A 144179-nucleotide genomic window follows, 5' to 3' on the forward strand; every position below is an offset into this window, starting at 1 on the left:
AGCCTCCGTGAATATATTAACTAATGTCTGAAAGAGTTTACAAGGAACGGATAGTGGGGCCACTCATCCTTCTCTGAACTTTTAAAAAGCAGATGACTAGCATATTTAAGATGAATTAAAGGACATCTTATGGTCTTTTCGGTGGGAAAAAATATTAAATGATGTTCTTTTATGGTGCAGATAAACGACATTAAAATTTTCAGGTTGAACTTGTGCTGTGCTATATTAGTAATGAATTCATTAATATGTGTGACTTAACACCTTTGTTAAAACAGCAGACCGTGGAATATTGTACGAATGCATTTAATGTGGCAGTCACTAATATCACACAGCATAATTTCACCCCCATTGTGAAACTTTTGTATTGCCAAAAATCATAACATCATTATTTCTTTGTAATTTGTTTAACTACAGATTTTCACCCAAGGCCTTTATTTTGAGCATGACACAGCAGGGGGATTGAATAGACTTTTACAAATTCTGTGACTTTGCTGTAATTTATTCTTGTTGCCTATCAAACCTAATAAGTAGGGGACAGTTACACGAATATTAAACACTTGGTATTGAAATTCCTCCTGTCAATAATTTAAGTGAAAGTCAACTGTACTTGCACCAACTTATTTTCAGCAGGAAGAATTTCACCCTTAAATTTCTAACCTTGCCTTGGCACTGAAAATGTTAAGTAGAAACATTAACAGAAAACTGCAAAATCTAGGGAACAATTCAGTAACACTCTTATACACTCTACTCTCCATAATACCCTACAAACAGTGAAAACATGTTTCCCACATAAGCAGTATTTTGCTTGGCATGCAAAATCAGCAAAACTATTGAACCATATTATTTGACCTGTCTTTCAAATTTAACCCAATACTTTGCAGTGCACTTAATCTTTACACAGCACTGTTCATCTCATTACTATGTATCATTACACACCGTCTTCACCCAAGGCTAGTACAGTTCTGGTAATTCAGTACAACTACTTTTTTAAAATTATAAATAGTGTACATCATATAAATACCAGATACTTGGGAGAGAGTTACCAGCCATACCTGAATCTTTGGATGTAGGTATAGAATGTTAATTGTTTTGATTTTCACTTATTTTTACAAATACGAAGGGGTGAAAACAGGTTCACATTTTGCAAAGTTATGGGCAATTGCAGGTCTTAAAAATTACATTGAGAACCACTTTGGGGAAGGTTTCCTCTATGTACCAGCTATAGTGAAACTAGCGCACTAAAGAAAACCCTTATGGTAAACTCAGCCAATACCCCACATATTTACTGCCAAAAATTAATAAACATGTCGCACGAATTAAATAACGGTCTTAGATTGCAATTAGAAAAAATGAATCACTATTTCACAATTAAAACCAGAGTGCTGAATGTGCTTTGGAGTTCTCAGTAATTGCTTATCTTCTACAAACTTCTCTCTGCAGAAAAATTATTTTCTTGTAAAATTGACATGATAACTAATATAAAATAGAATCATAAAACTGTACAGAGTCAGAGAATATTTCCTCATCTGGAGTATTTCCTAAATGGAATAAAATAGTTTTGCTATTCTTGTATTTTGGTTTAACACTTTTAACTAACAAATGTTTTAGTTTTAGAAAAGCAATAGTTTACATCAGATATAAAATGATATGCTGCAAAAATGTACATATAAGAATAGGATCTCAGGTTTCTTTTATTTAATCAACACTAAACTTGAGTTTTATGTGGTATTTTCATTCATGAAATAAAAGTTAGGATTCCACTTGTCTACTTTTCAGGGAAAAACGGGCCTCTAAGCACCTATCGTGGTGCGGCAGGTGAACGAAATAGAAATACACAACCCACCATATTGATCAAGGCAGAAAAAGAGGAGTCCAGGCTCCGTGCCTGAAACCACCATTAGTCCCCTTGCACGTGTACGCCTTTTTGACGTTCCTTTGCAAAATTGGGCTGCCCAGGAAAACGTGTTCTACATGCAGTCAATTTGGTCCTTGTTGGAACCGCTGGAGACTGCCACCAATAGTGTAAGTTTTAAAAAAAATATTTAGCTGAATGTGGAGTCGGGAGGAACAGGAGTGCTTATCCTGGCTCCACTGCAGAGCGAAGTCCATTGCTGGCCCCCACTCGGCCCCCTCCTGATCACTTCCCCCTTCACCTGATCACCCTCCCTGCCTCCCGATCACCCCCTCCTTACTGATTGCCCCCGCTCCTATCCCGATCACCCCACTTCCACCTGATCACTTCCCCCCACTTCCAGGACCTACCTGAGGGTCACTGCTGGCGACATAGTGGCCTGAAATTGAAATCCTCTTCGCCGGTGAGCTGCCTGGGGACATCCAGCAGGCGTCTACAGCTCACCGGTCTCATGCAGGCTGGGGCAAACCAATTTCTAGGCCAACGATGTCAATGGAAATTAAAAGTGGGTAGAGTGTAAAACCGGCAATCGATTCACTATTGCCCGTTTTGCACTACTGCCCTAGACGAGTTTCACCCCCCAGTGTGCCTGACAACTGTGCATTTCGCATCACAATGGAATTTTTTTCACTCTATTTGATACATAATAATAATAATGTTAAACACTTCACAACACAATTCAACACGGCACAAGAATATTTCTCTACATTTCAAAATTTTTTTTTTAAACATTGTGTAAAAATGCTACTTCAATTCCCAAGCTAAAAGCACCAATCCTTTGAGCTGGCAGAAAGAAATTGCAGCATATATTCAGAAATATGATTTAATCAGTGTAATGTCACAACTTCAATAGACTGAATTGTTGCAGGAAAGCAAGGCTGCTCATTGATAACCATGACCCCGAAATTGTGCTGTGAGATATTATGTGCCACCACTTAATGTCTGAAATCCCTCTCTCCACTATTTTGGTAAAGGAGTTTTTAATGCATTTATCTAAATTCCTCTCTATTTTTCATGAGGTGTTAACTAACTTTAAACGATAAACTCCTTTATTAAAATAGTGGAGCGACAAATACGTTATGTGTTCGTACGTTGGTATCTCATGGCGTAATTTCAGGGTCTATATTTTTTTCCTCAACTGTTTACTTGATTACAACCTTCAAGATCGTATTTACTGAGGAAAGTAAAAAGTAACAGCAGCCAAATTTAGTTTTGCTTTCCAATGACTCTAAGGAAGCTATGTAATGACAATGTAAAACCTGTAGTACCAGATTACTATTTGTCAACAGGAACTTGATAAAGTGATACTTTAAACTTCAGGAAGAACTGCAGGAACCAATAGCTTGCACTGAGTTGAAAAATTGTAATTTTTCTCATCCTGTCCAACCACAGTCACCTCTATCCTACAATCTAATCTATCTAGAGGGCAGTGAGGTCATCAGATTTGGCTCAGAGCACCGTGGCTCACTGGACTTCAGTACCTGCTGCATCAGTTGAGCTTCATCCAACTGTCTTTCTTCTGACTTGTCAACTTCCACGGAATTTACTCCACTGCTCCAGTTATTTCACAAGGGCAATTAAACCATCAATCTGCAGAGGTGGATATGGAATTTAGCTATTCAAATCCACAGTGAGCTGAAATTATTTTAACTGCCTTTTAAATTCTTGAAATTCTATTACATTTATATTCAGTACCCAAATTCACCCCTATACACACACACATACCATTCTCTTCAGTCAGGAAGCTTAAGCTGCAACATAATAACTGTAGTGTCATTGCAAAGTGGTTTTTCTTTGCCTTGATGCCACATTTGTAGGTCTAAATTTTCTGCATACTCATAGTCAAAGGGTGGAAAAACTTTGTCATGTGAATCCAGAGTCAGGTCCCAACCCAGCACTAGAGGAGGGAGTCTCACTCTGCTTTTCTCTTGTCAGGTCAGGCCTGGCCTTAACTCTGGATTCACACAGTACAAGTTTAGCATCAGTGTGAAGCACAAACTGCTAGTGTAACTACACTTTCAGATTATCCAGACTGCAGACATCTCTAGGGTAATCAGATACCACTCCTTTATTAACAGGAGGCACACTTGACTAATTCAGGAAGATACCCTACCTGATAGTTCTCACCTCCTGTCTGAGATAATATTGCTAAAAGAGGCATTCTCACCTAATTGTAAACGTTAGTAAAACTGGGATTCAAGATTGTATTTCCCAGCTGAGAGTCCAGTATGCTTGTACTGAAGCTATTAGGTCCAGAGAAACTAGCTTTTAAATTAGGAGTTACCAATTACTGTCACCAAAACTCAATTGTATTGGTGGGTGATCAGAAAATATGAAGAGGTAAAGCTATCAACAAGGATATCACCAGCTTTAAAATCAAATGTGTTAATTTGAAAGGAAGATAGAACGTAAACGATTGGATAGATGGTTGTAGGTAGAGAATGCTCAGACCACCAGTCATAGACTAAAAACAGTTGAGGTCCCCAAGCAGACATAATGTGAAACATTTGAGAATACCAAGCAAACAGAAAGCAAATAATTTCTGATAGAGTTACACTGAGGCTGGATCAAGCTGAACAGAAGTATGAATGAGATGATAAAAATACACAAAGTTTGATGAAAGAATATTAGACCTTGGACAAACCAAAGTACAGATGTTCACGGAAATCAATTGTATGTTAAGCACCATTGCCAGTATTATTTGAGGACTGTTCTGAAAATCCCTAACCATGCTCACCTTTCCAAACTGAAATATTCAGCTGAGTAAGAATCAATGTACAATGATAGGGGTTTTAACTCAGAGGTCATAAAGGAGTTTCAGCCTTTAAGATTTTAAAATGTTTTGATGTCTCAGTGCATTAAATTGGATGGATGAACTTAGATTAGATTACAGACTTTATTTTCAAAAACAATCCAATCTATATTTTTAGCAGAAACCTTCTTAGAAATGTTGGAACCATAAACATTTGGTAAGTAAGCACAACAAAACTGAAAGAAATGGCAAAGGGATTTTACCCATTGTTACTAACTCAAGTTTTATACTTAAGACAGAATCCCAACACCAAATGGATTGAAATGACTACTTAAACCACAAAATTCTTGCCCATCTATTTGTAGATCAGAAACTAGTCCATCATAGAAAATAGACCAAGACAGAATTCAAAACTCACTAGACCACCAATCAATTAATTCAAAGCTTACACCAGAAAGTATAGAAATTAGGAAACTAGTGATGTGCTTCCTTGTATAGGACCATTAAATTACTTAAGTGCTGTAATGGGTCATCTGTTCCCTAATATTTTAGTCACAAGCATTAAAAAGTTAATTCACCTTGTATCAATTCAAGGTCACTCTTATTAAATAAGAAACAGGGACACTGAGCATAGAACTTCGCTACCTGCTGTCAGAACTTGTTTTATAGCTCAAGTTACTACCAGGACTGTTAAAGCTAATACTGAAACATTACCTAACAGGCCACTTAGCAAATAAGATCAGGACATATACTCAGACTCCTGAACCCACTGCTGCCAAACTGGATAAGGTTCAAAAATAAACCATGTGCCTAATCTTTCACCCAAACACTATTAAGAGGACAGACTAAAAAACAGTCTTGCATATCGCCCTGGTAATTTATAGCAATCTGCTTACTTTGTGCTTGACTACTGCAAAACAGAGCAGAATTATGCAGCTGAACTGAAGGTACTCATGACTATTCTTAAAGGGAATGTATATTTTATTGAATTTTTCCATAATCCCTCAATCATATAAAAGTACACCTACTAGTCGCTTCCAATTGCATTTTGTTATCCCTATAAACTGTAAAAGGCATTTTGTGTTAATGTCAACATTAAGTAACATCATATCATTCCATCCCGTGCCATCATAAATGGCAAGTTCTGTCCTTGGCCCATTGTTCCTATCATGATATCACTGGAGTAGAACATTATATCACGTCATGGCTCATGCAAGGGAGTTATATACAAAATGCCTACTCCCAGACCACCTGTAAGCAACTGTACTTAGATGTATAAAACACTTGACAAGGACCAACTGAAAGGCATCAGTAAATACAGATATTTTCCTGTACAATATTTATGCTAGTGGAATAAATCAGTGGAATATATTTATCTTTAAGCTTGACAAAGCAGTGCATATTGCTATCCCTTTTGTGGTAAGTATATGGACCAAAATTCTCAATATCTGGAAACGGTAAAGGTTGCTATGCAACAAGTGAAGAACCTACAGCAAAACTGTAACAAATGATGCCACTATCACCCACAAGGTATTACTTTGGTGAAATAACAATCTCTCTCCAGCACTGCAGATAGGCATTAAGTTACATTAACCTTGATTATTCAGATCACAGGCCAGATGTAGGTCAAAATGTGGAATTAACGTCCCACTCTTATATCAAGAGATACCATCTTCAACTTCCAACAAAATTAATTAATTGTTTACTGTAGTTTGTTGCTCACCTATTGGCACTAGACATCAGCCCCTACAAAAAAACTAGAACATAAGATAAAAGATGAAAACATGATGTGAAATGTCTGGTTTGGGATGAGCATGGGGACAGTTAGATAAAGTTAACAGCATAATAGGTGGTGTAGAGCAGGTTAAACATCAAAGGGTGTCCATGTTTTCATAGAATGCAGCCCTAATGTTAACTGCTGAGAGCAATGTGTGAAAGGTTAACTACACAAGAATGCTGAATAAACTGAACATTTACCTGACGAAGGAGGAAGCCTCCGAAAGCTTGTGAATTTAAAATAAAATTGCTGGACTATAACTTGGTGTTGTAAAATTGTTTACAATTGTCAACCCCAGTCCATCACCGGCATCTCCACATCAAGAATAAAGGATCAACAAACATGGTAGAGTAAATATTACTGGAACAAAGGATACACATTGCAGAAGCTAAACAAGAGTTTGCAAATGGTCTTTGGTGACAGCAGTATTATTTACTGTCTCTGGTAACAATTCAGGAAAGAGGACAAATTACTCTAAAGATGGAATTTCAAACAAACTACAGTAGTCTGTTACTCTGAGGTTATACATGTTCCAAACATCGAAAAGGTTTTGCTTGCAAGTTATGACTCATATTTCTTTATATGAATGTGTTACCCGTTATTGTCTTGTTTGTGTTTCAAAGACAGAAGGCAATGCTTTTGGTGAATCTTAGAATAAGATCTACAACAGTGCAAATAGTGGATCTGCTCTGTTAGAAAGGTGTTCTCAGTATTATTCAGCTTTAACACTCCCACAGCAATGTTGTGAAACTGTCACCTCTGAGCATTTTATGAATTGCTTGTCGATGCCAACTGAATTTCTATTCCAGTGCTAATTTTGACCATTATTTAAAGCACTAAAAAAAAATTCAAACCATGTTGGCATTGTTCATGCATTGTACTGGTACCAGTTAAACAGTAAGTTGTGCTACTGAGGACACTAGATTGAATTTTGCAATATGTTGGGTAGATTGAACCATGCAATGATGGCCAAATGCTTCCAACTATCCAAGTATTCTAAAGAATCTAGCCAATTGTACAATCCAAAGCACCTTAATGCTATATAATCATACCTGAAGACCCAAAAATGCTATAAAAAGTAAAAATCCATACTTTTGAATACAAAAACAAGGTCACCTCCACCAACATTATCCACGGGTTTAATAATTGAGGGTTAGTTAAGGAGGATAGTGCATTTATTTCTTCAGTGGCTGGTACATTAAAGTATTAGGATCAAGTACAGAATTCCCAGTCTCAACAAATTTAGAGGAATAGTGCGAAGTTGCAGGACTAAGTGTGCTTGTAACGCTGTAAGTGATCCCAGGCATAACTGCCATCACTTCTGCAACCTTCTGCTTGAGCTCTTCAATTTCCTGATCTTGTTGGATTATATGTCCTGAAAAAAAAATTAATATAAGATAAATTATGTTAAATCTGTGACAGGTTACATATCCCCTAGTCTACTGAGCTCTTCATATTTATTAGGCTAATTCTTTCTTGGAACAGTGGGAAAGAAAGGAGGAGAAGGCAAGCTGAAGCAAATTGTTTACATTTCTTTATATTTACTCAACATTGCTGGGTAAATAGGGTTAATATATCACAGTAACAAAGTAGCTTCATTGCTCAAATATAAGCATTTGTTTCAGCTTCACAGTGTGTGAACTGCAAGTTTAAAGAAATGGCTGGCCCACAGAGCCAGGAATTCTCTGGGGCTGCCATTTCCTGGGCTTTAAAGGAGACACTGGGGGTGAATTTCTACATCATGAGTTGCGCCACCTTTACACCAATGGAAAAAGATTTTCGCCTGTTGGAGTGGAGAGGTAATTGCATGAGGGTTTGTAATCATGCGCCCTTTTCTTCCATGACCACCATGGACACACACTTTACGCTCTAAAAGAAACTCTTGGCACTCATTCCTCAGCTGTTAGCCTCAATCTCCTTGCAGGGCACACTTTGCCCACAAGAAGCAAGCCACCGGAGGAGACATCCCCACCTTTAAACACTTCATACCCTATGAGGAGAAGGCCATGGAGCTCATGAGGGGGCTCTCTGCTCTTGCTGCTGTGGGAGATGGCAAGGTCATGGATATATTGCAGTGCCCAGGTTAGTGATTGAACACCTATATTCTTAGCCTGGCATCCCTGGCACATGCTTACACCCCACCCCTTAATCCCAAGGGGGTAATGTTCAGCCATTCTTAGCTTATGCCCTCCTTTCCTGCAAATCCACCACAGCAACAGAGGGCACGGGGTGGTGGGGGGGGGGGGGGGGAGGAGGAGGGGGGGAAGATGATGATGGGGAGGAGAAAGAATAACAGAGACAGAACTACCTCCTTGTGAACTGTAATGACTGTGAGGAAGGCGAGGAGGATGACAATGTAGAAGGAGACAAGGGAGATGGTCAGACTTAAGCCAGACCATGAGTTCCTGCAGAGACAAGTAATCTCTGTAATTATCAGCCCTGTGTTCCTCTGCCCCAGTCCCCTCCAACTCACCCCCTATGTCACTTGCTCCTTCTCTCCCATGCACCAACTCTGATACGTTCACCAGCGTTAGTGAGGATGGTGATCCACAGAGTATAAGGGAGCCGGAGAATTTGGAAGTGGGTGAGGAAGTGCAACCTATCGGTGGAGATTGAGGAGAAGGCTGCCTATGGTTTCAGAGTCATGGTAATCAGAACTCATGGGTACTGAAAAGAAGGATGTTCCATCGCACCTGTGTGTAGGCTTTGAAGTCAGTGTCCAAGGATGAGTGGCAACCGATAGGTGTGACTCTTGCGTACACAACTTTCATTTGTGGCTACATCTTGGAAGCTTTTTCTTGATTGCAGGCACCAATGGAGCACATGGCAGCTTCATTAGAATCTGTAGCAGGTCCCCATCTAAGATCGGTCAGTGCCTCCATGGAAGCACAGACTTCAACTCTGGTGGCAATAGGGGAGAGAATCGACAGCAACTTGCATAGCAGCTTCCAGACCATGCAAGCCACAGTGCATGCTGCTGTCTCTTATGGTGTTCAGGATCTGATATCTGTCGTTACACCAGCAATCCCGTTGATCATTGCGGGTACAGATCCTGGACGCAGTAGAATGGCAATGGCTGGGACTGACCTGCCTGATACTGCCATCTCTCAGGGCAGCAGTAGGTACCAGGCCTTTGGCCTTTCCCCTTAGAGCACCATGTCAGTAGAACGTGGGAGGCAATACCAGGCTGCACAGGGACAAGTTTCAGAGATGTAGGCAGCAGCAGCTTTCTTCTTGGAGAAAACTGTCATGAGAGGAGGGCCACCTTAGTCCCATGACCCATTTGTATCATAGGAGCAGTCTCATGATACTGGTCCTCAGGTTGAACCTAGAAAAAGCACTAGAATAGGTGAAAGAAAGACACATACAGCCAACAAGGGGAAGCACGGTGTTAGGAAAGAGTAGGTTAGCTCCTATTCACATTGGATTTCATTGTAATAAAATAGTATGAACATTGATGATGCACTTCGCTGGAAGTTAGAGACATACAGGAAAGCGTGGTGACTTATTCACTCAGGTGATAATTACTGGCACGCTCATGTAGAGGTAAAGAATACTGATGTGTTGTTATGTTGTAAGATGGGTAGTGGATTGAGGGAATGTCCCTTAATTTAAAAGTTGGGGAGAAGGAGGTAAGACTCTGGTGGCAAAGGTAAACTGTCTTATGCAGAAGAGAAGACTTCAGTGATGAGATGTGATCTGATGCCCCTTGCAGCACTCACTGAGGAGGCCTCTGCATACAGGTTATTGTGATGCTCTCCTCCATGTAGTTCTGGCTCCACCAAAGCCTCTGTGCCAGCAATGTCAAAGTCGAACCTCTTTTTGTATGCAGAAATTGTGATGGGCACAGCAGCCTACAACTATGCATGACACACAATCTACAAATACTGCAGAGCCCCTCCCAACCTAGGTTGCAAAAACTCGCCTTTAAGACCCAAATGGTTCATTCAATGACCACTCTTGTAGAGGCATGTGCCTCATTGTAGTGCTTCTCTGTTGCCGTTTGAGCCACTCTTAGGGAGGGTCATTATCCATGGGAGCAGGAGTTAGGCTTTGCCACCCAGAAACATCTATTGACTTGATTTTCTTCCCTGAAGAGATCAGGGAGAGCTGAATTTCGAAGGATGAATGCATCGTGTCCACTTCCAGCATATCTCACTTGTCATGTAGGATTTTCTGCAAGTTGTCACACACAATCTGTACATTGAGGGAGTGCAAGCTCTTCCTGTTGAGGTAGTTGAAGAAGCTTGCAGGGTAAGGTGGGTGCTATCAATTGTACCTTAGGAAAGCCAGTGACCCCTTAAAACTGGATGGTCCCATCTTGCTGGTGCCTTACTGTGATGAATTCCTCAGCCCTCCTGTAAAGTGTGTCATTCACCTGATGAACGAATGCCCGTTCTGCAGCCTGGCTGATAATTACGGTGTCTGCCTGAAATGAGCCTGTGCCATAAAGATTGAGCGTGACGGTCACCTTCATAGCCACAGAGAATGCAATGCGGCAGATGACTGTGGCTGTAGATTTCATGCAGTCCGTCACAGAGCAGCCCTGTTGCTTTGCACTCTTCTTACATACATTTCCTCAGTAAGGTGCTCATCTGACCTGTGCTGCCTATATATTCTGGGGGGTGGGGGGTAATATCTGATGGGTTGCAACCTCCTTAAATGCTGTCTGACTCTCCTTTGTTCCATTCTGTACTGCTCCTCCTCATCTTCCATGATAATGGCTTTACTGAGGAAGTTGCCATACCTGCTCCTGAGAAGCCCTCACTGTGGTGAGTGGGAGGGAGCTAAAATCTGCCAGTGGTCTCACCCTGTAAGAAAGTAGCAAGTCCAGATAGGCTGTAAAAAGTGGCTCCCAGCTGCAGAAATTGCTAATGAAATTCTCCAGACTCTTCAGGCTCAGAAACTCCTCGCTTCCACCAGTCTCAGCTGTTGCTGGCAGTAGTTGTGTCATATCATTCTCAGTCCAACTTACCCCACGTGCATAATGAGTGTAAAAGCAGAAAGCTTGAACTTGCAGCATCATTGGCCCTCATTATAATATATGTAAATGAGGACACTCATGTCTCAGCAGGTGAATCACAAGAAGGGTCAAAGATCACGAGGGAACTCGGAGGGAGCAATTTTATGGTGGAAAACCAGTGGAAATGGCTTCTTCCGATTTCCTTGCCACAAATATTTACTTGCCCCGATCATGCAACGGAAATACATCAAAAAGGGCACAGAAATTCACGTCCACTATCAAATCAGCTCAATAAGCAACAATAATGTGTTATGATTCTACATTTATAAATTGTAAACAATTTTACAACACCAAGTTATAGTCCAGCAATTTTATTTTAAATTCACAAGCTTTCGGAGACTTCCTCCTTCCTCAGGTAAATTTACATTTACCTGAGGAAGGAGGAAGTCTCCGAAAGCTTGTGAATTTAAAATAAAATTGCTGGACTATAACTTGGTGTTGTAAAATTGTTTACAATTGTCAACCCCAGTCCATCACCGGCATCTCCACATACATTTATAAACACCATTGTTTACCTTGTGCAATCTCTAGTTGCCTTCTGGCATCCCCAAGAGCAGAGAAAAGGTCCAGTTTAATCCGAGTCTCTGCACTAAGGTTGGTTTCTAAGTGTTGTGTTTTATCCTGCATGGCTGAAAGTGCTGCCATCAACATTTCCGCATCCTGCTCATTTTCTTTATATTTACAAAGCTCCTGGGAAAAGCGAAAATAAAAAGTGACAAATTCAAGTGAATCTTCAAAACTACCAGTTGAAAAACATCCAGTTTGACTATTTTGTAATCCATTTAGTGTTAAAAACTGCTCCTGTCAAAAGAACACCTTGATGTATGAAACTGAAAAGGAAAAAAAAAGGATAGTTAAGAATGTTAAAAGTGCAATCACTCCTTTCTTTACTCTTTCACTTGCTGGGGTTTTGATCATTTAGAGGCTCACACAATAGAACTGAGAAGGTTGATTTCTGCACCCCCAGCAATTTTCTCTGTTCCTCTTCTATAGGTGCCAGCCTGCTCTAAACCTCAACCAACTGATATCATTCCTGATGTTTCACATTAGAGAGTGAATGCTGATAAGCTGCTTGACAATGGGAGACATCACAACTGAGCATGATTCTGTCATTACCCAAAATTCGCAGAGGTACTTTGCAGCAGGAGTCATTTGCTAATAATCAGGAATGGGAACACTGACCGATTATTCCCCTTCCTGAGCACAGAGACACTGAGGTCAATTGTACCTGAATGCTAATTTTGTCTGATTTTTTCATCATTTCTCTAAAACTTATCAATTACATCAAAAAATAGTTATGTCAATTTTATTATTTAAAATAAAAAGTTAAACAAGCAATGTAAACATAGTGTAGTGGTCAGGGCACTAGTTGAGCAACCCTGACGGATTTTGAAATTTCCAATACCAGTTTTAAAGATTAATTACCTGCTAAAGGAGCTAAGTTTAGTTAAAAGTATTAATTCAACAAAGGAACTGTTAAACTGACTGTTCAACAGTTTGTTGGAAGATTGACCACATTCAAAAAGACTTATTCAGTAGACTGTCTAGAAGGTTAAAGATAAGACAGCTGCTAGACCTTGAAAGTCTGTGAGAAATTGTTGTAAATATCAGATGCTGTATTATCAACTTGTTTTAAACCATGGGCAAGAGAAAGTGTGGAAAAGTACCATCAGCATGTTTTTGCCGGCAAGAAGGGTATAAAACCAGCCATCTTAGTAAGTTCGCAAAGATAGTCCACGAGACAGACCAGAGAGAGTCCAGGAGACAGAGCAGAGAGTCCACGAGACTGACCAGAGATAGTCCACGAGACAGAGCAGAGAGTCCACGAGACAGAGCAGAGAGAGTCCACGAGACAGAGCAGAGAGAGTCCACGAGACTGACCAGAGATAGTCCACGAGACAGAGCAGAGAGAGTCCACGAGACAGAGCAGAGAGAGTCCACGAGACAGAGCAGAGAGAGTCCACGAGACAGAGCAGAGAGAGTCCACGAGACAGACCAGAGAGAGTCCAGGAGACAGAGCAGAGAGTCCACGAGACTGACCAGAGATAGTCCACGAGACAGAGCAGAGAGAGTCCACGAGACAGAGCAGAGAGAGTCCACGAGACAGAGCAGAGAGAGTCCACGAGACAGAGCAGAGAGAGTCCACGAGACAGAGCAGAGAGAGTCCACGAGACAGAGCAGAGAGAGTCCACGAGACAGAGCAGAGAGAGTCCACGAGACAGAGCAGAGAGAGTCCACGAGACTGACCAGAGAGAGTCCACGAGACTGACCAGAGAGAGTCCACGAGACAGACCAGAGAGAATCCACGAGACAGACCAGAGAGAGTCCACGAGACAGATCAGAGAGAGTCCACGAGACAGACCAGAGAGAGTCCATGAGACAGACCAGAGAGAGTCCACGAGATAGACCAAAGAGAGTCCACGAGATAGACCAAAGAGAGTCCACGAGACAGAGCAGAGAGCGTCCACGAGACAGACTTGAGAGTCCAAGAGACAGATTGAAGGCAGACCACGAGACAGACTAAAGGGAGTCCACAAGACAGACCAGAGAGAGTCCACGAGACAGACCAGAGAGAGTCCATGAGACAGGCCAAAGAGAGTCCACGAGATAGACCAGAGAGAGTCCACAAGACAGACTAGAGAGTCCAAGAGACAGATTGAAGGCAGATCATGAGACAGACTAGAGGGAGTCCACAAGACAGACGAGAGAGAGTCCACGAGACAGACGAGAGAGAGTCCACGAGACAGACGAGAGAGAGTCCACGAGACAGACCAGAGAGAGTCCACGAGACAGACCAGAGAGAGTCCACGAGACAGACCAGAGAGAGTCCACGAGACAGACCAGAGAGAGTCCACGAGACAGACCAGAGAGAGTCCACGAGACAGACCAGAGAGAGTCCACGAGACAGAGCAGAGAGAGTCCACGAGACAGAGCAGAGAGAGTCCACGAGACAGAGCAGAGAGAGTCCACGAGATAGACCAGAGAGAGTCCACGAGACAGACCAGAGAGAGTCCACAAGACAGACCAGAGAGAGTCCACGAGACAGACCAGAGAGAGTCCACGAGACAGATCAAAGATAGACCAGAAAAACATCACGCAGAATGACGATAGAGAATTAACCTCTCAATCTCCCAAAGCAGAAGTACTGGCCATTCTGAATTCCGCGTTGTACTTCTAATTAAGGTTGTATGAATCTCTATCTGTAAAACTTGTATTTTAATGTTAATAAAACCAACTGGTTAGAAAAGTTTAAAGCCATTGTTGATCTTACCTCTGATTACCCTAAAGAGTAAAGGGAGTTAAAACAAAAACCCTACAACCCAGAGGTTGTGAGCACAAAATCCACCATGGCAAGTCGTGAAAATGAATAATTTGTGGTCTAGCACCTGAAAAAATGACCATGAAAACTGCCGCATTGATCTAAAAACCCAACTGATTCACTAATGTTCTACAGGGAAGGAAATCTGTCCTATACGCTTCAGAGCGCACTAAGAATCAACCACTGAGTCCCACACTACAGGACTGATTCTTAATGCCCTCTGAAGTGACCTAACCAGCCACTCAGTTGTGAAGAAAAAAGCCTATTGCCACCTTCTCAGGGCAATTACAGATGGACAATAGATATGACATTTACAGAGTCACCTACATTCTCAGAACAAATAATAAAAAATAATAGAAATATAAGGTATTGGTGTCCTGAGTCTAACTTGTTCCAATCCATTTCTATTTTTAATTGGCTACTTCTCATTGAGCATTTTAATGGATAATAGATCTATGTATCTATCTGTATATCTATATAATATAAATGGTGGACAGCAGTCCCATGGGGTGCTCCTGATCTCCTGCCATAACCTTCGCAGGAGATCGGCGGAATCACGCAGAAATTCAGGGTCTACGTCTAGTGTGCACTCCCAGTCCATCATACTTCAGGTTCACACTCTGACCCTGGACTCTGCTCACCCGTCCAACCTCACTTCTCCAGTTTCTCCGCTTGTGACCTCAACCTGTCACTGCCATCTAAACCACAAGCCACAGCGCCACCCAGCACTCAACCAATACTATTACATCTAAAAACAAGCCACAGCGCCACCCAGCACTCAACCAATACTATTACATCTAAACCACAAGCCACAGCGTCACCCAGCACTGGAACAATGATATTACACCCAGCCAACAAAAACTACGAAATTGAATTATCAAGGAATATAAAAAGAAATAGTAAAGTATTTTACAGACACATAAATAACAAGAAAAACCAGGATAGGGATAGGCCACTAAGAGATACAAATGATATATTCACAGGTAAAGACAGCGAACTGGCAGAAATATTAAATAATTACTTTGCCTCAGTATTTACCAGGGAGACTAACATGGTGGGCATAACATTCGAAGAAGAGATCAAAAAAGATATAAAGACATTTAAGATAGAAAAGGGGGAAATAATTGATAAACTAATCAAACTTAGAGAGGATAAAACCCCTGGTCCGGATGGATTGCATCCCCGCTTTTCAAAGAAGTTAGGGAAGAGATAGCAAAGGGACTTTTACATATATATAAAAATTTATTAGAAAAGGGAATAGTGCCTGAGGACTGGCTCACAGCTAATGTGATTACTATATTTAAAAAAGGAGATAGAACAAGTCCAAGGAACTATAGACCAATTATCTTAACGTCGGTGGTAGGAAAGATAATGGAATCTTTACTCAAAGATATAATAGTAAAACATCTAGAAACTGAAAATATAATAAAGAATAGTCAGCGCGGATTTCAAAAGGGAAGGTCATGCTTGACCAACCTTACTGAATTCTTTGAAGAAATAACAGAAAGGGTAGACAAGGGTAATGCAGTAGATGTAATAGATTTGGATTTTCCAAAGGACTTCGATAAAGTACCACATAGTAGACTCATGATTAAGGTCAGAGCATGTGGAGCCAGGGGACAAATAGCAGAATAGCAAGCTGGCTACAAAACAGAAAAGAGAGTAGGGGTTAAAGGTAGTTACTCAGACTGGCAAAAGGTGGGAAGTGGTTTCCACAAGGATCGGTGCTGGGACCACTGTTGTTCACCATTTACATAAACGATTTGGACTCGGGAATCGGAAGTACAATTTCAAAATTTGCGGATGACACCAAATTGGGGCTATAGTTAATACTGAGGAGGACTGTGACAAAACACAGGAGGACATTAATAAACTTGCAGAATGGGCATCTAATTGGCAAATGAATTTCAATATAGATAAGTGTGAGGTAGTACATTTTGGCAGGAAGAATAAGGAGGCCACACACTCTTTGGAAAATAAGACTCTAAATGGGGCAGAGAAGCAGAGGGATCTGGGGTTACAGATACACAATTCACTAAAAGTAGCGAAGCAGGTTAATAAAGCCATAAAAAAAAGCAAACCAAGCACTGGGGTTCATTTCTAAAGGGATAGAATTAAAAAGCTGGGAAGTTACGTTAAACTTGTATAGAACCTTGGTTAGACCACACTTGGGTACTATGAACAGTTCTGGTCTCCCTATTATAAAAAAGATATAGAGGCATCGGAGAAGATGCAAACAAGATTTACTAGGATGATACCAGAACTGAGAGGTTGTACCTATCAGGAATGATTGAACAGGCTGGGGCTTTTTTCTCTAGAAAAGAGAAGACTGAGGGGTGACCTGATAGAGGTCTTTACGCTAATTATAGGGTTTGATAAGATAGACGTAGAGAAAATGTTTCCACTTGCTGGGGAGATCAGAACTAGGGACCATAAAGACAAGATAATCATTAATAAATCCAATAGGAAATTCAGGAGAAACTTCTTTTCCCAGATAGAATGTGGAACTCGCTACCACAAGGAGTAGCTGAGGCAACTAGCATAGATATATTTAAGGGGAAACTAGATAAACACATGAGGGAGAAAGGAATGGCAGAATACACTGATGGGGTTAGATGAAGAAGGGTGGGAAGAGACTCATATGGAGCATAAACACCGGCATAGACCCATTGGGCCAAATGGCCTGTTTCTGTGCTGTACATTCTATATAATTCTATGTAATCAATGCTATTACATCCAGCCAGCCAACAAGCCACAGCGCCACCCACCCTTAAATATATCTATGCTAGTTGCCTCAGCTACTCCTTGTGGTAGCGAGTTCCACATTCTATCTACTCTCTGGGAAAAGAAGTTTCTCCTGAATTCCCTATTGGATTTATTAATGATTATCTTGTCTTTATGGTCCCTAGTTCTGATCTCCCCCGCAAGTGGAAACATTTTCTCTACGTCTATCTTATCAAAACCTATAATTAGCGTAAAGACCTCTATCAGGTCACCCCTCAGTCTTCTCTTTTCTAGAGAAAAAAGCCCCAGCCTGTTCAATCATTCCTGATAGGTACATCCTCTCAGTTCTGGTATCATCCTAATAAATCTTGTTTGCATCTTCTCCGATGCCTCTATATCCTTTTTATACACCTCTGCCGAGGTGTGATAACGGGCAGTTGGAAAGATTATCTGTAATCACCAGGCATTGTTCTCTGACTATATATGCTGTACCTTTATGGAATCCTACACTCACCTGATGAAGGAGGAAAGCTCCAAAAGCTTGTGATTTCAAATAAAGCTGTTGGACTATAACTTGGTGTTGTAAGACTCCTTACATTTGTCCACCCCAGTCCATCACCGGCATCTCCACATCAATGCTATTACACCCAGCCAACAAGCCACAGCGCCACCCAGCACTCAACCAATGCTATTACATCCACACAACAAACCACAGCACCACCTAGGATTCAAATAATGGTAATATACAGAGTGGGCAAACCAGTCTCACCCAACATTCTACCAATGCAAATACACCCGGCAGCAAACCATGGAACCACCCAGCACTCAAACAATGGCGGAATTTCCTGCAATGGCGATACTGATGATGAACGCTATAAATTTGATCGTTGTGCACCTCAATCCTCCAGTGGTGAATTTGTGGCACAATTTGCTAGAAAACTGATTCGATATTTTTTTAATGGAGTTAATCAATATCGCATTGATTGCTTTTTTAAGTGGGAAAAAAATCTTGTAATTTCTTAAAACTTTCCAGTTTTCCTTGGGCATTTTAATTTTGTGCTCGAGTCTTTTAGTTCCATCATTACAGCTAAATAACATGCAGAATTGGGACTTCTGATGATTCAATGGGTAATTGCACCAACTATTATACAAACTAGGAATCCTTTTCTGTCCTGAGTTTGTTAGTTCATCTCAGCCAGGAAAGCAGAGAGGGCACAACTGTTAGCCTCAGCCTAAGGAAGATGAAAAATAGCCAGGGCTCCTGCAGCTGATTGCTGTCGAATGACCTTGTTGAAAATGCATCAGTAGGAAAGTTGGGCAACGGCAGGATTAATTTGTTGTCAAACTGATACCAGTCTAACTGCGGCACTAGTGTCTGGCCACAGCTTTTGTTCCAATACAAAAAAGTACTCTGAAGTTTGATGTGAACTATTTACCTGCACTTCCCGCTCTACTTTTCTTAGGTGCTCATCCTTCATTTTGAGCTCTGTTTGCAGCTGTTTGTATTCTGCATCTAATTCTTTCATTCTGTTCTTCAGGGTGTCTGTGCAGTCTCCCCTGGAAGGAGTAAACCATAAGAGTGAAAATATGTCTCAAAAAAATACACAGGACGCTGAAGTAATCTTCTTAATATCTGAAATAATTATTACTCTCAGCCAATTTTTAAAGCCATTTAATGGTTTTCATGCTAATTGCCTTGAAAGAAATTTATATGAGATCATCTAACTAGAAAAGGCCAAATAGGTTAGTTGGTTGAGTGCCAAACTGGAGGTCAGTGATGCCCTGGGTTCAAATCCTGGTTCCATTCTGGATAACTAAAATAACTACTATATCTTACAATGAGGGGTGAGAGTAGAGATAGCACAGTGCTTCCAACACCTGTCCTCACTGGCTGTTATCAGAGGAAACAGAGACCAGTAGACCCTCGGTACGCAAACACAAAGTGTCACTACGTGCTGAGGTTCTACCTGTCCCCGGTGTTGAGAAGGATGGGCCTGGCCACGCTGCCACGGAACGCTCCGTCCAGTTGGACCGTTCCACCTCACCTGTCCTTCGTGGAACAGTTTGTGCAGAAAAACACCTTTGACCACAAGGCGATCAGCAAGTGGTCCGCACGTAACGTCCTCGAGACCCTGCGGGAAAAGGAGATGGTGGATCCTGTCGGTTGGTTCCCCGAGCAGACTGTCAATATCATTTGGCAGAACACCTCATCACCAGAGCTTTCAAACAAGCACCAAGACCTAGCTTGGCTGGTGGTGAGAAGGGCCCTTCCTGTCAGATCCTTCATGTACTCCCGGACTCTCAGCGCCACCGTGCGCTGTCCCAGAGGAGGCTGCGGAGACGAGACCGTCACCCATCTCCTTCTGGAATGTGCCTTTGCAAAGAAGGTCTGGAGAGAGATGCAGTGGTATCTGACCAGGTTCGTCCCGAGCAGTTCCGTAACACAGGATTCTGTGCTCTACGGGCTGTTCCCGGGGCCGCACACTGAGACGGACATCAGCTGCTGCTGGAAGACCATCAACTCGGTAAAAGACGCCCTTTGGTCTGCCCGAAACTTGCTGGTCTTCCAGTACAAGGAGCTGTCCTCGACCGAGTGTTGCGGACTGGCACATTCCAAGGTCCAGGACTACGTGCTGAGGGATGCACTGAGGATGGGTGCGGCCGCCGCAAAGGCTCTGTGGGGAAAGGCAACCGTTTAGAGCCTTCCCGCCATTGTATACCGAGGGGCTGCAATCAGGGAAAAACCCCCTCGGGCAGAATGTAAAATTCTAACTGATGTAATGTAACTGTAATGAATCTGTAATGAACCTGTAAAGAATCTGTAACGTACCTGTTATCAAAAATGTGTATTGAGTGTATTGCAATGAGGCACCCTCGAGTGTCATGAACTGTAATTATGTCCAATGTGTTCATTGAACTGTACTTGATGTAACCTGCAAATTGTATAATCTGTATTGTGTACGTTTGGAATGTGATATGACAACTGTATTGTATGTATTGCTGCAAATTTTATCAATAAAGTATATTTTTTGAAAAAAATTAACTTATGCTACCTTTTGGTGGTGACAAGATAATTCTCTCTATCTAATTGGGGAAAATATATAGGGCGCTCAATTGGGCCATGTAGAGCCTGTTGTTTCGGCGCTACACGGCCTCTCTGACACCCAAGATGGTGTCTTTTCCTGCATTACGTGCGCCAGACTCCATCTAGGAATTAGCGCAGGTGCAGATAACGAACGCTGGACTCATGTGAAGTAGAGAGGAAATGGCTTCAATCAGTGTGCAACGCTGATTTAAAGTGATAGGCACCATTTTGGGACTTAACACTCAACTCAACGCACAGTCTTAACCCCGACCATCTGAATGTGTCTTAGTGTGCCTGAAGGACCCCCCCACCAGCGCTATTTGAAGGGACCATGCAGGATTTACATGTTAGTGGCTGGATTATTGCTTCTGGCTGCCGAGACATTTGTATCTGTTTTTGGAGGGCTCCTATACTTGAATACTGGGACTAGGGAACATATCCTAACATTTAGAGCCAGGACGTGCAGGAGTGAAGTTAGGAAATGCTTCTACACGCAAAAGGTGGGAGAAGTTTGGAACGCTCGTTTGCAGTCAGCAATTGATGCTAGCTCACATGTGAATGTTAAATCTGAGATTGATAGATTTCTGTGAACCAAGGGTATTAAGGGATATGGGGCTAAGGCGGGTATATGGAGTTAGATCACAGGTCCACCATGATCTCATTGAATGGTGGAACAGGCTCAGGGGGCTAAATGCCACTGCCACTTGTTGCCTCTTGATATGCGCCACCTTCTCCTGCAAGAAAGTGGGACGTGTGTCTGGGTGATGTGCCCGTCATGGTTGAGTAGCTGCCAGTGTGTGTGGCCTGTGAGTTGTGGGTGGGCGTCTTGAAACAATGGTAATACGCAAGGTGAGAGGAAGCATCTGGTTGGAAGAGTTGAATACTGATGGAAAGAGTGAGTTTGTTGGTATGTGGGGAATGGGGGGTGTAGTGTGTGGTGCAGTTGGTAGGAGACGCCACTTGACAGTTGACCTCAATCACCTTGACCACTCATGTCAAAGCATTGAACTTCTTCCTGCGTTGCATCCATGTTCATGATGCTGTGCGCTTGGCATTGACTTCGTCCCCTGCTGCCTCCCACTGCCTTTTGGATATATGTCTAGAGGGCCTTTTGCTCCCCCCCACCCCCCTGCGGATATAGGGTGTGCCTCCTTCTGTCCACCTCTTGCACCAAGGTCTCTAGTGCATCAGCAGAGAACCTTGGTGCACGCACTCTCGCAGGCCTGGTACCAACTCAGATCGGCAGATTGGTGAGGTCTGGCGTGCAGATTGGAGGATGTGGGATTTAGTAATGCACAACCTTTATTCAATGTTTTAACATAATTCATCAGTGTGTAAACATAGGGATGGGACCTGCATCTGTATTTTATGTGTGCGATGTCTGATCTCCGTTCAGACTCCGTGCAGACAGTAGACTGTTATTTTCAGCAAATAACAGGTACCAGCTACCTTTAAGAGATTTCTACGAAATATCCTCCCTTTAAGAGATCGAGCTCCCCCTGGTGGTGCAAAGAGCGAATTGCATTGATTCCACGTGCAAGGCCCGGAATGGAACGCTGATTGCGGGTGAGTCCTCGGATGGGCCTAAACTTGCGTCCTGCCTGCGCAGGGGGTCATTGGGCGAGGGGTAATAGCACATCACGCTACCTACCGCTACCTCCTCCAAGATAGCTTCAACATGAACATTTTAATCCAAATATACATATATATTAATAAGGTAATTTAGATTTTATGCTTATATTTATCTTCTTTTTTCTACATGGTATAAAGTTGGTTGGCAAATTTTGACATCAATTTCTCCTCCCCCCACTCATTAGGAATGAAGGAAAACAATAACAACAACTTGCATTTATATAGCCTCTTTAATGTAGTAAAACGTCCCATGGCGATTCACAGAAGCGTAATCAGACTAAAATTGACACCAAGACAAAGAAGGCCAGGTGACAGGTGACCAAAAGCTTGGTCAAAGAGGTAGTTTTTAAGGAGACTCTTACGGGAGGAGAGAGAGATGGAGAGGCGGAGAGGTTTAGGGTCGCTCAGGGGATGATCTTAACCTTATCCGACTGGCCAGTAGGAGCAGGCCCCGGCAGCCGATCCCACCTTCTACCTGGTCACGGCAGGTGGTCTCTGAGCCCCTCAATTTTATCGCAACCTCCTGTCCCCATCCCAACTGGAGCGGGTGGGAAGTCGGATGGCAGGATTTAAATGAGGCTCAGGAGTTAAAATATCCCGGGCCTCATTTCTGGAGCTGCGGGTGAGTTTCTAACTCACACTACTACTCACCCGCCAAAAACTGGTCCGAAGTTAAAATAGGCCTTCAGTTTATAATGTTAAACTCCTCTTTTTGCACGTGGTAAATTTATTAAGGGATGAAAATCTAGTGGAATAGAATACACCTCGACTTTGTGCTTAGTATGAGTCAAGTACATATACATAATTTAGTGTATAAACTTCCATCAGGTTCAACAATCCAAACTGCAGCTTCCTGTTGATTTGGGAGTTTTCAGAACTAATAGGGGGTGTAAAAAAATGATTGCTGACCATAACTGTTGTAGCCATCCCATAACTAGCCTGTACATTGCATGAGGCATACACAGCACAGCAATACCTGATGGATGCATTGAGTGAGACGGCCCGAGCAATAACTGCAGTTTCATCTGTTTTCCTCCTCTTTGCGTCCATTAGCTGCTTCTCCAGCAGAGCTCGACCCTCCAGTTCTGCTCTTAGCTTTTTCTCTAAGTAGGTGATGTTCTGTTTGTCTTTCTGTTTTGCTTGCAAAGCACAATGCATTCTTAAAGTAAAGTGAAACACAACCGTTACTCTAATATTATAAAATGCCTACTGTTGTCCATTTAAAATGAGAAAGACTGCTGACTAAATAATGCCAAACTTTCAGTGCTGTGCATTGATACGATTCCTACCTGGTCTGTAAAAGCTCATTTTCTTGTCGAAGCTGAACAAGTTCAGACCGTATTTTTTGTTTGCTGTTGGTCAGTACATTGACCTGACTGCGGAGCTCCTGTTCAAATTGCCTAGAGGTTTGTAGGTCTGCCTTCAGCTTCTTTATGTCATGCTCCAATCTAGGTGAAAAAACATATATGGTTAGCCTTTAGTACTTTGTGAAAAGATTAACTTGTGTGCTTACATTCTTACAGTGAGACATACCAGACTCAATAATACTGCATCCCTGCAACATGCCTGACACAGAAAATGAAATCTGTCCTCTCTTCTGCACCTGGAATCCTCACGCACTCACAAACACGCATTTTCATGTGATCTTGAAGTGGGAAGACATACTTTTTCCCCCAAGAGATTTTGGAAAGGAGAAGGAGCCAGTGACAGGCTTTTGGCACAGATTTAGAGCCAAAGTGACAAAAGAAAAGCAAGTAAAAATAAATGAAGTGCTGTTAAAGATTTTTGCACCAGCTAAAGGGGTTATAGAAACATAGAAATTAAGAAAAATAGGAGCAGGAGTAGGCTATTCGGCCCTTCGGGCCTGCTCCACCATTCAATATGATCATGGCTGATCCTCTATCTCAATACCATATTCCTGCTCTTTCCCCATACCCCTTGATGCCTTTTGTGTCTAGAAATCTATCCAGCTCCTTCTTAAATATATTCAATGAATTGGCCTTCACAGCCTTCTGTGGTAGAGAATTCCACTGGTTCACCACCCTCTGAGTGAAGAAATTTCTCCTCATCTCAGTCCTAAATGTCCTACCCTGTATCTTGAGACTGTGACCCCCTCGTTCTGGACCCCCCAGCCAGGGGAAACATCTTCCCTGCATCTAGTCTGTCTAGCCCTGTCAGAATTTTATATGTTTCAATGAGATCCCCTCTCATTCTTCTAAACTCTAGTGAATACAGGCCAAGTCGACCCAATCTCACCTCTTACGACAGTCCTCCCATCCCAGGAATCAGCTGGTGAACCTTCGCTGAACTTCCTCTATGGCAAATATATCCTTTCTTAGGTAAGGAGACCAAAGCTGCACACAATACTCCAGGTATGGTCTCACCAAGGCCCTGTACAACTGCAGTAAGACATCCTTGCTCCTGTACTCAAATCCTCTTGCAATGAAGGCCAACATACTATTTGCCTTCCTAACTGCTTGCTGCACCTGCATGTTTGCTTTCAGTGACTGGTGTACAAGGACACCCAGGTCCCTTTGTACATCAACATTTCCCAATCCAACACCATTTAAATAATACTCTGCCTTTCTGTTTTTCCTCCCGATGTGGATAACTTCACATTTATCCACATCATACTGCATCTGCCATGTATTTGCCCACCCACTCAACTTGTGTAAATCACCTGAAGCCTCTTTGCATCCTCCTCACAACTCACAATCCCACCTAGTTTTGTATTGTCAGCAAACTTGGAAATATTACATTTGGTTCCCTCATCCAAATCATTGTGAATAGCTGGGTCCCAAGCAGTGATCCCTGCGGTAACCCACTAGTCACCGCCTGCCACCCTGATAAAGACCCATTTATTCCTACTCTCTGTTTCCTGTCTGTTAACCAATTTTCAATCCATGCCAGTATATTACCCCCAATCCCATGTGCTTTAATTTTGCACACTAACCTCTTATGTGGGACTTTATCAAAGGCCTTTTGAAAATCCAAATACACCACATCCACTGGTTCTCCCTTATCTATTCTACCAGTTACATCCTCAAAAAACTCTAGTAAGTTTGTCAAACATGTTTTCCCTTTCATAAATCCATGTTGACTTTGTCTAATCCCATTGATATTTTCTAAGTGTCCTGTTATCACATCCTTTACAATAGACTCTAGCATTTTCCCTACTACTGATGTTAGGCTAACTGGTCAGTAATTCCCTGTTTTTTCTCTCCCTCCTTTTTTAAATAGTGGGGTTACATTTGCCACCCTCCAATCTGCAGGAACTGTTCCAGAGTCTATAGAAGTTTGGAAGATGACAACCAATGCATCCACTATTTCCATAATATTCTATTTTATAATAACTTGCATTTCATGCAGCCGGCCAGTCTACAACAGCAACTTAAGCCTGTCTTCAGAAGTGATGGCAAACATGTTCTTGGCCTTAAGAAACAAAGTATTTGAATCACCCACACCTGACTTGGACTGGCAAAGCAGCTTTGTTTTTCCAAATATTGAGGGAACTGTCCTCTTGTACAGTTGTTTTAAATTGGCTGTTCATGAGTTTTTTCCAGGGATCATGACCTTCTCCAGTGGATAAGGAAGCTGGTCTATCAGCCAGCAGCTGAAAAACTGCATTAGTTTCTGGCTGTTAGGCTTGAGCACATAATCTGCAAGCTCAGTGCAGTACTGAGTGTTAATTGTATCCATTTGATTTATATCAATTACTGTTAACTGTATTCAGGTGGTGCATACCAATTGCAGACTCTCTTGTATCCATTTATATGAGAGCTTATCTAGGGTGTGGAGTGGGTAATGTGGATATCTGTGAATAAAGGCTTGGAAGCAGCTGAAGACCAGTCTCTAGTATTCTATCCTTCACCACCTGGCTATCCAATTTATTACACTGAGGGAGTGCTACACTGTCAGAAATGCTGTCTTTGGGACAAGATATTAAACCGATGTCCTGTCTATCCTCTCAAGTGGATGTTAAAGATTCCATGGCACTATTTGAAGAAGAGCAGAGGAGTTCTCTCCGGTGTCTTGATAATTATTTATCCCTCAACCAACACCCAAAACAGATGATCTGGTCAGTCATTTCATTGGTGTTTGTGGGACCTTGCTGTATGCAAATTAGCAGCCATTTTTCTGACATTACAACAGTAACTACAGTTCAAAAGAACTTAATTGGCTGTAAAGCACTTTGGAAAATCCTGAGATCATGAAAGGCCCTATATAAATGCAAGTTCTTTCTTTCTTATTTCAGCATCTGTTACTAGGCTGTGAGGCCATGAGATGTCTCTTCATGAAAGTAGTCCTTTTGAACACTACCAATTGTTCACCCTTACCTTCTTTGCCTTTGTGTGCAGGCTTTGGCTTATTTTTGTCAATCCTATAAAAGGCGTTGCCACAGCCTGACCATACCAGTTCCAGTGGAAGGTCACACCTGGTACCTATCTCTCCTCAGTCGCTTTCAGTCACTGATCTACCGTGCATTTCTAGCACTTCTTTGGGGAGGAGGTTAGATTTCCAGCATTCAAGGTTTTTAAAAAAAATCTCATAAAATTCCTTATGGGATAAGTAATATCAGACAAATTTAGTTAAAGAATTCAAATAGGGATGCTTTACAATAGGCATTTAAAATCATTAAAATGGGCTCACGCTCTAATAAAATTCTATGAGATTATTTGAAATATGTCAGTGATAAAATGATAGAAAGTTATACTAAAAAGATAAGAATGCCTATCCATTTAGTCTGTTAAAATTCAAAACTTCATGGCTTACTTTGATTTATACACAAGAGCTGTACCTCAGCATTCTCTATCAATCCACGTTCATGCAGAATGTCAGTCGGGTTGGGTGATTACGTTTTTTGTCATCAAGATGCTGCCCCTTTAACACTGCTTTGAATTATGGAATAACATCTGCCTGAGTTTGGACATTTCCAGCGGCATAAATGCCAAAATTATGTTTTCAGAGCTGGCTGTTCCAGTAACCAAACTGCCCAAAATGTCTTCAGAAGAGGATCAATGTCTCTTTAAATATCTGAACATTATATCAGAAGCTTTAAGCAGAGCTGCAGAATTAAAATGCACGTATTTGACTTGTTTGGTGGTGCTTCCCATTTGGTAGCATTATTTAGCTGAAACATAAACATGCAACTAATTTTCAAAGAAAAGTTCTGTTTTGTTTGGGGTTTCTAGAAACGGGACAGAAATGACCAATTTTGCAAAACTCTGTATCCACAGCCCATTTAATCATTAATCTCATTGATTTAAATAAAAACAGACAACATCGACGGTATTTGTGGCAGATACAGGAAATTCCCAACATTTCTGAGTTCCCAATCTCAGCTGCTTGCCTGTAGGGAGCATTTGCTAATAAGGAAGAGAAAATTGGAGCACCAGTGTTCTCTGAGCATGCACATCGTTCTGGTTGGATCAGAGTACCATTATTAAAGCTAGGAAGCAGGTTAGTTGCTGTACTCTCAGCTGCAGCATGTGGGCAGTTCAAGGAGACTTGGAGATTAAATAAGCTTAACATATATGTTATATTCTATTTTGTGGCATTTAAGATTATGATTTACAAGCATAAAACGGGTGCAATCAGGCCTAATTTGGGCACTAATGCCCTGTGCCTCAAGGCTGCCTAAAACAGGCATTAGACCTCTTGCATATGGTAATGAGGGGTTTAATGCCTGCTTAAGGACCCCTCTGAAAAATTGGGCTGCTCGGAGGCTGCAGGCATTGGGGTTTCTAGCTGTGGATGTGGTCTAGCCAACAGCTGCCATCGAAAAGGTAAGTTTATATTTTTGTAAATTGATGTGGAGCCAGGAGAAGATACCAACAAGCTCTTTGTGACCCTACAAATTGGATGTGAGATTAAGAGAAAAAATGTCTTGTACAAATCCTGCAGGGAGAAAGGCGAAGGGGATCCTCTGGATGAATATAAGAAATTCCAAAAACATGTTAAAAGGGTAATTGGAAGAGCAAAGAGAGACCGGGAAAAAGGCATAGTGGTTGAGGATAAGCATAAGTTGAGGCTAAACAGTAAAAGATGGCAGTCAGAGAAGAGGTAAGAACCATCAAAGATGCAATAGGCTGGAAACTGAGGATGAACTCAAAATAGTAAATATTCTGAATGACTACTTCCTCCAAGTATTCAACAACAACAATTTTCATTTATATAGCACCTTTAACGTAGCAAAACATCCCAACGTGCTTCACATGAGTGTTATCAGACAAAATCCGACAAGGGAAGACATGAACAACATTCACTCTTCCAAAGCATAATGAATGAATTTACCATATATGAGATGGAAGTTCTAGACAGGCTAAATGGGCAAAACAAATAAATCTCCAGGCACTGATGGTATTTATCCTAGAACACTGTGGCTACAAGAGCAGGTCAGAGGCTGTGTATTCTGCGGTGAGTGACTCACATCCTGATTCCCTAAAGCCTTTCCACCATCTACAAGACTCAAGTCAGGAGTGTGATGGAATACTCTCCACTTGCCTGGATGAGTGCAGATCCAACAACTCCAAACAGAAGCTCGACACCATCCAGGACAAAGCAGCCCGCTTGATTGGCACCCCATCCACCACTTTAAGAGATGAGAGATTCTAGGAAGGAGATTTGTGAGGCACTGACAATAATTTTTAAAATTTATTCATGGGATGTGGGCGTCGCTGGCAAGGCCAGCATTTATTGCCCATCCATAATTGCCCTTGAGAAGGTGGTGGTGAGCCGCCTTCTTGAACCACTGCACTCCGTGTGGTGAAGGTTCTCCCGCAGTGCTGTTAGGTTGGGAGTTCCAGGATTTTGACCCAGCAGCGATGAAGGAACGATGATATATTTCCAAGTCGGGATGGTGTGACTTGGAGGGGAACGTGCAGGTGGTGTTGTTCCCATGCGCCTGCTGCCCTTGTCCTTCTAGCTGGTAGAAGTCGCAGGTTTGGGAGGTCCTGCCGAAGAAGCCTTGGCGAGTTGCTGCAGTGCATCTTCTAGATGGTACACACTGCAGCCACGGTGTGCCGGTGGTGGAGGGAGTGAATGTTTAAGGTGGTGGATGGGGTGCCAATCAAGTGGGCTGCTTTGTCCTGGATGGTGTTGAGCTTCTGGTTGGAGTTGTTGGAGCTGAACTCATCCAGGCAAGTGGAGAGTATTCCATCACACTCCTGACTTGTGCCTTGTAGGTGGTGGAAAGGCTTTGGGGAATCAGGAGGTGAGTCACTCGCCACAGAATACCCAGCCTCTGACCCGCTCTTGTAGTCACAGTATTTATGTGGCTGGTCCAGTTAAGTTTCTGGTCAATGGTGACCCCCCAGGATGTTGATGGTGGATGGATTCAGCGATGGTAAAGCTGATGAATGTAAAGGAGCGGTGGTTAGACTCTCTCTTGTTGGAGATGATCATTGCCTGGCACCTGTGTGGTGTGAATGTTACTTGCCACTCATCAGCCCAAGCCTGGATCTTGTCCAGGTCTTGCTGCATGCGGGCTCGGACTGCTTCATTATTTGAGGGGTTGTGAATGGAACTGAACACTGTGCAATCATCAGCGAACATCCCCATTTCTGACCTTATGATGGAGGGAAGGTCTTTGATGAAGCAGCTGAAGATGGTTGCGCCTAGGACACTGCCCTGAGGAACACTTGCAGTGATGCCCTGGGGCTGAGATGATTGGCTTCCAACAACCACTAACATCTTCCTTTGTGCTAGGTATCACTCCAGCCACTGGAGAGTTTTCTCCCTGATTCCCATTGACTTCAATTTTACTAGGGCTCCTTGCTGCCGCGCTCAATCAAATGCTGCCTTTATGTCAAAGGCAGTCACTCTCACCTCACCTCTGGAATTCAGCTCTTTTGTTCATGTTTGGACCAAGGCTGTAATGAGGTCTGGAGCCGAGTGGTCCTGGCGGATCCCAAACTGAGCACCGGTGAGCAGGTTATTTGGTGAGTAAGTGCCACTTGATAGCACTGTCGATGACACCTTCCATCACTTTGCTGATGATTGAGATTAGACCGATGGGGTGGTAATTGGCCGGATTGGATTTGTCCTGCTTTTTGTGGACAGGACATACCTGGGCAATTTTCCACTTTGTCGGGTAGATGCCAGTGTTGTAGCTGTACTGGAACAGTTTGGCTAGAGGCGCAGCTAGTTCTGGAGCACAAGACTTCAGCACTACAACCGGGATGTTGTCTGGGCCCATAGCCTTTGCTGTATCCAGTGCACTCAGCCGTTTCTTGATATCACATGGAGTGAATCGAATTGGCTGAAGACTGCCTTCTGTGATGGTGGGGATCTTGGGAGGAGGCTGAGATGGGTCATCCACTCGGCACTTCTGGCTGAAGATGGTTGCAAACGCTTCAGCCTTGTTTTTTGCACTCACGTGCTGGACTCCGCCATCATTGAGGATGGGGATGATCATGGAGCCTCCTTCTCCCGTTAATTGTTTAATTGTCCACCACCATTCACGACTGGATGTGGCAGGACTGCAGAGCTTTGATCTGATCCGTTGGTTGTGGAATTGCTTAGCTCTGTCTGTAGCATGCTGCTTCCGCTATTTAGCATGCATGTAGTCCTGTGTTGTAGCTTCATCAGTTTAGCACCTCATTTTTAGGTACGGCTGGTGCTGCTCCTGGCATGCTCTTCTACACTCCTCATTGAACCAGGGTTGATCCCCTGGCTTGTTGGTAATGATTGAGTGAGGGATATGCTGGGCCATGAGGTCACAGATTGTGCTGGAATACAGTTCTGCTGCTGCTGGTGACCCACAGCGCCTCGTGGATGCCCAGTTTTGAGCTGCTAGATCTGTTCTGAATCTATTCCATTTAGCACAGTGGTAGTGCCACACAACACAACAATTATGAGGGAGTCAAACTGGGGAGATACCAATAGATTGGAAACAGGCTTAATGTAGTGCCCATTTTCAAAAAGGGTGGCAAAATAGACACAGGCAACTACAGACCCAAAGCAGTCTTACTTCCATTGCATGTAAAATAATGGAATCAATTATTGAGAATAAGCTTAAGGATCACCTGTACAACAATAACCAAGTTAACAGCAGTCAGCATGGATCCAGAAGGTGAAGATCCTGCCTGGCCAACTTTCTTGACTTCTTTGAGGAAGTGACAACCCAAGGGGATTGTGGTAAGCTCTATGAAATGGTGTACCTCGACTTCCAAAAGGCTTTTGATAAAGTTCGACATGAAAGGCTGTTAATTAAACTCAAAGCTGTGGAGATTCAGGGAAAAACCTGGGAATGGATAAAAAACTGGCTGAAGGGTAGGAAATAATAAGTACCCTTTGGAGGAGTTGTATTGGAGTTGAGGAAGTTGCTGGAACTACTATTGGTTTGAATTTATATAAATGACCGGGTTTCAGAAACTCAATGCAAAGTAATCAAATTTTCAGATGATGCCAACCTTGGAGGGGCAATGCAATCGGCAGAGGCAGCTCAGAAATTACAGAATGTGGTGGACAAAATAATGCAAGTGGGCAGAACAACTGCAGATGAAAGTTAATGCAGATAAGTGTAAAGTGCCTCACATAGAAAGGAAAAATAGACCACATACATACTCCATGAATAGTGTTGAAATAGCTACAGGTGAAGTTGAAAGAGACCTAGGAGTCTTACTCAGCTCAATGCTAAACATGTCTAACCAAAGCAGAGAAGCAATCAACAAACCAATAGGATGTTGAACTACATAGCCAAAAATGTAGAATATAAGTCACAGGAGGTAATGAGCAAACTGTATAGTGCTCTGGTCAGACCACAGCTTGAATACGACATCCAGTCTGGTCACTATGAAACAAAAGAGACTTTCAATGCATTGCAGAGGAGAGCCACAGTGCTGATCCCCAGTGTCAGGGATCCGAGTTATGAGGAAAGACTGGGGCCTTTCAGCCTGAAAAGGCATCTTAGAGGTGATCTTTTTTTTTTTGTTCGTTTATGGGATGTGGGCGTTGCTGGCAAGGCCAGCATTTATTGCCCACCCCTAATTCCCCTTGAGAAGGTGGTGGTGAGCCGCCTTCTTGAACCGCTGCAGTCCGTGTGGTGAAGGTTCTCCCACAGTGCTGTTAGGAAGGGAGTTCCAGGATTTTGACCCAACGACTATGAAGGAACGGCGATATATTTCCAAGTCAGGATGGTGTGTGGCTTGGAGGGGAATGTGCAGGTAGTGTTGTTCCCGTGTGCCTGCTGCCCTTATCCTTCTAGGTGGTAGAGGTCGTGGGTTTGGGAGATGCTGTCGAAGAAGCCTTGGCGAGTTGCTGCAGTGCATCCTGTGGATGGTACACACTGCAGCCACTGTGCGCCAGTGGTGAAGGGAGTGAATATTTAGGGTGGTGGATGGGGTGCCAATCAAGCGGGCTGCTTTGTCCTGGATGGTGTCAAGCTTCTTGAGTGATGTTGGAGCTGCACTCATCCCGGCAAGTGGAGAGTATTCCATCACACTCCTAACTTGTGCCTTGTAGATAGTGCAAAGGCTTTGGGGAGTCAGGAGGTGAATCACTCGCCGCAGAATACCCAGCATCTGACCTGCTCTTGTAGCCACAGTACTTATATGGCTGGTCCAGTTAAGTTTCTGGTGACCCCCAAGATGTTGATGGTGGGGGATTCAGCGATGGTAATGCTGGTGAATGTCAAGGGGAGGTGGTTAGACTCTCTTTTGGTGGAGATGGTCATTGCCTGGCACTTGTCTGGCACGAATGTTACTTGCCACTTATCAGCCCAAGCCTGAATGTTGTCCAGCTCTTGCTGCATGCGGGCATGGACTGCTTCATTATCTGAGGGGTTGCGAACGGAATTGAACACTGTGCAATCATCAGCGAACGTCCCCATTTCTGACCTTATGATGGAGGGAAGGTCATTGATGAAGCAGCTGAAGATGGTTGCGCCTAGGACACTGCCCTGAGGAACTCCTGCAGCGATGTCCTGGGGCTGAGATGATTGGTCTCCAACAACCACTACCATCTTCCTTTGTGCTGGGTATGACTCCAGCCACTGGAGAGTTTTCCCCCTGATTTCCATTGACTTCAATTTTACTCGGGCTCTTTGGTGCCACACTCGGTCAAATGCAGTCACTCTCACCTCACCTCTGGATTTCAGCTCTTTTGTCCATGTTTGGACCAAGGCTGTAATGAGGTCTGAAGCCGAGTGGTCCTGGCGGAACCCAAACTGAGCATCAGTGAGCAGGTTATTGGTGAGTAAGTGCCGCTTGATAGCACTGTCAACGACACCTTCCATCACTTTGCTGATGATTGAGAGTAGGCTGATGGGGCGGTAATTGGCTGGATTGGATTTGTTCTGCTTTTTGTGGACAGGACATACCTGGGCAATTTTCCACATTGTCAGGTAGATGCCAGTGTTGTAGCTGTACTGGAACAGTTTGGCTAGAGGCGCGGCTAGTTCTGGAGCACAAGTCTTCAGCACTACAGCCAGGATGCTGTCGGGGCCCATAGCCTTTGCTGTATCCAGTGCACTCAGCCATTTCTTGATATCACGTGGAGTGAATCGAATTGGCTGAAGACTGCCTTCTGTGATGGTGGGGATATCGGGAGGAGGCCAAGGTGGATCATCCACTCGGCGCTTCTGGCTGAAGGTGGTTGCAAACGCTTCAGCCTTGTCTTTTGCACTCACGTGCTGGACTCCACCATCATTGAGGATGGGGATGTTTGCAGAGCCTCCTCCTCCCATTAGTTGTTTAATTGTCCACCACCAAGATCTTACAGAGGTATATAAGATTGTTAAGGGTGTAGAAAATGTTAACCCAGAATATTACTTTGAATTCAACAATGTGCATAGAACTAGAAGACACAGGTTTAAACTAGTAAAATGTAATTTTAGTATTAATATCAGGAAATTCTTCTTCACACAAAGGGTGGTCAACAGGTGGAATAAATTTCTAGGTATAGTGGAGGCAAAAACAGTGCAACTATTTAAGAAACAATTACATGCTACAATGGGGGGACTTTAAGATCGCTCTGGATGGGTGAATTAAGATGGGCTGAATGGCCTTCCTCATCTATAATTAAATTAATGGATGCAATCCCAGTGTAACTGCCAGGATCGCATCCCCATGGATTTTCGGGGCCATATTTATCTTTCTAGGACATGTTCTAAATGTGAATTGGGCTTCAGAGAAGGATTACAGGCTGTAAATGTATATCAGAAATATTGGGTCGGATATTGCCCAATTAAGAATATTTTATTTGTTTCAATAAGAAAAAGCCTATTTGTACCTTATTTTTGTGAGCGGCAAGTTTCAAGTATTTTTCAACTAATATTCAGATGCAATGAACTGACTGATCTTAGGAATGAATAAGTGACAGTTTTCATGTAATAAATGCCTACTAGTTATATATCAGGACAGTTCCTTGGTCTTTTGGGAATATTTCTATTATGACACATTTTTGTAGGCTCATTAGTTACCTCATTGATGCCCAAGGCTCGCCTGATGCCATATTCAGGCAGGCCTGTAAATGGGCAAGCAGTCCACTCACCTGAAACAGATATAAGGCTGCTTTACGATGCAAATCACAACAACAACTACTACTACTACTTGCATTTATATAGCACCTCTAACATAGTAAAATGTCCCAAGGCACTTCACAGGAGCATTATCAAACTAAATTTGACACCGAGCCACATAAGGAGATATTAGGACAGATAACCAAAAGCTTAGTCAAAGAGGTAGGTCTTAGGGGGTTTCTTAAAGGAGGGGAGAGAGAGATAAAGAGATGGAGAGGTTTAGGGAGGGAATTCCAGAGCTTAGGGCCGAGGCAGCTGAAGGCACAGCCTCCAAAGGTGAAGCAATTAAAATCGGGGATGCGCAACAGGCCAGAATCACGGGTTATAGGACTCCAATGCAAAATTAAGGTACAAATAGGCTTTTTCTTATCGAAACAAATAAAATATTCTTTCAATCACTCTATGACCTTTTTGACCTATACAGCGTCACCTCTTGGTCAAGTAAGAAGAACAGGTGCTCTTGTTTTATTCGTTTTTAGAGGTTACAGTGCCACCTCAGGAGGAAGTAACAATGGCAGCCATTACCATTACAGCATAACCTATTGGTTTCAGTGATCTAAGGGATTGACAGTGTTAAATGTTTGTATGGATTTTTTTACATATCACAGAATTTCTGTATTTCAGTTAAGGATTAGATCTGGTAATGAAGCCAGTAATGGTGCCTTGCAAGGGCCAGTTGAGGATTTTTTTTTTAATTAGTAAATTCTTAAAAGATATAGGTGTCCTATATTGAAAACATTTGTGATAATGTTGTTAATTTTGTTAATCACACATGTTCCCAGAAATGCTAGGGAACTAAGGGACTAGTGAGAAGGAGGATTAAAGGAAATTAGTATTCGTAAAAAAAAGTGCTGGAGAAATTAATGGGACTGAAAACCGATAAATCCCCAGGGCCTGATAATCTGCATCCCAGAGTACTAAAAGGGGTAGCCATGGAAATAGTGGATGCATTAGTTGTCATCTTCCAAAATTCTATGGATTACGGAACAGTTCCTGCAGATTGAAGGGTGGCAAATGTAACCCCACTATTTAAAAAAGGAGAGAAAACAGGGAACTTCAGACCGGTTAGCCTAACATCAGTAGTAGGGAAATTGCTAGAGTCTATTATAAAGGATGTGATAACAGGACACTTAGAAAATAAAGTCCCACATAAGAGGTTAGTGTGCAAAATGAAAGCACATGGGATTGGTGGTAATATACTGGCATGGATTGAAAATTGGTTAACAGACAGGAAACAGAGAGTAGGAATAAATGGGTCTTTTCCGGGGTGGCAGGCGGTGACTAGTGGGTTATCACAGGGATCAGTGCTTGGGACCCAGCTATTCACAATTTATATCAATGATTTGGATGAGGGAACCAAATGTAATATTTCCAAGTTTGCCGATGATACAAAACTAGGTGGGATTGTGAGTTGTGAGGAGGATGCAAAGAGGCTTCAAGGCGATTTACACAAGTTGAGTGAGTGGGCAAATACATGGTAGATGTAATATAATGTGGATAAATGTGAAGTTATCCACTTCGGGAGGAAAAACAGAAAGGTAGAGTATTATTTAAATGGTGATAGATTGGGGAATGGTTGTCCTTGTACACCAGTCACTGAAAGCAAACATAAAGGTGTAGCAAGCAGTTAGGAAGGCAAATAGTATGTTGGCCTTCATTGCAAAAGGATTTGAGTACAGGAGCAAGGATCTCTTACTGCAGTTATGCAGGGCCTTGGTGAGACCACACCTGGAATACTATATGCAGTTTTGGTCTCCTTACCTAAGAAAGGATATACTTGCCATAGAGGGAGCAAAGCAAAAGTTAGCCAGACTGAATCCTGGGATGGGAGGGCTGTCGTACGAGGAGAGATTGGGTCGACTTGGCCTGTATTCACTCGAGTTTAGAAGGATGAGAGGGGATCTCATTGAAACATATAAAATTCTGACAGGGCTAGACAGACTGGATGCAGGGAGGATGTTTCCCCTGGCTGGGGGGTCCAGAACAAGGGGTCACAGTCTCAGGATACAGGGTAGGACATTTAGGACTGAGATGAGGAGAAATTTCTTCACTCAGAGGGTGGTGAACCTGTGGAATTATCTATCACAGATGGCTGTGGAGGCCAAGTCACTGAGTATATTTAAGAAGGAGCTAGATAGTTTTCTAGACACAAAAGCATCAAGGGGTATCGGGAGAGAGCGGCAATATGTAATTGAGGTAGAGGGTCAGCCATGATCATATTGAATGGCGGAGTAGGTTCGAAGGGCCGAATGGCCTACTCCTGCTCCTATATTGTATGTTGACGGATTGATTTGATTTATAATGGCTGAATTAGACTCTTGAACAAATGTTTGGTCAGTTACCTTTTTTAGCCACTTTCCTTCAACTATGCACATTTCTACATTTAAGAACATAAGAACATAAGAACATAAGAAACTGGAGCAGGAGTAGGCCATACAGCCCCTCGAGCCTGCTCCACCATTCAATCAGATCATGACTGATCTTCGACCTCAACTCCACTTTCCCGCCCCTATGAGAGGCGATCTTATTGAAACATATAAGATTGTGAAGGGGCTTGATCGGGTGGATGCGGTAAGAATGTTGCCAAGGATGGGTGAAACTAGAACTAGGGGGCATAATCTTAGAATAAGGGGCTACTCTTTCAAAACTGAGATGAGGAGAAACTTCTTCACTCAGAAGGTAGTAGGTCTGTGGAATTTGCTGCCCCAGGAAGCTGTGGAAGCCACATCATTAAATAAATTTAAAACAGAAATAGACAGTTTCCTAGAAGTAAAGGGAATTAGGGGTTATGGGGAGCGGGCAGGAAATTGGACATGAATTTAAATTTGAGGTTAGGATCAGATCAACCATGATCTTATTGAATGGCGGAGCAGGCTCGAGGGGCCGATTGGCCTACTCCTGCTCCTATTTCTTATGTTCTTATGTTCTTATCCCCACATCCCTTGATCCCTTAGCATCCAAAAATATATCTATCTCATTCTTGAATATACTCAATGACTAAGCATCCACAGGCCTCTGGGATAGAGAATGCCTGAGATTCACAACCCTCTGAGTGAAGAAATTTCTCATCTCAGTCTTAAATGGCTAATCCCTTATCCTGAGATTATGCCCCTTAGTTCTAGACTCTCCAGCCAGGGAAAACAGTCTCTCAACAACTACCCTGTCAAGCCCTCTCAGAATCTTATATGTTTCAATGAGATCACCTTTCATTCTTTTAAATTCCAGAGAGTTTGGTCACATTCTACTCAAACTCTCCTCATAGGACAAACCTCTCATCCCAGGAATCAATCTAGTGAACCTTCATTGCACCGCCTCTAAGGCAAGTATATCCTTCCTTAGGTAAGGAGACCAAAACTGTACACAGTACTCCAGGCGTGGACTCAGAAAGGCCTGTACAATCGCAGCAAGACTTCCTTACTCTTGTACTCCAACCCCCTTGCAATAAAGACCAACATACCATTTGCCTTCCTAATTGCTTGCTGTACCTGCATGTTAACTTGCTGTGTTCCGTGTACAAGGACATCCAAATCCCTCTGAACACCAACATTTAATAATTTCTCATCATTTAAAAATTATTCTGTTTTTCTATTCTTGCTACCAAAGTGAATAACCTCACATTTCCCCACATTATACTCCATCTGTCACCTTCTTGCCCTCTCATCTAACCTGTCTATATCCCTTTGCAGATTTTTTGTGTCCTCCTCTCAGCTTACTTTCCCACCTAGCTTTGTATCATCAGCAAACTTGGATACATTACACTTGGTCCCCTCATCTAAGTGTTTAATATAGATTGTAAATAGCTGAGACCCCAGCACCGATCCTTGTGGCACCCCACTAGTTAGAACCTGCCAACCTGAGAATGACTCGTTTATTCCTACTCTCTGTTTTCTGTCCGTTAACCAATCCTCTATCCATGCTAATATATTACTCCAAACCCCATGAGCCCTTATCTTGTGTAACAACCTTTTGTGGTACACCTTATCGAATGCCTTTTGAAATTCCAAATATACTACATACATTGGTTCCCTTTTATCTACCTTGCTAGTTATATCCTCAAAAACTCCAGTAGATTTGTCAAACACGATTTCCCTTTCATAAAATCATGTTGACTCTGCCTAATCCTTAATAATGGATTCCTGCATTTTCCCGACTACTGATGTTAGACCAACTAACCTGTAGTTCTGTGTTTTCTCTTTCCCTCCTTTCTTGAATAGCAATGTTACATTTTCTACCTTCCAATCCACTGAGACCATCCTAGGATCTAGGGAATTTTGGAAGATCACAACCAATGCATCCACTATCTCTGCAGCCTCCTCTTTTAAAACCCTAGGATGTAGGCTATCAGGTCCAGGGGATTTGTTGGCTTTTAGTCCCATTAATTTCTCCAGTACTTTTTCTTTACTAACATTAACTACTTTAGGTTCCTCACTCTTATTAGACCCTTGGTTCCCCACTATTTCTGGTATGAGTTTTGTGTCTTCTATTGTGAAGACAGATACAAAATATTTGTTTAACGTCTCTGCCATTTCCTTATTCCCCATTATAATTTCTCCTGTCTCAGCCTCTAAGGGACCCACGTTTACTTTCGCTACTTTCTTCCTTTTTACAAACTTGTAGAAGCTCTTGCAGTTTTTATATTTCTTGCTAGTTTACTCTCATATTCTATTTTCTCCCTCTTGATCAATTTTTTGGTCATCCTTTGCTTAAGGCCTAGGACGGTAGCCAAAATAAGGAGATCTTACCGTAGCACAGCCTCTGGTTTGCTGTTCTGATGATTCAAAGAGCCATTCTCAAAGATCCCTTTGCGTGTGCTTGTGTTCTTGCTTGAGCACTTTTGCTTCTTCTCATTCTTGGCAAAGATCACACTGCCATTTGATGCACCATGTGCCTTTGGTGATAAGTGCTTGCAGGCTTTTGAGGATTCGGCACATAAATCATCATGGCTTAGATTTTCTGTACTTCCAAATGATTCGTATTCCGTAGTCTTGTTGAGATGGTTTTCCACACATTCTGTTTCACTCATTCTAGAGTCAGTTGCTTGTAAACAGTTACTGGCTGCAAGAACTTGCTTTGTGACTTCTTTCTCTTTCTCTTTGCCTTTTTCTTTAAATTCTAGTTCTGGTAAGGCTAAAGTGTATTTCTTCCCGATTGCAATGGCTCTCGTTTGATGCTGGTATTGAGAGCACAGCGGAAGCCCTTTAAATGCTAATGCAAATAAAAAAAAAATTATAGCACGAGGGAATGCTGGAAATAGACACCAGCATCTGTAAGGAGAAAAGGCAGATTCATGTTTTGCAAATCGTCTCTTCAAGAGATGGTGTTTTGAGGAAGGATCTATATCTAAAATGGTTACCTTTCTTTTTTCCTTACAGATGCTGATGGTTTAGAGTATCAAATTGAAAGAATAAACTAGCCTATACTGGGCTTCTTTGAATAAATTTAGAAAAAAATTCCAATTCGGAACAATTTAGATGTGAAAATGATTGTCCCTTAAAATAAAGTGACATGTACTGCAATTCCTGCTCTAAACATTTTTTTGCTTGTTAAATTCTTTTTAGTCTAGTGGGAAGGACAAGGAGTTTTCTGCTTGGTGGATCTGCAGGTCCCTGATAGTTAGTTGCTCAGTTATGGAGGAAGGATGTGTTGCTTCATGGTAGATGTATATTCAGCTGATCCCTCTTAGGATTGTAGTGAAGGGTGTGTATGTACCATTTACTCTAATATGGAGGATCAGTGAGGTTTTAGCAGAAGTGGAAACTACATGACCAGAGCAGTTTAAATATGTGAAGGCACAAAGCATATGCAGGTTGAAAATGTGTATATTTTTACCCATGAATGATATCACCTTTGCAAGGATCAATGTGTTGGTTAGTTTTCTGTCATTTAGTTTTCTGTATCAAGAATGAATCGCAATGCATACAGGCTATGGAAGAATTTTCCTCAGCACTTCAATGCAGTGTTAAAATTTTAGACCAGAATTGGAGAAAGTTGACATCATTTTCCTCTCCCAGTGGGGAGCCTCACCCACCAAGAGCAGAATATTTGGAACCTTGGAGTGCATTGTGCATAATTTCCTACCCAAATTGTTCAGAAAATCATGCACAACATGTACCAGAATTTCCAATTTACACTCTCAGTGGGTGCTGCACCCCATTGAGGGTACAAAATTGGAACATTACCCCTCATGATGCATGGTTCTCAAATAGTTGGGTGTGCCCATTGATGGGCTTGGTGATCTCTCCAGGGAGTGCAGCAGAAGGTGAGAAAAAAAGGAAAAGATTCTAAATTTACTATCATTCAGTGGTTTAAGCAGGTAAAAACCCATCAGCATGTCATTCCAACCCTCAAAAGACCCAAGTCTGTGTTTGCCAATTCCCAATCCACTGCTTCCTTCCATTGAACTCCCAAACTGCCAACTCCTGTCCTGTTGCTTCTTGCTGTCCAGCTCCTCTAACCTGCTGTCCACTTCTGCCTGATTCTCTCGACTTGTTGCCCCCTTCGACAGGTGGGATTAGATGGGGGTGGGGGCTGGTGTTCATGGGCTGACAAACAAAGTAGCAGAAAACCCCAGGGTGGGTTTAAAAGAATTTTTGCTTTGACTTGGGCTGAAAATGTTTAAGAACCTCTACCATATTGCATTTAGCTGTTGAATAAATATACCCTATAATTCCTCCACATGTATCCTCCATGTGTTTACAAATGGAAGAAAAGCACAGTTTTATGTGATGATTTAGCTAGTATCAAAGAAGAGAGAAATGGGAAGTCTGTTCCAAATACCTTCTTCCAAACTCTGGTCCTGTCTTGTTTGCAGTTGTTGATCTGAGGGCAAAGCCTGCCGGAGAAGTTGCATGAAGAACTCATTCTGTTTTTGAACTTCTTTTTGTTTCCTTAATTTAATTTTGTAGCAAATGTAACTTTTAAATTCAAAACCTAAAGACGCCACTGGATATCCTATGCTAAAAAAAGAAAAGAAATGTTACTTAATGAAAGAACGAAAAAAGAAAGAACTTGCATTTATTTAGCACCTTTGACAACAGGACATCCCAAAACATTTCAGTCAATTAATTACTTTTGAAGTGTAGTCACTGTTGTAATGTAACGAAATGTAGCAGCCAATTTGCGCACAGCAAGGTCCCACAAACAGCAATGAGATAAATGACCAGAAAATCAATTTTTTATAGTGATGTTGAATGAGGTAAAAATGTTGGACTTATAATAGTAAAATCTGAAAAGGTATTGTTATGATATGGCTGAAACCTTGCTTTATTTCTAAACACTTTATTTTCTAAGAATTATGGGTAACTATACAATAAAAGTATATTGTACTAGTCGAGCTCCTGTAGCATTGCATACAAAGGAGTCTAAACCAAGTGTAGTTTTTAAGTGAAGCGGGGTTAGAAGGAGAGGGATAATTTCAGGGTGTGCAGACGTAATTCAGTCTGCATTTTAATATCATTCATTTTGTCCCTATTTACTTTATATAATATACTTTGACAAAACTTACAGCAATTTAGGGAGCAGAGAAATAGAGGAGCACAGGCATTTCCCTGCAAAAGACTGAGGAGCTGAGAGGCCTACAACAGGGACAGTGTTGCATCCTAACAAGTTTACATATGCAGTTTCCATTACAATGTCAACATAGGAATTTATAAGGTGGAAAGTTGACAGGAAGTGAGCGTAGAAGTATGATTTTTCTAATATATTATATTGATATATATGGCAACTATAGGTACAATACAAGGAAAAGCTAGTACCAGCCAAGTACTGCTGTGTACTCAACTGCTGCTAGAATTTCCCAGCTCAGATGCTTCCAATTGAAAGCACTGAATTCCATGCTAATGAATGGAGCCACTCTGAGATGCATGTAGGCCACACCTATAATTGTTATCATTATAGTGGTACTGGGTGTAAAAGATAGGGAAAATAAATAACTAAAATAAGGATAAGAGGTGGATTACCTCTTTATATAAAAATTGCAGATGGTAAACTATTTGGCGATGAAAGTACTTCCCGGCCAGCTAAGTGTCAATGATAAGGAGTGAAAATCATCTATTTTGGTTTAAAAATGTGATCTATTGTGATATATGTCTCTCTTAAAAATAAATACAGTTTGATGGGAAAGATTTCCTCTAGTGGATTTCCTGTGTTAACAGCAACATAAACATAGTGGGAACATTTCTTATATTCATTATTTCTAGAAATCATCAGCAGTAAAAAAGAAAACATTTATGATTTAACTTGGAACAGCAATCAGAGTAAACCTTTCAGCTGTGTTTAAGATTTCAATCGCACAAATGAGCTGACCTCACTGGATAATGCAAGATCAGCTCAGTTCATTTACATACATTTCTGGCACTCTGGGCATGTCAGGCGTGATAAGCCGGGTATGTCAGGACAGGAATTTAGGGTGCCGGCACCCAGTGAAGGCCTGCCTGCTGCCCGTTCTGCGCCATGTGATTTTGCAGTGTTGTGGGGGGAGGGAGACAGTTGTGGCAGCAGGCAATCGTGACAGGGTTTTTTCTAAATGTGAGCCTCCCCTTCAGCGCTTGTTCCAAACATGTGAAAGGTAGGTGGGTCATTGAGGATTGTGTCACTCAGTCAGCTTGGTCTCCAGGTTCTTGCTTACTCGCTTTCGGGAGTTGGGGAAGAATTTCCCAGAGTTTTTACTTAAATTGATCTCAGATATTTTCTGGGTTTTTTTGCCTCTCCCACGAGATTGCATGGTTTGTGAGTGGGGGGAATGATGATGATGGCATGCAGTGGTTACACTGTGCCAGGAAAGGTCAGGCTCGTTGCAACAGCTGGTCTTTACCTAACCTTTTTTTTGTATGAAATGCTGACACAAAAGAACCATTTTCCAGTCATGATATTTACCATGTTGAAGAACACAAATTTTTTAAAAAACAATCAAAAAATAAAGATAAGCATTACAAGACTGGAGGTCACAATAAACAAAATCAAAGTTGATGTGCCAGCATGTCGTGTTCTTCTAAAGCTGACTCTCAGAAAGGACTGCAAGAGCCTGTTGCTTCAAAATCACTGCTTTATGAGTAATCTTGTGCATACATGATGAGGCTCTTAAGTACACAATCCCTCCAAAACATAGAGCATGGGTAGGAGTGGCCTTTAGAACAACAGATGTGCTATGCCTCTCTTCACAGTTGTGAATCACTGTCTTTCCTACTCTCTGTATTGCTCCCAATCTTCAGTATCAACATGTGTATGTTGATGGGCACATGCTTCTATCACATCAGTCTGATCTGAGATTTTTTCAACATATGTTGAGTAGATTAAACTGCTCAGAAATATGGGAATCTCATACTGTAGCGTAAGTACTAGAATGATACCCGGACCTCAAGGGTTAAGTTACGAGGAGAGATTACACAAATTAGGGTTGTATTCTCTGGAGTTTCGAAGGTTAAGGGGTGATCTGATCGAAGTTTATAAGATATTAAGGGGAACAGATAGGGTGGATAGAGAGAAACTATTTCCGCTGGTTAGGGATTTTGGGAGTAGGGGGCACAGTCTAAAAATTAGAGCCAGACCTTTCAGGAGCGAGATTAGAAAACATTTCTACACACAAAGGGTTGTAGAAGTTTGGAACTCTCTTCCGCAAATGGCAATTGATACCAGCTCAATTGCTAAATTTAAATCTGAGATAGATAGCTTTTTGGCAACCAAAGGTATTAAGGGATATGGGCCAAAGGCGGGTATATGGGGCGTCATTTTAGCACCCGCTATCGGGTGCGTTCCTGGCGGGGATTCTGAAAATCGGGAAATCCCGGCGCGGGACCGGAGCCCGCCTCGAACCTGCGCACTTCCGGGTTCCCCGCTGACGCGCCAGCGTGCGCGCGCAGCCCCCGCTGGTGGGAATCCCGCAGGCAATTAAAGCCAGCAGGATGCCACTTGACAGTATTTATTTAAGTATTTCAGGTCATTAACTGACCTGATTAAGGGATTATGTGAGGAGGGGTGGGATTTTAGAGTAAACTGGGACTGTTTCCCACACTGGGGGAAACACTCCCAGGTCAAATGGATGTGTTGCAGCTGTCAGCCTGTGGCAGCTGCAAAGGTCCATTTGACAGGTGGGGGGGGGAGACCCTCACCCATTGCAGGAGGCCACTCTGTCACTTGGGACAAAGTTTGGCCTCCACCACCCTCCTCCTGACAGTCAAAGTCACGAACCTGCACACTTACCCCGGGGTCCGGAGACATGTACCTACCTTGCGGACCCCCTCGGATGTACATCTTCCGGATGGGGGCCGCCGTAGCTGCAGTCATGACCTCCTCGGAGGGCGAACAGCATCACCAGTCTCACCAGCCTCGCCATCCACGCCGTCCACCTCTGACACGTGGAGCTCCACAACAGAGTGCTGTGACACATCCACCTGTACAGCAGGAGGGAGGGCTACCGCAGAGAGAGATGCGTCGCAGAGGGCACTACCCTCGCCACAGGGTCCACAGACCGAGGTTCAGCCTCCTGGACCTCTCTGAGCAGCAGTGCACACAGAGGCTCAGAGTCACTCGACATGTAGTCGTGGACATCTGCAGCCTCTTTCATGCCGAGCTGCTCCCGGCTGGCCCGAGCACCATCTTCTTACCTGTCACTGTCAAAGTCACCACTGCCCTCAACAACTTCTCCTCCGCATCCTTCCAGGGTGCAACTGGGGACATCGCCGATGTCTCTCAGTCGTCTGCGCAAAAGAGCCCTGCAAATACACCTACACCCACTCTGCAGTGACACAATGGGTGGCATCAGTTGTGGGTCCTCATAGTGATCCTCAGGAGAGGGCATTATTGCACAAACCAGACAGGATTCGCGAAGACATGGCAGTAGTGGTGCCAGTATAATATGTAATATGAGTTGGTCAGAAATTTAATATAAGTAACACCCATGACAAACCCTCAAACACCCTTGTGCATCCCCTTCATGCTCACGACACGTTTGCCTTACGCTGCCTATTGCACATATGTGATGCATGCCCTGTGGCTGCAGCACAGGTAGTGGCAGGTTGAGTGAGGCTGGTGGTGAAAGAGATGCACGAGAGGGTGAGTATGAGATAGAGCCATGAGATTGTATGAGGATTGGGTTGAGTGGTAGTGGCGGGATGAGTACTGGCGAGGTGAGTAGGTGCAGGTAAGATGAGGATGAGGTTTGAGTGGGTGTGAGGGGTGATGTGACAGAGTCGTGTTGGCAGTGCTGAAGGAGATGTGGGGTGGGGGCAATGATGTGGCAGACGGAGTGTAGGGGAATGAGTAAGTGTACTCACTTTGGCTGACCTACTGAGGTCATTGGAGCGCCTCCTGCACTGTATGCAGGTGGGCGATATGTTGGTTGCGCTGGTGACCTCCTCTGCCACCTCGAGCCAGGCCTTCCTGGTGGCAGAGGCAGGCCGCTTCCTCCCGCACGCCGGGAGGAAGATCTCTGCCCTCCCCCTCCTCCTCACCCCATGTATTGATACCTGGAGTGAGGCATCATTAAACTGGGAGCAGCCTTCCCCCTGGGCTGCTCCATGCTGTAATTTTTGCTATTTGTTGCAGCATCTGTCAGTGGAGGACTGCCCCTTTAAATAGAGCTCCTCCAGCTGACAGATCTTACTGCGCATGCGCAGCCCGCCCGACGCGCAGATCAGCAGTGGGGAACCCGGAGGACCAGGTAAGTGGATCCAATTAGTGGATTGTCTGCTACATTCGCGCGGGGAGCTGACTAATTTCACCGGGCGCGTTATCCACGCGCCCGATAGCCCCCCCCGCCGAGAACCCGCAGCCCGGCTAACATCGGGCCCATGGAGTTAGATCATAGATCAGCCATGATCTTATCAAATGGCGGAGCAGGCACGAGGGGCTGAATGGCCTACTCCTGTTCCTATGTTCCTAATCTGCTTCCACCACCCTTTCAGTCAGTGCATTCCAGATCATTACAACTCGCTGCGTAAAAAATTGTTTCCCCATGTTGCCTCTGGCTCTGTGTCCTCTGGTTAACTACCGTTCTGCTACTGGAAACAGTTTCTCTTTATTTACTCTGTCAAAATCGTTCATGATTTTGAACATCTCTATCGAATCTCCTCTTAACTTTCTCTGTTCTAAGGAGAACAACCCCAGCTTCTCCAGTCTCTTCACATAACTGATGTCCCTCATCCCTGGCACCGTTCTAATAAATCTCTTCTGTACCCTCGCTAAGGCCTTGACATCCTTCCTAAAGTGTGGTGCCCAGAATTGAACACAATACTCCAGCTGAGGCCTAACCAGTGTTTTATAAAGGTTTGGCATAACTTCCTTGCTTTTGTACTCTATGTCTCTATTAATAAAGCCCAGGATCCCATGTTCTTTTTTAACAGCCTTCTCAACTTGTCCTGCCACCTTCAAAGATTTGTGTATGTGCACCCCCAGGTCTCTATGTTCCTGCACCTCCTTTAAAATTGTACCATTTAGTTTATATTGGGCCCGATATTAGGAGGGAGGTGGGTTGGCAGTGGGGGGTCGACTGGGCGCGTGAGTAATTTGGGATTCGCTGCGAACGCAGCCTAATTGAAGGCACTTACCTTGGCTTCCGGGTTTCCCGTCCCAGACCTGCGCAGCGGGCACACTGCGCACCCACATCACAGGCTGTCAGCAGGAGGAGCCCTATTTAAAGGGGCAGTCCTCCAATGCTCCTCCTGCAGCAAAGAAACATTTTTGGAGCATGGAGCAGGCCAGGGGCAAGGCTGCTCCAAGGTTCTCTGACTCCTCACTCCAGGTGCTGCTCGATGGGGTGAGGAGCAGGGAGGGAAATTCTGTTCCCATCTAATGGGAGGAGGTGTCCTCTCTCTGCCACCAAGAAGGCCTGGCTGGAGGCAGCTGAGAAGGTCAGCAGCAGCGGCAATGTGTGCCGAACCTGGGTCCAATGCAGGAAGCGCTTTAATGACCTAACCAGGTCAGACAAAGTGAGTATACTTACGCATTCTCCCACACTCTGTCTTCCACATCAGCTCCACCACCACACAACTCCTGCACTGCCACCACAACGCTCTCGCATCACTCCTCACATCCACTCAACCTTCATCCTCACCTTGCCTGCACTTACTCACCGCCCCAGTTCCCATTCGAACACTACCACGCAACCCAATCCTCATACAATCTCATAGCTATGTCTCACATGCACCCTCCCATGCATCTCCCTCATGCTCACCCCCACCCACACCAATGCATGCAGCGGGTCACCATGCAACCATCACTCAATCACGCCTCTGTGTTTTGCCTTGATAGGAGAAGAGATGCCAGAATGCCCGGGAGAGGGCAAGGACTGGATGGGGCCCGCTACACCAGGTGGTCTTAACAGATGCGGAGCAGCAGGCACTCGAAATAAGCCAGACGCTGGAGTGCCTGTCCGTGGCGGATGCTGAGACTGGGAGTGCACAAGCGGCTGGTGACGGAAATCTAACACTCAGCACTCATGATAGCGAATGATCTTAGCATCACTTGGCATCTGCAGCACCTCAACATATGTCCACATGCTTAATATTGCTTTCTGTTCTCTTGCAGGGCCATCTGCGAGCACTGTGACAGCGGAGGGCAATTCCTCAGAGTACCCGCCGGCCTCTGAGGGTGCATCGTCACATCTGAGCCAGCCATCCACCAGCGCAGATACACACACCTCAGTGGGTCCCCATCCTCACTTAGTTGGGCTTGCACATGGTGAGTCACCACGCACATGTGAGCACGAGCAGACCCTGGTGGCAGGGGCAGCCGTGGAGAGTCCACGTCGGTGGGAGCACTCTTCTCCAGGCTCTGCTCAGCTGGACCCAGATGCTGAACCCTGGGGGCCAGCCATGAAAAGGAGAGTCATCGAGGGACAGCAGCACATTGCCAAGGTACTCTCCACGCGCACTCTCCACAATCGCGCAGAGGATGGAGGAGTCCAACTCCTGCATGAGTGGAATGGTGGCACAGGTACAGGAGGGTATCTCCGAGATAGTGTCACATGGACGTGAAGACATCTCTGAGATAGTGTCGCGGGTAGGTGCGGGAATGTCTGCGATGGAGTGAAGGCTAGCCTCCATCAAGCTTCAAGCACAGCTCAACATTGAGTCCATTCAAGCCCTGACAACGGCCGTTCGGATTCAGGGTGAGCAACATCCTGCCGCCTTAAACAGGCTGACAGATACATTACAACTGTCCTTCCAAGGCTTCACAGAAGTCCTCCAAACTGTCGTCCAGCAGGGTGGAAGGAGTGATGTGGGCCTGGGCCAGGAGAGGGATGATGGTGAAAGGGGATGTGGAAGTGGGGACGCCACTCAAAGCGCTCCCACGTCTCACCCGTTGCCCCCCTCTCAACCAGTACCCGCAATGCTGCCTCCTCTCCAGGTGGCCGAGTCTGCCCCTGCACAGGTGCAGGTGGAGCAGACTTTGGAGGGCCCCTCAGGGGCACCGAAACCCAGAGGGCATCCGCGCAAAGCATCTCATCAGTCAGGGCATGGACAAGAGCAACCTGCCACTACCTCTGCTGAAGCCACAGGGGTAGCACCACGTAGGGGTTCCCGTAAACGTAAGGCAAAGATTTTGTGAGCACAAAGGGGATGCACAAGGGTGTAAGACAAAATATCATGTTTTTGATTTACTTTTGTTTGTTTTGCAAAAAAACATAAAAATTTGTTACCATCACTACTGCCACGTCCTTGCAAACCTTGTCTGGTTTGTGCAATAATTCCCTTTCTTGAGGATCACCATGAAGACCCACACCTGATGCCACCCATTGTGTCACTGCAGAGTGGGTGTAGGTGTATTTGCAGGACTCTTTTGTGCAGACGACTGAGAGACGCCGACGATGTCCCCGGTGGCACCCTGGAAGGATGCGGAGGAGAAGTTGTTGAGGGCAGTGGTGACTTTGACAGCGACAGGTAAGAAGATGGTGCTCGGGCCAGCCGGGAGCAGCTCGGCATCAAGGAGGCTGCAGATGTCCACGACTACATGTCGAGTGACTCTGAGCCTCCGTGTGCACTGCTCCTCAGAGAGGTCCAGGAAGCTGAACCTCGGTCTGTAGACCCTATGGCGAGGGTAGTGCCTTCTGCGGCGCATCTCTCTCTGCGGTTGCCCTCCCTCCTGCTGTACAGGTGGATGTGTCACAGCACTGTGTTGTGGAGCTCCACGTGTCAGAGGTGGACGGCGTGGATGGCGAGGCTGGTGATGCTGTTCGTCCTCCGAGGAGGTCATGACTGCAACTATGGAGTGTTTCCCCCAGTACGGGAAACACACTCAGTTTGAATGAAAATCCCACCCCTCCTAAAATATCCTCCAAATCAGATCTGCTAACAACCTGAAGTATCAAAATAATTGGTTTCATTGGGATCCCTCCGGCTTTAATTGCCGGCGGGAGTCCCGCATGCGGGGGCTGCGCGCGCATCTAAGCGCGTCATTGGGGAATCCGGAAGTGGTCGGGTTGGAGCCGGGCTCCAGACCCGCCCCGGGAATCCCGAATTTTCGGAGCCCCCCCGCCACGAACGTACCCACTCGGCCATCCTAAAATCGAGCCCATTGTCTCTCCTCATTCTTCCTACCAAAATGCATCACTTCGCACTTTACTGCGTTAAATTTCATGTGCCATGTGTCTGTTCATTTCACCAGTCTGTCTGTATCCTCCTGAAGTCTGTTACTATCCTCCACATTGTTTGCCACATTTCCGAGTTTCATGTCATCTGCAAACTTTGAAATTATACTCTGTATACCCAAGTCCAGGTCATTAATATATATCAAAAAAAGCAGTGGTCCTAATACTGACCCCTGGGGAACACCATTGCTTACTTCCTTCCAATCTGAAAAACAACCTTTCACCACTACTCTCTGCTTTCTGTCCCCTAGCCAATTTTGTATCCATGCTGGCACTGTCCCTTTAATCCCATGGGCTTTAATTTTGCTAACAAGTCTATTATGTGGTACTTTATCAAATGTCTTTTGAAATTCCTTATGAATTCAAATTATAAATTCCAAAACTTATTAGATTCTCTTACCAGTGTGCTGCAAATGGGCGACAAAGATCTACGTTGAAATTTCTTAAATCCTTAAATCTGATTGTTGCTTCTATATAAATAAAAAGTATCCAAAGAGTCAAAGTAGATAAGCAAACACCTCTCTCTGCAGGGAAAAAAAGAAATGCATTGTGTTGGAAATTATACCATTGATAAACAGATCTGATCATAAAATGTTTACAAATACAGTTACAAATGAAAGGTTAATTTGACTTGCAATGCCCTCACTGTAGTGCACTGGAACACTAACCTGTGGCACCACTGTACAGAATTTGTACCAGGTACAAATTGAGTCATAAAATAACTTTGGTAATTTTGTTGAAAAGAAAAGTTACCACAAATGATTGTTACTAATATTTCTCTGGCTTTTTCCAGTTATACCAGTCTGTGCCTCCTTCAAATTTTACTGTTTTTCTAGTGAAACCCTGAAAGCCCTTATCACTGAATAACTGATTTATGATATGGTCAATAAAAAGCCACTAATTGATAATGGGAAGAAACTACTGAAGATCAAGGTTGCATGAGAGGACATGAAAGAAGTGTGATAAACGTTCATGTAGGTGATGCTTGTGAACCAGAAGGATAGCAACATTTCATTATAGCCGCTGGAGTCCCACGTTCAATGCCTTGTCTGTGCTGAATTGACTAATCCCCAGCTGTGATGGTGCTAGTAGTGCTAAAATTGACCTCAATGCCCCAGGCAATCAACCAGAATTCCTGCTACTTATTGCTGTCCTCTGGAAAGTGCCTGTGTGAGGACATTGGATGGCTCAGCTCTGATGCCCCCTCAATGCTGAAAGCCTGTCATTGCTCGCTGTCTAGATTAACATGAGAAGTATGTCCACCAGGGCATGATAACAGAGGACGGCCGCTACTGATGGAACTGTATCCCAGCATGAGCCAGTACCCTCAAGAGAGAAAAGAAAACTTTGGAGAAGGAAGATACAAATTTTAAAAATCAGATTTAGATTTATCTCATTCAAATATACTTAAGATATGTGCATGACAGTTTTTAATAGTCCAGCGAGGAAAACCAAGAGAAGTCATATAATCTTCATATTCCCTCACTCTGGCACCAGACTTAATGCCGCCACAAAATGATTTTGATACACTTTTATCGTTTACAGATTGTAGATAAAATTAAGGTAAACATCTGTTGTGCCAGACATCTCATGCAGGGGTGTCCCTTTTCCTCCTTAAATCCTAAATCACATAATATTCCCAGGAGACCGAATAACAGAAGTATCCTACCATGTACTTCAATGACATAACCATTTTAATAAGATCTTCCCTTCAGTATAATACAAGCAATTTTAAGATATTCATCAGGGTGAGCCTAGATTCCAACCCAAACAGGAAAAACATTGCTTTAGCCAAATATGAGTTCAAAAATTAGTTTCAAGAGAAAGGTTACTATAAGTCAGCTCAAAAGAATCAGTAGTGCTTTTTACAATTATTACATAATTAAATACATTTCTGAAACATATCTTACACTTTTAAAGGACTGCTTATTTTGGATCAAAACAAGCAATAAGCAAACATGGCAGATATGAGAATAATAAATCTGGTCGATAGAATAAGGTTGATAATCGGATATGTAGCCATATACATTTATCCATATCCTAATATATTAACAAAGGTAGGCAAAATTTTCCTCTGTTTTAGCACCTGTTTTCCAGTGTTACTCAGGTAGGTGGAGGTAGAACATTGCACAGGGACCCTTACTACCAGATCCCTGCCCATTTTTACAGCAATTACCAATCTTCCAAGCAGACTTTTATATTGAGTTCATTCCAGCATCCAGGCCACTTGGGATTAGGGAGGGAAAGGCCCAGGAAATTCCCTGCATAGAAATTCCCTCTCCCATCCCTACCCTCCAAAATCATGGGCCATTTTTGGGATGAACAAACTAGCCCTGAATTCCTGCTCCTCCTGGCTCCACATCAAACTTAAAAAAAAGTCTACCTTTTTGGTGACGGCTGCTTGCTAGACCACAGCTACTTGGAAACTTGAGCAGAGAAGGCCCAACGCCTGGTCCACTCAGCAGCCCAATTGACTTGAGGGGTCATTAGACTATGCATGAGGCCGAACCCCTGTTTTAGTGGGGGTTTTTTATTCGTTCATGGGATGTGGGCGTCGCTGGCAAGGCCAGCATTTATTGCCCATCCCTAATTGCCCTTGAGAATGTGGTGGTGAGCCACCTTCTTGAACCGCTACAGTCCGTGTGGTGAAGGTTCTCCCACAGTGCTGTTAGGAAGGGAGTTCCAGGATTTTGACCCAGCGACGATGAAGGAGCGGCGATATGTTTCCAAGTCAGGATGGTGGGTGACTTGAAGAGGAACGTGCAGGTGGTGTTCCCATGTGCCTGCTGCCCTTGTCCTTCTAGGTGGTAGAGGTTGCGGGTTTGGGAGGTGCTGTCGAAGAAGCCTTGGCGAGTTGCTGCAGTGCATCCTGTGGATGGTACAAACTGCAGCCACTGTGCGCCGGTGGTGAAGGGAGTAAATGTTTAGTGTGGTGGATGGGGTGCCAATCAAGCGGGCTGCTTTGTCCTGGATGGCGTCGAGCTTCTTGAGTGTTGTTGGAGCTGCACTCATCCAGGCAAGTGGAGAGTATTCCATCACACTCCTGACTTGTGCCTTGTAGATGGTGGAAAGGCTTTGGGGAGTCAGGAGGTGAGTCACTCGCCGCAGAATACCCAGCCTCTGACGTGCTCTTGTAGCCACAGTATTTATATGGCTGGTCCAGTTCAGTTTCTGGTCAATGGTGACCCCCAGGATGTGGATGGTGGGAGATTCAGCGATGGTAATGCCATTGAATGTCAAGGGGAGGTGGTTAGACTTTCTCTTGGTGGAGATGGTCATTGCCTGGCACTTGTCTGGCGCGAATGTTACTTGCCACTTATCAGCCTAAGCCCGGATGTTGTCCAGGTCTTGCTGCATGCGGGCATGGACTGCTTCATTATCTGAGGAGTTGCGAATGAAACTGAACACTGTGCAATCATCAGCAAACATCCCCACTTCTGACCTTATGATGGAGGGAAGGTCATTGATGAAGCAGATGAAGATGGTTGGGCCTAAGACACTGCCCTGAGGAACTTCTGCAGCAATGTCCTAGGGCTGAGATGATTGGCCTCCAACAACCACCACCATCTTCCTTTGTGCTAGGTATGACTCCAGCCACTGGAGAGTTTTCCCCCTGATTTCCATTGACTTCAATTTTACTAGGGCTCCTTGGTGCCACACTCGGTCAAATGCTGCCTTGATGTCAAGGGCAGTCACTCTCGCCTCACCTCTGGAATTCAGCTCTTTTGTCCATGTTTGGACCAAGGCTGTAATGAGGTCTGGGGCCGAGTGATCCTGGCGGAACCCAAACTGAGCATCGGTGAGCAGGTTATTGGTGAGTAAGTGCCGCTTGATAGCACTGTCAACGACATCTTCCATCACTTTGCTGATGATTGAGAGTGGACTGATGGGGCGGTAATTGGCTGGATTGGATTTGTCCTGCTTTTTGTGGACAGGACATACCTGGGCAATTTTCCACATTGTCGGGTAGATGCCAGTGTTGTAGCTGTACTGGAACAGCTTGGCTAGAGGCACGGCTAGTTCTGGAGCACAAGTCCTCAGCACTACAACTGGGATGTTGTCGGGGCTCATAGCCTTTGCTGTATCCAGTGCACTCAGGTTGTGGCCCCTGAAAAACGGGTGCAATGCCGACCAATTTCTACCCCTCAGCCTTAACAAAAACTAAACAAACTAATTGTGGCAGAATTTATGACTGCCTGTATTGTAGCTGCAGCATTTCAGAAAATTATATTTGGAAGTTTTGTTTAAAAAACAGCAATTAGCTTTATTTTACATAAAATACAAGGAGCTTTTGACAAAATAAAGTTTAAAATACTTTGCTTTTGTCATTTCCAACCACCCCATTTCTTGTCCCTTGTTTAGCCTCCTCTTAATCAAGCTGTCTTCCTCAATTCAGTGGGCAAGAAAGTCCAATTTGCTGCCATCTCCAGAAAGCATATTAATGCCTTTCTTGGTCAGTTCGGCAGGGATCACACTTTTGTAAATTAAGAAAGTATTCTCCCTAAACTGGAAAAACGTGTCCTTTACACTAAGATTTGTCTATGAATACTTTATAGCGCAAACAAATAGGTGATCTTTTAGCCTGGTCTACTTGTCTGTGTGTATATATATATATATATATATGTGTGTGTATGTATGTATATAGATAGATATAAAGATATATATATATCAATCACATACACACACAAATGCAGATATATATATATGAAGATAGATATGTGTAATTCAACACAGGACTTTTATTTAGTTTAGATGTTAGATTGATTTAACAGAAGCTGAGCAGAGGAGGTACTCCACTTATTCTTCTTTTCTAGTTAATCCTCTCCCGTGAAAGTGTACCTGCTGCTGATGCTCTTCTTTGTCCATTGGGATTGCTGTTTGCATTGTCCTTGGAGACAATCTTTAGGGTGCTTGGGTTTCTTTATGCAGATTTTTCTTTCCTTTTCATGGTCTAAATCCAAATGATTTTCTATGCTACTGTTGTGAAATTTAATTCTGCATTAGATCCTAATCTCCCAATTAGATTATTACATTAGATCCCAATCTCCTAGTTATGTCATAGCTAGGTCATATTTGATCTCTGGATAAAAATCTTGTATTCAAAATCCTTATTTTCAAATTTCACTTCCATCCCATTGTTGATAGCATGTTGCTATTGGGGCTGAAATTCAACCTGCAATATTAACAGTGATTTCTACACAGCCAGACTGAGGGGGTCATTTTAATCCCCAAGAAAGGGTGGGTTTGGGGTGGGTGGGCAGTCAAAATAGTAGATATTTGGAGTGGGACCGCATCCTGGCTCCAATGCGCCCACTTCTGGGTTTAACCCAGGCAGGTTTGTGTGCGTGTGCTCAGCAGACACCAGGAAGTCCCACCCCCACTTAAAGCTGTAGGGCCAATACTTAAAGGGGCAATGTACTCATTGAAATACTTGAGGTACTTACTACTTTGTGTATTGTAAAATTAAAATGAATTTAACCTTACCTGTTCGGGTTTCCCATCGCTTCCGATTCACGTCAGGTGAAAGCAGGCGGGAAGGGCCGGATCCATGAGGTGAGTGCCTTTATTGCGCTGCTTGTCGGCCCGGAGAAGCAGGAGTGCCTCATCCAGGCCCAAAAAGCTCACCTGGCCGACAGGACCCCTGTGGTCGGCCGACCCCCCACAATGGTGGACCCCCCCCTCAATGGTGGACCCCCCCCCGCCAATGGTGGACCACCCCTCCGCGCTGGCTCCCTCCCAGTGCTGGACCCGCCCCCCTCCCCGATCTCCGATGCTGGCTGAACCCTCCACCATCGATGTTGTCGCTGGCTGACTGCCCCCCCACCCCGATCCACAATGCTGGCTGACCCCCCGATCCACGATGCTGGCTGACCCCCCGATCCACGATGCTAACAAAGGGACCAGTCGTGCTCTCTCTCATTTTGTGTCACTCATTTTTTAAATTTGTTCCACATGATAAACATTGGAGAAACAATATATAAAAGAAAAAAAGTTGACTATATACTGGTAACATATTCCATTACAATCATGTTATAATTAGTTATTAGGGAGTGATTCTGTGATCTGGCACTCCCAGCAGGTAGCAGAATTCATAGGGAGTGCATCTGGGAAATTGTGAGCATTCAGTCCTGGATTTTCCTTTCACTGTGATTTCCTGAGATGCGCTCCCCATAAGAGCTGCTTCACACTGACAGCAGCAGGTCACAGAATCACCATACAGTTTAAAACTACAGTTTGGGTTTTTTCTTTCAGGTCTAATTTTATGATCAACATTCTAATCCATCTACCTTGCTCCCTTAAAAATGATGGGGAGGTAGAGGAGGGAGTGTAATTTTCCGGCACTTTTGTATTTGCATTTATTTTAATAAAGAGGTTTTCTGCTGCTCAGGTGTTGAGCTGAGGATATACTCTGGCCTTTTGATAGTTAAACATCCTGAAAATGTCAATTTGTTTCCCATGAAAGTAATTTTATTAACAGGTCAAAATCGTGCACATAGACTGACATTATAATAGTGCATTTTACCCTGTGTGTATATAGAAACAGAGGAACAGGACTGGAGCATTGAATCATGTTCCACCATTCAATTAGATCATGGCTGATCTGTACCTCAATATTTACCTGCCTTTGATCCATATCCCTTCATACCCTTACCTAAAAATCATCTATCGATCTCAGCCTTGAAAAGTTCAATTAACCCAGCATTCACAGCCTTTTGGTGGAGAGAATTCCACATTTCCTCCACCCTTAGCGTAAAAAGGTGTTTCCTGGTTTCACTCTTGAACGGCCTAGCTCTAATTTTAAGATTGTACCCCCTTGTTCTGGACCCCCCCACCAGACGAAATAGTTTCTCTGTATCTACTCTATCGTACCCTTTTATCATTTTAAACACCTCAATTAGATCGCCCCCCAACCTTCTAAACTCATGGAAATACAATCCAAGTTTATGCAACCCAGCCTCATAAATTAACCCTTTAAGCGCTGGTATCATTCTGGTGAATCTGCGCTGTACCCCCTCCAAGACCAATATATTGCAAGCTTAAGCAATTATAAGAAAAATCCATGATATTCCTAATTAAAGTCCGGAACCACTGCTAGCACAACAGTAAAGTTTGTAACATTGATATGTTATCTATTCCTTTTGTGATGGTTGTTGCAGGAACTCAAGAGAAATAAAACATCTGTCATAAAATAATAAGAGGAAGAATAAGAAAAGGACATTCAACCAATTTTACTCACCTTGTTATTTTGATGCATGTCAGACGCTTATTATTTTTATTTCCCTCCTACCTGCTTACCATCTAATTCTATTTCCTTTTGAATCAGTAAACTATTAGTTTCTATTTTGAATAGTTCAACCATATCCATATTCATTGCACTAGGTAGCACTTTATTCCTTAAATTAACAAGGGTTAACTGAAGTGTGAGGCAGTTGTTGCTTAAGTTACATTTTGTCATCATTTACTTAGCCTATGATCATGTCCACTGCTTTACCACATGCCAATTCATTTTAATTAAATTTCAACAAATATAAATAGAATAGGGTTATCCTTAAGTATTAACTTCTCAAACACTTTAAAATTTAGCAACTCTCTTATAGATACTAAAATGACCATCACCAACAAGAGAAAGGCCAACCACCTCCCCTTGGCATTCAATGGCATTACTATCACCGAGTACCCCACCATCAACATCCTGGGGGTCACCATTGACTAGAAACTTAACTGGACCAGTCACATCAATATCGTGGCTACTAGAGCAGGTTAGAGGCTGTGGTTTCTGCGAAGAGTGGCTCACCTCCTGACTCCCAAAGCCACGCTACCACCTACAAGGCACAAGTCAGGACTGTGATCGATTATTCTCCACTTGCCTGGAGAAGCTTGACACCGCTTGATCAGCACTTCATCCATTAGCCTAAACATCCATCCCCTCCAACAATGGAATACCATGGCTCTAGTGTGTAGTATCTACAGGGTGCATTGCAGCAACTCACCAAGACATCTTCACCAGCATGTCCCAATCCCATGACCTCCACCACCTAGAATGACAAGGGCAACAGGTGCATGGGAACGCCATCACCTCCAAGTTCCCTTCCAAGTCACACACTATCCTTGGACATATATTGGCATTCCTTCATCGTCACTGGGTCAAGTCCTAACAGCAGTGTGGGAGCATCGTCACCATAGTGTTCAAGTAGAAGGCCCACCATCACTATCTCACGGGCAGCTAGGGATGAACAATAAATGCCAGGCTTGCCAGTAACGCCCACATCCCGAGAATGAATTAAAAATAAACCTGCATGTGTGGAATTGTGGGCGAGCATTTCCAATTGGCATTTTATCCTTTCTGTATTAGCTGTTGCTATACAGTGAAAAGGAAATGCACAAGACAAATTGTTTGTAATTTAAAGGAGATTATAAAAACATTAATGGAAATATTAAACACAAAGTTATGAGGGAACAAATACATTAAAACCTTCTCTTAATAAATACCTCCACATAGAGATAAATTTTCAAGAATGTCAGACCCCTGTATATATTAATTGATTGTATGTACAATAGTTGATATCAGTCCCAAAGATAGCTGTTATAGACAGGTCTGACTGTAATGATAGGATGTAGTGTGAACATTTTAAAAGGGAACTCTCTGCTTAAACAGTTTATTCCTTGAGTTGGCAAACAAGAAAGTCAGGTAGTACTCTGGGGAAAAATGTTTATACAAAAATATTTGTATTATTCATGCAGTTGCATGGTCTTTTAACCCATGACTCCTTTCAAATGTTCTTTCACAAACGTTCCATAACTCAGCACTGTGTAACTCCAGTATGTGGAGTTTAAGTATGGGAGTAACTGGGTTGGATTTGAACTCAGATTACAAAACTGAAAAGAACAATATGCTACACCACTGCCCTACCCAGGATACCAAGGAATGTTTCTTTTATATATAGGCAGAAAGAATCAGGAAAAGTCTTTTCTTTAAACACTCTTCTCCATTGAGAGATGAGGTGGCACAGTGGGGTAGCATGCTACCTTTTTACTACTGCATCTTCAGTTAAAACCCACCCCAGAAAAGTGTTGCAAAAGATTCTTCACTCTGTTGGCTTAAAGGATCCTGCACAAAATAAATTTAAGCAGTTTTACCTTATTTTCTAGTGGGACTCAAAATGGTTAATGTAAGGGGTAAAATGCTGAGCACTGAGTCTAAACTGCACACTGTGTGGGCTTTTAAAGGAAAATTGTATTCATCTAAATTTCTCCATAACCCCTAAAAGTTTTAACATTAAAATATTGGGGGGGGGGGCTTTTTCTGGAAATAGCAGCCAGAGGAAATCTTCATGAATACATTTATAATGTTGTTACACAATGATCAGAGCAATTCTTTCCCACTAAATAGATTTATAGTTACTGCTTCTCTGTGTTTTTTCTTTGTATATATTTGCTTTAAAACTACTTGAGGAAGCAGATTGTGAACATCCATTTTGTGCAGAATTCCTCTTTGCAGAGAGTGTCCAAAGGCACAGTGGTGTAATACTGAACCACACAGACCAGGAAGGATCAAGGTTTGATCTAGTTGGCATAAGTGTGGAGGCACTACAACTGGTCTCAGTGTCCTCAGGCTAGGGATGGACAAAACTCAGTATGGATTCCCATTCATTATCTGTTGACTCCTGATAGAAAATGCACATATGAACATTGTGTGAAGAAGGCTGGGCTTTCCTCTCTATCCCCTATCGCCCAAGTGCCCCTCAGCAATGTGCATCCACCCAACTCATTAGCACCTGAACCTGTCAGTGTTTCCACGTCCAGGCCAGTTGCATATATGAGGCATACAAGGTGGAACTTCCATCCAGCAATTGGCAGCATTCAAATGGAGATGGGAATTTGAAATACTTCTGCAAGCCTTAAAGGTCTGCAGCAGCTTGAGGCTTCAAATGGTTTCTCAATTGTGGCAGCAGAAATTTTATTTTTGGTGCAGGAAGTGGCCAGCAGTTGCAGTAAGGCAGGCAGAAGTGTCTCCAGATTTGATGCAGATTCTACAGAAAGGTTGTTGCAGCAGAGGAGAGAGATTACTTTCGCCCAGACCACTGGAGTATCAGAAGGTAGAGGATCAGTGACGTTAGCAAGAAGTTGTGGATGCAATCAATGCCAGAAGCTGAATATTGTGCTGAAAAAATTCAATTATCTCCCCATAGGGAGTGGCAGAGTAGGGCATGTACTTAAACATCCTAATAATACACAATGACTGTGCAGTACTATTCTCCCCTACTCATGCCTCCCAATACAAAGTATATAGCTTCCCAGGGGTGTCCATCAAACTGCACTCATCACTTTTGCTAAACTCATTTTTCCAGCACCACCTCCTTTATTGCAAGACTGCACACCATAAGCTCCTTACAACTCTTTCTATGTCCAGCATTTGCATGCTTCACAATTCTGTCACAGCAATAGCAACACAAAGCACCCAGACTCCTGGCTAAACTCTGAAGACATGGCAGAGGTGGCAACTAAGGAATATATGTCTGTGCCTCTGTAAGAGAAGAAGGGGCATAACAAGAAGAAGAGGAGGAGGACAGGAGGAGGAGGGCTGGCAGTAGATGAACTTCTCTCTCTTTTGCAGAAGACGGCTAAGCAAATTGAGGCGTGGTGATTTGGACGAAGAGGCAGGAGACGGAGAAGCAGGCATCAGGGCTCCAGTTCAGGATTCACGCAGCAATTCATATTCCTTCACTCTATGCACTTAGGACAAATAGTAGCACTTACAAAACACTTGACATTCACCAGCAGCACCATGCAACACTTAAGGAAAGGCTATTTGAAAATAAAAGGAAATAAACAATTGTGCTTTACGCTGGTTTTACTTTTGTCCTTGTGTGTAAGAAAAAGCAGAACTGGGGCCCAATTTGCAGGAGACACCTAGCACCTCACACCCACCGCATCACTGGATCTCATTCTGGGAAACAGTCCAGAAACATCCACCATGGAGGACTTAACTAGGAAACTTGAAGTCAGCGTCACAGTTGGAGGGTACAGCTCTGATGACCAGGGGCAGGAGGAAATGGCACAGAAGGAGCAAGAAACAGCTGTCCAGAGAAGCCTGTCGCAATCACCTATAGCTGATGAGAGTAAGTATGCTGTGTTCCAAGTCCAGGCTTGAAAAAGCAAATGCTTTTGGATAATGAGATTGCTGGAGTCATTGACAGATCTGCTCAAGAGTTTCTACCACATGACGGTTAGTGTGGAGGAGTCAGGCCTCATGCTGCTGCACTTCTGGCCATTATCTGCCAGATGGGAAGTCATCGCAGGTGGGCTGGAATTGTATGAATGTGCTGCCAAAATGGGACCGAACACCATTATGCTCTGCCATTTCAATCCTGCCCCTGCTTGTTGGTTTAATTTCACCGTCTGAATGTATTCTCATAAGTTTAAAAAAGACCTAGATAAAAGGTGTTTAATATGCTAAATAGAAGTGGTTTGCCTAGTGACTAAATAATAAGCAATTTGCTAGCTTGTTTTGGTGATCAATCAAGACAAAGCTATTGGGGAAATATTAATGATTTCCCTACTTCGCTTAAAGGCCTAATTGTGATTGGATTGTTCTCTAAACCCCATTTGTGTTTCTCTTGATTAACTGAACAGAAATATTGCAGAACAGCTCAATTTTATGCAATTTAAATATCTCAAGTTTTAATATTCATTGGATCCTAACCTTGTTGCTAAACACTAAATTGTTAGTTTAAAAAATAGTTTTTTGCAGAGTTTTAAATTCCACAGAGTAATTTAAATCTGAGTGAAATAAAGTCATTTGTCTGTGAACATCCATTGGTTTTTGTCATTTGTGGAAGAACAAATTTTCTCACCTCTGGTGCCTTTCTTGAAGATTAAAATAGTAGATAACAACTTACCTGAATTCCAGAGGTACTGAATCCATACATATGTACTAGCTGCGAAGAAAAGCCAATGCAGTGGTATGAAGATGAAACAGAACACATCTGAGGTAAATGCTGCACATACAAAAAGTATGGAAAACGCCTGTGAAGGTTAAAAAATAAACATTATATTAGAACAGCACAGCCTTGAAAATAGACAGCCATTCCAGCATACCCCTACCATAACTTTGGCAGGAGTACACTGGAATAGCTAAAAACTAGACTGGAACCTGACCACATCTTCCTCTCCCCCTCTCCCCCACTTCCTCCCCCCCCCCCCCCACACAAGTTCCCAAACCAGGCCACCAACGCAGCATGTGTACAACGGTGGGTGTCCTAGATACTCCTCTGGTGGCACAACAGCCAACAAATGCCAGTCAAATGAATGGACCTTCCTGTGCCCTGAAAACTTTGGCAAAATCAGCAGCAGAGGCCCTGGGTGGGCGCATCTTGGCACAAATCCCGAAATGTGCTTCTCCGTGGGTTTTCAGCCTCTCGTTGATATTGTTAGAGATGAACCTCGAACTGACTTGAAAATCTGAATCAATACAAAGTCAAATAATTTGGAGAAATTTAGATAAATCACTTCAAATCTGCTTTAAATGCTCTGGATTTGGAAAATGGCTATTTTTTCTCCTGCTTCTCCCAAAATATTTGCAGAAAATGGAGCAAAAACATGCAAAATGTTGACATGGGGTCATTTTACATAGAGAATTGGAAGTGTGTTGAGATGCAATGCTTTACATTCTTCAAATCACACCCTGGACTTGAAAGTCTGCATAATCATAGAATCTTACAGAATCATTGCACAGAAGGTGACCATTTGGCCCACCGTGCCTGTGCCAGCTCTTTGAAAGAGCTATCCAATTAGTCCCACTTCCCTGCTCTTTCCCCATGGCCCTGCAATTTCTTTCTTTTCAAGCATATATCCAATTCCCTTTTTAATGTTACTATTGAATTAGCTACCAACACCCTTTCAGGCAGTGCATTCCAGATCATAACAAATCACTGCACAAACAAATTTCTCCTCATCTCCCCTCTGGTTCTTTTGCCAATTATCTTCAATCTGTGTCCTCTGGTTACCGACCCTCCTGCCAGTGGAAACAGTTTCTCCATATGTACTCTATCAAAACCCCTCATAATTTTGAACTACTATTGGAAGTCACCTTCTTGCACATGACCACCTTCCCACCTTGCTCACAACTTGTTGCTCCTCCCTCTCAGCATGCATACTATATGAAGCTGCCCACACCAATCTGTACAACCCTTTAGAGCAACTGCTCACTAACTCACTCCCTCTCTTTCTGCAGGAGAAGCTGGCTCACAATAACCGGGAGAGGATCAGTACCATGGAAGGGCCAGCCTCCATTTAGGCGCTCAGCCAGGTGGAATAGTTAGCCAAGTACATCATCGGATCAGGCAAAGTAAAGAGCAACAGCAACGGGAGGCTGGAGGGCAAAGTCTGCCTATTACTTGTACCTTTTCTCTTTACTCAAGCAATCACACATTCGGGCAGTATTGCAACCTGGTGCTGCATAATGCTACCAATCATCTACTACTGCCTAGCCTTTCCATGCCATGGTGACCTTTGACCTACTGGCCTTTTTCTAGCACCATCTGAAGACCTGAAGCCTGCAGGATAAGACTCGGAAGAGGACAGTCCCCCCGAAGAAGCATCAACACTCGCTCCATCCCTCCCAAGCATCAGCACAGAAAGCGGCACCTCGGGTGGGTTAAATAGCAAGTTACATCTGGTGAATCATTTAGCGCAAGTGAGCAGGAGGATGGGCTAGTGAAAAGGACAGCCCAGGTGACAGCTCGCTGGAGGGCAAGGTCTGTTGAGGAGGACAGAGATGCTGACTTCAGGAGTCCAACCTTCAAAGGAAAACTGCTTTCTGCACATATGCAATCATGAGGTATGAGGTAATGGAAAGCCTGCCTAAGAGCTGCCACACCATGTCTGAGAATATGGAGGGGTCCACTTCCAGCTTGTGTGGTATTCTGTCGCAAGACATCAGCACTCTGCAGTGTACTATAGAACCTGTGGTCACCTCTACAACAGTTCAGCCAGACCCTCACACCAGCAGGCTGTGTCACCACCTCTTGCAGCTTTGAATGCAGCTCAAAGTGATGCCATCCATGCTCTGGGCTCCACCATCTCCACCGCCTTAACACATGGGTGAAAATATGATGTTAAGGCTCTTGTGTCAGTCATTAAAAAATCACATCATTTAACTTTGCAATTTTGTCTGCAGTGTGGTTCCATCGTCACTGCTGAGCCTGCAAGGTCAAGTGTCAGGTATATGGGGCTCGAATTTAGCAGGCCTGCGGGTTCCCAGCGGGTGGTCCTCCGGGAGCGTCGAAAACGCGGACGGGTAATTGTTCGCGTCCCCCACGCGATCGCGGGATAATTGGACCCATTAAGGCCTGCTTCCGGGTTCTGCGCTCCCCAGCTGCGTGCCGGCCGGCTGCGCATGCGCAGTACCGTCGACGCGATGTAGGAGCTCCAGTTAAAGGGGCAGTCTCCCAAAGCCCCTCCTGCTGCAAGCAAGAGGTCTGGGAGAATGGCTCAACCAAGGGGAAAGGCTGCGCCCCGTTTTTCAGATCTGGCACTGCAGCTGATGCTGGAGGGCGTGAGGAGGAGGAGGGAAACACTCTTCCCTGAGGATGGGCGCAAGTTCCCTGCCGCCGCAACCAGGAAGGCATGGGCAGAGGTGGCGGCGGAGGTGAGCAGCACGGGGCAACACCCCAAGGACTTGGGAGCAGTGCCGCAAGCGCTTCAATGACCTGACTAGGTCTGGCAAGGTGAGTACACCAACGCACCCTCCCACATCCCGTCCCCACCATCACGCCAAGCAGATCACAACCCCCTCCTGCACAGCCACCACTGCGCTCCATCAGCAATCCTCACAGCCACTCATTCACCATCCTCGCCGTGCACGCAAGTACCCACCGTCCCTGACCCCACCCGAACACTACCACACACCCCAATCCCCATGCAATGGGATGGGCACGTGGCCCACACTTCCTCCCATCCGTTCCGCGCCACGCTCAACCCAACCACACCGATGCTCGATGCCACCTCTCGTCCATTCTTCCGCGGCTTGTGCAGTAGTTGCGTTCCGTGGAGGCCATCATGACGGCGAACACCTGCTGCCACCCATTGGGCACACTGCTGTGGGTGCAGGATTACTGGCAGCACTCTTCAGTGGAAGGGGCTGGTATGGCCGCTCGCATGTGCAGGTGAGGAGATGCGAGCGCCTCGCAGTGTCTGACTCTAGGAGAACCGTTGACGTATGAGTGCGTCCCTGGCCCGGCGACCATCCCGGTGAGTCGCGGCTCGGCGCATGGGTCGTCCAACATCCTCGGGCGCGTCCTCCTCCTCCTCCTCCGCCTCCGCCTCCTCCTCCTCCTCCTCCTCCTCCTCCTCCTCCTCGCCTTCCTCAATGTGGGTGGCGGGTGTGGATGGGGCCTCCTCCAGCGGCACCCCTCTCTGTTGGGCCATGTTGTGCAGGGCACAGCAGACAACTATGATTCGTCCCACTCTGAATGGTGTGTATTGGAGCGCTCCCCCAGAACGATCAAGGCACCTGAAGCGCATCTTGAGAAGCCCTATGGTCTGCTCAATTGTAGACCTGGTAGCAGTGTGGCTGTCATTGTACCGACGCTCCGGCTCGGTGATGGGGTTCCTCAGAGGTGTCATGAGCCACGTGTGGAGGGGATACCCCTTGTCGTCGAGGAGCCAGCCGTTGCCGGCGTTGGGTGCCTGCAGGATGGGCGGGACGGCGGACTCCCTGAGGACGAAGGCATCGTGGCAGCTGCCGGGGTATCTGGCGCACACGTGTAGGAATCTCTGGCGGTGGTCACAGATGAGCTGGTCGTTCATGGAGTGATACCCCTTCCTGTTGATGAACAGCCCTGGCTCATGCGGAGGTGCCCGTATTGCGATGTGGGTGCAGTCGATTACACCCTGCACCCGTGGGAAGCCGGCCATGGCATGGAATCCAACCGCCCTCTCCATCTGGCTGCGCTCGTCCATGGCGAAGTTGATGTAGTGGGAGGCCCTGCGGAACAACCCATCGGTGACCTGCCTTATGCACTTGTGTGCAGAGGACTGACAGACCCCGGTGATGTCCCCGGTGGCACCCTGGAAGGAACCGGATGCGAAGAAGTTGAGGGCAGTGGTGACTTTGACGGCGACAGGTAAGAAGATGCTGCTTGGTCCATCAGGGAGCAGCTCGTCGTTAAGGAGGCTGCAGATGTCGGCGACTACCTGGCGATTGACTCTGAGCCTCCGTATGCACTGCTCCTCGGAGAGGTCCATGAAGCTGAGCCTCGCTCTGTACACCCTGTGCGGAGGGTAGTGCCTCCTGCGACGCATCTCTCTCTGCGGTTGCCCTCCCTCCTGCTGTGCAGGTGGGTGTGCCGCAGCACCGTGTTGGGGGGCCCCACCTCTCCGAGGCGGACGGCGTGGACTGTGAGGCTGCTGGGGCTGGTCATCCTGTTCGTCCTCCGACGATGTCAACGCACCACCCATCTGGCAGGTGTTGGTGTGAGGGGTTGTGCAGGGTAGGTGGGTGGGTCCTCGGACTGGGGCTGCGGTTTCGTGTCGGTCTGTCCTCTGGCTTGGCGGGGGTTGGTGGAGGGCAGGGGTTGCCCTATGTGACGCGGTGGCCTCCTGCGTGGGTGAGGGCGCTCCCCCGTGGAGCGCACCTTGGCACCTGGCACAGGCTGCTGGCTGCAACACGCCTGGTTTGAAGGGTCCTGTTTCCCCCAGTGTGGGAAACTGACTGCTTTGACCGTAAAATCCCACACTTCCTCTTTTGACAGCTGCTTCAGCTCATTAACTGACCACAACAAGCAAGGTAAGTGCTCTCAAGTGGAACCCCGCTGGCTTTAATTGCCTGCGGGATTCCCACCAGCGGGGCTTGCGCGCGCAGCCCCGCACGTCAGCGCGGTACCCGGAAGTGGCCGGGATTTCGTCCGAATCCGGTCACGTGATCGGAGATCGGGATTTTCGGGGCCCCCCCGCTGGAAACCCGCAGGTAACCCGACCCTAAAATCGAGCCCATGAAAGTTGGTCAGAGGTTGGAAATTCTCAATTGCAAGGTGGAAAGACTGGTAGAGGTGGTATTGAGAAGTGCTAAGGTGGCTGTAGGGGAGAGATTGGGTGAAGGGCAGGAATAGATCAGCTGAAGCGTTGGGCCATCAAATGCTGACAAGTAGTTCTGGCTGCAGGCTGGTGCTGTCACCTATTCACTTCTGCTCTGTCCTTACCGTCGTTGGGGTCTTGACATCAGATTGAGGAAGATTTACTTGCTGTGCAGGCTCCATGTGCTGTCCCCATCTGTTATACAGCAAAGTTGTGCAGAATGTAGCACACAACCACAATGCAGGAGACTTTCTGTGAGCTGTATTGCAGAAAGCTCCCAGACCTGTCCAAGCATCGAGCACATTGTTTGAGCAGCCCGATGTTTTGCTCTATAATGGCTCCTGTGGTCCCGTGGCTTTGGTTATATCTCCTTTTGGCAGGTGAGCGTGAGTTATGTAGAGGTGTCATGGGCCATGTGTACAGAGGATAGCACTAATTCCCAAACAGCCAACCTCTGTCATACTGAGCCAGGTCAAATCGTGAAGAAATAGTGGACTGGTACAGTATGTATACAGTATGTATGCATCATGGCAGCTGCACGATTCATTGGTCACCAGCTGAACACTGACTGAGTGATAGCCTTTCCTATTCATGAAGGCTGTTGGCTGATTGGGAGTTGCTCTGATGGCTACATGACTGCAGTTAATGACAGCCTGCACTTGTGGGAAGCTTGCTATGGCAGCAAAGCATACAACCCTTTCTTGCTGACTGCTGGCATCCATGGGCAATGCAATAAAATCACTGGCTCTAGCAAAGAGGGCAGCAGTGGCATGGCCTGTAGACTGATGTCACCTGTTGAAGCCTGGAATGAGACTGAGGCAAAAAAAATTACAGGCCCATGTCACTTTGACTGCCACAGGCAATGCATAAACAGCTGGGAGAGTAAGTTGCACGTCTTGTTGTAAGAGACAGACCGCACAGATCTGTGATGGTTTCTCTGGAGAAGGGCAGCCTCCAGGTGTTCTGATCCTCAAAATAGTGGAGATAACTGACTTTGGGCCTAGAGACCTTTTGTGCGTTCTCTTATGCATTAAGGTGGCATTGGGGTTCTATTGACATGATAGGACCCTGATTTGCTTATTTTAATGAGGCCCCTGCCTGCTTCAGGCAGGCGCCCGGACCGCCCTTATGTAGGCCCCGGGCAAAATGGTGGCGTGCGGGAACGGGGTAGTAAGTGCAGCACTCCAATTTTAGGACCACTATCGCTGGACAGAACGAGTTAAAATCAGCCCTCTCAAGTTACTAAATTAACTCATTCTCAAACAATTTAAAAACTTTGGCAATAATTCAACAATTGGTGAATTTCAAAAGATTATATAGCTAAAATGAAATCTTAACGGAGACTACCCGGCCATCAAGGAGAACGTAGCAACAGAAGAACTTGTACAAATAGGAAAAGACCCTTAGGCCCAACATGTCCATATTTTAGTAGATCATCTCCACTATCCCTTCCCTCTCCCTGTAAGTTGACAATGTGCATGTATAGAGATGAGTCCCAAACTGAATGGCAGTTGATGAGAGAAATGCAAGTCTGTTTTAATGTTTTTTTACATTTTTGGTACTGACTATTGTAACCATTAGTTGTGGTTTGTTGGCCAGGATCACAATAACACACCATAAGAACTGTACTGTTCAGCATCAATTTTGACAGCTACAGTTTAGTTTTGAATTATTTTTACCAGTGGAAAAGAAAATTTACAGTGACATTTACAGCCCTAAGCACAGATATGCTATGCATTTAGAATCTTCATTATACACACATATGGCAAAATATAAATTATACTTACAAGACCCTGATATCGAGAAGAATCATACACCCTCTTGACAAATAACCAACCTGGCCATAAATATTCAAATCGAAGCTCAAGGATGAAATCTGCCAAAAGTATCAGTACCCAGACCATAAGGAACTTCAGAAATGTGAATACACTGTAAAATCATAAAAGAATAAATAATTCATAAAATGTCAATTACAATCACTATACCATTGTACCCTATTTACAGCCATGCACACAATGGTAATAATAGGGATCAATTATTGTTTTGCTTGTGTTGAGTTCTGGACATGTCAGCCACAAAAAAAATCATATTTATGGTTGATTTGAGGTGCTTTTGAAGTGCGTGAGGGGGGATTTTGTGGGGGGGAATCTATTTACGCTGAGTTTACGCCCTGCTATAGAAGCGCTGGGAATTCCTGGGGAGGACAGGGGCAGGTGGTTCTTATGCCCTGCCCTCTCGCAGCCTGACATCAGGAATAGAAGCAGGATTGGTGGGATGATGTCACCCATTATAATTCTCACCAATTCCATCTCCGCGTCCCCAATATACTGCACAACTTCAAGAGGCAAGTGTACAATACTTTACAGTGGCGGAAGTGGGGCCCAGTAAAGTAACCCCAATTTACAACTGCTGTAAAGAAAGCAGCCAATCCTGGAAAGGGACAAATTCAGTTGATTTCCTCCATATTCTGCCAGACCTGCCAGCTCTTGACCGAAGCAAATGCCCACAACCGCATATCCCTGCCCATCTCAGCCCCTCCCCCACCACACCTAGCGGGCATCCCAGCTGCATCCACTCACTATATGCTAATTGTCTGACCCCAGGAATTCTGACAGGGTCAGACCTGTAAGGTCCATCTACTCCAATGGCAGTGAAATATTTGCTATACCCATAAATGGTCTAATCTAACGCTGCAAGACTGATCTGGTTGCATGCTTGAAACGCTCAGAAAAAATTCCAGCTATTTCACTGCCCCAAGAGCTGACTATATATGTGTGCGATGCCCTTATGAATAAAGCAAACCCTGTAAGATACTGGTAAATACTGATGTACATTGAATTGAGTTTCTAACTTAGTTTAGAACTCATCCCTTTGACATCAGTTATAAAAAAGTGTAATTATTCCAGTTGGATCTTTCTACAAATTTACCAAAACTTGGGACATTAACAGAAAATTAATGACTTTGAAAATAAGACTTATAGTTGAGCACAACGTTTGATGAATTATAATGACAGGGGTAATGTACACTTCTATCTTAAGAAGGAATTTGGCAGAAGTCTTTGACAGTGAGGGACTGTGTAAGGATGTGGGCAGAGAACAGGCAAGTGTGAAGTGACTTTTTGAATGTTTTATTTATTGAAAGCACTGGTCTATCAGCTGCTCTTCTTTCTCTGGCTGCAGGCTATTCTTGTATATCCCCCTCATGCTATAGGGAAGGAAGTCCTTCCACCCTCTTCATCATCATCACCTTCAGCTTCTGGAAGCAGCAAGACTCCCTTCACTGCAATATTTTGTAGAATGCAGCAAGCAATAATGAGTCTTGAGACACTCACTGGGCTGTAGTGCAAGGTTCCACCAAATTTATCCAGGGACCTAAAACAGGATTTGAGAATTCCTATGATCTGCTCTATGACACTTCTTGTAGTGACATGGGCCTCATTGTATCAGTTGTCCCCCTCTGTGTTGTGGAAGCATTACTGGAATTATAAGCCATAACTACAGGGGATAGCATTGATCACCAAACAATCATCTGGATATGTGGCTGAGAGTCACCAGGACTGGCATAAGAAAGATAAGAAATATAAGAAATAGGAGCAGGAGTAAGACACATGGCCCCTTGAGCCTGCTCCGCCATTCAATCAGATCATGACTGATCTTTGACCTCAACTCCACTTTCTTGTCCGATCCCCATATCCCTTGATTCCCCTAGAGTCCAGAAATCTGTCCATCTTAGTCTTGAATATATTCGTAAACAATTTTACAACACCAAGTTATAGTCCAGCAATTTTATTTTAAATTCACAAGCTTTCGGAGGCTTCCTCCTTCCTCAGGTGAACGTTGTTGGAAATGAAATCCTCGAAATGAAATCGCATTTATAAATCACAGAACAATGCTTGGTGATTACAGACAGTTTTATCAACTGCCCGTTGCCAAGGCAATCAGTGTGCAGACAGACAGGTGTTACCTACAAGGTCTCCGAGTATACAAATCACCAAAAAAAAAACAGAGATAGAGAGGTAGAAACATAGAAAAGACAGCAACTGACCCGTTATATTAAAAACAGATAACATTTGTTCGCTGGTGGGGTAACGTGTAGCGTGACATGAACCCAAGGTCCCGGTTGAGGCCATCCTCATGGGTGCGGAACTTGGCTATCAATTTCTGCTCAACGATTTGGTTTTTTTTGGGTTTTTTTTGGTGATTTGTACAATTGTCAACCCCAGTCCATCACCGGCGTCTCCACATCTTGAATATATTCAATGACTCAGCATCCACAGCCCTTTGGGGTAGAGAATTCCAAAGATTCACAACCCTCTGAGTGAAGAAATTCCTCCTCATCTCAGTCTTAAATGGCCGACCCCTTATCCTGCGACTATGCCCCCTAGTTCTACACTCTCTAGCCATGGGAAACAACCTCTCAGCATCTACCCTGTCAAACCCCCTCATAATCTTGTGTGTTTCAATTAAATCACGTCTCATTCTTCTAAACTCCAGAGAGTATAGGCCCATTCTACTCAACCTCGCCTCATAGGATAACCTTCTCATCCCAGGAATTAATCTAGTGAACCTTCGTTGCACCGCCTCTAAGGCAAGTATATCCTTCCTTAGATAAGGAGACCAAAACTGTACACAGCACTCCAGGTGAGGTCTCACCAAGCCCTGTACAATTGTAGGAAGGACTTAGTTACTTTTGTACTCCAACCCCCTTGCAATAAAGGCCAACATGTTATTTGCCTTCCTAATTGCTTGCTGTACCTGCATGCTAACTTTTTGTGTTTCTTGTACGAGGTCACCCAAGTCTCTCTGAACATCAACATTTAATAGCTTCTCACCATTTAAAAAATATTCTGTTTTTCTATTCTTCTTACCAAAGTGAATAACCTCACACTTCCCCACATTATACCCCATCTGCCACCCTCTTGCACACTCATTAACCTGTCTATATCCCTTTGCAGACTCTTTGTGTCCTCCTCGCCTAACTTTGTATCGTCAGCAAACTTGGATACATTACACTCGGTCCCCTCATCTAAGTCATTGATATAGATTGTAAACAGCTGAGGCGCAAGCACCGATCCTTCCCGGACCCCACGAGTTACAGCCTGCCAGCCTGAAAATGACCTGTTTATCCCTACCCTCTGTTTTCTGTCCATTAACCAATCCTCTAACCACGCTAATATGCAACCCCCAACCCCATGAGCCCTTATCTGACATCGTGGATTGTTGCAAGATAAAAGCGTCATGATAGCTTCCTGGATGTCCCGCACTGATGTGCAGAATAAGGTGATTGGCATTTCACACTAGCTGCACATTGAGAGAGTGAAAGCCATTCCTGTTCATAAAATCAAGGGGGTTGATAGTTGGGGTTTTGAGTGCCACATCTGCAAATTGCTCCTTGCACCTGTGGTAACCCCGCCAGTCAGTAGAACATGATAGCTTTCTCTCTTTGTTTCTCTGCCTCCATTGGGACGGATATGAATTGCGTAACTCTCCTGAATAGCGCATCAGTGACCTTTTTGATGCAATTGTAAGCAGCTGCCTGATTAATGTGGTAAAGGTCACCAGATGCTGCCTGAATGGATCCAGTCACAAAGAAATTCAAGGCAGTGGCAGCTTTGACTGGTACAGACAATGCTGTTCTCCTGATGGAAGTGGGCTGCAGGTCTTCAACTTGCAGTTGACATATTTTCCCAAAAGCCTCCGGGCAAAGTGCAGTTTTCTGAAGCACTGACGGTCATAAAAATCTAAGTACAATCTTCTTGGTCTGTAGACCCGAGTGAGGGGGTGTGTTTTTGTAGGGAAGAGATGACTTCTGTGATGCCTCGTTCTTAGCACTTCCAATCTAGCCTCTCCCATGTCCTTCTAGTGTGAAATGCCAATCACCTTATCCTGCATATCAATGTGAGATATCCAGGAAGCTATCATGACACTTTCATCTTGCAACAATCCACGATGTCAGTCTCAGCCATGAATCCAGTTGATTGTTGGTAATCAGTGCTATCCTCTGTAGTTATGGCTTATAATTCCAGTGTCTTTCACCCTCCTCCTCTTCATAGCATAAGAATCAAGAGATTCCCATTGGGAAATCCACGTCCCCAGTGCAAAGCAGCATAGCTGAGTAAAACTAGCAGCAAAAGTCTTGCCTGAACCACCAAAGTACTAAAAAGTATGCAGTCAAAGTAACACCAACCTTCAGTAACAGCACAAAAATGGCCTCAATCTTCTATTGTCCTCAGGGATACCTTACTGCAGCTCCTACCACCATTTATATAGTGGTGGTTAATTATTAAGGTGGCTTTTGGTGGATATTGGGAGAACTGTGTCAGATGGGTTAACCATCTCACCCTGACCCCACTTGCATGCAGCAGATTGGGATCCCAGCAGGCCTTAAAAGGGACTGATGCTTTTTTGGGGCGATAGCTCTAGTGTAGTATTTTAACAGCAGCAGCCTCTAAGAATCCATTTTATGCCCTAAATCTACCCCAAAATTGATGATAATTCAGGAACGAGTTTGGCCCCCAATGTCACATTGTTCTCTGGTTAGGCAAATTGAAATTCTGCATAGAATGTGCTTATACACATGCTAAGCTCCACTCACCAACATCCAATGGGGGCTCAATTTTTCATTTTAGTGAAAAGCCAATGGGACAGTGGGCTCTTTGTTAACACTAAAATGTTAAAAAATAAATGGACTGAAACTATGCTGAGTGGTATTAGTGACACACATGTCAATGTGTTTGTATGAAATTCTTCTGTCTGCTATTTCTAAGAAGGCATTTGAGTTCACACCTTTGTTAAAATAGCAAAGGAATTTCATATGAAGGTGTTTGTTATTAATGTCTTACAGTGGAATTTCAATCCAGAAGTTTAAACAGTTGGACTGCCTGGCACCATTTTAAAGTTTGCGTTGTATTGGCTAAAATTTCAACCTTTGTAAAATTAAAACAGTGTCAGAATACCTCCTTGCGCTGGTTTTACATGACCTCTGTTAAACCAAAATCCAGGCTGAATACAGCAGGCTCTGTGCTGATTTGATACAAAATGTACAATCTAACTCATCCAATAAATAACTGGGAGATAAGCCAATGCAAAACTCTATAGAGATAGGCCCGTTCTTCAGTTACCTTTCTGCACACCTCATGCACTTCAGCAGAATCCAGAATTGACTTGGAATGAATAACATAAAACTGTGTTGCATTCTATTTCTGTCAACACTGACACGGCTAATTCAAGTCGCTCTGGTTACACAGCCATTCTCCTGAAGCTTAATTCAAATTAAAAGTGCACATGTAATAACCTGCTGTGTGAGAAGATTCGGTACATAACAAGTTGTCACTCAACTGTTAAGCTTCAATTCTTGCTGTACAGCAGTTTAGGCTACCGGAATCTTTTCACTCTGTTTTGATTATAAAATTGGTTATTTGACTGTAGTAAATTGATATATCTAAGTAATATGTTTCAGAGATGTGAGTTTGAGGCAATAAATGTCTCCCATTCACTGAATAAATAATGAGGTCACAATGTGAGTCATTTATAATCATGTAGGAGCCATTTCAATTGAGAACACTCAGCAACTTCAATTTATTATATGGCATGACATTATCTTTGTGGTTTTTGTTGATTTTTAAAAAATGTGCATTTTGGATTATGTCATTTTTATCAGTACCAGATGTGGGGAAAGTAATGAAACCATTAATTTTCTAAACAACAATATGAAAAGTATTGAAAGCTTGATTAAATGGAGACTTATACCTGGAAATGATAAAACAGTAATCTAATTGAAATAAATACTGAAAATGTTGGAAATACACAGTGCATCCATCTGATGTGCAAGTAGCATCTGACAAGAGAAAAGATAAGCCAAGATTTTGTGTAGAAGCCTCTATCCGAAACATTAAACTATCTTTTCCCTTTTCAGATGTTGTTGGACCTGCTGCATATTCCCAACATTTTCCATTATAATTTCAGATTTTCAGCATTTGCAATTTTTCTTTTTACCGCCACAGTAATCTAATCGAAAGACTTCAGATGATATAAACTACAAAAACAAAGCTCAAAGTGTTTATTTTTTATAAATTAGGATATAGGCAAAAGAACAATTATAAAAAGTATTTTGAAAATTTGCAATGGTTGCTGGGAGCACAAAAAGACTCCAAAAAATATTGTACTGGGGAACCGGCAGCAGCAAGTCTTAGATTTCTCATTCCCCTAATATATGGGTCAGCAACCCTGGTACCATCAGCAAGTCTTAGATTTCTCATTCCCCTAATATATAGGTCAGCAACCCTGGTACCATCAACAAGTCTTAGATTTCTCATTCATTAATGTATGTGTCAGCAACCCTGATACAGCAACTGATTGCCAACATCATTTTCACTTTTGCATACTAAGGGCATAGCTCTAGGAGATCCTGTGTTTCTCACATAAAGTGGAGGTCCAGCTTAAGTATTGGTGTCAGTGCAACCCTCTGGTAATAATCTTACAGAGGACTGACATTTGGAAAGGGAGTCTAGGTGCTTTGCTGTCACTTCAATCCACGGACTTAGTGAGTTACAACATATAATTCTCCTCCACTTTCCTTCTTCCAGGTTTTCTTATTCCAGTTTAGCCATTTACTGCTGCCAGTGTTTTCTTACCACCATTAACCACATTAACTCAAGAGGGGCCAGGCAAAATTATTGAGCAGCTATTGAGGGAGCATGTAGTAATTTCCCCTTGTCAGCCTCCAAAGAAGGCATATTGCAAGGGTGATAGTGGGGGGCGACACAGTACTGAACACGTACCTCATCAAAAGTGTAAAAGACAAACAGCATTCTTCAACAAGTCCTGAAGAAATAAACCCATATTTTATTCAAAAAGGCAAAAATAAAGGCATATATTGACACCCCCACCTGTCCCTGGAGACTGATAGCATTTTTCAATATTGCCTTTCTTATACTCTTGACATTTACAATCCATGTAGGTTATAGGAACATAGGAACAGGAGTAGGCCATTCAGGCCATTCAGCCCCTCGTGCCTGCTCCGCCATTTGATAAGATCATGGCTGATCTGTGATCTAACTCCATATACCTGCCTTTGGCCCATATCCCTTAATACCTTTGATTGCCAAAAAGCTATCTATCTCAGATTTAAATTTAGCATTATTGTATATGTTTACCAGAATTCTGCATATCCCACTATGGGGGAAGATTTCTTCTAGTCACCGTGGGTAAATTTTAACCCCCAAGAACAGGTGGGTTGGGGGCAGGTGGGCAGTGAAAATTGTCAGTTTTGGGAGCGGGACTGCATCCCGGCTCAAAACCACCGACTTCCGGGTTTGACCCAGACGCATCTGAATGCACATGCTTCTGAAACCCAGATGTCCCGCCGGCTTCTGATATTAAAAGATCCAATTAACGCCGTTGATGCAGTTAAGGGGAATAGATTTTTGTGTATTCAGCCAGACAAACGATTTTAACTTTCCTTGAACGTGTCTCCCTTGGCCTCTGAAAGACGCCATGGAAACAGAGGCGAGTTGCAGCAGACATCTGTTTGGACCTTTAAACCAGTGATCGACACGTGAAGAAAAGGTGAGTTTTTGCAGAAGGGCAATCAGTTCTCTCAGATGAACCTTTGGCTGGGAGTTCTTTGTGTTTAGACTGAGATTTCTTTGTTCACACACATTTACCTACATTTAGCACCCCCTCAAACTGACACCATCAGGATGGGGGGGGCGCAATGGATGTATTCAGCAGTACATCTGAGGAGGAGGCACATCACCATCTGCGGCAGGCACAGCGTTCAGTTCTGGGAGTTGCAGCTCCACAGGACAGAGGTGCGCCACAAGGACCTGCAGAACAGCAGCGAGGAGACCAATGGAGGGACCGGGGTCGCATGAGGCACTATCCATGTGAGAGGGTCTACAGACAGAGGCTGAGCTTCCTGGACCTCTCTGAGGAGCAGTACCTATGAAGGCTCAGATTGAGTCACCAGGCAGTCACAGACATCTGCAGGCTCCTTCATGAAGAGCTGCTCCCAGCTGAGCCTCGTGGCCGTGCATTGCCCGTCCCAGTTAAAGTCACCACTGTCCTCAATTTCTTCGCCTCCAGAACAATCCAGAGCACCACCGGTGACATCACCAGGATCTCTCAGTCGTCTGCACATAAGTGTATACGACAGGTCATGGATGGCTTGTTTGCCAGGGCATCCCACTTCGTCAACTTCCCCATCGATGGCATCAGCCAGACTGAGAGGGCAGTGGGTTTCCACTCTCTTGCTGGCTTCCCACAGGTACAGGGTGCAATTGATTGTGGACATATAGCAATCCGAGCACCTGCACATGTGCCAGTTCTGTTCATCAACCGAAAAGGATATCACTGAATCAATGTGCAGCTGGTTTGCAACCACCAGAAGAGGTTTCTGCAGGTATGTGCCAAATTCCCTGGCAATTAGAGCGGAAATTAGGAATTTTTTTTCACCCAGAGGGTGGTGGGGGTCTGGAACTCACTGCCTGAGAGAATGGTAGAGGCAGAAATCCTCAACTCATTTAAAAAATACCTGGATGTGCACCTGAAGAGCCGTGACCTGCAGGGCTACTGACCAAATGGGGGAAAGTGGGATTAGGCTGGGTGGCTCGTTTCACAGCCGGCGCGGACACGATGGGACGAATGGCCTCCTTCTGTGCCATAGATTTTCTATGATTCTATGATTTTAACTGCCATGATTCCTTCATTTTGCGCGAATCCAACATCCCAGCTCTCTCCACACACAAAACAGATTTCAGGACTGGCTCCTTGGAAAGAAGGGCTACCCCCTACAGACGTGGCTCATGATTCCTCTGAGAAACCTCACCAATGAGGCACAGCAGGGATACAACAACAGTCACATCACCAACAGGTCTGTCATTGAACAAGCCATTGGAATGTTCAAGATGCGTTTCAGGTGCCTGGATCGATCTGGGGAGCCCTTCAGTACTCACCAGCGAGGGTGTGTAGAATAATAGTCGTGTGTTGCGTCCTGCACAACATCACTCAGCAGGGAGGGTTACAGGTGGAGGAGGTTCCATGCGCTCTTGAAGTATCCGCACCTGCCATCAACATTGAAGAAGACGAGGAGGAGGAGGAGAAGAAGGAGGAGGAGGAGGAGAAGGAGGAGGAGGAGGAGGAGAAGGAGGAGGAGGAGGAGAAGGAGGAGGAGGATGATGGCAACCTATCAGCAGAGCAGCGGCTCATCTGGCTGCTCGTGATGCCAGGTAATCACTCATATTTGGTAGATTCTCATAAGGAGATCTGCAAAGTGAAGATAGTCAAGTACTCAGACCATCTGGAACGACCACCACTACCACCAATACCAGCTGCCCCCCCCACCCCCCACTCCGTTTGCACAAAACAGTCCTGCAACCACATATACACCCAGTGAGGCATTAAGTCTCGCCATTCACGATGAGGGACATGCAGGAGTGTTTTCACAAAAGGGACTCAAGAATGGTCAAGACATCGCAGTGCTGGTGACAATTATAACATTTAATGCGCAGGTAAGAAAAAACAATGAAATGAAAATTATGACTTTGCATCAGAAAACCCTTGTGCATACCCTTGGTGATCATAAAACCTTAGCTTTCCTCTTCCTACTACTTCGGCGGAGTGCATCCCTTGTGGCTTCAGCAGGGGTAGTGGCAGGTTGCTCAGGTCCCTGCCTTAACTGCTGAGATGGTCTGGGCCTACACCCTCTGGGTTTTGGATCCTGGGAGGGCCCCACCAAAGAGTGCTCCACCTGGACCAGTACAGAGGCAGACTCGGCCAATGGGAGAGGAGGCAGCATTGTGGGTATTGGTTGGGGAGGGGGGCAACGGGTGAGACTTGGGAGCGTTTTGAGTGGCGTCCCCACTTCCATGTCCGCTTTTGCCATCATCCCTCTCCTGGGCCAGGGCCACACCACTCCTACCACCCTGCTGGACAGCAGCTTGGAGCACATCGGTGATGTATTCTAAGGCCAAGGCTAAAGAATCTGTCTGTCTGTTTAAGGCAGCAGACATGTTGGCATCCATGTCCGCATGGCTGTTGTCAGGGCCTGAATGGACTCATTTGTGAGCCATGCTTGAAGCTCAATGGAAACTGCCATCGCAGACATTCCCGCTCTTACCTGTGCCACCATTCCACTAATGCTGCAGGTGGACTCCTCCATCCTCTTCGCTATTATGGAAACCGAGCGTGGTAATCTTGCAGTACATCACAAAGGTGCATCTGTATCTCGATCATTCTCCTTTTCAAGGATGACTCCTGGGGTTCAGCATCTGTGTTCAACTGAGCAGAGCTTAGAGAGGAGTGCGTCCACTGACACAGACTCTCCACAACTGCCCCTGCCACCAGTGTCTGCTCGTGCTCACTTGTATGTGGTGACTCATCAGGTGACAACCCAACTAACTCTCTAATAGGACCCACCAAGGTGTGAGTATCTATGCTAGTGCATGGCTCGCTATAATGTGACGGTGCGCCCTCAGAGGCATGGAGCTCCTCTGAGGAATCACTCTCGTCCATGTCGTGTGCCTCTTCAGCATTCCTTGAAGGCCCTGGAAGAGAACACATAGCAATATTAAGAAGCATCGCAGAAGTGATGTGGTGATGAGCATTCTGAGGTGTGCAACAGGTCAATCATTGATATCACCAATTCACTTTGTGTGTGAGGGATGTTAAAGTTCTGTTACCAGACATTTGCGGGGTGCCAGTCTCGGCATCTCCAACGGCCAGGCATTCTTGTGGCCGGCTTAGTTCCAAGACCTCCTCCTCTGCCTCTGTCAGGGCCACTCTTTGTGGTGGCCCCCCTCCAGTCCTATTCCTCTCCCGTGCATTTTGCACTCTCTTCTCCTGCAAGGGGAGAAAGAACAGACGTGTGAGTGATTGAGGGTGACGGGGTCACCCGATGGATCCATTGCTTTGGGCGATGCTGACAATGAAGGAGATGCATCAGAGGGTGATTATCAGACAGATTCATCACATTGCATCAGGATTGGGGTGAGTGGGAGTGGTGGGTTCACAAATGGGGAGGTGAGGAAGTGCATAGAAAGTGAAGGTAAGTTGATAATGAGACTTAAGTGGATGTGAGGAATGATGTGATGGAGAAGGCTTGGCAAGACAGAGTGAGGGAGGGAGTGATGATGTACACCACAGAATGTAGGTGAATCAATAACTGTACTTACTTTTCCTGACCTTGTTAGGTCATTGAAGCGCTTCCTGCACTTCACCCACGACTTTGGCACGGTGCTCCTGCTGGCCACCTCCTCTGCCACCTCGAGCCAGGCTTTCTTGGTGGCACAGGCAGGGCCCTTTCTCCTATCCCCCGGGTGTAGGACTTCCCTCCTGCTCCCCATGCCGGCCAGTAGCAACTCAAATGAGGAGTCAGTAAAGCGGGCTGCTGGCTTTGTCCTTTGTTCTTCCATCTCTTTAAATTGCTCCTTTCTCCCTCAAAATCCATGGTTCCAATGTCCCTTTAAATACTCCAGCTCCCAGCACATCATTCGGGTGTGAAGTACACCCGCTGCGCAGCTTGGAGACGTGAAACCGGAAGTCAAATTACGGGCCTTCAATTGAGTTGCAATCGCTCGAGAAAACAAGCAAAAATTTTTTCCCTTTTACCCACCCGCATATTGACCCCCCCCCACCACCCCCACACCCCGCTGAGATCCCGCCTCTATGTCAAAATTTACACAATGTGGTAGCAACATTGCATGACAGGAATTTTTCCCTAATTGCTATTTCTAGCAAAATCGTAAATAATGCTTTTATGATTTCACTAGAAGTAGCAGAGGAAATTTACAATGTCACCAACATTTGTTCGCCAGGGAAAATCTTCCTTCAGCTTTCAGATTGTAACTATTATCTGAGACTGGACACACAGAAATGAATGCTATTTTGGAGAATCATAGAATCATAGACTCATAGAAAGGTTACAGCATGGAAGGAGGCCTTTCGGCCCATCGAGACCACGCCGACTCTATGCAAGAGCAATCCAGCTAGTCCCACTCCCCCGCCCTCTCCCCATAGCCCTGCAATTTTTTTCCTTTCAAGTACTTATCCAGTTCCCTTTTGAAAGCCATGATTGAATCTGCCTCCACCACCCCCTCATGCAGTGCATTCCAGATCCTAACCACTCGCTGTGTAAAAAAGTTTTTCCTCATGTCACCTTTGGTTCTTTTGCCAATCACCTTAAATCTATTTCCACAGGTTCTTGATCCTTCTGCCAATGCGAACTGTTTCTCTTTATCTACTCTGTCTAGACCCTTAATGATTTTGAAAACCTCTATCAAATCTCCTCACAACAGTCTCTGTTCCAAGGAGAACAATTCCAGTTTCTCCAGTCTATCCACGTAACTAAAGTCCCTCATCCCTGGAATGTTGACAGTCATGTTACCAGATTACATCTTGAAATCATGCAGCAAGATCAGAAGGTTCACAGAAAAGAATGTTTTGCAATTTTCCTATCTGTAAGAGATCTAAGCCCTGATTTTGACTCGGGGCATGAGGGCAGCGTGCGGGGGCAAGCGGCAAGCTCGCATCATGGCACCACCTGAGGCCCGGAAGGATTTTAATTCCCAGGTCTCATTTCAAAGTCGGGCATGAGCCCGAACTCAGCTTTTGCATATTTATACGGCACTCGTCTGCCTGTGACGAATGCATCCCGAAACCCATGAATTAAATTAGAAGCAGGAGAGAGCGTGGCGCAAACAGGAAGGTAAATACTCTGCCTCTATTTTAACACGCCGCAAACCCCATTCTTGTCGTTCTCAGGGGGGGTTAAAATTGGGGCTCTAATATTTTATTGAATATGTGATCTGTGTGTATGGAAGTGCAGGACATTTACTATATACGCCAAACTCAAACAGACCTGGAAAGTGTCATTTATTAGAAGTAACAGTAATTCATTTTGATGTATAAATGGCTTCACAAACTGTGTTGCCCTTGATAACCAGGAATGTCACTCTTAGCATTTTGGTGAAGTTGGTAGCTCTACATGCTGCTAAATCAGAAATACACAGCAGGTCCATTAATATCCGAACTGTGCTAATTGGTCTTTCTCTTTTCAGTTGTTGATGAGCTTGTTGTATATTTCCATCATTTTCTGTTTCATTTCAGATTTTTAGCAGTTCTGTTTGTTTCTTTTCATCTGTGCTGCTAAATCAGCTGCATAGTCAAGTCAATTGAACGCTTTAAAGTTAATTAAGCATTTTTAAAAATTTAACCACTGATACGAAGCGTAGCAAAGTTGGGATTTAATTACTGAAACTAATGGGCTCTGACAGATGTATCTGATACACCCGGTTTGGTTTAAAAATTAATGTGTTTACACATTTAGTGCAAATGTGGGTGTCAGGTTCAATCTACAGTCTTTACTAAATTAGTTAGTCTCAGCCACAGTAGAGATTAGAGCACTACAATCGGGTGGGACAAATGATCTAATAACCTCTAGTGGAAGTGCATTTGTGCGGATGTTGGTGAGAGCAGTATCATGTTTGACGTTGATACCAGTGTACTATTCTTTGATACCTTTATTAAGACTAACTTAGATTACATGATGTAGACGTAAGCTTTCAGAGCCGCCTAGGCCTTTTCTTACTTTATTTTCATTTCTGCCAGCTATGTAATGAAATGTCCTAAGTGGCCTTGAAAGTTAGTATCTACATATTGCAAGCATATCGAGGAATCACCATATTATCTCACCATAAACTAAATTAGCTCAAAACTATATTCTAAATCTGCCAATTGGTCACTTAACTTGGGAGTAATCTCTATGCTTACATCTATGAGCCAACCTAATTTTTTTCTATTTCCCTAACCAATGACACCTCCCCTGCTGTTAATCTCCATGCCTCCATGTTAAACTTTTCCTCAGTCACCAACCAAGTTAATGTAACAGGACAATGAAAGTACTCTTTATAACATGAATTGAAGGTTCATCCACCTTTGCAGTACTGAGATTATTGTGGTCAATTCAACTTACACTGTCCCACATAAAAGGTACAGTACTATCTAAGAGAAGCTTAAGCTTGGCTGTTACCACAGTGACAGCACTAGTTCAGTAGATTCAAACAAGTTTAAAATATGAGGCAGCTGTGTCTTTATAGAGGATGCCAATGATGGCCCCATAATAATGTTAAGATGATTTAGAGTGAATCTTAGTTTACAGGATACTGGAACAAAAGGCGTAAATTGAAACATTTATTCAATAAAGAACTACTTTCCAAAAGCATCTTTATTGTAGAAATCATGATGAATCACATTTCCACTGACATCTTTGGTAATTCAAACTGGGGATTTTGTTAGCACATCAAATTCCTCAGCACTTTTCAAAATCACAGATACAAAAACCATGTTAGCCCCTTTTCCAGTTTCCTGTCAGTAGGAGTTCATTTAAATGGAGCACTAGGATAGGTAGCTGTGCAGCCAGAACACCATCATGGAAAACATAATTAAGAGGGAAGGACTGTGGCGATGAAGAGTAGACAGTCACATAAGCACAGTTACAATTTTATTACCGTTCTATTTGTGCCTTTTCCTCATTGTTGAAGGTCACCCCCATCCTTACTTTACACTGGTGTCCTCCCAGCAGCCACAAATAGCAGGACAAACTATCACAACTGAATACCTCTAAATAGCATCACAAAGTTCCTATATCACATTACTCGCTGTACTTTACCAAATCTGCTGAGACAGGCCTCACAGTATCCTAAAAGCTCTTCAGCTCTTCACAGCACTCTATTTTATAAGGGTAGTTTGCCCATGACCTATGACTGGCACAGCACCTGCAAATCGAGGCACAGGTTCCTACCGCATCATAAACACAATATAAATTCTTGAATGGCATTGGTGCACTTCCATGAGACGCAGTGCCAAAAAGGCCCTCAGCATTCATGACAGGAAGTTCGTAGGGAGCGCTGTCGGAGTGCAGACTCAGCATTGCGAGTCTCACCCATATTTCCAGAGTATTGTGCTTCTTCTACAGGCACTCCTGGGATGCTAGTGTCAGGAAAATTGGCTCGATACTCTAGCTACACATTTAACATAATGAGCCCTTTCTGGTATTTTGAATTATTCATGTAATTATTTTACTGAACTAGTATTCCCTTTGCTAAGGCTTAGATATGGACAACAAATTAGCATATTGTGAAATGCCTATTTACTTTGTAGCCTATTACTATTAATCTGATTACATTGAAAATAAATGAAGGTTGAAAGTCTGTTATAAAGCAGAACTGCACTCAAAGGTTTGTTTGACATAATAAACCACAAGAGCTAATTTTTCCCTTAGCGTCACTAATGGCCAACATGCTTTGCTTAACAATTTCATATTACATGGCAGGAACGGTGGGTTGTAGAAGGTTATGGATGATGCCAAACCACAACTGAAATTGAACCAGCTACCTGGAAGAGATTGTTATACTAAAAAATATGATAAGCAATAACATTGGGGTAGATTTTCGTCTTCACTGTGGGGGCAGTGATCGGATAGGATTGCCCGCTCATTATAGAACCCACTGGATTTTCATTCCAATGAAATCACTATTAATCAAATGAATAAATGAGTTATATCATTAATTTTCCAAATACATTGTCTATTTAAAAGTACATATCCAACAGAAAAATAATTTAATTGTTTAGTTGTGAAGAACTAAGTTCAGCATTATACTTAATTTCTGTTTCTCTGTAACAATGCTTCAGTTCATAAGTTGCTATCAGAATCACAGCAGCTTTAAACAGCAGCTTCATTATAATAGAAATAGTTTCAATGCATGTGGACCATGAAATATAACCACATTTCCAACATGGTGAAAGAAACTTATGTAGCCCACCTTGATTTTTCCTGATGAACCTTAGTTGACCATGGCCAACATGTTTGACCACCGGTTGTTTTGGGTCACTTCACCATGGGGAATCATTGGGGGTCATTTTCAACTTCACCAACTGGGTGGTAAGCTGGCAGAGAGGATCGCCTGCCTGTTGTAGAACTCACCCGATTTTCAGACTATTTCTACCGGCTGTGCCAGGTTATTGCCCAGGTGGTGAAAATGAAAATGTTAACATTTGACACAAAACAGGTGGTCGACAGGTGGAATGCACCAACCAGCCACTTACTGTTGTTCAAACCTCACTTGCTGCATGTGTCAAATTGGTGCTCTGATGGAGCTTGCCAGTTCGGGAGGACGGGGAATCAGCTGGTTCCTATCCGGAACTGGCCAACAATCTAAGCCTGGGTGGGGGGGGTGGTGGGGGCACAGGGGGAGGGGAGGAGAGGCCCGCTCTCTCTGGCTGCACAAAAGTAAAAGATGAAAATGATTTTGGGGCACTTTTTGAGCAGCCTCCAGTGGTCCCTTTAAGGACTGCTGGTTACACTGCTCAAGCTAGTACAAATGAGCAGAGTGTGCACTCCATCTATTTGCACCTCAAAATTGCATTTGGGATTCTATGTACGTCATATTAAAAGTGTCCTCCCGTTTGAAACAGACGGGCGCTCCAGTAGTGCTGGAGTGCCAGCATAATGGGACAGTAAGTGACCCGATGCCACAACTGAGGGCAGAGCTTTGCAACGGGAAAAGGGAAAACATCCATTAAGCATCTCACCGCCTTCGAGAAGCAGGCCTTTTCCATCCAAGGACTAGAGGTTACCAGAGATGGAGAAACAGGAGCGCAAGTCCCAGGAAGAACCCTAGGGCACCGGGTATCAGAAGGATTCTTACACAGTCTTTTCAGGAACACTGGAAACATATGAAGTGCTTGCTTATGCCATGTTAATATGACCATTCCAAGTTGCTTTTTGACACTGTCATTTTTTTTGTGCCTTTGTAGAATTTCCTCAGGTTTTCCTTTATGTTGGGTGGCCACAATTAAAAATCGGCCCCAATGAGCTGCCAGAGTCATCAACCATGTACAACTATAACTTTTCCCATTGCACTGGATTTGCTTTTCTCTTTCCTGACATTTCAGTCTCTCCAACTCCAAGTGCATTTCTTGGCACAGATAAATTTGTGCTCTGTCTCTGCAGAACAGGTCCTGCTCCAACAGACCAATGCTTTCGTGCTCCATCCACTTTAGCTGGTCACATTACAGAGCTAGTACCTCATAATGATATAACATAAATGGCTACTCTGACTATGCTTGCAAAAAGCAATATTTTCTCAATAAATAACTAATTTAAAACCTACCATTTTGCATATATATTACTGAGTGAATCCATCAGCCTGGCTCAGAACCTTCAGGTCAATGATACTCAATCATGTTACTGAGCAACTTTATTAAACATAAAGGTGCTTATAGATATTGTTGAATTAAGTTGCTCACTTATCCAAAAATAACAATATTTAGTAACAGTCTATATGCAGCATGACTTAAAAGCAAGATTTTCCACAAAAGGATTCCATTAAGCAAGACAGCACAGACAGCATATGTGAAAATGAGATTCAAATTTGCTGTTCAGACATTTTTATAATGTTTTACTGTTTCCCATGGCACACACACTCAACTAATCCTATAAAAGCTAAGGCTGGGCTTCATTCCAAATCCAGAGCTCGGTTCTCACAGTGTAGTTTCTAATGTTTTTGAATCATCAACTTTTACTTGGACTAGCATTCCACATACCACATGATGTCACGTGAAGAAAGATCATCAAGACTGATGTGGTATTTTTCTAAACAGTTAGACTAAATAAAAGATTTTGGCCTAGAAATTTGATGGTGCTGCCCTCAGGCACCCGTTTTACAGGAGTAAAACGGGTGCCTAAGGGTCCAATATGGTGGGGGAGAGGGGGGTTTGTGTGTGTGTGCGTGTGTGCTCATTCCATGCCAGATGTGCACCACAACCGTATTGATTAGGGTTGCTCAGTAGACACACCTAAAACTGGCATTAGGTCCATTGCTTACACAAATCCGGGGGCTAACCCCTGTTTTAGGTCTTTCTGCCAAATTGGTCTGTGATGACTGCAGCATGGCTGTCACCTGAAAGATAAGTTAAACATTTTTGACCTACCTTATTGTGGAGTCGGGAGAAGCAGGGGCGCTCCTCCTAGCTTCACATTAAAATCACAGCCTCTGCTGGCTACCGGTCGCCCCCACCCAATTGCCTCCCATCCTCCCAGATTCTCCCAAGGCCCTCTTACTGCACCTCCTTGACTGGTGAGCTGCCTCTGAGACCACGAATGGTGCCCACAACACTATCCTAATAAGGTCAGCGGACCAACCTGCTGTGGTCCTGCCGCCAGACTCAATAAGCATGTGCACTGCAATAGGATTGTGCCCCGAATCAGGCATGATCCAATTTCTAGCCCAAAGGTTTTTTTAAAAAATCATATTTATAGAGAAAAATTCTTTGGAGAAGGGCATCCTAAAACTAAAGATCCAGAACTGAAAAGCTTTTGCAAATCCAATAACATTAGTGAGAGGTCATCTGTGGGAAAAATGCCAATTTTGGTTAAAAAAAATTGCAGAAGACAGGACTTGTAAATAGTGAACTATATTTTGTTGTTCCTTTCCTAAAATTAGAACCATTTTTATCAAAATTTTGTTGTCAATTTTTTGGGGTTAAATGAGAAAATAATCAAATTTGGGACACAGACACGGTTTTAATATTGTTTAGAATAGATTAGAACAAAATGTGTACCAAAAAAATTTAAAAACCTGTAACTATTTGGTGGTTACATCAATCTCTAAATTGTTTGATACAAATGTAATTACTGAGTGTGTTCTGATATGTGTGGATGGTCTGAGTAAATTGAGCACCGTCTTCTAGAGCAATATTTCGAATTGTCATTCAGTTGAGGTTTTTAAAAAAAAATCATACTGTGGGCGAAGATTAATTCTATGCGCTAGGTGCAACAAAATCATAATTTATAAACAGGTTTACAATTTATGTGGAACGTTAGTCCAACTAATAGCTAGCGCATGGAAGTAGTCATCCCCCATAGTGTTTTTAAGCAATTACAACCCACAAATCCGCAGACAGTGGGACATCCTGGTGTAGGTGCCAAGATGTATTCAGCAGGGACCTCTGATGTTGACCTCTACAAATTTCACAAGGTTAGGGGAAGCTCTTTGCTTTGTTTGACAATGGGGTGTACCTGCGTCACTAGGAGCGCATCTAGGGCACGTGCCATGTTAGTGAGGCTGGAAAGTCCAGCCAAAGAGTGGCCTACTGAGGGGTGGGGGGAGGGTGCCTAGGTCTTCCACCTCCTCCCCCCGAAACATCCAGAAGTTGCCCCCAACAGCCACCTTTGTCATGATCCTAGTGGGCCCCACTTCTGCCATTTGGCAGCCTGGTATGCCAGTTCTCACCAGGTGTACCAACTGTCAATCCTGCCCCCACCAACTAAGAGGCTGGGAACAGGCCTCTTACACTGTTGGCCTTGTAAGGAATGCAAGGGTGCGACGTAGCATATCCAGGTCCCAGCCTAGATCCTGGTCCTTCCGGCGAACTCCCACTGAAGTTATAGTAGGAGTACGCCAAAAGGACTGAAGAGTTTTGGGGCTGTGGTATATAATGAGTCCAATGGGTCCGGCAATATTGTACTCAAGGTGCACAATGAATGCATAGCTTAGTTGAAATTCCAAACACAAACATATTTTACATTTTCTTTGACCAAGCCTTTATTCACCTCTCCTCATATCTCCTTCTTTGGCTTGATGTCAATTTGTGTCTGGTTACGCTCCTGTTAAGTGGCTTTAGGTGTTTGCCAATGTTAAAGGCACTGTATAAATGAAAGTTGTTGTTGTTGAATATCTTCTCATAGTATTCTGCACAGAAGAGGAGTCTGTTATCTTATTAAAACCTGAGGAACATTTGTTATGTTTATGTAGTAAGTCTAATCTAAGTATACTCCCAAATATAACAGCATTCAAAAGATGTGCAGTCACTCCCTTTTGTCTACTTACCAGCTTCAAAAACAGTTGTAAAATAATTTCAATTCATGTTCAAACAATTATACCTTTAAAAAATATTGCATTAAATATTTGGTAAATATGATAATTGTAGATTTGAAAAATGAGAAGGTGATGTGGATTAATGTGCTCTTTTTGGTGTGTAATGTCTTGAAGGTAATTGGGAAAATGCAACTTTGCTTTCCCTCCCTATCAGTGACTAGAAAGGGCATGATTTCCAATGAAAATGGTCCCTTTACATTTCCAATCCAAATTTAGCCTCTCATATCAAATTTCCTAATCAGTGATCATGGAATCGATTTTAATTGTTTGGGCAGCAAAGGTTGGCTACCCGTTTTACACCTTGCCCGATTTTCCTTTCGATTTAAGGTCAACAGTGGGAGCAGTTAAAAATGACCCCCTTGTGTTTCCAAACAAAGATGGTGAACAGTCCCTTGATTATTTTATAATTATGCCTATTTCTCAAAGAAAATATCTCAAAGGCATACATACAAGCAGTAATATATATAGGCAGTCTTTTTAACTTCACCTCTTGGTGGTAAACAGGCAGAACAGATTGCCCGCCCATTATAGAGCCCACCCAATTTTCATTTGCATTGATTTTGGCTCCCCAGAGACACCTTGCCCACCTTCCCAGCTGTCAGTATTTTATCACTCTGTTTAAAGTGTGAACTGTGGTGTCTTTGCTTAATCTATGCAACCCTGCCACGGTAACCTCTGCAAGACATGCCAGATCATCGACACAGATACCACCATCACACGAGATGACACCACCCACCAGGTGCATGGTTCATACTCCTGTGACTCAGCCAACGTTGTCTACCTCATACGTTGCAGGAAAGGATGCCCCAGAGCATGGTACATTGGCGAGACCATGCAGACGCTGCGACAACGGATGAACGGACACCGCGCAACAATCGCCAAACAGGAGGGTTCCCTCCCAGTCGGGGAACACTTCAGCAGTCATGGACATTCATCCACCGACCTTCGGGTAAGCGTACTCCAAGGCGGCCTTCGAGACACACGACAACGCAAAATCGTCGAGCAGAAATTGATAGCCAAGTTCCGCACCCATGAGGACGGCCTCAACCGGGATCTTGGGTTCATGTCACGCTACACGTTACCCCACCAGCGAACAAATGTTATCTGTTTTTAATATAATGGGTCATTTGCTGGCTCTCTCTGCCTTCCGGATGTTTCTGCCTCTCTCTGTGTTTTTTTTTCTCTGTTTTTTTTTCCCTGTTTGTTTTTTTATTGAATGTGTATTCGGAGGTTCTGCAGGTAACACCTCTCTGTCTGAACACGGTGATTGCCTTGGCAACGGGCAGTTGCAGAGGCAGTCTGTAAACACCATTTATTATTGTTCAATATGTATAAATGCGTAGGCTTCAAGGAGATCTTGAAACATTTGCCTGAGGAAGGAGAAAATCTCCGAAAGCTTGTGAATTTAAAATAAAATTGCTGGACTATAACTTGGTGTTGTAAAATTGTTTACAATAATCTATGCAGAGAAGCTCTTCACACAGCTGTGTTTAATTAGAAGGCTGATATTATCAAGATTCTTAACAAGTGCAGGTTTATGCAATTAGTTTGCTTTCTTACCTGAAAAGCTTTCAAAATTCAAGTTGTTTCTCTTTTATCTTGGAAAACAAAAAATTATCTCAACAATAAACTTTCTAAGATAATATGCAGAAAAATTTATATATTTCACAATAACATAATTTCTCTCTAGCTGTCTCTGATATATTATTTCTCAACTAATAAGTAAGTATTTTGTAACAGTTTAAAAATGCTAGATTACCTGAATGTTGTGTTTAAAAACTCCACAGGTAGTTTTCAAGTCATTTTGAAACACAAAAATCCTCTCACACGATACTGATGCATGCTGGGAAATCCTGCACATGGCACATGCTCAGACTGCACAGGTCTTAACTGTTCTGAGGGGGAAAATACTGTATCTACTCGAAGCTTTTGAGAATAGCTGAGGTCATGAAGTAAAATTCCATTCCACTCTGATATCTCCATCTTTGACCTGCTACACTGTTCCAGTGAAGCTCAGCACAAGCCATTTTGTGTTTTAAATAATTTTGGTCACTGCAACATCTGAGGTTGGTGGTCTTTCAGGGAACCAAGCCCCCAGATTTACAGGGTTGTGATGTTATTGGCTGAACTTTTGCAAAGGAGGACCTTGCTTTTTGGGATGCCTGATGGAACAAGGCCCATGAGGGACATGATCCAGGCTCGGTGGAAGGAGGAGGCCTTGGCAGGGAGTGTCATCTCCAACAGTACCCGCATAGCTACTCAATGACAAAATGACCTCACCAGAGCACCCAAGGTAACAGAAGACAGTCACACTTTATAACAATGAACTGTAATAAGCCATCTTGCCCTCATTGTCTTGAGCACCATCTCTTCATTCTGTCTGTCCATCCCTTGCATGTGTTTCAGCCGCACATGTAAAGAAGCAATGCAAGATTCATAATGTATGTATTTGCTCATATCCTGCACCTGTGATCACTCCCACTTAGGAATGCTGTCTGATACCTGACTTACATTCAATATGATGCTAAGCAGAATGCCTTTACAGTCTCTATTTTCTTCTTAAAGGGGAAAACAATCCACATGCAAATCCATCCTCCAAGTGAGCCGCGCCAAAACCTCTTGTCACTGTGGGACCAGCAAGGAGATGTAGAACGCTAGACTGAAATAGCATACAAATGTCGACACCAGGGGGAAGCAGGATGATAAGAAACACAAACAAGGAAGATATGCAGGCCTAGAAATTGGTCTTTGTTGCGTCTGTTTTCTGTCAACGTTTCACAAAAAAAAAGCTTTTTTCACTGGGATTGGACGTTGTTAGTATCAACCAATCAGATACATTGGAGAGCAGGACTGATGCCTGTCAGAACCAATCTGAGTGGTTGGAGGGTGGGCTGTCAGAGCCAATCAACCAGATGTTACTTTTTGCCACTGTTTGCAGATGTACTTGAGACAGAAAAGTTTTAAGGTGAGCTGATAGTTTCTGCTAGTTACAGTTGCAGGTGTGTTTAGTGTTTCCCAGAGAAGATTCCAAGGACACTACTAAAATGCAGCTCTAAAAAACTTTTCATTTTCCCCAAAGGAACTCTGTGGAGCATGCTCGACCGTTGCCTTATGTGAAGGTTTATTTTCTTCAAGACGAGTTGGAACTGCTTCTTTGAGTTAAGGAGGATGCTCCCTGGTGTGAATGCATTAACTGGCTTTATTCACTGCAAAAGTGAATTGTCAAAGTTTGGAATAAAACAGGGAGCGGAGATTGAAATGGTGATGAGTTTTATTGAATTTTTAAAATTTACCACTGAGATTCCCATATTTAGGGTTTTATTACAATGTGCAGACAATTGGCCTATTTATCTGTGAGTTGTAGTGCTCAGTTCTGTTCAATAACTTTGAAAATTATTTTCAGTTTGGTTACATACTTATGATGAAGGTCCCTTTATTACCATGCAGAAACCTGAAAGAGAGCCCTATTAGAGAGGACAACATCAATGGAGAAATGTGAGGATTGACATTAACAATCACAAAGAGTATTACAAGCTGGAGGCAATAGGTCAGCTCCACCTGACAGCACAAAATTCAGCTCTCCGTGTCAGCTCCTGCAAATCACATTTTCATGCACTTTAGACTTATTTTAATGTTTGCAGTGTGTAATGATTTTTATTTCTGGTACAAGAAAATGAAGCTTTATGACTGGGTCAAAAGAGCAATATAGGCCAGAAATTACTGTTGGTGATAATAACATGTATGTATGACACTCCTTTATTGGTACAGAGGCATAAATCTCTTTCATTTAAATATGCTAAAATAGCACACAAAGCAATGTCATAAAAAGAAATTAAATGTTTGCCTCCAATTATTGCCAACAGGTTTTAAAAACAAAAAAATGTTTGAAAAACACAGCAGGTTGATCAGCATTTAAAAGAGGAAAAGACAGGTTGGGGCCCTCTACAGTGCACTCCCTCTGTAATTCTGGCAGGAGTGTGGTAGAAGGGCCCCAAGCAGGGCCATCACCAGAGGAAGGGGTGGGGCTGGGGCTGGGTTTGGGGACTCCCAAGGCTGGGTGATCCTACATCCCTGGCCTATCAAAGGCCAAACAGGATCTTTGCAGTTGATGCGCTGGGTGAGAGCAGGCCCACTAGCTGCTCCATTTGTAGCTGTGAGAACTGCCTTTAGGTCCAGGCCAGGATTCAGCCTAGACCCTGAAGAATAAACTAATTATTGAAGAGAGCCAATGGGGGCATTAATGAGATGTTTCCAGTGTGGGCTGCCAGCAACCCCTCCTGGACTTGCCAACCTACGATCCCTAGGGGAAGTACCCACCATTGGCATAATAATGAATGGATCTTCCCCCGACCCTGTGAACTTTAGTACGGTCATCATCAGAGGTCCCAGACATTCTGACCATGTGATTACTGTGGATTTTCAGCCCCTTTAATGTTTGGATGTGACCCTTTATCAGAACTTGGTTCCTAGGTTTTGTTTCAATTACATTGACACAACCATATCCCTCTTGAAGATACTTAAAAATAAAAATTGTTTATTTAAAATAGTTAAATAAGCAAACCCTCAAACCAGCTAATCCTCTGCCCACTTCTGTGTTGCCATGGAGCGCAAACAGATTTGGTGGTGAGCCAGTTTTATTGTAGCATGCACTGCAGTTTGAGATTATTTAGGTGTATATAATAAAAGATTTCAGTTCACAAATTAACATGATGTATCTAGAGTTAGATTCTGAATGAAAGGAATTGGAATCTGGTGAAGTTGCTCTGAAGTCCCTATAAATACTTTCAGTGTAGTGTTGGAAATATCTGTAACACTTTCAAAATAAATTATTTTTGGCTTGAAAACAGAATTACAGTAGATTCCAAATGTCAGAAAGTGCACCAAATAAAATATCAAAAATCTAAATATTCTGCGGACCCTCCGCTTCTTCCTTGAACAGAGGCCCAACCAATCCCCATCCACCGCAACCCTCCTCCACCTGGCTGAACTTGTTCTTACGTTGAACAACTTCTCCTTTGACTTCACTCACTTCCTCCAAATAAAAGGTGCTGCTATGGGAACCCGTATGGGTCCCAGCTATGCCTGCCTTTGTGTGGAATATGTGCAACATTCCTTGTTCCAGTCCGAATCAGGTCCCCTGCCTCACCTCTTTTTCCAGTACATTGATGACTGTATCAGTGCCGTTTCCTGCTGTCGCTCTGAATTGGAAAATTTTATCAACTTTGCTTCAAAATTCCACCCTTCCCTCGCCTTCACATGGTCCATCTCCAACTCTTCCCTTCCCTTCCTCGGCTTCTCTATCTCCATTTCTGGGGCTAGGCTGCCAACCAATATCTATTATAAGCCCACCAACTCCCACAGCTACCTTGATTACACTTCCACCCACCCCGCTTCGTGTAAGGGCTCTATTCCCTTCTCCCAGTTTCTCTGCCTCTGTCACATCTGCTCTGACGATGCCACCTTCCACACCAGTGCTTCCGATATGTCTTCCTTTTTCCTCAACTGAAGATTCCCCTCCACAGTAGTTTACAGGACCCTTGACCATGTCCGTCGTAGTTCCCACACTTCTGCCCTCACCCATTCCCTTCCTTCCCAGAACCATGATAGGGTTCCCCTTGTCCTCACTTTCCACCCCACCAGCCTCCACATTCAATGTATCATCCTCTGTCATTTCCGCCACCTCCAGCGCAATCCCACCACCAAACACATCTTCCCCTCCCCTCCCCTTTCAGCATTCTGAAGGGACCGCGACACCCTGGTCCACTCTTCCAACACCCGCTCTCCTCCCCACGGCATCTTTCCGTGCGAGTGCATGAGATGCAACACCTGCCCTTTCACCTCCTCCCTTCTCACCGTCCAGGGCCCCAAACACTCCTTCCAGGTGAAACAGCGATTTACTTGTACTTCTTTCAATTTAGTATACTGCATTCGCTGCTCACAATGCAGTCTCTTCTACACTGGGGAGACCAAACGCAGACTGGGTGATCGCTTTGCTGAACACCTTCGCTCTGTCCACAAGTGTGACCCTGACCTGCCGGTTGCTTGCCATTTTGATTCCCCTTCCCACTCCCACTCTGACCTCTCTGACCTCGGCCTCTTACAATGTTCCAATGAAGCTCAACGTAAGCTCAAGGAACAGTACCTCATCTTTCGATTAGGCACTTTACAAACTTCCGGACTCATTGATTTCAATAACTTCAGATCATAACCACTGCTCCCATTTTTTTGGACAGCAGGTGTTGGTAATGGTTCTGATGTTGCCATTTACAGCTCCTCTAGACCCATCTTTTGTTTCTTTACTTGTCCCATTCCCACCCTCCTTGCCTTGCACCATCATCCCTTTCGTCATTTAATCACTCCTGCCTTCCACCCTATCACAGAACTTCCCTTTTGTTCTTTGCTCCCCTCCCCTCCCTCCCCCACTTTCCCTGGTTCCGTACTTGCTTAAAAACTTTAACTCTTTTAACGTCTTCCAGTTCTGACGAGAGGTTTATGACCTGAAACGTTAACTGTTTCTTTCTCCACAGATGCTGCCTGACTTGCTGAGCTTCTCCAGCATTTTCTGTTTTTATTAAATATTCTAGTGGTGGGGAGTGGGTGTCATCCCCTCAAGCCTCGTGACAAAATAACAATTTGCCTGGCTTATAAAAGGTTGAAAATGGATGGACTATCAGAATACTTCAGTGTTGAATCTTTGATTCCTCGAATGGCAGTTTGAAAACAACTATGATACACGGCTGAAACAGGTGTTGCAAGTGATGCTGCATCTATTTTTAAAAGTGCCTCGAAACTACTGATAAATGTTACAATTTTTTCCAAATTACAGTTAAGATGAAACAGAGTGCGGAGAATTATGTGTTTTCTTATGAATGCAGTTTTCTCAATAACTTTACATTATAAAGAAACCTAGTTAACTGGGAGAGTTGCTCAAGATTGAGACATGAGCACAAAACCCTCTTTAGTTGCCACAAAGCTTTTTAAAGGTAACATTTTGATAACCACTGATATCTGGCAGCCAGCACTGTAAATGTTTAATGAGGTGATTTGTTCAGCCAAAGACTAGCAGCAAAATTACTGCAGTAATTAAAAATCCCATAGACACATGACTGAGTTCATTATTGTTATTGGAGTCTGTACTTCATTCACAGATATGCAAGTAAAAATCAATTACCATTTAAGAATTAAAATGTTTTAAACTGTCTAAACTTAACTTATAGAGCAAAATTGTTTCAAATTGAGTTTAAACTCAGAATGACAATGGCCGTCAAAATTTTTATGGGGAATTCAACAGAGGATGTAATTAATTCTAAAAGTCAATATTCTGAGTAAGTGCACCAGCAGTTTACAATACTGTGACAGCCAATAAAAACACTGATATTGATTCTACCGCGACCTAAAGTGGGTTTTAGAATGATTCTCTCCCAACCAAAGCCATTGTTCAGATCACTTATAACTTAAATCATATGTAGGGCCCTGTAGAACACAAAAAAAATTTCTGTACTTAAACACCAGTAGATCTCCTGTAGCATAGCCAGCAGGTAATTTGCAGTTGGAGTGTGATACTCCATATATGCTACCTGATGTCACATTTTGTTTCTCATTAAGATGTTAAAGTTAACTTTTAAATGCTTTGTTTATCCACTTGGGTAAGCATAGGAACTGGGAACATTTGGGAGCTGTGGGTCTGTGAGGCTGAGGTTAGACTATTTTGCTGCTACTTGTGGAGTGCTTTTTGTTTTCTGGATAGCAACCATTTGTCGATTGGAGAAAATGACATTGCAACATCCATGTCCACTTTGAAAGTATCCAGTATGCACTGTTGAATCAAGGGGTTTGGAAGTGTCCTGGAAGAATTGCTATGATTCAGTCATGTCTTTATTATTGTCTCCTTTTCTCTCCATGTTTTTCTCTCTGATACCCTCAGTTTTTCTCTCTTCCTCTGCTGCTGAAACTGTCATCCAGACATTTGCTACTTCCAGACTCCACTATTCCAATGCACTCCTGGCCAGCCTCCCACCTATCACCCTCCGGAAACTTGAGTTCATCCTAAACTCTGCTGCCCGTATCCTAACTCACACCAGTCCCGCTCACCCATCACCCAAATGCTTGCTGACCTACATTGGCTCCTGGTCCGGCAATGCCTCAATTTTAAAATTCTCATCCTTGTGTTCAAATCCTCCATGCCTTCACCCCTCCCTATTTCTGTATACTCCTCCAGCCCTACAACCCTCCGAAATCTCTGTGTTCCTCCAATTCTGGCCTCTTGTGCATCCATGATTTCCTTCACTCCACCAGTGGCGGCCTTGCCTTCTGCTGCCTAGGCCCTAAGCTCTAGAATTCCCCCTCTAAACCTCTCTGCCTCTCTACCTTTCTCTCCTCCTTTAAATCGCTCCTTAAAACTTACCTCTTTGACCAAACCTTAGATCATCTGTCTGAATATCTTTTTATGTGGCTCGATGTCAAATTTTGTTTGATAATTGCCTTGGGACGTTTTACTACGTTAAAGGTGTTATATAAATGCAAGTTGTTGTTGTTCTATTTCTCTGTTACTCGATTCCTGTCACGGAGCGGCTGCAGGGCATTCTGGAGGGGGAGGGTGAACAGCCAGTAGTCGTGGTCCATATCGGTACCAACGACATAGGTAAAAAAAAGGATGAGGTCCTGCAAGGTGAATTTAAGGAGTTAGGAGATAAATTATAAAGCAGGACTTCAAAGGTAGTGATCTCAGGATTATTACCAGTGCCACATGCTAGTCAGTATAGGAACAGGAGAACAGACAGGATGAATGCGTTGCTGCAGGGATGGTGAAGGAGGGAGGGATTTAGATTCCTGTGGCATTGGGACCGGTTCTGGGGAAGGTGGGACATGTATAAGCGTGACGGGTTACACCCGAGCAGGACTGGGACCGATGTCCTCGCAGGGGTGTTTGCTAATGCTGTTGGGCAAGGTTTAAACTAGAATGGCAGGGGGATGGGAACCTGAACAGGGAGACAGAGGAGGGGGAAACAAGGATAGAAACAAAAGACAGAAAGGGAAGAAGCAATAGTGGAAGGCAAAGAAAACAAGGGCAAAAAACAAATAGGGCCATAGTGCAAAATAATACTAAGATGAATAGCAATCTTAAAAAGACAAGTCTAAAGGCATTGTGTCTTAATGCGCAGAGCATTCGCAATAAGGTAGATGAATTAACAGCGCAGATAGATGTTAACGGTTATGATATAGTTGCGATTACGGAGACATGGCTGCAGGGTGACCAAGGATGGGAACTGAACATCCAGGGGTATTCAATATTTAGGAAGGACAGGCAAAAAGGGAAAGGAGGTGGGATAGCGTTGTTAGTAAAGGAGGAAATCAATGCAATAGTGAGGAAGGATATTGGCTTGGAAAATCACAATGTGGAATCTGTATGGGTGGAGCTAAGAAACACTGGTGGGGGTTGTCTATAGACCCCCAAACAGTAGTGGAGATGTAGGGGAGGGCATTAAACAGGAAATTAGAGACGCGTGCAAGAAGGGTACAACTGTAATCGTGGGTGACTTTAATTTACATATAGATTGGTCAACCAAATTAGCAATAATACTGTGGGGGAGGAATTCCTGGAGTGTGTACGTGATGGATTTCTAGACCAATACATTGAGGAACCAACTAGAGAACAGGCAATCCTAGACTGGATATTGTGCAATGAGAAAGGATTAATTAACAATCTTGTTGTGCGGGGTCCCTTAGGGAAGAGCGACCATAACATGATAGAATTCCTCATCAAGATGGAGAGTGAAGTAGTTGAATCCGAAACTAGGGTCCTGAATCTAAATAAAGGAAATTACGAAAGTATGAAGTGTGAGTTGGCTAGGATAGATTGGGGAACTTTACTAAAAGGGATGATGGTGGATAGGCAATGGCTAATATTTAAAGAACGTGTGCAGGAATTACAACAATTATTCATTCCTGTCTGGCACAAAAATAAAACAGGAAAGGTGGCTCAACCGTGGCTTACAAAATAAATTAGGGATAGTATAAGATCCAAAGAGGAGACATATAAAATTGCCAGAAAAAGCAGCAAGCCTGAGGATTGGGAGCAGTTTAGAATTCAGCAAAGGAGATCAAAGAGATTGATTAAGAGGGGAAAAATAGAGTATGAGAGTAAACTAGCAGGGAACATAAAAACTGACTGTAAAAGCTTCTATAAATATGTCAAGAGAAAAAGATTAGTGAAGACAAATGTAGGTCCCTTACAGTCAGAAATGGGGAAATTATAATGGGGAAAAAAGAAATGGCAGAACAATTAAACACATACTTTGGTTCTGTCTTCACAAAGGAGGACACAAATAACCACCCGGAAATGTTAGGGAACCAAGGGTCTAGGGAGAGGGAGGAACTGAAGGAAATCAGTATTCGTAAAAAAAATAGTGCTCGGGAAATTAATGGGGCTAAAGGCTGACAAATCCCCAGGGCCTGATCATCTACATCCCAGAGTACTAAAGGAAGTGGCCCTGGAAATAATGGATGCATTGGTGGTCATCTTCCAAAATTCTATAGACTCTGAAACAGTTCCTACAGATTGGAGGGTGGCAAATGTAACCCCACTATTTAAAAAATGAGGGAGAGAAAAAACAGGGAATTACAGACCAGTTAGCCTAACATCAGTAGTGGGGAAAATGCTAAAGTATTATAAAGGATGTGATAATAGAACACTTGGAAGGCATTAATGGGATTGGACAAAGTCAGCATGGGTTTATGAAAGGGAAATCACGCTTAACAAATCTACTGGAGTTTTTTTGAGGATGTAACTAGTAGAATAGATAGGGGCGAACCAGTGGATGTGGTGTACTTGGATTTTCAGAAGGCTTTTGATAAGGTCCCACACAAGAGGTTAGTGTGCAAAATTAAAGCACATGGGATTGGGGGGAATATACTGGCATGGATTGAGAATTGGTTGACAGGAAACAGAGAGTAGGAATAAACGGGTCTTTTTCTGGGTGGCAGGCTGTGACTAGTGGAGTACCGCAGGGATCAGTGATTGGGCCCCAGCTATTCACAATATATATCAATGATTTGGATGAGGGAACTGAATGTAACATTTCTAAGTTTGCAGATGACAAAAAGCTGGGGTGGAATCTGAGCTGTAAGGAGGATGCGAAGAGGCTCCAATGTGATTTAGACAAGTTAGGTGAGTGGGCAAGAACATGGCAGATGCAGTATAACGTGGATAAATGTGAGGTTATCCACTTTGGTTGTAAAAACAGAAAGACAGATTATTATCTGAATGATGATAGATTGGGAAAAGGGCAGGTGCAACGAGACCTGGGTGTCCTTGCACACCAGTCACTGAAAGCGAGCATTCAGGTGCAGCAAGCAGTTAGAAAGGCGAATGGTATGTTGGCATTCATTGCAAGAGGATTTGAGTACAAGAGCAGGGTTGTATTACTGCAGTTGTATAGGTACATTGTCCCTTTAAGTATCGGCCCACCGGCTTTAAGTGGGGGCAGGACTTCCGGGTGTCTTTTGCACATCTAAACGAGCCTGGGTCAAACCCGGAAATGGGCGTGTTAGAGCCGGGATTCAGTTCCATTCTTGGGCGGTAAAATTTATTAGAGTTTCTTGAGGATGTAACTAGCAGGGTAAATAAGGGGGATTCAGTGGATTTTTTTAATGCATTCATGGGATGTGGGCATCGCTGGCAAGGCCAGCATTTATTGTCCATCCCAAATTGCCCTTGAGAAGGTGGTGGTGAGCCGCCTTCTTAAACCGCTGCAGTCCGTGTGGTGAAGGTTCTCCCACAGTGCTGTTAGGAAGGGAGTTCCAGGATTTTGACCCAGCGACGATGAAGGAACGACAATATATTTCCAATTCAGGATGGTGTGTGACTTGGAGGGGAACGTGCAGGTGGTGTTGTTCCCATGTGCCTGCTGCCCTTGTCCTTCTAAGCGGTAGAGGTCGCGGCTTTGGGAGGTGCTGTCGAAGAAGCCTTGGCGAGTTTTATAGTATATTTGGATTTTCAAAAGGCATTCGATAAGGTGCCACACAAGAGGTTGTTACACAAGATAAGGGCTCATGGGATTGGGGATAATATATTAGCATGGATTGAGGATTGGTTAACGCATAAAAAACAGAGAGTAGGAATAAATGGGTCATTTTCGGGTTGGCAGATTGTAACTAGTGGGATGCCACAGGGATCAGTGCTGGGTATCAATGACTTAGATGAGGGGACCGAATGTAATGTTTTCAAGTTTGCTGATGATACAAAGCTAGGTCGGTAAGTAAGCTGTGAGGAGGACGCAATGAGTCTGCAAAGGGATACCGACAGGTTAAGTGAGTTGGCGAGAAGGTGGCAGATGGAGTATAATGTGGGGAAATGTGACATTATTCAATTTGGTCGGAAAAATAGAAAAACTGAATATTTTTTAAATGGTGAGAAACTATTAAATGTTGGTGTTCAGGGGGATTTGGGTGTCCTTGCACACAAAACACAGAAAATTAACATGCAGGTGCAGCAAGCAATTAGGAAGACAAATGTTATGTTGGCCTTTATTGCAAGAGGGTTGGAATACAATAGTAAGGAAGTCTTGCTGCAATTGTGCAGGGCTTTGGTGAGACCACACCTGGAGTACTATGTGCATTTTTGGTCTCCTTACCTAAGGAAGGTTATACTTGCCTTAGAGGTGGTGCAACAAAGGTTAACTAGATTTATTCCTGGAATAAGAGGGTTGTCCTGTGAGGAGAGATTGAGTAAAATGGGCCTATATTCTCTGGAGTTGCGAAGAATGAGAGGTAACCTCTTTGAAACACTTAAAATTCTTAGAGGGCTTGAAAGGGTAGAGGCTGAGACGTTGTTTCCCCTGGCTGGAGAGTCTAGAACTATGGGTCTTGGTCTCAAGCTAAGCGGTCAGCCATTTAGGACCATGGCTCACTAGAGAAGTTAAGGATAGTATTAGATTAAAAGAGGCTTACAATGTTGCCAAAAAGTGCAGTAAGCCTGAGAATTGGGAGGGTTTTAGAAATTAACAAAGGACAACCAAGAAACTGATAAAGAGGGAGAAAATTGAATATGAGAGTAAACTAGCAAGAAACATAAAAACAGATTGTAAGAGCTTCTACAAGTATGTAAAAAGGAAGAGATTAGCGAAAGTAAACGTGGGTCCCTTACAGGCAGAGACAGGAGAAATTATAAAGGAGAATAAGGAAATGGCAGAGACGTTAAACAAATATTTTATATCTATCTTCACAGTAGAAGACACAAAAAACATAACAGAATGGGGAACCAAGGGTCTAATGTGAGGGAGGAACTTAAAGTAATTAAGACTAGTAAAGAAAACGTTTTAGAAAAATTAATGGGACTAAACGCCAACAAATCCCCTGCATCTGATGGCCTACATCCGAGGGTTCTAAAAGAGTTGGCTGCAGAAATAGTGAATGCATTGGTTTTGATCTTCCAGAATTCACTAGATTCTAGAATGGTCCCTGTGGATTGGAAGGTAGCAAATGTAACACCGCTATTAAAGAAAGAAGGAAGAGAGAAAACAGGGAACTATAGGCCAGTTTGCCTGACATCAGTAGTAGGGAAAATGATAGAATCTATTATTCATAAAACCCTGTTGACTCTGTCTAATCATATTATGATTTTCTAAGTGCCTTTAGAATCCAGGGGATTTGTCGGCTTTTAGTCCCATTAATTTTTCTAAAACTTTTTCTTTACTAGTCTTAATTACTTTAAGTTCCTCCCTCACATTAGACAGGGCACTTGGAAAATCATAATATGATTAGTAACAGGGCACTTAGAAAATCATAATATGATTCGACAGAGTTAACAGGGTTTTATGAAAGGAAAATCATGTTTGACAAATCTATTAGAGTTTTTTGAGGGTGTAACTAGAAGGGTAGATTAGGGGGAATCAGTGGGTGTAGTATATTTGGATTTTCAAAAGGCATTCGATAAGGTGCCACACAAGAGGTTGTTACACAAGATTAGGGGTCATGGGATTGGGGGTAATATATTAGCATGGAATGAGGATTGGTTAACGGACAGAAAACAGGAATAAACGGGTCATTTTCAGGTTGGCAGGCTGTAACTAGTGGGGTGCCGCAGGGATCGGTGGTTGCGCCTCAGCTATTTTACAATCTATATCAATGACTTAGATGAAGGGACCGAATGTAATGTATCCAAGTTTGCTGACGATACAAAGCTAGGTAAAAAGGAAGCTGTGAGGTGTATGCAAAGAGTCTGCAAAGGGATACCGATAGATTAAGTGAGTTGGAAGAAGGTGGCAGATGGAGTATAATGTGGGGAAATGTAAGGATATTCACTTTGGTAGGAAAAATAGAAAAACTGAATATTTTTCAATGGTGAGAAACTATTAAATGTTGGTGTTCAGAGATTTGGGTGTCCTTGTACCCAAACACAGAAAGTTAACATGCAGGTACAGTAAGCAATTAGGAAGGCAAATGGTACGTTGGCCTTTATTGCAAGCGGGTTGGAGTACAAGAGTAAGGAAGTCTTGCTGCAATTGTAGAGGGCTTTGGTGAGACCACACCTGGAGTACTGTATACAGTTTTGGTCTCCTTACCTAAGGAAGGATATACTTGCCTTAGAGGCGGTGCAATGAAGGTTCATTAGATTGATTCCTGAGATGAGAGGGTTGTCCTGTGAGGAGAGATTGAGTAGATTGGGCCTATACTCTCTGGAGTTTAGAAGAATGAGAGGTGATCTCATTGAAACATATAGGATTCTAAGAGGGCTAGACAGAGTAGATGCTGAGAGGATGTTCCCCCCAGCTGGAGAGTTTAGAACTCGGGGACATAGTCTCAGGTTAAGGGGTTGTACATTTCGGATTGAGATGAGGAAAAACCTCTTCACTCAGAGGGTCGTGAATATTTGGAATTCTCTACTCCAAAGGGCTGTGGATGCTCAGTCGTTGAGTATATTCAAGATTGAGATCGATAGATTTTTGGACACTAAGGGAATCAAGAAATATTGGAATCGGGCGAGAAAGTAGAGTTGAGATAGAAGATCAGCTATGCTCTTATTGAATGAAGGTGCAGGCTTGAGGGGCCATATGGCCTACTCCTGCTCCTATTTCTTATGTTTTTATCTTCCATTATTCCACTGCTCTCTACAGACTTCGTCTTGTTTGTTCAGTGTTCTGCAACTGGTGCACTTACATTCAGCTATTTATGGGACCTAAGCTGGAGCACATGGGTAAGAGTGGGTGTGTGTGGTGCTATCAGCTGGAGGAAGAAGGTGCTTTGGGGGGGTTGAGACTGTTAATTTAGCATATGGGAGGGGCAGAAAAACATTAAAGTGATTGTAAGTTTTTTTTAAGCAAACTATCGAATTTTTTATATGTTAACTAGTGGATTTTCCATGGCATTGGTCAGGGTAAATCAGCTGATATGTTATTTTGTAATGACAAGAACCCTATACCATCTAACACACAATGTACTGCTAAGTGTAGATCTATGTTCACTGACCTGTCCCTTTAAGGATACAAAGAGTCATTACTGCAAATAGCAATTTCTTGGGTCATTTAGAGGTTAATTGCTGTTGGAGAATGAAGATGCAGTGTGGCAGCTGCTTATGAACTTCCCAACTCTAGATCAGAAGAAATTAGCATGAAATGACTGCCCTTTTTCTCACCTCTTCTGTGCTTTGAAGTGACATCCGAAGTAGGAAATCTGATGTAGATGTCTGAAGTGTGATGGATGCACACTATAAATGAACGTTTTTACATATCGATTATATGATAAGGTTTATTTGTAAGTGTACAGAGTAGATTGGGTGAGGAATTATGGCGCGGATGTTTCCCACAGAAAATTCATTTTGTCCAATGCAAGTGGGCAGATTTGTTTGGCTGTAATGTGACTGTGCCTTTTATTTTGTTGGAAAAAAGCTTTAGGATATATGAATTATGAAAGTAACAAAATTAGGAGAAAACATGTGAAATTCCTTCCTCCACAACTGTAACAGAGGCATTAACTCATTTCTAATTATCTTAAATGGATCAAAGTTTCTGTTAAAATAGCAGAGGAAGAAATTTTGTACAAACATGTTAGGCTAGTATTCTATGATGTAATTTCAAAGCATATTATGCTACTGAATAAATGTTGTCTGAAACAAAGGTGTTTATTTTACATTCTTCAAGAGTTTTGCTCTGATCATTCTATACATCAAAAAGCTTAAAAAAGGTAAGCAGGAAATCTTGGTGCATACATTGTTTATCCCAGTTGGGTTTTCACTATGTCTGACCTCTGTTTAGTTTAACCTAATCAACAGCTGCTCCTTTTTTAGTGTTCAAATATCCCTGATGCATTGCATGGCACAGTGTACATATCCAACAATAATTTGTATAAGAATCCTTATCCTATGAGCCAATCTGACATACACAATTGTTAATATTTCTCGTGGGGAGGAAAATTTTTTCGAATCACTTTTTATAGTGAAGTTGAAAACACAAGCATAAGGAACATGTTTATAATTTCACTACAGTGAACAAAGGAAAACTTCCCTGCGGTAAGGTACTGAGGATTTAAATACAGGGGGGCTGAAATTCCATAGTGGTTCCACCAGTTTCCTACTGTAACTTCGGCGGAAGACTGCTTAAAATTCTACTTGTTCTACTGTGGCTACGAGTAATAGGAAACTATCCCAAGATAGAATAATTTGAAGGTTTGACTCTTCTATATTTCAAAAAAGTGAATTAAAAAACCTAAACTGATAATCTAGTAATGGATTAGTACATGTGATTAAATAGGCTCCACAACTAATTATAAAGCAGAAGGATTATTAGAAGAAAAAAATATGCAAAGTGCTTTAATCACCAGGAAGTATCTTATTCCAATGTGGAACCCACTTAATTGCACTACACACATTAATATATGGTTCAGATAAAACCTTGTTTTTAATTCATAGTTAGGAAATTGCTGAGCTGCCCCACAGCTGTCACAAAATATTTTCCAAGGAACCTGCCAAGAAATGTATTCCTAGTGCAATTCATTATAGTTATTTTGAAGCTTTAGGTAGGTGGAGACTATATACTTATGTCACTAACTCTGCCTCTAAATCCCTGCCAGTCACAGCCAGGAGCCAGAGCCAGAAGCACAATATGCACATTTCTGAGATAGTCTTCCATTGTGAAACTTTAATAAATTCATCTTTAGAACAAATTACACTATAAAGAAAAATGTATAGTTCCTATAGTTCCAACAACTCTTAAATATTGCAGCATTACCCCACTGTTAATATTCTTTGTGGGAAGGAAGAATTTGTCTGATCACTATTTGTAGCAAAATTGAAGCATAAGAAACATGTTTATGATTTCGCTACAAAAATTGAACAAAGGAAACAGTCCTCATGTTAAGTCACTGAGGTTTCAAACACAATGAACAAGTGGAGCAGCACACTGGTGCACTAGGGCACTTAGGTGTGGATGGGTAGAATGTGGGCCTGTATAAGTTCCAGGTGTGTGATAAGTTTTGTAGAATATAATTTTTTGTTCTGTGTATTTTTATATTGACTATTTCAAATGTTTTACATTTGATTTTAAGATTATATTCATATTTATCATAAATCAGCAAATGTTATTTATCACAATCTTTGATTTTGCACAGGTATAAATAATTAATTCATGGCAGACTAAAATCTAAAAGCTGTAGTGGGAGCACTACTGCAGGGTAATTGTTAGGCAGGTGAAGCTGACAAAGAAGAGCACGTATAAATTTAAAAATATATTTAAGTATCTATATTAAAAACCCTGCATATAGCACACATTTCCCATGAGTGTCACTTTTCCTGTCGGATTTTATTGCTAACACCATTATTGTTATAAAACAGTGTATACTCTGACATAAAGTGAGCAGTGCCACAGGAGTGTACGAGTAATAAACATTTTATATATAGCATGCACTTCTTGTGCTTACATGAAGGTCACAACGTGCTATTTCCACCACACCCAGGTGTCATCCCTGAGTATTAGGTTTATGTTAATTAAATTTCCCAACATACTAACCATTATACTTGCCTTTCAGTTCTCCCAGCTCCTGATTTGCATCACTAAGTAAATGATGCTGTATCATTATACAGCACAGCACCACCCCCTCCATGCTGATTTTTTTAAACCCTGATGCAATTGCCTCCTGTTTCCCAATGCTGGCCCATAGCCCTGGCTGGATTCCTCTTACTTCCAGATGCTGAGCTGGATCCCTCACCACCTACAACCCAAAGGTTGACCTGCGGCCCTAGCCAAATTACTCCCCCCGCCCACACCCCCGCAGCCCAAAATTGCCTACAGCCCTGGCTAGATCTCTCCCCTAAAACCACCACCAAAAAATGCAACTTCCAGCTCCGATCTCTCCACCGTCCACTAACCATCACCTGTAGCCCACAATCCAGCTGCAGCCCTGGCTGACTCTCTCCCTAGCTGGCACCTGCACCTGCCATACCACAAATCACTTCCCACCCGAAAGTACAGAAGAAAAGAAAAAGAGAGGCACAAGTATTAAAGGACAGAAATAGAAGCAGAAAAGAAGAGAGGAGTAAGAAGCAGAAGAGGAAAGAATGAGAAGCAGATGTGGAAAGAATGAGAAGCAAAAAGTGAGAGGGAAATTAGAAGAGGAGAAAAACAACAATAGAGAGATGGCAGAGACAGGTGAGAGAGCACAGGCTGAAATATGGCAGGGTAGTGGCAGAAATGGTGAGAAAATGGGGCACTGAGGTGTACCACCATCTCCCACTCTGACCATGACTTCCCTCTCCCATCCCTTCACCAGGACCACAATCAGTGCCCATTCCCTGCCCGCCTTAGGTAAATCCCTACACATGTCCCTCCACCTTTAACTGTTATCGCCGTTTGTTGGGACCACCTGATGGAAAGTGGCGCTAGGCTCAGAGTAGTGGTGGTAATGCCCCCTAAGTGCAGCAATGGAGGAACAGGGCCTAGAAGATGCCTCCTCTTCCTCCAATCTTGCCCCCACTCACTTATCACAATGTCAGCCTTGGCTCAGTGGTAGTGCTCTCCTCTCTGAATCAGAAGGTTGTGTGCTCAACTCTCACGCCAGAGACTTGAGCACATTTTCTAGGCTGACACTTCAGTCTAGTACAGAGTGCTGCATTTTCAAAGGTGCTGTCTTTCAGATAACCCAGGCCACTACCATATATACATAAAAAACAAAGGCACATTGCAGTTTTTTGTGTTGTGATTCATATTGAGTCTACTGTAGTGTAAACTTTCCAAGTAGTCACTATTGTGGTATTATTCCTAATTTTTCCTAGCTGTGTCAAGAAGTCTGCAGGAAAACGCTCTGCTGAAATGTAATGCCCCCTTAAGATCCCCATTCCCTGGTAAGCACACATAGGATCATTGATTATTGTCACAAGTAGACTAAACTCATGTGACAACTCTTTTAAAATGCAAAGCATTTTCTGAGAATATGAAAATTTTGCAGAGGTATTTGCTATCTCTATTTCCTCTTCATACCTCCCATTCACCAGGTTCTATCCTGTGACTAGATAGATAACCTACAGACCTTTGTTAGAGACATTCTGGAACTACTGCTTGGAGGTGCATGGAAAAGGTCCAGAATTACTTGCTGACTTATTTTAAAAACTCTGCATCCTTATGGAAAAGTACCTGTCATCAGCTTATCATTTAGTGTCAGCCTGGCTCAGTGGTAACAGCCTCACCTTTAGGTCAATAGGTTGTGGATTCAAGTTTCACTCCAGGCCTTGGGCACATACATCTAGGCTGACCAGTGCAGTAATGAGGGACTGCTGCATTGTTGGAGGTGTTGTCTTCCAGGTAAGATGCTAACCTTATCTGCTTGTTCAGATAGACAAAAAGGTCCTATGGCATTTTTTTGAAGAACAGGAGGGATTTTTCCTGGTGTCCTGCCTGTCATTCATCCCTTAACCAACACCACCAAAACCGATTAACTGGCCATTCATCTCATTAGCATTTATGGGACCTTACTATGTGCAAAACTGCTGTCACCTTTGCCCATAAAACATTTCAGAAGTAGTTCATTGGTTGTAAAGCACTTTCCTGAGGATGCGTATAAACATGTTATTTTTTTCTTATCTTGTGAATTAAGGGCATAAAATTCTGCTACTGCATGACAAATTACAGGATCTCTCTGCACCCTGAATTTTCTGATGAAACGCACAAAATCAGTGCATATTATTCAGTTATGGCAACCATTTAATGACAGTATTAATCCTTCAAGACTGCTGACATGAAGCATTTAAATATTACAAATATCTTAATGAAACTTTAATTACACTGTTTGTATAAATTCTAATTGCTATATTGTTGGATTGATGCAAGATACTATTCCAACAGTTAGCAGATAATAGGGATGTGATTTTACCAGAATTAGCTTAATCAAAAACCATATCTTATCACAGGAAACGATTTCTCACATCAGTTACTAGGTTTACTGTTTCCCTGACAACTAGCATGTTAGCATTGCAAATGTGTCCTGTTGTGAAATTGTCAATATCACGTGCTCAAAATACAGATATAACTCAGTGTAAAAACTTAGATACAATTTCACTAATCTATATAGCTGGTATTAGAGTTAATGTCATTTCATGTGTCTTTGAGAAGTAAGAAATATGTATGTTCTCAAAGTAGAGCGAAACTTTACCAATATAAATTGTATTCATGGATAATATATTCCCTTTTTGTTCCTCGCATTTTTTCCTACCTTCCCATCTTTTCTTTGTACCAATTCACTCCCCTTTCATTCTCTATCTCGCAGTAGATTAATCGACCGTTTATAGTCAATGGACAGAAAATCTAGAATCATTTAAGAATGAGGAACATTACTGATAGTCCTTCTCACAGTGGATAATGGCTTTATCTCTTTAATGAAAATAATTACAGCCTCCGGGGGCTGAGGTGTTACGTTGGCGCTTCGCAACCTGCATGTTAATATCACCCTGTGCAATTTCTAAAGCTCTGACTAACGAGCACATCGTCAGTACTCAGATCCAGCTCGCTGGGAAGAGGTTAGATAGAGACCGTGGGGTGGGTTTAACGTTTATTTCACGGGTTCACCGGGGGAACCCAGCCCATGACCCCCACTCGTAGCCAAAGCACAGCTGAATGGAAGAGACAGTATGATATCTTAATAAAACCAGAGAGAACAGGAGACACATCCCAAACGGCCGTCTATATAAATCAGTCAGACAAAGAGAGAGGTCTTTAAAGAAAGATCTGTCTGAATGAAAACGCACCACTTCTGAACGATGAGCTGAATGGTGTCTATCACGATCCCACTCTATCCGTGCAGGTGGAGGTAACTTCTGTTAACAAGTTCAATTCAAAGAGACAATATACATATTTATATATTCACACATAAACACATATATATGTATAAATATCCGTGCATCAATTGATATCCATTCCACTGCATCGAGTAGGAAAATAAAAGATTGAAGTTTTCTCCCCCCCATGTGTCAGTGCGTTGCCGACTGGCCGCCAAGGCGATGTGTAACTGGGTGTGTTTAAACAATAACCCGCTACACCGCCCAACACAAAGAGTATCGACACCAACCCTTACCTTTCAGAAACCCCTTCCGCGATCTTGCTGCCTTTTAAAGGTCGCATCATCTCCGTCAGTCGCCCACTGAAATCGACCAGTGCGCTGGTTACGTTTATAAATAAATATCGTGCCACAAAGAATGGAAACATAACCACATCAAGAGATTCAGATGCAAAGATTTAGATCCCAAAACCCGCCCCAGTGCCCCCGACGTACACGCACCCCCCGCCCCCCCCAAGCTTGTGCTGTGTGTGGATTTACGCAGCTTCTCCACATCCAGGTTCTTGAGATGTTTGTACAAAAGATGCTACATCCTTCCATTCTCCTCCCCACCATTTATCAGTCTTGGAGCATTGCCTTCGGTAGCATTTAAAGCACAATAAATTGAAGGACATGTTTAGTTTGTGAAAAACAATCATGTCATACATTAAAATAATGCACACAGGCGAAGCCACGTATTACAAATTACAATTACAAATGATTGTTGAACAATAAGACAATATGTGTCGTTCTATTTTTATAGTAAAGACTCAGAAAAATATCGACTCAATTGAGCGTACTTCATTGAGGGCTGTATGGTGTTTGCATTTGTGCAATGAGTTATGAGCCACCGCGAGACTCAGCAGGGGAAATTATGATGAATGTGTTGATGAGTAAATTGATTTCTCTTAAATGCAATGCCAAATTACGACTTAAACAACGATAAGGACAAATCTGGATTTTGTCAATGTTTGGTACATCAGGTGACTGCGTAATAGAAATTGTACAATAGAAATTGCTCCAAAAGTGTAATATAATAGATGATATTAGGAAACCATGTAATTTTGACCTCGGTAAGGTGCTACTGAGGAAATACGTACAAAAAAAATCTAAAGGCGGATTCAAGGATAAGGAATAGAGCAAACACTAAACAGGTTTAAAACCAGATTCAGAGAATAATAGAAATTACAGAATGGAAGCCATTCAGTCCATTTCCCTATCCTTTTATATCCTTCCTTCTCAAATACTTATCCAGTTCCATGAGATTATAAGATTAAATAAAACCCAGAATCTTTTTTGCCTTGAGGTTTTTTACGTGCAACTCCAACAATCCAAGTGTTGCAAACCTAAATCTCTTTGTTCTTCCATTCTGATAAATATCTTACTGTTTAGAGTATACTTCCTTTTCACTGTTTATCCAAAAATGTACTATTGTATATTTCTCTGCATTCAACTGTATCTACCACCTATCTCCCTGCTCTGTTAGCCTGTCCACCCTGTCCTACAATCTCTTGCATCCCTTTTCACTGTTTCCATGCCCCCTAATAAGTAAACTTCAATATCATTCCTCTTGTGCCTATAACACTATTGTGAGAATTCCTAGGCGGGCTACATCATGGTCAGCAGAGTATTTCAGGAGAGAACCATGGTTAGATGATAATTACTTTGGTTTATCTTTGGCATCATTGCAATCACTTGAAGGATTCTTCCCTTAACATGACTACTTTTGTAGACAGATAGGCCTCATTTTCTTATGGTGTAAACTGTTACAAACAGGCGAGGAAATCTGCTTTGCAAATTCCCTTTGAACTGCATTATTATCACCTAAGGGGGATTTCATCCATAGGAACATCGAAACAGGAGTAGGCCATTCAGCCTCTTGAGCCTGTTCTGCCATTCAATTAGATCATGGCTGATCTGTATCTTAACTCCATCTACCCGCTTTGGTAATGTAATCCTTAATACCCTTGACTTTAATCATCTTAGACACCTCAATTAGATCACCCCTTAATCTTCTATACTCAAGGGAATACAAGCCTAGTCTATATAACCTAGCCTCATAATTTAACCCTTTTAGCCCCGGTATCATTCTGGTGAATCTGCACTGCACCCCCACTCAGGCCAATATATCCTTCCTGAGATGCGGTGCCCAGAACTGAACACTGTACTCTAAATGGGGTTTAACCAGAGCTTTATATAACTGTAACATAACTTCTACTCCTTTGCATTCCAGCTCTCTTGAGATAAAGGCCAACATTCCATTAGCCTTTTTAATTATTTTTTGTACCTGTCCACAAGCTCTTAGTAATTTCTGTTCTGAGATCCCTAAATCTCTCTGCTCCTCCACAGTTTCTAGCTTTTCACCATTTAGAAAATATTCTGATCTATATTTCTTAGGTCCAAAGTGGATGACCTCACACTTCCCCACATTGAACTCCATCTGTCACAGTTTTGCCCACTCACTTAATCTATCAATGTCCCTTTGCAACTTTCTGCTCCCATCAACACTATTTACTGTGCCACCTAACTTGTGTCATCAGCAAACTTGGCTATATGGCTCTTTATTCCTTCATCAAAGTAATTTATAAATATAGTGAAAAGCTGAGGCCTCAGTACAGATCCCTGGGGGACACCACTAATCACATTCATACAGTGCTCATATGTAAATAATAAACCAGAGAGAAAGAAAAAATACTTGTTAAGTGCGTGTTGACTACTTGCTAATAGAATCATAGAAGGGTTACATGAAGGGTCTGCAAAGTGTTGAACCTTTTTGAAAAGAAACTTTGGTGCTTTCCTCACGTAGAAGCAATTTTAAGAGAGTGATATTGCTGCCTGGCTGGAATCAATTTAATTAAATTGCTAATTTATGAAAAGGGGTGAAAGCTGTTCAAGTCTCTATTGGCCACAGTATCTGAAGCATTGTGTCCACTTCTGCTCACTGTAAATTCTGACCTGATCATCACATCCACTGTCAGTCATGGCTTCTATGTTCAATGCCCAGCTGGCTTAATGGAGTGGAAGCAAAGTACAAGATGCTGGTGAAACTGGATTGCTCTTGCATAGAGCTAGCATGGACTCGATGGGCCGAATGGCCTCCTTCCGTGCTGAAAATCTTTTCTATGATTCTCTGATTCCAAGACAAGTCTACATTTTCAGCATGGAGGGGCAGGACTGGCAGCTCAATGTTCCAGGGTACAGATGCTATAGGAAAGATAGAGCAGGAGGTAAGAGAGGAGGGGGAGTTGCGTTCTTGATTAGGGAGAACATCACGGCAGTAGTGAGAGGGGATATATCCGAGGGTTCGCCCACTGAGTCCATATGGGTAGAACTGAAAAATAAGAAGGGAGAGATCACTTTGATAGGATTGTACTACAGACCCCCAAATAGTCAACGGGAAATTGAGGAGCAAATATGTAAGGAGATTACAGACAGCTGCAAGAAAAATAGGGTGGTAATAGTAGGGGACTTTAACTTTCCCAACATTGACTGGGACAGCCATAGCATTAGGGGCTTGGATGGAGAGAAATTTGTTGAGTGTATTCAGGAGGAATTTCTCATTCAGTATGTGGATGGCCCGACTAGAGAGGGGGCAAAACTTGACCTCCTCTTGGGAAATAAGGAAGGGCAGGTGACAGAAGTGTTAGTGAGGGATCACTTTGGGACCAGTGATCATAATTCCATTAGTTTTAAGATAGCTATGGAGAAGGATAGGTCTGGCCCAAAAGTTAAAATTCTAAATTGGGGAAAGGCCAATTTTGATGGTATTAGACAGGAACTTTCAGAAGTTGATTGGGAGAGTCTGTTGGCAGGCAAAGGGACGTCTGGTAAGTGGGAGGCTTTCAAAAGTGTGTTAACCAGGGTTCAGTGTAAGCACATTTCTTATAAAGTGAAGGGCAAGGCTGGTAGAAGTAGGGAACCTTGGATGACTCGGGAGATTGAGGCCCTAGTCAAAAATAAGAAGGAGGCATATGACATGCATAGGCAGCTGGGATCAAGTGGATCCCTTGAAGAGTATAGAGATTGCCGGAGTAGAGTTAAGAGAGAAATCAGGAGGGCAAAAAGGGGATATGAGATTGCTTTGGCAGATCAGGCAAAGGTGAATCCAAAGAGCTTCTACAAATACATAAAGGGCAAAAGGGTAACTAGGGAGAGAGTAGGGCCTCTTAAGGATCAACAAGGTCATCTATGTGCGGAACCACAAGAGATGGGTGAGATCCTGAATGAATATTTCACATCGGTATTTACGGTTGAGAAAGGCATGGATGTTAGGGAACTTGGGGAAATAAATAGTGATGTCTTGAGGAGTGTACATATTACAGAGAGGGAGGTGCTGGAAGTCTTAACGCGCATCAAGGTAGATAAATCTCCGGGACCTGATGAAATGTATCCCAGGACGTTATGGGAGGTTAGGGAGGAAATTGCGGGTCCCCTAGCAGAGATATTTGAATCATCCACCGCTACAGGTGAGGTGCCTGAAGATTGGAGGGTAGCAAATGTTGTGCCTTTGTTTAAGAAGGGCGGCAGGGAAAAGCCTGGGAACTACAGACCAGTGAGCCTGACATCTGTAGTGGGTAAGTTGTTAGAGGGTATTCTGAGGGACAGAATCTACAGGCATTTGGAGAGGCAGGGACTAATTAGGAACAGTCAGCATGGTTTTGTGAGAGGAAAATCATGTCTCACGAATTTGATTGAGTTTTTTGAAGGGGTAACCAAGAAGATAGATGAGGGCTGTGCAGTAGACGTGGTCTACATGGACTTCAGCAAAGCATTTGACAAGGTACCGCATGGTAGGTTGTTACATAAGGTTAAATCTCATGGGATCCAAGGTGAGGTAGCCAATTGGATACAAAATTGGCTTGACGACAGAAGACAGAGGGTGGTTGTCGAGGGTTGTTTTTCAAACTGGATGCCTGTGTCCAGCGGTGTGCCTCAGGGATCGGTGCTGGGTCCGCTGTTATTTGTTATTTATATTAATGATTTGGATGAGAATTTAGGAGGCATGGTTAGTAAGTTTGCAGATGACACCAAGATTGGTGGCATTGTGGACAGTGAAGAAGGTTATCTAGGATTGCAACGGGATCTTGATAAATTGGGCCAGTGGGCCGATGAATGGCAGATGGAGTTTAATTTAGATAAATGTGAGGTGATGCATTTTGGTAGATCGAATCGGGCCAGGACCTACTCCGTTAATGGTAGGGCGTTGGGGAGAGTTATAGAACAAAGAGATCTAGGAGTACAGATTCATAGCTCCTTGAAAGTGGAGTCACAGGTGGATAGGGTGGTGAAGAAGGCATTCAGCATGCTTGGTTTCATTGGTCAGAACATTGAATGCAGGAGTTGGGATGTCTTGTTGAAGTTGTACAGGGCATTGGTGAGGCCACACTTGGAGTACTGTGTACAGTTCTGGTCACCCTATTATAGAAAGGATATTATTAAACTAGAAAGAGTGCAGAAAAGATTTACTAGGATGCTACCGGGACTTGATGGTTTGACTTACAGGGAGAGGTTAGACAGACTGGGACTTTATTCCCTGGAGAGTAGGAGGTTAAGGGGTGATCTTATAGAAGTCTATAAAATAATGAGGGGCATAGATAAGGTCGATAGTCAAAATCTTTTCCCAAAGGTAGGGGAGTCTATAACGAGGGGGCACAGATTTAAGGTGAGAGGGGAGAGATACAAAAGGATCCAGAGGGGCAATTTTTTCACTCAAAGGGTGGTGAGTGTCTGGAACGAGCTGCCAGAGGCAGTAGTAGAGGCGGGTACAATTTTGTCTTTTAAAAAGCATTTGGACAGTTACATGGGGAAGATGGGTATCGAGGGATATGGGCCAAGTGCAGGCAATTGGGACTAGCTTAGTGGTATAAACTGGGCGACATGGACATGTTGGGCCGAAGGGCCTGTTTCCATGTTGTAACTTCTATGATTCTATGATTCTATGATTCTATATATATTTGGGAAAGTTCTGCATGCACACTCCAAATTACCCTGTCAGTCACATAAATCATCAATGCTTTTTTTTGCAATATATTGTACTCATAAGAAAAAATGAAAGAAAACTGCAAATGTTTGAAACCTGATAAGAACAGAATATGATGGAAATATACAGCAGCTCTGTCAGAATCCAGAAAAGACAAATTATAGAGTTGGGTGTAGACATTTTGTGGAAACAGGAAAATAAGAAAGCCTCATAATAAGACTGAACAAAATGAAATGGGGAGAGGAAGAGAACAAGAAGCAAAAGTCAAGAGTCAAGAAATAATAAAGGGCAGAAGACATTGGTGGGAGTAGTTTATAAGCCCCCTAACAGTAGCTATACAATTGGACAGAGTATCAATCCAGAAATAATAGGAGCTTGTAACAAAGGAAATCCAGTAATCATGGGGGACTTTAATCTTCATATAGACTGAACAAATCAAATTGGCAAAGGTAGTCTGGAGGACGAGTTCATGGAATGCAATTGAGACAGTTTCCTAGAATAATACGTCATGAAACCAACCAGGGAACAGGTTATTTTAGATCTTGTATTGTGTAATGAGACAGGGTTAATTAGTAATCTCATAGTAAAGAATCCTCTGGGGAAGAGTGATCCTAATATGACAGAATCTCACACTGAGTTTGAGAGTGACCTATATAAGTCTGAAACAAGAGTCGTAAACTTAAATAAAGCCAATTACATAGGTATGATGGGTGAGGTGGCTAAGGTAGATTGGGAAATTAGATTAAAAGATATGAGGCTAGATAAGCAATGGCAAACATTTAAAGAAATATTTCAAAATTCTCAATGAAAACTCCACAGGAAAAGTGATCCATCCATGGCTAACTAAAAGTTAAGGATAGTATTAGATTAAAAGATGTGGAGATGCCGGTGATGGACTGGGGTTGACAGTATTAGTGGATTGGAAGGTAGCAATTGTAACATTGCTTTTCAAGAAAGAAGGGAAAGAGAAAACTGGAAGCTACAGGTCAGTTAGCCTGACATCAGCCGTCAGGAAAATGTTGGAATCCGTTATTAAGGAAGTGGTAACAGGGCACTTAGAAAATCATAATATAATTAGGCAGAGTCAACATGGTCTTATGAAAGGGAAATCATGTTTGACAAATCTATTATAGAGTTTTTTGAGGGTGTAACTAGCAGGGTAGATAAGGGGGAACAAGTGAATGTAGTATATTTGGATTTTCAAAAGGCATTTGATAAGGTGCCACATAAATGGTTGTTACACAAGATAAGGGCTCATGGGGTTGGGGGTAAAATATTAGCATGGATTGGGGATTGGTTAAAGGACAGAAAACAGACAGTGGGGATAAACGAGTCATTTTCAGGTTGGCAGGCTGTAACTAGTGGGGTGCCACAAGGATCAGTGCTTGGGCCTCGGCTATTTACAGTCTATATTAAACACTTAGATGAAGGGACTCAATGTAATGTATCCAGGTTTGCTGATGATACAAAGCTAAGTGGGAAAGTAAGCTGTGAGGAGGACACAAAGAGTCTCCAAAGGGATATAAACAGGTTAAGTAAGTGGGCAAGAAGGTGGCAGATGGAGTATAATGTGGGGAAATGTGAGGTTATTCACTTTGGTAGGAAGAATAGAGAAACAGAATATTTTTTAAATGGTGAGAAACTATTAAATGTTGGCGTTCAGAGAGATTTGGGTGTCCTCGTACAAGAAACACAGAAAGTTAGCATGCAGGTACAGCAAGCAATTAGGAAGGCAAATAGTGTGTTGGCCTTTATTGCAAGTGTGTTGGAGTACAAGAGTAAGGAAGTCTTGCTACAGTTGTACAGGGCTTTGGTGAGACCACACCTGGAGTACTGTGTGAAGTTTTGGTCTCCTTACCTAAGGAAGGACATACTTGCCTTAGAGGGGGGTGCAACGAAGGTTTACTAGATTGATTCCTAGGAAGAGAGGGTTGTCCTATGAGAAGAGATTGAGTAGAATGGGCCTATACTCCCTGGAGTTTAAAAGAATGAGAGGTGATCTCATTGAAGCATATAAGATTCTGAGGAAGCTTGACAGGGTAGATGCTGAGAGGTTATTTCCCATGGCTGGAGAGTCTGGAACTAGGGACATAGTCTCAAGATAAGGGGGCGGCCATTTAAGAGTGAGATCAGGAGGAATTTCTTCACTTAGAGGGATGTGAATCATTGGAATTCTCTACCCCAGAGGGCTGTGGATGCTAAGTCATTGAATTTATTCAAGGCTGAGATAGATAGATTTTTGGACTCTAGGGGAATCAAGGGATATGGGGATCAGGCGGGAAAGTGGAGTTGAGGTCAAAGATCAGCCATGATCTTATTGAATGGCGGAGCAGGCTCAAGGGGCCATTTGGCCTACTCCTGATCCTATTTCTTATGTTCTTATGTTCTTAATCCTCACTCCTGTAAGAGAGAGGCAGGTAATGGGTTGAATGTTATGCAATCAATTTTTTTGCAAAGCTAAAAGAGGGCCTCGATTTTAGAATGGAAGTGGGATGGCCACGGGGTGGTGAATGGGCGCATGGGTAACCCAACCAATAAAATATGTCTGTTTCCCACGCGATCACAATTGAATTGGTGCCACTTAACGTGGCTTACAGGTTTGCCATTGGAAAGGTGTGCAGCGTGCGTACTGCGCACCCGCATCACAAGCTGTCAGTTGGAGGAGCTCTATTTAAAGGACCATTGCTCCAAAGGCTTTTGCTGGAGCAAAGACCCAAAAATCACAATGGAGCAGCACGGGGCAATGGTGCTCCAAGGTTCAGTGATGCCTCACTGCAGAAGCTACTGGACGGGGTGAGGAGGAGGAGGGAAGTGATTTACCCCACAGATGGGAGCAAGTGCACTGCCTCTGCCACCAAGAAGGCCTGGCTCAAGGTAGCAGAGGAGGTCACCAGCAGCAGCAACATCTCCCTCGCCTGGATCCATTGCAGGAACCAGTTCAATGACCTAACTAGGTCAGTGAGTAAACTTATTGATTCTCCTGCATTCCGTGTTCCACATCATTGCCTCCCCCCAGCCACAACTCATTCTGCACTGCCAGTTCTACTCTATCACATCACTCCTCACACCCACTTAAGGCTCATCCTCAACTTACCTACACTTTCTCAGCACTTCCTCACCTCCCAATTTGTGACCCCACCACTACCACTCATCCCAATCCTCATCCTGTCTCATACTCACCCTTTGATGCATCTCTGTCATGGTCAGCCTCACCCAAAGCAATGCATTCATCAGTTGGCCACTTCACCATCACTCACTCACTCACTCACTCACTCACGTCTGTTCTTTCTCCCCTTGTAGGAGAAGAGAGTGCAAAATGCATGCGAGAGGGCGAGGACTGGAGTGGGGGGGGACGCAACAAATAGTGGTCCTCACAGACACGGAGCAGGAGGCACTCGAGATCAGCCGCACCCTCGAGTGTCGGGGACAGCGAGACTGGCACCCCACAAACGCCAAACGCCTGGTGACACAATTTAACATTCATCACACACAACATGAATTGATGTTAACAATGATTGGCATGTTGAACACCTCAGTATGCTCATCGCAACATGACACATCTGTGATGATGCTTAATATTGCCTTTTGTTCTCTTACAGGCCCTTCAGCGACCACAGTGACAGCAGAGGGCGATTCCTCAGAGGTCCTGCGAGTGAGCACGAGCAGACGCTGGTGGCAGGGGCAGCTGTGGAGAGTCTGCATGGGTGGAAGCACTCCTCTACAGGCTCTGCTCAGCTGGACGCAAATGCTGAACCCCGGGGGCCATTCTTTAAAAGTAGAATGATCGAGGAACAGCAGCACATTTGCGAGGTACCGGGACAGGTGCCACGTGCACTCTCCACAATCGCGCAGAGGATGGAGGAGTCCAACACCTGCATGAGTGGAATGGTGGCACAGGTATGGGAGGGAATCTCTGAGATAATGTCGCAGTGACGTGAGCAACTGTCTGAGATAGTGTCGCACGTAACTGTGGAAATGTCTGAGATAGTGTCACAGGTAAGTGCGGGAATGTCTGCGATGGAGAGAAGGCTAGCCTCCATTGAGCTTCGAGAATGGCTCACAAATGAATCCATTCAGGCCCTAACAGCAGTCGTTTGGACTCAGGGTGAACAACATTCTGCCGCCTTAAACAGGCTGACAGATACTTTAGAAGTGGCCTTCTAACGCATCACACATGTCCACCACGCTGTTGTCCAGCAGAGTGGTAGGAGTGCTGTGGGCCTGGCCCAAGGGAGGGATGATGGTGAAAGGGGACATGGAAGTGGGGCCACCACTCAAAGTGCTCCCACGTCTCACCCTTTGCCCCCCTCTCAACCAGTACCCGCAATGCTGCCTCCTCTCGAGGTGGCCGAGTCTGCCCCTGCACAGGTGCAGGTGAGCAGTCTTTGGAGGGGCCCTCACAGGCTCCAAAACCCAGACAGCGTAGGCCCAAAGCATCTAAGCAGTCAGGGCATGAACATGAGCAACCTGCCACTACCTCTGCTGCAGCCACAGGGAATGCACCAGGTAGAAGTAGTAGGAAGAGAAAGGCGAAGGTTTTGTGAACACGAAGGGTATGCACAAGGATGTTTGACAGATGGGCATGTTTTTCATTTATATTTGGTTTTTGTTATACTCACATTAAATGTTGTTATTATCACCACTACTGCCACGTTTTGTCTATTCTTGACTGGCTTTTGTGATAGGGCCCTTTCATGAGGTTCACCATGAACGGTGACACTTGATGCCAACCAGTGGGTCACTCTACAGCGGGTTTATGTGTAGTTGCAGGACTGTTTTGTGCAGGGAGGGGTGGGGGGTGGGGGGGGGGGGCGGGCTGGTGTGGATGCTGCTTTTTCCAGGTGGTCTGAGGACTGGACTCTTCACACTTTCTGATGTTAGGAGAACCGTTCACATATCAGTGACTCCCTGGCCTCACGAGCAGCCAGGTGAGCCGCTGTTCTGCCTATGGGTTTTTTCTTTCCCCCTCCCCCCCTTCTCCTCCTCCTCAACATGGATGTGGTACGGTAGCGTAGTGGTTATGTTACTAGACTAGTAATCCAGAGGCCTGAACTAATAATCGGGAGTCATAAATTCAAATCTCGCCACGGCAGCTGGGAAATTTAAATTCAATTAAATAAAATCTGGAATTAAAATACTAGTATCAGTAATGGTGGCCATGAAACTACCAGATTGTTGTAAAAACCCATCTGGTTTAGGGAAGGAAACCTGCTGTCCTTACCCGGTCTGGCCTATATGTGACTCTAGACCCATAGCAATGTGGTTGATTCTTAATTGCCCTCTGGAATGGCCCAGCAAGCCACTCAGTTGTAAAATCTCGCTAAAAAAAGGCATAATAAGATTAAAACCGGACGGTCCATTAGGCAGCGGACTTGACAAAGGCAAACCAAGCCCTGTCGACCCTGCAAAGTCCTCCTCACTAACATCTGGGGACTTGTGCCAAAATTGGGAGAGCTGTCCCACAGACCAGCATGACATAGCCATACTCAGAATCATACCTTTCAGCCAACGTCCCAGACTCTTCCATCACCATCCCTGGGTATGTCCTGTCCCACGGGCAGGACAGACCCACCAGAGGTGGTGGTACAGTGATATACAGTCAGGAGGGAGTGGCCCTGGGAGTCCTCAACATTGACTCTGGACCCCATGAAATCTCATGGCATCAGGTCAAACATGGGCAAGGAAACCTCCTGCTGATTACCACCTACCGTCCTCCCTCAGATGATGAATCAGTCCTCCTCCATGTTGAGCACCACTTGGAGGAAGCACTGAGGGTAGCAAGGGCACAGAATGTACTCTGGGTGGGGGACTTCAATGTCCATCACCAAGAGTGGCTCGGTAGCACCACTACTGACCGAGCTGGCCAAGTCCTGAAGGACATAGCTACCAGACTGGGCCTGCGGCACGTGGTGAGCGAACCAACATGAGGGAAAAACTCACTTGACCTCGTCCTCACCAATCTACCTGTCGCAAATGCATCTGTCCATGACAGTATTGGTATGAGTGACCACCGCACAGTCCTTGTGGAGACGAAGTCCCGTCTTCGCATTGAGGGCACCATCCAAAGTGTTGTGTGGCACTATCACCGTGCTAAATGGGATAGATTCAGAACAGATCCAGCAGCTTAAAACTGGGCATCCATGAGGTGCTGTGGGCTATCAGCAGCAGCAGAATTGTATTCCAGCACAATCTGTAACCTCATATTCCTCACTCTACCATTACCAACAAGCCAGGGGATCAACCCTGGTTCAAGGAGGAGTGTAGAAGAGCATGCCAGGAGCAGCACTAGACGTACCTAAAAATGAGGTGTCCAACCTGGTGAAGCTACAACTCAGGACTACATGCATGCTAAACAGCGGAAGCAACATGCTATAGACAGAGCTAAGCGATTCCACAACCAACGGATCAGATCAAAGTTCTGCAGTCCTGCCACATCCAGTCAAGAATCGTGTTGGACAATTAAACAACTAACGGGAGGAGGGGGCTCTGCAAACATCCCCATCCTCAATGATGGCGGAGTCCAGCATGTGAGTGCAAAAGACAAGGCTGAAGCATTTGCAGCCAGAAGTGTCGAGTGGATGATTCATCTCGGCCTCCTCCCGATATCCCCACCATAGCAGAAGCAAGTCTTCAGCCAATTCGATTCACTCCACGTGATATCAAGAAACGGCTGAGTGCACTGGATACAGCAAAGGCTATGGGCCCCGACAACATCCCAGCTTTAGTGCTGAAGACTTGTGCCCCAGAACTAGCTGCGCCTCTAGCCAAGCTGTTCCAGTACAGCTACAACACTGGCATGTAACCGACAATGTGGAAAATTGCCCAGGTATGTCCTGTCCACAAAAAGCAGGACAAATCCAATCCGGCCAATTACTATCCCATCAGTCTACTCTCAATCATCAGCAAAGTGATGGAAGGTGTCGTTGACAGTGCTATCAAGCGGCACTTACTCACCAATAACCTGCTCACTGATGCTCAGTTTGGGTTCCGCCAGGACCACTCGGCTCCAGACCTCATTACAGCCTTGGTCCAAACATGGACAAAAGAGCTGAAATCCAGAGGTGAGGTGAGAGTGACTGCATTTGACCAAGTGTGGCACCAAGGAGCCCGAGTAAAATTGAAGTCAATGGGAATCAGGGGGAAAACTCTCCAGTGGCTGGAGTCATACCTAGCACAAAGGAAGATGGTAGTGGTTGTTGGAGACCAATCATCTCAGCCCCAGGACATTGCTGCAGGAGTTCCTCAGGGCAGTGTCCTAGGCCCTACCATCTTCAACTGCTTCATCAAAGACCTTCCCTCCATCATAAGGTCAGAAATGGGGATGTTTGCTGATGATTGCACAGTGTTCAGTTCCATTCGCAACCCCTCAGATAATGAAGCAGTCCGAGCCCGCATGCAGCAAGACCTGGACAACATCCAGGCTTGGGCTGATAAGTGGCAAGTAACATTCGCGCCAGACAAGTGCCAGGCAATGACCATCTCCAACAAGAGAGAGTCTAACCATTCCCCTTGACATTCAACGGCATTACTATTGCTGAATCCCCCACCATCAACATCCTGGGAGTCACCATTGACCAGAAACTTAACTGGACCAGCCATATAAATACTGTGGCTACAAGAGCACGTCAGAGGCTGGGTATTCTGCAGCGAGTGACTCACCACCTGACTCCCCAAAGCCTTTCCACCATCTACAAGGCACAAGTCAGGAGTGTGATGGAATACTCTCCATTTGCCTGGATGAGTGCAGCTCCAACAACACTCAAGAAGCTCGACATCATCCAAGACAAAGCAGCCCGCTTGATTGGCACCCCATCCACCACCCTAAACATTCAGTCCCTCCACCACCGGTGCACTGTGGCTGCAGTGTGTACCATCCACAGGATGCACTGCAGCAACTCGCCAAGGCTTCTTCGACAGCACCTCCCAAACCCGCGACCTCTACCACCTAGAAGGACAAGAGCAGCAGGTACATGGGAACAACACCACCTGCACGTTCCCCTCCAAGTCACACACCATCCTGACTTGGAAGTATATCGCCGGTCCTTCATCGTCGCTGGGTCAAAATCCTGGAACTCCCTTCCTAACAGCACTGTGGGAGAACCTTCACCACACGGACTGCAGCGGTTTAAGAAGGCGGCTCACCACCACCTTCTCATAGGCAATTAGGGATGGTCAATAAATGCTGGCCTCGCCAGCGACGCCCATATCCCACGAACAAATAAAAAAAAGGATGGCAGATGTGGATGGGGCCTCCTCAAGCGGCACCCCTCGCTGTTTTGCCATGTTCTGCAGGGCACAGCACACTACTATAATGTGTCCCACTCTCTGATGCGTATTGAGGTGCTCCTCCAGAACGATCAAGGCACCTAAATCGCATTTTGAGCCACCCTGTAACATGCTCAATTGTAGACTTGGTGGTGATGTGGCTGTTGTTATATTGATACTGTTGCTCAGTGATGGGTTTCCTCAGAGGTGCCATGAGCCATGTGTGCAGGGGGTATCCCTTGTCCACGAGAAGCCAGCCCTTGAGGGTGTTCGGTGCGTGGAAGAGGGGCGGGATGTTGGATTCCCTCAGAATGAAGGAATTGTGGCAGCTGCCAGGGAATCTGGTGCATACTTGAAGGAATCTTTGCCGGCGGTCACAAATGAGTTGAGTGTTGATGGAGTGATATCTCTTTCTGTTGATGAACAGTCCTGGCTCCTGTGGAGGTGCTTGTATTGCTATATGCGTGAAATCGATTACAACCTGCACTCGTGGGAAGCCAGCCACAGAGGGAATCCCACTGCCCTCTCCGTCTGGCTGAGTTCGTCCATGGGGAAGTTGATGTACTGCAAGGCTCTGCGAAACAAGCCGTCAGTGACCTGCCTTATGCACTTTGTGTAGACGACTGAGAGACCCTGGCGATGTCCCTGGTGGTACCCTTGAATGATCCGGAGGCGAAGAAGTTGAGGGCAGTGGTGACTTTAACATCAACAGGTAATGAGATGCCGTTCGGCCCAGTCAGTAGCAGTTCAGCATGAAGGAGGCTGCAGATGTCTGCAGCCACCTGGCGACTCACTCTGAGCCTCTGTATGCACTGCTCCTCAGAGAGGTCCAGGAAGCTGAACCTTGGTCTGTAGACCCTGTGACGAGGGTAGTGCCTCCTGCGACGTCGCTCTCTGTGTTATTGCCCTCTGCGCTCTTGTGCAGGTGTCTGTGGCGCAGCACTATGTTGTGGAGCTCCAAGTGGCGGAAGTGCACACCGTGCCTGACGAGGTTGGTGATATTGCTCATCCTCGGATGTAGTGGTGAATGCAGTCATGGTGCCCCCCCATCCTGATGGTATCAGTTTGAGGGGGTCCGAAAAGTTGGTAAATATGTGTAAATGGAAGAATTCTGAGTGGAAAGTAAGAATTTTCAGTGAAAGCACAAAGATCTCCCAGCCAAAAGTTTGTCTGAAAGAACTGAGTGCCCTGCTGCAATAACTCACCTTTTATCCCCATCTGTCAAACAGGCATTTGAATGTCCAACTGGCTGCCGGCTGAAACACGTCTGGTAGAACATGGAGTGTTTCCCACAGCATGGGAAACACGCTGAGGATGTTTGAAAATTGGACCCATGCCTCAATGTGCACAAAATTAAGTACTTCTTCAAGTACTTCAACTATCTAAACAACTCTCTTAACTGTCATCCCGCCGGCTTTAATTGCCGGTGGGACTTCCGCATTTGTGAGGTGTGCACGCACACCCAGACGCATCGCTGGGGAACCTGGAAGTCTGCGGGTTGGAGCCAGGTTCCGAACCTGCTCGAGATTTCCCCGATTTTCAGAGCTCCCCCGCCCCCAACGCACCTGCACTTGCATTCTAAAATCGAGCCCCTAGTGTTTGATATACAAGGATTATCTCAGAAAGACTTTGAAAATGCATCAAAAGAACAAAAGGGGCTTGAAAATAGCTAAGTACGACAATGAATAAATTGGAAAAGAAACACAAAAGTAATTCCAAACTGGGGGCAAATGAAACAGGCAAAAAATCGGGAAAACAAAAACAAAAATTGCAAATGCTTGAATTTTGAAAGCACATCTGATTTCCTCACTGTACAGGTGTTGCCTTCTGCGATGGACGGGTACCGTAGGACAAAAACTCTATCATCGATCATGACAAGCTACAGTAGAGATGGCAGGAAACAGGCTTAAGCAGTCATCCTGATTCAGATGTCACTGAGTGCAAATCCTTTGTTTGACTACATGCGGTAGCACCTCAAGCGATGTAAATGTGGGCGTGCATTATCTCTGTCCCTCCATTCAACAGCAGTAGTGCGCAGCTTCAATCCCCTTCCTCCTGTTAAATTCAGATGGAAGCCCATTTAATGGTTGACGTAGCCCTTTGAGTAGCTGCTGCACTGCTTTAAAATTGATATTCAATGTGCATAGACTCCTACAGGCCATCCACTGTGTGGGAGCTTGTTCACCTCGAACTCAAAAAAAATAAGCTCCCCCAGGTCTCTCTGCTCTTTCACCCCCCTCAAAATAGTACTATTTAAGTTATACTGCTTTTCATATTGTTCCTCCCAAAGTGCATCACTTCACACTGATCGACATTGAATTGCATCTGCCATGTGTTTGCCAATTTCACCAGTCTGTCAATGTCCTCCTGAAGTCTGCTACTATCCTCCTCACTATTTAATACGTTGCCAAGTTTTGTATTATCTGCAAACTTCAAAATTGTGCTCCCTATACCCAAGTCTAGGTCATTTATATATAAAAAGAAAAGCAATGGTCTTAATATCGATCCCTGGACAACCCCACTGCATACTTTTCTCCAGTCAGAAAAATATCCATTCACCATTATTCTCTGCCTCCAATCCCTTAGCCAATTATGTATCCAAGTTACCACCATCCCTTTAATCCCATTTGCTTCTATTTACGAATCATCTGTAATGTGGTACTTTATCAAATGCCTTTTGAAAGTCCTTATATACAACATCTATTACACTACCTTCATCAGCCCCTTTCTGATACTTCATCAAAGAACTCAATCAGGTTAGTCAGACACAATTTGCCTTTAACAAATCTGTGCTAGCTGTCCTTTATTGACCCATGCTTCTCCAAGTGAAAATTAATTTTGTCCTTGACAATGGTGTCTAGTTGTTTTCCCATCACTGACCTTAGACTGATTGGCCTGTAGTTACCAGATTTATCCCTCTCACCTTTTTTGAATTGGGGTGTAACATTTGCAATCCTCCAGTCCTCTGTCACCACTCCCATTTCCAAGTAGGATTGAAAGGTTGTGATCAGAGCTTCTGCTTTCTCCACCCTTGCTTCCCTCAGCAACCTAGGATGCATCCTATCTGGACCGGGTGACTTGTTAACTTTGAGTGATGCCAACCTATTTAGCATCTCCTTTCCATCTATTTTTATCTTATCCAATAACTCTATTCCCTCCTCCTCTACTGCAACATTAACTACATCCTCTTCTTTTGTGAAGACAGAGGCAAAGTATTCAATCAGTACCTCACCCATGCCCTCTGCCTCCACAAGAAGATTTCCTTCATTGTCTCTAATCGGCCCCACCATTCCTTTAACTATCCTTTTACTTTTTGTATGTTTATAAAATATTTTTGGATTCCCTTTAATGTTACCCGCTAATCTTTTCTCATATTCTCTCGCTGCCCTTCTTTGTCCTTTTTCAATTTCCCCCCGCACTTTCTGTATTCTGTCTCGTTTTCTGTTGCATTCTGTGCGTGACATTTGTCATAAACCTCCTTTTTCTGTTTTATTTTAACTTCTATCTCTTTTGTCATCCAGGGAGCTCTAGCTTTAGATGCCCTATCTTTCCTCCTCATGGGAATATGTTTGGTTTGTACCCGAACTATCTCCACCTTGAAGGCCTGCCATTGCTCATTTACTGTTTCCTTGGCCAATTTTTGTTTCCAGCCCACCTGTGCAAGATCCCTTCTTAAAACACTGAAATTGGCTCTCTTCCAGTTGGATATTTTCACCTTTGATTTTTCTTTGTCCTGCTCTATTATTATTACATTCCTCTGAAATCTGCCTACAGATTTGCTCCTTTATCTCCTTCTCACTATTTGGGGGTCTATAGTAAACAATCAGCAATGTAACAGCTGCTTTTCGGTTCCTTAGTTCTAGCCAAATAGATTCAGTCTTTGAACCCTCTAGTATATAATCCCTTTGTAGAACTGTATTATTATCCTTGATCAATACTGCCCCCCTCCTTTCTTTTTTCCTTTCATATCTGTCCTGAATACATTGTATCTAGGAATGTTTAGTTCCCATTCCTGCCCATGTTTAAGCCAGGTCTCTGTAATAGCCATTATATCATAACTCCATGTGGCAATTTGTGCCTGCAGCTCATCAACCTTATTTGTAGCAATCCTCACATTAACACATGCATTCCAACATTATGCTAATCTGCTTTGCTTTTTTTCCTCCATCTAATTCCTGTTCTTTCTACACTATTCTTTATGTTGCTGTTTGTCCCTCCTAATTTTCTATGCACCTTGCCTCTCCTCTCAGCTGCCACGTCCTGATTCCCCTCCCCCTGCCAAATTAGTTTAAACCCTCCCCCACAGTACTAGTTAACCTCTCCATGAGGACATCGTTCCCAGCCCTGTTCCGCTTGTACAGGTCTCTCCTGCCCCAGAACTGGTCCCAATGCCTCAGAAATCTGAAGTCCTCCCTCCTGCTCCATTTCTCTAGCCACGCATTCGCCTGCACTATCTGCCTGTTTCTGTACTCACTTGCCTGTGGCATTTGGTGTAATCCAGAGAATACCACCTTTGAGGTCCTCTTCTTTAATTTTTTCCTAGTTCCTGAAACTCTGGCTGAAGGACCTCAACTCTTTTCCTAACTATGTCATTGGTTCCAACATGGAACATGATTTCTGGCTGTTCCCCTACCCCTCACAGAATGTCCTGCATCCGTTCAGTGATATCCTTTACCCTGGCACCAGTGAGGCAACACACCATTCGGGACTCAAGCTTTGGTTGCAGAAATGCCTGTCTATCCCCCAACTATCGAATCCTCTATAACAACTGCATTTCTACACTTTCTTATGCCCCTCTGTGCAGCTGAGTCTCTCACGGTGCCATGGATTTGCACTCCCCCGAGGTGTCATCACCCTCATTGGTATTCAACACTGAATTTGTGAATGCCACACTCCCAGGGGATTCCTGTACCTCCTAGTCTGCCTGGTAGTCACCCACTCCCTCTCCTCCTGAACTCTCTGCAGCTGTCAGGTGACCACCTCCTGAAATGTGCAATCCATGAAACTCTCAGCTTCCCGTATGCAATGTAGTGACACCAGCCGCCCCTCAAGCTCTGAAACTCTGAGCTCGAGCTCGAGCAGTTGGTGGCACTTCCTGCATATGTGACTTTCCAGGACACACGACATTCCAGAGTTCCCACATGGCACAGGATGTGCATGCAATGGGCCCCAGTTGTCCTGCCGTGTTAGCTAACAGTTATTTAAAACTGTTTGTTTAGCTTTAAGCCTAGTTAACTGTTTAACTAACACTAAAACACTAACCACTAAAAACACTAACCACTAAAAAAAACCTCTAACCATTAAAAAAAATCTCTAACCATTAAAAAAAACACTAACCACCAAAAACACTAACCAATAAACTAAATACTTATACTAACTTACCCCGCTGCTCCTCCTTTTGTTGTGACGTCCTTGAGCAATAGAAGAACATTATTTTATAAATAGAAATCATATGAACATTCATCCCTTTATGAAACACTTTCATGCTACATACCATCCAGCAGCTATAACCAATAATTCAAAGACAAGTAAACATACATTCTTCCCAATAGAGAAATGACATTAGCTGGTAAGGGGTTGATAAGAACTGCAGGATTAGTTTATAATCTGAATAGTATCAATTAATTTGTCCCCTGCCTGAATTCTTTACTCTGACAAAGGCTTTATCTGTATTGAGGTAGACTTCTGTGTAAAATCCACAAACTTCCTTTTTGATTACATCAAAGAACTTTTGCAAATTGCCCAAGGATGGTTCATCTTTTTTGAGCTTGGTGGTTTCTATCAATTAGTAATAGCAAAAGACTATCCAGGCAAGAGACCATTGCATGATCAAATATTTTACAATCAAAGTTGATGAAGGAACTTCCATCTATGATTGAGACTTTTCCAGAGTTAAGAGGACAAGCACCAAATGGAGAGATCCAGGGAGGGTGTGATAACCAACAGCATCATTAAAAGCTTGTACAAAGATAGGGATGACATGCATTTGCATTTCTCCCTAAAATTCATCAGTATAATCCAAACCTTGAAGTTTGTAGGGGAGAGGGAGTTAATAGTCATCACTACTTCTTTCAAGAATACTGGATTTGGACCTTATCTAACAAAAAAGTGACATGAACAAAGAACTCCTGTATCTTTTACAAATCTAGAGATTCACAAGAAGAGTATCCCTGACAAATGTTCTTGACTTCAAAAAGTTTACTGGTGACTCCACCTCTGTGGAGTTTAATTCCATGAAATCAAAAGATAGTAAGGAATGAGAAATGTTATTCGGCCTATCAAACCCATTCCAACCATAGTCCACTTGTGTTTTTAAATCATAATTCCCCCCCCCCATCCCGACTATCCATTGATCCTACTCTAAGGAACAATAATTTATGTTTCTCTCCCCCTCCCATGATCGTCAGCACGTTCTCTTCGAGGGGGGAGAAGGTGTGTAGGCGGCTCGACTTCCTCCAGTGGCAGCTTATTGCGCAGTTTGTGCGCAACCTTGTCCTGCGAGAAAGGAGTGTGTTAGTGACAGTCTTGTGAGGTATTTAGAGAAGGTGCCTGCCATGGTGGAATAGTTGCTATGCAGTGTGTCAGATGCGAGGTGTGGGGAAATGAATGTAAGAATAGTGGTGAGTGTGTGAACGTGAGGAGAAAGAGGTATAGTGACGTGTGGTGCAGTGATTGTAGGAGTGAACAGAGGCGAGGGGGGGAGTATTGTGAGAATTGTGAGTAGTGAGACTGTAAGTGATGGAGGTGTGAGCAGAGAGTAAGAGAAGAGTATTCTTATCTTGACAACTCTAGTGATGTCACTGAACTTTCTCCAGCATTGGCTGCTGGCATTCACATACTCAGCGACCTCTTCCTATTGTCTCCTGAGATGATGCCTGGACAGCTTCCTGCCACTTGGGGGGAAGTGGATGTCCCTCTTCCTGTCTACTGCCCAGACCAGAATCTCCAACATAGCATCAGAGAACCTTGATGCCTTCTCAGTGTTTGCTGTAGCCATTTCTCTCCTTACAAGTGGTTCCTTCCTTTTGCAACCAAAGTATACCTCCCCTTTAAGAGGTGCTGGCTGCCTTTAAGTGGCATAAGAGGCACCCCATATCATCCCCCCTCCCCTCTCCCTCGACAGGTGTGCAGCCAATGATTAGTGCGAGTAACTCTGGCTGCTGCATGTGTGATTTTAATCAGCCAGCTGCACGAATATTGCGTGCCCATTTCCAGGTACAATCGAATGTCTAGGCCAGAGTATTTTGTTGTTCAATAAATGGGTACATTCTATTTCCTTAATTTTTCAATCTGTCTGAGTTGCTATGTCCTCAGTGGTCTGTATTTACATGTGTACCCTTATTGAAACACTAAGCCTCTCATCACTCCATCCTTTCCTCACATGCTTGGTGTGTCTCACCTGCCAGTGACCCCTCGGATTCAGTGGGAGTATCTGTGCTGGTGCTTGTTGACGAAAGGAGCAGTGATAGAACGTGCCCTTCTTTCTTGTCTCATGGGCTGCTGGATTCCCCTTGATCGTGATTGTGTGATAACCAGTAATATGCACTTTAGCACAGTGGAAGTATGAATTGGCTTGAATTAAGAAATGATTTTCCACTTACACACTTTAATGAAACTTCTGCTTTAGATTATGCCACTAATTGCTTTTAAGAAAGTTTCAATAAAGGAACTTGTATGAGATATAAAACAGGTGTTTGCAAAGGATATACTTCTTTTGTTTTCTTTACCAAGCAGCAGTTGTCACATTGGCATGAACTCTTGTGCTATTTTCCAAATATAAATGTCAATCTGTTGCTCAGCTTTCTTAATGTTACCATTCTTTATTGACAGCAGTCATTAATACCAAAACACTGGATAACATATAGGAAGCACATTACTAATTATCCCTTTTCCTAACATAAGATCATAAGAAATAGGAGCAGGAGTAGGCCATATGGCCCCTCAAGCCTGCTCCGCCATTCAATAAGATGATGGCTGATCTTCAACCTCAACTCCACTTTCCCGCCCAATCCCCATATCCCTTGATTCCCCTAGTGTTCAAAAATCTATCAATCTCAGTTTTGAATATACTCAACGACTGAGTCTCCACAGCCCTCTGGGGTAGAGAACTCCAAAGATTCACAACTCCCTGAGTGAAGAAATTTTTCCTCATCTCCGTCCCCTTATCCTGAGATTATGCCCCTAATTTTAGACTCTCCAGCCAGAGGCAACAGCCTCTCAGCATCTACCCTGTCAAGCCCTCTAAGAATTTTATACGGTTCAATGAGATCGCCTCTCATTCTTCTAAACTTCAGAGAGTATAGGGCCATTCTACTCAATTGCTCCACATAGGACACCCCTCTCATCCCAGGAATCAATCTAGTGAATCTTCATTGCACCCCCTCTAAGGCAAGTATACCCTTCCTTAGGTAAGGAGACCAAAACTGTACACAATACTCCAGATGTGGTCTCACCAAAGCCCTATATAATTGCAGATACTCTAATCCCCTTGCAATAAAGGCTAACATACCATATGGTTGGCATCAAATACAGATTCAGGTGGGAAAATGGACACAACATAAATCTGACACAATGTATTAAAAGTAGAATGCAACATTTTATTATATAACGGTAAGGATTAAATTGTAGCTGCATTACAAAATGATTAATAATATGTTAATTCACTGTGGTTTTTTTGCACTATTCACAGTATCATATTGTGTTCATAGTTTAATAATTAGTTCTTGGCAACATTTTCTTGTGAGCATGCAGTAGAGCAAAGTGCCAATGGAAAATACTTAGAATCTCTCTTCTAATGATTTTAGAGTTGGGCAAGCCAGCAGCTCCATCAATTTCAGCACTGTAGAAGCTTCCAACTTAATTACTCTACCTTAATACTGTACTGGATTTCCTGAGTAACAGGTTGCAGGTTACAATGCTAATACAAGTCCCTATGCACACTCAAGATGATAAAAAAGAAGCTGCAGGAGAACCATTCACTCAAATCAAAGAAAATTTCTATTTATTCATGCACAGAAAGAATTCCACTTTCAAAATACAGTACAAGGGCTATACCAGGCAGCCACTTATAGTGGATGAATCACCCATGTATACACTAGCCATTTTCAACAACTCAGGTTAATCTCAAATACAGATATCAACTATAGTAGTGCTACAAATGGTGTAATAACTATTAATTTCCTCTTTAAATTAATGTGCAATTGAGCAGATAAATCTGAGAGCTTGATCATTGGCAGAAGCACTTCTGGCATGGTTTATAGAACAGGGCCAGGAAACAACATCACCTGAGGTGCCCTAAGGAAACCAGCCTTTTGGAAATGGATCATGTTTTAGACCATTTAAGGTCATCTTCATCTGACAATACCGGCACTCTGATGCTGCGCCAAGGATATTGCAGCATTCTGACACCAACTGCGCCACAAATGGCGTGAGCACCCAAATGATTCACGAAAATGCCCTGTCCCTGGGAATTTGAATAGGGTCAAGAACATGACTTCCCAGAGGACAGAATTCTTGCTCCACCGTTGTTGCAGCAGCAGGGGGGACTTGCTGTGCCACAAAAGGGTACGTTTTCATCTTTCGTGCTCTTGGCACAGAGCTTTTCATGTCAGGAGTGCATATTGGGAATTCAGGCCTCCACCCCACCCCCATGATTTTTCATCCATTCATTTTAATGGAAGGAAAGTCATGGGTCTGCCAAAGACAAAAATTTACCCCAAAATGTACACAAACAAAATGCAACCAGGTAGACAATTATGGACAGAAGTTACTGGATGCAAAACTTATCTAAAGTATACTCAAATAATTTTCCAGTCATCCAGCATTCATTCTGCATCTGAACTGTGTAGATGATTTAAAAGTCAACCCTCTACTTCATATAAGAAAAAAGAACTAGCAGTAGATGGGAGTCACCAGCAGGTGGTATTACTGTGTAACATTTATATATCTCAATGGAATATCCACTAATGTATCAGCACCTGGCTATTCCTTTCAAGAAGAAGGGATACATTGCTACTGCAGGTAAATTTGCCCAATTACTGCATTTTAAATATTTAGATGACCACCTGCCACTGGGCTGGCAGTCTGGCAGACATATTTCGGAGTTTGTGCAACATGTAAGGAGGGACTAAAGTCCATGAGCAGTATTCAGGGGTTATTTGAAGTCTTAGATTGAGTCCTTCCCTGTAAAAGTCAGAATTCCAGCTATTTCTAAGAAGCAATAGGTCATTAAAAACAAAAGAATTGAAATTGTGTCATATGATATATGTATCGCATTGATTAATATATTTGTATAAAATCCCTCTGTTCACTTCCAGGACACACATTCCCCAATGAGGAAGTGATCCACACGACATACTGCACAAATCCATTCCTGCTGAAACCTACAATTACGCTTCAATTATACATGCCAGACAAACTCCTACCCACAGAGATTGCATCTCTATAAGTTTCTCTTTAAGAACTGCTAATGAGCACAATTTTCTACTCTGACCTTTTGGCAAACTCCCAGTTCTAGATCTAAAATGGGTTAGAAGCTCACCGTGGATCAATAATGAGGGCTGATCCGAGAACAACAGCTCTTTTGGAAACCAATAAGCATTAAGCCCACAGTATGGATGTTTCATTGGTTTCTATGGTATCCACAAAGAATTGATCCCAATATTTACAGAAAAATATTGATTTAAAAAAATAGTTGCATACCTTTAAGAGCCATCTTTTCCAAGTGTGATTATATTGTTGGCCATTAGCACCCACTTTTAATGAGCCATCTTAATGCTGAGGGGGATTTCTCAAAAAAATCGAGGGCTGCTCCTCAGTAGCCTCATTATTATAAATTATGCACCCATTATGAAGTCTCAGACAGAATGCGGTTTAGTCTTTATTAATGAGGGCACTGAGAATTCCAACAGGCAACATAAAGCTTAAAATAGTGCAGTGTGCACCTAGGAAAGTGTGCATTAGGAGCGGGAGCCTAGTGAGACCCGACTCACCCATTTACCAGCAGAGGGATTTTCCTACTCATTAACTCATTTAAATGGATAAATTATTACATTAAAATAGTGAACAAAATAATTTCTCACAAATAAGAACATAAGAACATAAGAAATAGGAGCAGGAATAGGCCATAGGGTCCCTCGAGCCTACTCCGCCATTCAATAAGATCATGGCTGATCTTCGACCTCAACTCCTCTTTCTTGCCCGATCCCCATATCCCTTGATTCCTCTAGAGTCCAAAAATCTATCTATCTCAGTCTTGAATATATTCAGTGACTGAGCATCCACAGCCCTCTGGGGTAGAGAATTCCAAAGATTCACAACCCTCTGAATGAAGCAATTCCTCCTCATCTCAGTCTTAAATGGTCGACCCCTTATCCTGAGACTATGCCCTCTAGTTCTACACTCTCCAGCCAGGGGAAATAACCTCTCAGCATCTACCCTGTCAAGCCCCCTCAGAATCTTGCAATACATTACCCATTGCACTGGAATTAGCACACCACCAAATTTCAACCCCAAAGCGTATCTTTCCTGCATATGGTGAAGTATACTCTACAGTGTGGGTATTCATTACGCAGCTCCTGGGCCAGCCCTGGTACTTCTAAACTTTTGTTGTGGCAGGATCTGGTCCAATCCCATTTTTCACCCACTTATTGGGCCAAATCTTCCTGGAAAAATAGCGGTGTGTTAACAACGCACGCCGTCATTAATGCGCAAATCAGCCAGTGAGTTCAGGGGAAGAAGAGATACGCCGAGAGCTGTGAATCTCCAGAACTTGCTGGCCGATTTACGCCACTCCGCTATTTGCTTCACTCAAACGGCATCTCGCCCCTAGCTTTCCCGTTATTTTTAAGAACTTACTGGATTTGTACTTTGATTGCCCGTTAAGTTCGCCGCTGAAAGTCAGGGCTCAAAATTAACAGCATATGTATCCTTCTAATGACATGATACTTATTAATGCAATGCCAATCAACCTCTCCGAGCCAGAAAGGGAACAATTTAAATTGTTGAGTCTGATTCCTGCATGTAGTAAATTGTTCTTAGAGATTTTAAAAATGTCAAATTTTAAATTTTTAAACATTTTTCTTACTTTTCCTTTCTGTCTCTTTTTTCTTTCTCTCTTAATCCAATTTTTCTTTCCTTTTTATTTCTCTTTCTATACATGATTTGATTCTAATTCACCCTGCTTCTCCGTCGTTCCTCTGTTTTTTTCTCAATCATTAAATTTCATTGTTTAAGGAGATAGGCTCTTGGTCCCGCCCTTCACTAAGGTCCCGTTACCCTCACCGTGCTGTTACCAGCCCGCACTTCCAGCAAGTTACAGCGCAAATTACATTCGAGCTGAAGGGTTCAGGAAAAAGTTTAACTAATTGCACACGTTGCGAGATGCTCCGTCCCAGCAAGATTTGGCCCATTGTTTTGGCAGCACTGATCCCAGCACTTGATTTCAAGGTCTAAGCTTTTAAAGAGTATTGGCTCCAATTCACAATTGTGAAGATCTCACATGTCCTGATATAGTTTCACAACAGTGTACGTGCCATACTACCAGTTATAGGATCTGTGACTACAATCTAATAAAGAGTACAGTCTCTGTGTCCCTTCCCACTACTCTCTCTTTCTTTCTTCCTCACTCTCTCTCCTGAGTGAGAGTCCTGGATCCCATTGCTCACTCCCTTTCTTTTCTCTACCAAACAGGAGTTCTGATTCTCACTGCTCTCTCTCTCTCTCCCAAGTCAGAATCCTGTGATCCCCTGCATATACTCCCTCTCTCAAGTCAGAATTCCACTGAATTTTCTCTCTCTATTCAGCGCAAGAGGGGATGTCAAAGGTATTAATTGGAAGATTCCAGTTGTTTATTGATTAATGGCAATACCTGGGGACCCAGTGGATATCAGCCTAAGCCTGGATACAATCCTTTGGTATCACATCGTGAAGGGCTGAAGGGCATTTTGGTGTTTCTTGTCTTTCTTCAATGTCAGCAATGTTACAATTCAGGTTCAGCTTATAGGGGGTGAATTTCCAGAGGGGATTGATCTCCCACTTGTCCACCGTAACTTTGGCAAAAGAGTTGCAAAGCCCCAGAAAATGGTGTAAACAGTATTTGTGTTGTTTTTCCGGTTTCCGCAGCTGTTCTTCATAATGGTGAACATGCGGGGGCATCTCGTCGGAAATTCACCCCCTATAAGCTGAACCTGAATCGTAATGTTGCTGACATAAGACGTCTGTACAAAGTTCTCCTTTGGGTTGAGAATTCCCAGGCTGACGATAGAAGGGCTTCCTCCGGCCCATGCGTGAGATCCAAGGTGGATATGTGGCAAAAAGAAGTAGAGGTCACAGGGACTTAGGGCTCCTGCTATGCTGACCTGTGTCCTGGAAGGAGAGTCAGCCTCACATGAGTACCTGGACGAATGACGATAAGTAAGCCTGGTATGCAGCACTAGATTTGATCATCCAGGACAACGAGGTGATTGTCAAAACGCAAGTTGCTTTGGTAGATTCTTCCATCATGATGAAGCCAGATGGCTGTCATATAGCTAACGAGGAAAATCTGAGTTTTGGGTTGACAGCTTCTGGAAGGTTTTACCTGGTGATGGGTTCAAGAACACATGCTTAAATTTATGGCTTGGTGCCTACCATGATTGGGAGAGAGAGGCAAACAGGAAGTTTTCTATTGCTTTGTATTGGTTAACTGCAAGTTTTCAGTTTGTTAAGCTGCAGCAGTACTCCTGAACACACTTGTGGGTCTCTAAGCTTTGGATCTGCCAACCTCACTGAACTAAGTTCCCTGGACTTAGCTAACTGGGTGAGAGTCTGCATTCTGTATTGGGCAAACAGAAGCTGTACAGGTATGATTTGGAGACCATCAAACATGATGATGAGTTTCCACACATGTCAGAAATCTAGCTGAGAAACGAAGTAATCTTGGCTCTCACTGCATTCTCATTCTCTCTCCCCATCTTTCTAGTCTGAGTCACGGTTCCCACTGCTTTCTCTGTTTGGATCTATTTCTAGCTAATTCCTGCTTCTTATGAAATAATCTTTTATTAAACTTGTTCAGAAATTGTTCAGAAAAGTGGTGGGAAGAAAACATTGGAAAGGAAAGCATAAGTAGCAAAATAAAATGGTGTTTTATTCTGGAAGAAAAAGTTAAGTGCAAAAACAAATTAATACAAGAATTAAGAGAAAGATGGGTGATAACAAAAGGAAACACACATTATAAACAACTTGTCGTAGCTTTGAAGCTCATGGCAGGCAATGCCCACCCAGGGTGTGACACTCACCCACACTTTACTGAAATATTGACAACAGCCCTGCCCTCTTGAGCAAGTCATTGTTATACAGTACTTTTTTGCCAAGAGAAACACAGGACCCGATTTTAACTCCCCCCGCCTGGCGGAAACCTGACGGGGGGAGCAGTTAAAATTCAGTGGGGGACTTACATACTCCTTCACTGTCCCGATCTGACCTTCTGCAATTTTAAATTTCAAGCAGGGAAGTCCTCGTTAAATATTCAGATCGGGCTCCGATGATGTATTCGGGGCCCGACCTGCTAATTTAACTGGAGGCCTGGGCGGGGAAGCATTAGTGGCCTTTGATAAAGTCCCACATAAGAGGTTAATGTGCAAAATTAAAGCACGTGGGATTGGTGGTAATATACTGGCATGGATTGAAAATTGGTTAACAGACAGGAAACAGAGAGTAGGAATAATTGGGTCTTTCTCGGGATGGCAGGCGGTGACTAGTGGAGTAGCGCAGGGATCAGTGCTTGGGCCCCAGCTATTCACAATATATATCAATGATTTGGATGAGGGAACCAAATGTAATATTTCCAAGTTTGCTGACAACACAAAACTAGGTGGGATTGTGAGTTGTGAGGAGGATGCAAAGGGGCTTCAAGGCGATTTAGACAAGTTGAGTGAGTGGGCAAATACATGGCAGATGCAGTATAATGTGGATAAATGTGAAGTTATCCACTTCGGAAGGAAAAACAGAAAGGCATAGTATTATTTAAATGGTGATAGATTGGGAAATGTTGATGTACAAAGGGACCTGGGTATCCTTGTACACCAGTCACTGAAAGCAAACATGCAGGTGCAGCAAGCAGTTAGGAAGGCAAATGGTATGTTGGCCTACATTGCAAGAGGATTTGAGTACAGGAGCAAGGATGTCTTACTGCAGTTATACAGGGCCTTGGTGAGACCGCACCTGGAGTATTGTGTGCAGTTTTGGTCTCCTTACCTAAGAAAGGATATACTTGTCATAGAGGGAGTGTAGCAAAGGTTCACCAGACTGATCCCTGGGATGGCATGACTGTCGTATGAAGAGAGATTGGGTTGACTTGGACTGTATTCACTCGAGTTTAGAAGAATGAGAGGGGATCTCATTGAAACATATAAAATTCTGACAGGGCTAGACAGATTGGATGCAGGGAGGATGTTTCCCCTGGCTGGGGGGTCAAGAACGAGGGGTCACGGTCTCAGGATACGAGGTAGGACATTTAGGACTGAGATGAGGAGAAATTTCTTCACTCAGAGGGTGGTGAACCTGTGGAATTCTCTACCACAGAAGGCTGTGGAGGCCAAGTCATTGAATATATTTAAGAAGGAGCTAGATAGATTTCTAGACACAAAAGGCATCAAGGGGTATGGGGAGAGAGCGGGAATATGGTATTGAGATAGAGGATCAGCCATGATCATATTGAATGGCGGAGCAGATTTGAAGGGCTGAACGGCCTACTCCTGCTCCTATTTTCTATGTTTCTATGTTTGAGGGCCAGAAGAGGCCAAGAAAGGTAAGTTTTTAAAACCTTTTTAAAGTTTCCTTGTGGACCAGGAGGGGCAGGAGTGCTCCTCTGGGCCCCACATGGAAACCGTGGGCCTCTCCTGCCCTGGGATTCCCACCACCACCCCCCACCCCACCCCGATTGCGATTTCCTCCTTCACCCCCCTCACCACTTGACCTAACTGCCGGGGACTGTTCCTGTGGGTTCCCGGCGGTGGCCTGTTGCCGCCCAAATTTTCACTCCCATCCACCGGCCAAGCAGTGACTTCTGCCGGGAGTCGGGGCCTGGATATGGAAATGAAGCTTGGGAATTAAAATCTCTCCATTGCCTCAACACGTGAGCTTGCTGCTCGCTTAGGACCCGCGCACGGAACGATCCCGTCCGCGATGAATTAGGGCCAAAATCTTGGTGGCAACACTATTACTCAATAAAATGATGTTGTGTGGAACTTTTCTTAAATGCTGCCTTTGTCATCCAGTAAAAATGCTACATCAGAGCTGCCTCACGACATTGCTGGTTAAGACAATGGGCTGCATATTAACGCAGAGCCGGGTTCCAAGCCGGCGGTGGGGGGCGGGGGGGGGGTAGAATTGCTTGCGCGAAACCTGGAAGTAAATTTAGCGGGTCGGAATGTGCAATTTCGACATGGTTGCCTAATTATAATATTACTTCCAGGTTTCGCGTCTCCAAGCTGCGTCAGTGAGCATGATGCGCACCCGCATGTCGCGATCTAAACTCCACTATTTAAAGTGTCAATACAAAAATGGCATTTGAAGGAGCCATGAGGTTTTGTTAGGAGATGGTGCAAGTTATTGAAGATGGATTCAGGACGAGTAAGGGCAGCATCGAGATTTAACGAGGCTTCCCTTGAGCTACCGATGAGTGCAATCAGGAGCAGGAGGGAGATAATTTACCCCAGCGACAGGAGGAAGAAACCTGTTGCTCTCACCAAGAAGGCATGGTTGGAGGTGGCTAAGGAGGTGAGCAGCAGCAGCACTGTATCCCATTCTTGGATACAGTGCGGGAAGTGATTTAATGAACTAGGTCAGGAAAAGTGAGCACAGTTGCTGATTCACCTACATACTGTGGTGTATAACAACCCCCTCCCACTCTGTCTTGCCAAGCGCATTTTATCACATCATTCCTCACACCCACTTAAGTTTCAAGAGCCACCCACCATTCGCTTTTTATGCACTTCCTCACCTCCCCATTTATCCATCGACCACTGCCACTCACCCCAATCCTTATGCAATGTGATGCATTTATCTCATAGTCACACTCATCGAATGCATTGCATCCATCGGGTGAATATGTGACCTACAGTCACTCATAGATCTGTTCTTTCGCCCCTCGTAGGAGAAGGGGGCGCAAAATGCAAGGGAGAGGGAGAGGACTGGAGGTGGCTTGCCACAAATTGTGCAGCTGACAGATGCAGAGCAGGGGGCCATTGGGTTAGCACCTCTGCATCCCTGATAATCAGAGATGGAGAGACTGGGAACTTGCAGCTGCCTGGTGACAGAACTAAAAATATCTCTGACACACGTGTTGACTTTATTTCATAAATTACTGAACTATGAGAAGCCTGAGTATGGTGATTGGCAAGATTGTTACTTTGCCAGAACTAATTCATGTCCATTTCTTCTGTCTTCCAGAATCTTCATGCATTGAGTAACAATCTGTGGACATGCCTGACGATAATTCCTCAGAGGAGATCATTCTTTCTGAGGGTACACCGTCACAGGAAATAGAGCCATGCATCAGTGCAGATACTGGCACTTCAGAGGGTGCAGTTAGACTGTTAGTCGGGTTTTCACCTAGTGAATCACAATTCACAAGTGAGCACAAGCAGACACTGGTGACAGGAACAGCTGTGGAGAGTCCGTGTCGGCGGGGGTGTACTCCTCTCCAAGCTCTGCTCAGCTGGAAACAGATGCTAAACCCCGGGGCGCCATCGTTGAAAATGAGAAATGATAGAGGGACTGCTACACCTTTGCGAGGTACTGGAAAATGTGCCACTCACGCTCTCGACAATAGCAGAGAGAATGGAGGGGTCCAACTCCAACATTAGTGGATTGACGTCACAGGTAATTGCGAGAATGTCTGCCATGGAGCTTCGTGCATGGCTCTCAAATGAGTCTATGCAGGCCATGATCACAGCCTTGCAGGAGATGCCTGCCGCCTTAAACAGGATGACAGATACCTTCTCCGTGGTCTTACAACGCATTACTGATAAGCACCAAGCTGCCTCCCCAGCAGAATGGTGGGAGTGACTTGTCGCTGGCCCAGGAGAGGTGTGATGGTGAAAGAGAACATGGAAGTGGGAACTCCGCTCAAAGTGCTCCCATGTCTCAACCGTTGACCTCCCCCCACCTCAGCCAGTACCCAACATGCTGCCTCCTCTCCCGATGATCAACTCTGCACCTGCACAGGGGCAGGTGGAGCAGTCTTTGAAGGGGCCTCACGGGCTCCAAAACCCAGAGGGTGTAGGCCAAGAGCATCTCAACAGTCAGAGCAGGGATGTAAGCAACCTGCTTCTATCTCTGCTGATGCCACAGGGGATGCACCTTGTAGAAGCGGTAGGAAGTGTAAGAGAAAGCAATTGTAATTCACCAAGGGTATGCAAATGGGTGTTTGACAAAATGTTATGTTGTGAAATTTCCTTTTTTATAATGGCACTTAAAATGAAATGATTTGCAACACTTCTCCGTCATGCCCATTACTGCATGCCGAGTGCCAGCTCACACTTTCAGTTGTTTCATGACGAATGTGAATACATGAAGGGACTCATTGGGTGGATGCTTGGCTGAAAGACAGTTTTGTGCAAAGGGTGGGGGTGGGGGGGGGGGGGGGCGGTATGGGGAGGGTGGTGGAGGATTTTATTTTTTATTGTTTCCAGTCTGACAAACTAACTGAACCTTTGAGCTATCAGGGCATCCTTGGCATCGCTGGTAGCTGGTCTGGCCCCATCTTCATATTGCTCATCATCCTCCTCCTCCTCCCCCTCATCCTCCCCCTCCTTTTCAATGGTCTCGGCATCAGAAGATGATTGATGTGCTCCTTGGTCATCCTCCACCTCTAATCCTCGCTGCTGCACTATGTTGTTCAGAACGCAGCACACCTCTATGGTCCTGGAGTCCCTCGCTGGCAAATACTGAAGAGCGCCTCCAGACCTGCCCAAGCACCTGAAGCGCATTTTCAACATGCCGATGGTTTGCCCGAAGACACATCTGGTGGTCATGTGGCTCTTGTTGTAGTACTCTTGAGCTCTTAGTGGGGTTCCTCACAGGTGTCATGAGCCAAGGTTGAAGGGGGTATCCTTTGTCCCCTACGAGCCACCCCTTACATCTGTTTCCTGGTACGAAGAAGTCTGCGATGTTTGACTGCCGCAGTATAAAAGCATCATGGCAGCTCTCAGGGAATCTGGCGCAGATCTGCATGAACCTCTTCTTCTGGTTGCACACCAGTTTAACATTGATGGAATGAAATCCCTTGCGGTTGATAAATACTCCTGGTTGCTCTGGTGG

General features: G+C 43.8%; 1 pseudogene; it reads right to left on the reverse strand.

Annotated features, from left to right (window-relative positions):
- Positions 1-7557: 7557 nt before the first annotated feature.
- Positions 7558-111208, reverse strand: LOC137321393 (macoilin-like; annotated as a pseudogene).
- Positions 111209-144179: the final 32971 nt, after the last annotated feature.

Source organism: Heptranchias perlo, chromosome 5 (genome assembly GCF_035084215.1).
Source record: "Heptranchias perlo isolate sHepPer1 chromosome 5, sHepPer1.hap1, whole genome shotgun sequence".
NCBI classification, from domain to species: domain Eukaryota; kingdom Metazoa; phylum Chordata; class Chondrichthyes; order Hexanchiformes; family Hexanchidae; genus Heptranchias; species Heptranchias perlo.